Genomic DNA, 126,093 nt, shown 5'->3' on the forward strand with positions numbered 1-126,093 from the left:
GAATTCCACGTGAAAGACCAATACAAAGTGGTGTACACATGAGAAGTGGAACGAAAATCATGCATGATTTCAAACATTTTTTACAAATCAATATCTGCAAAGTGGGGTGTGCGTAATTATTCAGCCCCCTTTGATCTGAGTGCAGTCAGTTGCCCATAGACATTGCCTGATGATTGCTAATGACTAAATAGAGTGCACCTGTGTGTAATCTAATGTTCGTACAAATACAGCTGCTCTGTGACAGCCTCAGAGGTTGTCTAAGAGAATATTGGGAGCAACAACACCATGAAGTCCAAAGAACACACCAGACAGGTCAGAAATAAAGTTATTAAGAAATTTAAAGCAAGCTTAGGTTACAAAAAGATTTCCAAAGCCTTGAACATCCCACGAAGCACTGTTCAAGTGATCATTCAGAAATGGAAGGAGTATGGCACAACTGTAAGCCTACAAAGACAAGGCCGTCCACCTAAACTCACAGGCCGAACAAGGAGAGCGCTGATCAGAAATGCAGTCAAGAGGCCCATGACTCTGAACGAGCTGCAGAGATCTACAGCTCAGGTGGGGGAATCTGTCCATAGGACAACTATTAGTCATGCACTGCACAAAGTTGGCCTTTATGGAAGAGTGACAAGAAGAAAGCCATTGTTAACAGAAAAGCATAAGAAGTCCTGTTTGCAGTTTGCCACAAGCCATGTGGGGGACACAGCAACCATGTGAAAGAAGGTGCTCTGGTCAGATGAGTCCAAAATAGAACTTTTTGGCCAAAATGCTATGTGTGGCGGAAAACTAACACTGTGTGATAAAACACGGAAAAGCCGTCGAGTGTACTGCCGGCAGGGCGGCTGATTCCGCATCCAGCGCGGCGGTTTGCACGCAGCTGCGTCTGGTGTGGCTGGGCCTGTTAGTTCACACAGGTTGAGGAATACGCGCGCGCGTGCTGAGAGGCAGAACCTTTATGACAAACAAGGAGGGATCAGCTGACCAGGTTGGTCAGCTGACCTCAAAGCAAGTGGCTATTGGTTGATCGCTGATGGGTGGCACCGGAGAGCGCCGCGCTATATATAGTCACTGCTGGTCAGTCTCAAGTTGTCTGCCGATGCGAACACTACATGGAAGCACTCAGACCTTAGTCAGATCCTACAGTGTGTTAGAACCAGGAGGACCTGGGAATTCACACTGAGCCAGATTACTTCTGTGTTATCATTCTGTTATACTCCAGACTAGTTCCAGGGTGTTGAGACTACGGACCTCACACCCAAGATTAGGGACTCTGTGTTATCATTCTGTTATACTTCAGACTAGTTCCAGGGTGTCGAGACCACGGACCTCACACCCAAGATTAGGGACTCTGTGTTATCATTCTGTTATACTCCAGACTAGTTCCAGGGTGTCGAGACCACGGACCTCACACCCAAGATTAGGAATACTCTGTACCATCATATTATACTCCAGACTAGTTCCAGGATGTAGAGACCACGGACCTCAAACCCCAGTTTAGGCATTGTTGATATCTGTTATGACCTATTGCATTACTGACTATCCCTCTGCTTTCTGATTCGGTACCTACGCATATCTGATTATCTGTTGCCAAACCCTGCCTGCCTTTGGATACCGAATCAGCCTTCTGTCTATGTACCTTGTCTGTCTTTGTGTTGCCGACCTGGCTTGCCCAACCTTGAGAGCTATCTCTCTCCTTAAAGAGGAACTCCAGTGAAAATAATGTAGTAAAAAAAGTGCTTCATTTTTTACCATAATTATGTATAAATGATTTAGTCAGTGTTTGCTCATTGTAAAATCTTTCCTCTCCCCGATTTACATTCTGACATTTAGTACATGGTGACATTTTTACTGTGGGCAGGTTATGTAGCTGCTCCTAGCTGTTTTGGCTGTTAGAGACAGCTGTAAACAGCTAATTCCTGTCTGTGAACATTGTTACATTGTGGCAGTTTGCCCAGAGTACTGCGGTACTCAGAGCTTCTTGTGGGAGGGGTTTCAGCACAAAATCAGTCATACAGCGCCCCCTGATGGTCTGTTTGTGAAAAGCATTATTTTTCTCATGTAAAAGGGGGTATCAGCTACTGATTGGGATAAAGTTCAATTCTAGGTTGGGGTTTCTCTTTAAGAGATAGTCTCCAGACCTGCTAGTGACATCCACCTTTCAGGTGTCACTCACTCACAGGTTCTTCCTACCTTCAGCCTGGGACTCCACCCCTTTGAAGGTCTCAGGCTGTTGGACGGTTTTTGCACTTCTCAAAAGGCAGTATCGCCCATACTGCCAGAGACCACCTGCTCCTCGGGTGGTCTTACTCAAAGTCATTACTGTTGCACCAAACACTCACATTATAAAGGTGTCCAGAGGTTAGTTATACTTAGATTATCGGTGATTCTGCAGATCATCAATAATCAGTTATAATCTGTATTCTTGGTGATACTGCAGATCACCAATAATCAGATTCTCTCTGTGTGCTGACACCGATCGTTACAGAACGGCAGACCAAAACCAAATGGACGCACTTAACAGCCGTCTTGATGCACTCACCACCTCGGTGGAAAATTTCATCCAAGTGCTGGACAGTCATCAGACCCAGATCAACGCTTTGTCTGGGTCTGCACAAGTCCTACAGACGGCTGTGAATGTAGTGCAATCTCCTCCAGGTACAGACTTACGTATGCCTGTGCCCGAAAAGTTTTCTGGTCACAGATCTGACTTTCAGAATTTTAGAAATCGAGTGTTATCGTACTTTGAGTTGAGACCTAATTCGTCGGGAACCGTGGCACAGAGAATTACGTTCATTAAGACTCTGCTGTCAGGGGATTCCCAGACCTGGGCATATAGTCTCCAGACAGGGAATGAGGCCCTAGCATCGGTTGAGGAATATTTTAAAGCTATGGCCATAATTTATGATGATCCGGACATCGCCTCTACCGCTGAGCAGAAGCTCAAGACTTTGCGGCAGGGCAGGGATCCGGTTGAAGTTTACGCAGCTGAGTTCAGAAAATGGGCAGTTTCAGCTAGATGGGGGTCATTTGCACTTCTGGACTGTTTCTGGTAGTAGTATCTGATCTAATGCTGGGTCATCCTGAGCTGAAATCTATTGATGAGGCCATTTCATTAGCAGTCTGGGTTGACCGTCATCTACGTTATCAGAAACAGACTCGGAGTAGGAACAATGAGATATGTTTCCTACGCCTCTCCTCCACCTGTTTCACCCCCACCGGAACCAATGCAGATTGGTCGGTCGAGATTGTCCCGGGTGGAGCAGAATCGCAGAAAAACAGAACAGCTCTGTTTATACTGTGCAGATGAGGGTCACAGAGTGCAGAATTGTCCCAAGAAGTCGGGAAACGCTGCCACCTAGGTGTAGTCGGAGGTAATACCCTAGGCGCGCAGTCTTTACCTCTAGACGATAAACGTTTGCTTCTCCCTTGTTCTATATCTTGGGGAGATCAAACAGTGGCCACTGAGGCCTTCCTAGATGCTGGCTCAGCAGCCAATTTTATGGATTACAAATTTGCTAAGAAATTGGGGATTCCTATTTCTCTTTTGAATCAACAGATTCTGGTCACTGCTGTGGACGACTCTCCTCTGCAGAGTAACTACCCCCTGTCTCAGACCCCAGAGTTAAGGGTTACGGTGGGGGTGTTGCACAAAGAGAGTCTACAGTTTTTGGTTTTGCGAATGACAACTTCCACGATCATTCTTGGCATGCCATGGTTACAACTTCACTCTCCTCAGATCAATTGGGCTTCAGGTCAGCTAACGAGCTGGTCTACCCATTGTCATCATCATTGTTTAGCGAAGGTAACCTTGGGTAACACCAAGATTCGGGTGGAAGGTTTGCCAAGCCAGTATTCAGAATTTGTGGACGTGTTTAGTCCCAAATCAGCAGATAAACTTCCTCCTCACCGTCCTTTTGATTGTCCCATCAATCTCAGGTCTGGTTGTATGCCCCCTAGAGGTCATCTCTATAATCTGTCTGGGCCAGAGAAATTGGCTATGCAAGAATACATCCGAGAAAATTTAGCTAAAGGTTTTATTCGCCCCTCTTGGTCACCAGCAGGGGCAGGATTCTTTTTCGTAAAAAAAAGGATGGAGGCCTCCGTCCATGCATCGATTATCGGGGCTTAAATAAGATTACAGTAAAAAATCGTTATCCTTTGCCTCTAATTGACGATTTATTTACCCAGGTCACCAATGCTAAGATTTTCTCGAAGTTGGATTTGAGGGGTGCATACAACCTTGTGCGTATCAGAGACGGTGATGAATGGAAGACGGCCTTTAACACACCCGTCGGGCATTACGAGTACCTAGTGATGCCCTTCGGGTTGTATAACGCCCCGGCCGTCTTCCAAGAGCTGATTAATGAGGTGTTCAGAGAGGTGTTGGGCAAATTCGTCTTGGTATACTTAGACGATATACTGATTTTTTCTTCCAACATCTCAGAACACAGGAAACATGTTGGGTTTGTGCTACGAAAGTTGAGACAGAATATGCTGTATGCTAAACTGGAAAAATGCATTCTCGAAGTGACTTCTGTTGCCTTTCTGGGGTAAATAATCTCGACCTCTGGCCTCTCTATGGACCCTGGAAAGGTTTCTGCTATCTTGGAGTGGCCTCAGCCTGTAGGATTGAAGGCACTCCAGAGATTCCTGGGGTTCGCCAACTACTACAGGAGATTCATAAAGGGGTACTCTACGGTGATCTCACCTCTCACCAGTCTCACCAAGAAAGGGGCAGATACTCACCACTGGTCCCCAGAGGCCCATGCTGCTTTCTCCACTCTGAAGAAATTGTTCTGTTCTGCACCCATTTTGAGACATGTAGACGTCACCTTTCCCTTTATCGTGGAGGTTGATGCCTCAGAGGTAGGCGTAGGGGCTGTGCTGTCTCAGCGTTCTGGTTTGCAGGGGAAACTTCACCCCTGTGCCTATTTTTCACATAGGTTTTCACCCGCAGAGAAAAACTACGATATAGGCAACTGGGAACTTCTAGCCATCAAGTTGGCCTTTGAAGAATGGCGACATTGGTTAGAAGGGGCAGAACACACCATTACAGTTTACACTGATCACAAAAATTTGGAGTACATTGAGGGCGCTAAGAGACTTAGCCCCCGACAGGCCCGGTGGTCATTATTCTTTTCGAGATTCAGGTTTGTAATCACGTATACCCCTGGTAGTAAGAACATCAAGGCTGATACCTTATCCAGGTGTTTTGAGCCCGAGACAGCACAGCCCTCAGCCCCTGAGATCATTATATCTCAAAAGGTGGTTTTGGCAGCCACCGAAACCTGGAAAGACTGGACTGTCACTCTGAGTCCATTCCAACAGGATGTTCCTGAGGGGAAGCCTGAGGGGGTCCTGTTTGTACCATTGCCTTTTTCGCCTACAACTATTGCAGCTGTTTCATTCCCTCAAGAATGCCGGGGATCCTGGGGCCACCAGAACTCAGGATCTACTTTCTAGATGTGCTTGGTGGCCGTCATTGGCAACAGACTGTAAGGAGTTTGTGAGAGAGAGTGCAGTGTGTGCTAGAAGCAAACCCTCCCGTCAGGCACCTGTTGGAACTTTGCAGCCTTTACCAGTTCCGAGTGAGCCTTGGACCCATTTGTTCATGGATTTTGTGGGCGAACTCCCCAGGTCTGAGGGCATGACGGTCATTTGGGTGGTAGTTGATCGATTCAGTAAGATGGCTCATTTTGTTCCCCTGAAAGGACTCCCCTCGGCCCAGGAGTTGGCTGATCTCTTCATCCAGCACATTTTTCGGCTGCATGGCACTCCGGAAAATATAGTGTCAGATCGGGGAGTGCAATTTGTATCTAAATTTTGGAGGGCATTTTGCCATCAATTAGACATGGATCTTTCTTTCTCATCAGGCTATCACCCACAAACCAATGGCCAGACCCAAAGAGTCAATCAGTCCCTGGAACAGTTTCTGAGATGTTATGTTGCAGATGCACAAACCGACTGGGTAAAATTTTTGCCGTTTGCAGAATTTGCACACAACAATCTGAGAAGTTCCTCCTCAGGATTTCCCCATTTCAGGTAGTGACGGGAAGGTCACCTAAGTTTGCCCCATTGCCAGTGGCTTCTACTCCGTTCCCAGCCCTGGAGAATTGGCAGAGGTCCTTAAAGCAAATTTGGGGAATAGTGAAAAAAAATTTGGGGAAGGCTTTTCAGAACCAGAAGAAACAGGCTGACAAGAGACATTCCATTGAATGGGAATTCTCTCCAGGGGCTTTGTCTGGGTGTCCACACGACATTTGGCTCTAAAGCAACTGCCGCCCAAGTTAGGCCCTAGATTTGTGGGTCCTTTTCCAGTGGCCAGAAAGATCAATAATGTCACTTATGCCATTAATCTCCCTACCAGCATGCGAGGTGTGAGATCTTTCCATGTGTCTTTACTCAAGCCAGCGGTGCACGTGGATTCCGCTCCCCCCCCCCTGTGTTGATTGATGACCAACCTGAGTATGAGATTGAAAAGATTCTGGACTCACAGCTTGTGCAGAACTCCGTGCAGTATCTGGTTCACTGGAAGGGATATGGCATAGAGGAGAGAACTTGGGTGCCAGACTGTCGTATGCATGCAGAGGAATTGAAGAAAGAATTCCATGACTTGCACCCTGGAAAGCCTGGTGGGAAGAGTCCGGAGTCCACTCCTCGGGGGGGGGGGGGGGGGGGGGGTACTGTGATAAAACGTGGAAAAGCGGCAAGGTGGCTGATTCCGCCTCCAGCACGGCGGTTTGCACGCAGCAGCGTGCGTCTGGTGTGGCTGGGCCTGTTAGTTCACACAGGCTGAAGAATACGCGCGAGCGCGCTGAGAGGCAGAACCTTTATGACAAACAAGGAGGGATCAGCTGACCAGGTTGGTCAGCTGACCTCAAAGCAAGTGGCTATTGGTTGATCGCTGATGGGTGGCGTCGGAGAGCGCCGCGCTATATATAGTCACTGCTGGTCTGTCTCAAGTTGTCTGCCGTTGCGAACACTACGTGGAAGCACTCAGACCTTAGTCAGATCCTACAGTGTGTTAGAACCAGGAGGACCTGGGAATTTACACTGAGCCAGATTACTTCTGTGTTATCATTCTGTTATACTCCAGACTAGTTCCAGGGTGTTGAGACTACGGACCTCACACCCAAGATTAGGGACTCTGTGTTATCATTCTGTTATACTTCAGACTAGTTCCAGGGTGTCGAGACCACGGACCTCACACCCAAGATTAGGGACTCTGTGTTATCATTCTGGTATACTCCAGACTAGTTCCAGGGTGTTGAGACCACGGACCTCACACCCTAGTCTAGGCATTGTTGATATCTGTTATGACCTATTGCATTCCTGACTATCCCTCTGCTTTCTGATTCGGTACCTACGCATATCTGATTATCTGTTTCCAAACCCTGCCTGCCTTTGGATACCGAATCAGCCTTCTGTCTATGTACCTTGTCTGTCTGTGTGTTGCCGACCTGGCTTGCCCGACCTTGAGAGCTATCTCTCTCCTTAAGAGATAGTCTCCAGACCTGCTAGTGACATCCACCTTTCGCACAACAGTAGGAAAAAGGACTGGCACTAGATGTTAACAGAAAGGCATAGGTCCGCTTCACCGGATTCTGTATTCATAGCATGCACGTGCACCTCAGAACAAAGCACTGTAATATGGCAAAAAGGAGGATGAAGGCACTCCTCAGAGGCCGAAAGAGGAAGCTTTGTCTTAAAGTGAAACAGCTGTCAGGCCTCCCTCACCCCCACTGTATACCCTGATGTGTCTTCCCACCGTGGATTAAAGGTATATCTTTTGCAAGTTCAGTGCCTTCATCCTCCTTTTTGCCATGCGACATCCACCTTTCAGGTGTCACTCACTCACAGGTTCTTCCTACCTTCACACACTATAGATGCCTTTTGACACCTGAGGAAGGATGTAAAGATCCGTAACATGTAGTGTACTTGATCCAATACAGCAAATTTGTTTGCAGCCATTGGTGTGCCGTCTCTTGTGTGTGTTTGGGTTCTTCCTACCTTCAGCCTGGGACTCCACCCCTTTGGAGGTCTCAGGCTGTTGGACGGTTTTTGCACTTCTCAAAAGGCAGTATCGCCCATACTGCCAGAGATCACCTGCTCCTCGGGTGGTCTTACTCAAAGTCATTACTGTTGCACCAAACACTCACATTATAAAGGTGTCCAGAGGTTAGTTATACTTAGATTATCGGTGATTCTGCAGATCATCAATAATCAGGTATAATCTGTATTCTTAGTGATACTGCAGATCACCAATAATCAGATTCTTTCTGTGTGCTGACACCGATCGTTACACACTGCACATCACTCAGAATGCACCATCTCCACTGTCAAATATGGTGGTGGCAACATCATGCTCTGGGGGTGCTTCTCTTCAGCAGGGACAGGGAAGCTGGTCAGAGTTGATGGGAAGATGGATGGAGCCAAATACAGGGCAATCTTGGAAGAAAACCTCTTGGAGTCTGCAAAAGACTTGAGACTGGGGCGGAGGTTCACCTTCCAGCAGGACAATAACCCTAAACATAAAGCCAGGGCAACAATGGAATGGTTTAAAACAAAACATATTCATGTTTTAGAATGGCCCAGTTAAAGTCCAGATCTAAATCCAATCGAGAATATGTGGCAAGATCTGAAAACTGCTGTTCACATACGCTGTCCATCTAATCTGACTGAGCTGGAGCTCTTTTGCAAAGAAGAATGGGCAAGGATTTCAGTCTCTAGATGTGCAAAGCTGGTAGAGACATACCCTAAAAGACTGGCAGCTGTAATTGCAGCAAAAGGTGGTTCTACAAAGTGTTGACTCAGGGGGCTGAATAATTATGCACATACCACTTTGCAGTTATTGATTTGTAAAAAATGTTTGGAACCATGTATGATTTTCGTTCCACTTCTCATGTGTACACCACTTTGTATTGGTCTTTTCCATGGAATTCCAATAAAATTGATTCATGTTTGTGGCAGTAATGTGACAAAACGTGGAAAACTTCAAGGGGGCCGAATACTTTTGCAAGCCACTGTATAGACACATACACACACACACACATATATATATACAGGATCTTCTCCAAAAATTAGCATATTGTGATAAAGTTCATTATTTTCTGTAATGTACTGATAAACATTAGACTTTCATATATTTTAGATTCATTACACACAACTGAAGTAGTTACAAGCCTTTATTGTTTTAATATTGATGATTTTGGCATACAGCTCATGAAAACTCATAATTCCTATCTCAAAAAATTAGCATATTTCATCCGACCAATAAAATAAAAGTGTTTTTAAAACAAAAAAAGTCAACCTTTAAATAATTATGTTCAGTTATGCACTCAATACTTGGTCGGGAATCCTTTTGCAGAAATGACTGCTTCAATGCGGCGTGGCATGGAGGCAATCAGCCTGTGGCACTGCTCAGGTGTTATGGAGGCCCAGGATGCTTCGATAGCGGCCTTAAAGAGACTCCGTAACAAAAATTTCATCCGGTTTTCTTCCATCCTACAAGTTCCAAAATCTATTCTAATGTGCTCTGGCTCACTGCAGCACTTTCTACTATCACTATCTCTGTAATAAATCAACTTATCTCTCTCCTGTCAGACTTGTCAGCCTGTGTCTGGAAGGCTGCCAAGTTCTTCAGTGTTGTGGTTCTATGATGCATCTCCCCCCCTCCAGTCCCCTCTATGCACACTGCCTGTGTGACATTTAGATTAGGGCAGCTTCTCTCTGCTCTATTATCTTTTACAAGCTGGATAAATCCTCCTCTGAGCTGGCTGGGCTTTCACATACTGAGGAATTACATACAGGCAGAGCTGTCTGCACTCTGCAGGAAGAAACAGCCTGACACTTTAGTGGAAGATAGCTGCAGAGGGAAAGAAACACACAAATGATCTCTTGAGATTCAAAAGGAAGGCTGTATACAGCCTGCTTGTGTATGGATGTATTTTCTATGTGTGGACATACTGTACATCAACCTACTTCCTGTTTTGGTGGCCATTTTGTTTGTTTATAAACAGACTTTTTAAAACAGTTTTTAACCACTTTTAATGCGGCGGGGAGCGGCAAAATTGTGACAGAGGGGAATAGGAGATGTCCCCTAACGCACTGGTTTGTTTACTTTTGTGCGATTTTAACAATACAGATTCTCTTTAAGCTCATCCAGAGCGTTGGGTCTTGCGTCTCTCAACTTTCTCTTCACAATATCCCACAGATTCTCTATGGGGTTCAGGTCAGGAGAGTTGGCAGGCCAATTGAGCACAGTAATACCATGGTCAGTAAAGCTGAGCTTGGGGTTGCCACCAGGGAGGTTAATTCTATAATTTTATAGAATAACATATACGCTATAGCAGCATAGAGGGTGATATAGTGGCTGGGAACGCGGAGAATCACTCGCGTTCCCAGCCTGTCGGCGGCTGTCGCCGAACCTGGAAGTAGCCGCCGGCGGGGACAGGAGAATCGGAGCCAGGCTGCAAGGGCACCATACAGCTTCAGGGGGCTGAGGGATGCCCCAGGTGAGTAAAAATCTTTTTTTTATTTTGACTTAAGTATTCCTTTAAAGCGGAATATAACCCTGCATTTCAACTTTGCTCTAAAACATTACTTACAGCATATTATATGCAAAAAGCATTTTTTTTTTTACTAGACCAGCATTGGAAGGGTTAAACACAGAGGTTTTAAAGAGAATCTGTATTGTTAAAATCGCACAAAAGTAAACATACCAGTGTGTTAGGGGACATCTCCTATTACCCTCTGTCACAATTTCGCCGCTCCCCGCCGCATTAAAAGTAGTTAAAAACAGTTTTAAAAAGTTTGTTTATAAACAAACAAAATGGCCACCAAAACAGGAAGTAGATTGATGTACAATATGTCCACACATAGAAAATACATCCATACACAAGCAGGCTGTATACAGCTTTCCTTTTGAATCTCAAAAGATCATTTGTGTGTTTACCTTCTGTCCCCTTCTTCTCTCATGCACTGAACATTACAGGCTTCCTGCAGACAGCTCTGCCTGTGCCTGTGTTTGTAATTCCTCAGTATGTGTCAGCCAGCTACTTTCACAGCCTAACAGAGGGGGATTTTTATCCAGCTCTCTTCTATCACTGATAAGATAGCAGAGAAGCTGCTGGCTTATGTAAATAAAACACACACTGGAGTGTGCATAGAGGAACAGACCAGCACAGAAGAGTTGGCAGCCTTCCAGACACAGGTCGACAAGTCTGACAGGGGAAAGATACATTGATTTATTACAGAGACCGTGATAGTACAAAGTACTGCAGTGGGAAACAGTAAATTCGGGCGCCTGAGGCTAGTGGACAAATCGGGCGCCGCCATTCACTTCTATAATAAATATCGTTTAATGGGCGCCCGGTAGGAAAAAAGGGCGCCGGAGAAAACTAACGTTTTAAAAGCGGCGCCCGGAGACTTAATGTTTTATTACTGTTTCTCATGATTACACATTATTTAATGATTTATACATGTTTAAATATTATTTTTAAACGAAAACCAGTACAATATTTTTCCCAAACATTATTTTTAAACGAAAAACATTACTTTTTTTTTTTTTTTTTTTTTTTTTTTTACATTATTTTTAAACGAAAAAATAACAGGGGGGTCTTAGGTTTAGGCACCAACAGGGGGGTCTTAGGTTTAGGCACCAACAGGGGGGTCTTAGGTTTAGGCACCAACAGGGGGGTCTTAGGTTTAGGCACCAACAGGGGGTCTTAGGTTTAAGCACCAAAAGGGGGGTCTTAGGTTTAGGCACCAACAGGGGGGTCTTAGGTTTAGGCACCAACAGGGGGTCTTAGGTTTAGGCACCAACAGGGGGGTCTTAGGTTTAGGCACCAACAGGGGGGTCTTAGGTTTAGGCACCAACAGGGGGGTCTTAGGTTTAGGCACTAACAGGGGGGTCTAGGGGTTAGGGGTAGGTACAGGGAGGGTTACTTAGGCACCAACAGGGGGGGTCTTAGGTTTAGGCATCAACAGGGGGGTCTAGGGGTTAGGGGTAGGTACAGGGAGGGTTACTTAGTAAAAAAAAAATTTAAACGTTATTATGCGTTTCATTATTTAAACGAAAGATTAACGTTTTTACAATTGCCGATTTAATACACATTATTTAATGATTTATAACGTTTAAAAACATTACTTTTAAACGAAATACATTTTTAAACGTAATCCATGTTTATCGTTAAAATCCCGGCGCCCTTTTTTCCCATCGCCCCTTTTTAACGTACGCTACTGCAGTGAGCCAGAACAGATTAGAATAGGTTTAGGAACTTGTAGGATGGTAGAAAAAACGTAATTTTTGTTACAGAGTCACTTTAAGTTCCATGCAGACATTCAGATAGTTACATTCTATTTAGTTAGTGTGTAACTGTTTATCAATAGATACATCTCTTTGGCTGTCCTCCAAGCTCCTTCTCAGTGAGAGAGATGAGTCACAATAAACACATATTTGTAAACAAAAAGTATCTAACTCAAGTTCGGATTCGTCTGCAGAAATCTCTAGGGACTTTAAAGCCCTGTGTAACCCTTCCAATGCTGGTCTAGTAAAAAAAAAATGCTGGTTGCATATAATATACTGTAAATAATGTTTTAGAGCAAAGTTGAAATGCAGGGTTATATTCCGCTTTAAGAAAAATGATAATGTATAGAGAGGGAACACAAATGAAAAACCATTTTAAAGACAAAAATGGCAAGCAAAGCAATAAAGGGAAATTGTCTATGTGGGCAATAAATATCTTCCCAATAATCCTATCGGTTTCATATACAAAACTAATATGCCACTTGGCATTCATGCCTTGGGGAAACCAGATGTCAACTTGCCATATGCAAAAGGCCTCTCATTTTAGATGTTCTCTGCATGTCCCCTCATCTGATAAGCTGAAAAACCCTCTCAGTGCCCTGGAATGTAAAACCTGTCATGCCCCCTGATGTGTAAACAGAAACCCAGAGGAGTATAAAACAGCCTGTGCTAAAATAAAAAGTATTTTTCTTAATAGAGAATGTCATCATTGAGGTAAGTCATCCCTTTACGTTTTTATTGCTGTTTTAAATACAATTTTAAATGCCTCTGGTCGCTTTTTTACCCCTATTGTATTTAATAATTTCAAACCCTTTATGTTACTCCAGACTATAGATAGTGACAGGGTCACTTTCCATTCTCTGTTCTGCCTATCAGGGCCGGCACTACTACTGAGGGAAAGGGGGAAATTGCCCCAGGGGCCCCGACAGCTGCCCCCAGGTCTGTCTCCATTCAAAAATGTCCCTGCTGTGTGCTGTCCCGACAGACCTTCAGATCTCAGCGACCACCCAGAATCAGCTAGCCCTGGAGAAGTTAGTGTGCAGTGCAGCTTCCTCCTCATAAGTGCCTTCTCGTTAGACCTTTTGATGCCCACAGCACTCAAAGTATGCCGGAGATGGCAACTTGACGCCTATAGTAGGGAGTTGCCAGAGTAGGGCTTTCAGTATGCTGTAGTCTCAGTCCTCCCACAATCACACGAACCACTTAGTGTCACATCTAAATGATCAATCTTAGAAGTGATCATCAGCACTTTGAACCACGATCTTTCAATTTCTGCCTGGAAGACGTGTGAAGAGCCTGCTGTCTTGCTGTTGCTCAGGTAACAAGATAGGCCTTTACCTATCATGAAAAAACATCCATGCAGATTAAAACTTACTCATACCGGAGCCAAACTACAAATCATGGGCCCTCCCTTTTGTTGGGACTTTCCAATGTCCTCCCCTTGGTGACCCTCACAGGTTTGGGGGCCATCTCGCATGTTACAAAAAAAAAAAGTGTCCATCATGATCTTCACACCCATGAATAATGTAGCCACAAAAATACCTGATCTGGGGGATGGACTCTTGTATCTGGGAAGGACAGTAAATAGTTTGGGGCACTGCACAGCTCTGGGCCCCACTTTGGTCCCGGAGGCTGCTTCCCTGTAGTTGGGCTTCTGCTCATACATACTTCTTTGCTTTGGGTAGTTGAAGGTCGTCTGTCTTTAATCTCTGAAAGGTGGTACAGAGGCCTAGGCAAATGTTTCCTTGGGGTTTCTGTTAACTTACCTGTATTATTGAGAGCACATGTGATACCTGGAGCCCACCATGACTGTGAAATAGTGGCTGTCATTGCATCTTTAGATCTATGGGCTGTTCCTCAGGCTAAAGCTCAACACACACCATACAATCTTGGTTGTACAGATTTACCAAATCTATGTAGTATAAGGGCCAACAGATTGAAAATACCTTGAATGAATTATTGGATAAGCTCTTATCCTACATGAAAGTGGTAAGATTGAACAACCAAGATTGTATGGTGTGTGCTGAGCCTTAGGATGATCATCAACATCAGAAATTCCTATTATATCGACTGATGAAGCCAACTTTTGAGTTAATGGAAAAGTTAACCATCAAACCCTACATCACTGGAATGCATTTGTAGTTCAATATTGCACATAACACCAATGTATTACTATAAATATACCTTGAGTAGGAGAGATGAATCTCTACATGTTTAGATAGAAGTAACTGCCAAGTGGAGATCAGTATTAAATAAAAGTCACCACATATGGAGACTTGTGTGCAGGGGTGTAACAATAGACCCTGCAAGGAATGCAGCTGCAGGGGGGTGGGGCAGAAGCCAGAGGGGCCCCATCCTGACAGACTGAGAACTAAGGACAAGGAGAGAAAAAACGTTCTGCCCTTTGCTCAGTTGTTCTAATAACTGCATCTGCTCAGCAACTGATAAGGAATCATGCACAGTTTTGCAGACAAAGACAGTCCCTATTCAGTGTTCAGCAGGTTCTTGTGTACAGCCTGTTCTACCTCCAGCCTTTCTACCCCTCCCAAAGTGCTGTGTCTTGTAGTGATGCTTGAGGAGTCTGGGCATGGAGAGAAGGCAGGAGGGGGCCCTATTCAAAGTTTTGCGGGGGGGCCCGTGGTTTCTAGTTACGCCCCTGCTCGTGTGATACCCTTGTAGTTGTCCATCAGCACAAATATCACTGGAAAATGAGACTGCATATGGTTGCCCCATACACAAATGTTACTGAGTACATTAGGGCTCTTTTTGCCTTGTTAGCTTACTAGCATCTTTATCAGCATAAATGTTAAATGCAATACTAGCTGAAGACAGCACAGTCACTCACTTCTGCTTTCACTTGCAAACGTTCAAAAATGCAGCAAATAAAAAAAAAACTGAATTTAGTTTATCTAGTTTCCTGCATGAATTGCAATAGTTCGAAGCCTCCGTAATATGTGAACAATGGCAGGAAGGAAGCTTCTCTGGGTGGGAGTCCAGCTCATTCCCAAAGTGGAGTAGTATGGACATTCTGGGAAGTGACTGAGTCCTGGACTGACTGAGCTTTCTCTTTACCTTGCTGTTCCAGTGGCTGGTGGATTACGAACTTCTACTGGGGACTGGTGCCTACTTTATACAGGTAAGTTGCCCACTAGTACCAGATGGTTTGTCAAAATGGGTAGCAACACATCTTCACAGTAATGTAGAAGTGAGCTTTATCGGAGTGTCTCAATGAGACAATGGATCCAAGTAATCTTCCAGCCTTCCTGAGCCTTTGTTATGGTGGTCATTAATGATTGAATCTTTTTTGTCCAATCTTACCATTTCTATGTAATATAAGGGTCTTCCTAAAGTATCCATTCGATATATTCACTCAGTTTACCCTTCTACTACATAGATTTGGTAAGATTGGCCAAAAAAGATGAAATCATTGGTGGCCACTATTAGGCTAAAGCTCTGCTCGATCTGTGCTTTTCTTGTTGTCTTATGTTGGTCGAGCTACTAAATCATTCAATTTACGTTATTTTTTTATACATAAGTTATCCTTTTCCAGATCATTCTGTGAATTTCTTTTTAATAATTTCTATTCCTTCCTCATCTCCCTTTTTTTACCTCGGTTCATCTTTCCGGATCCACAATCATTATTAAGTTCTTAATAACTAAATCTGCATTTTTACTACCCTTTATCATTTTTGAGTACCGTAAGACTTCAGGAAAAGTGTACCAGCTGCTCAGAGTAATCAATAAGGCTTCATCTAGTTACTGGAACAAGGATTCTAATGCTGGATACACACGGTGCGTTCGTGCACTCGATTTTCCCGTCGATTCCCGTCGATTCGTTTATTTCCAACATGTCCGATTTGGATTTCGATAGATCGTTAGGTCGATTCGCATGCAAAGTATGCCGAATCGACCTAACGATCCATCGAAATCCAAATCGGACATGTTGGAAATAAACGAATCGACGGGAATCGACGGGAAAATCGAGTGCACGAACGCACCGTGTGTATCCAGCATAAGCCTGGTACACACTTTCAATTATGATTGGCCAATCACTGACCAAATTTACCACCTCCATGTAGTATGAGGGCTTACCTACACAATCTGCTTATAGTATTCAATATCTGTTGACCCTCATACTGCATAGAGGTGGTAAATTGGTAAGAGATTAAGAGATGTGTTTACTAGGCTTTAAGGTGCATACACACATCCAATTTTGATTGGCCAATGATTGGTCAATTCTACCACCTCCATGTAGTATGAGAGCCAACAGATTTTAAATACAGTACTTTGAACAGATTGTGTTGGTAAGCCCTTATACTACGTTGCAGTGGTAAGATTGGCCAATTATTAGCCAATCAAAATTGATGTGCGTACAGTGTAACTGGTTGTTATTGACAACTGCTCTTCCTTTGTTTGTACACCCCTCTGCTTAGTCATAGTGTAAAGGAAGCAGTGATTCATTTTTATGTATGTTTTATATATTGTTTTTGCTTCCCTCTGTTTTTGTGGTCGTTGGGTGCTGAATCTTAGTTATTACTTTTAATGATATATTGTGTTATGAGTAGACAGTGTACATTTGGCATACAGTTACTATGGCCTTGATTTACGCAGGCGGTAGAGCAGTGAGCAGTGTGTCATCAAAACTGGCCTGGATTAATTAAAAAATCACAATTATTCTGAGACACTTGCTTGAGTCACAACAGATTACAGTGAGGAATGCTAAAAAGGCGTGTGAAATAGTGGTTGGAATATTGTAGGCACATACATGCATTGGGAACTGTATTTAATGCAGGACTGTGTCGGTTTATTATAAGATTAGCGTGGCAAGAGTGTGCATGTGGCTATAATTGCATACATTTTTTTTCTCTCAACGTTTAGCAATCCACCCTGACCTGATGTGACTATGCCAGGGTTGATACTGAATAGGCAACAATTACAAAAGAACCCATTCCAAGTTCATTGGATCACACAGTTTTCAGCACTACTCTCCGACCCTCAAGGCCAATGATTTAAAGCAGAGCTGAACTCAGCAGGTCCTATTTGCTCTAAAAGATATGCAACAGCATAATAACCTTTAAACAAAAACATTTCTTTGTTACAGCTGATACAAATCCTAAATTTCCAGTGTTTCTACTTTCTGATTCATGGAAGCAGACATATTGTTAACATACTGTGCTGTCAAATGAGCTTATCTGCCATCTCTGCCATGGCAGTCATGTGACACGGGGAGAGATCTAATTACAACTTGTGATTTGGCACAGGTGAGGGCGAATTAGACAGGCTAAACTCTCTAAATACATACAGGGTGCGTTTCTCTGTTTCCTTCTGTCCTGTGCAAGAGTTCAGGTCCACTTCAAGTGGAGGCCCCTGTTATTATCGATGCTGGGTGTCTGTTATTAATGGATCTTGTTTGCTGTTATATAGACATGTAGGGCTATTCTGAAGGTATAAGCTACGATTTATAGCCTCACAATGTACCGTACATGGGCGTCATAAAATTCTAGACTATCTTTTTTGTGCTTTTAACATTTTCTGTGGCTTTTTACTCCTGAAAATGGTTTGTGTAGAAGATGGTTATGTGTAGTTTTAAAATGAGGTTATGTGTAATTACATTTTTGAGTTGTTAACAATGAGATTGGGAGCTATCTGTCAATCACAGCCGTGCGTTGCGTAGATAGTGCCTACTCCATCCAATGCAGAGAATGTCATGAGAAGGTATCTCTTCCCTTTCCCAAAGTCCTGAGCTGGCTCTGCTCCCCTATCTGAAATGAGTGTCCATGTTACTCTAGGCTTGCTCTCCAGCTGTGTCTGTGCTTACAGCATGATCATATGACGTCACATGGGTAGGCTGGCAGGAACAGTAGATATGGTAAGACTTGTGGGAGTACCAGGCACTTGATTGGGACAGAGGAACAGTTCCATCTTAGACCTTGAGGACAGGCAGAGAAATTTCAATAGGGGGACCTTTTTTCGAGGGGCTCAACGACTTATCCTCCATCCACCCAATACAGGGGTCCATCCCGGTGGCGTAGCAATAGGGATTGCAGAGATAGCGACCGCATCGAGGCCCTTGGGTCACAGGGGCCCTCCCTCAAGTACAGTATTAGCTCTCTATTGGCCCGGTGCTAGTAATAATCACTTCTATAGATGCTTTAAAAGTAGTAATCATTAACAAACTGTTCCCCATCCCCTACTTGCACCCATTACACTGTGGAAATCCTTGGCAGGTTTTGGTGCGCCATATCAATTGTTATGTATAGAGTGCTTGGGGGGCCCCATGTACAACATGCACCAGGGCCCATAGCTCCTTAGCTATGCCACTGGTCCTTGTTTTGGCCACACTTTATGGATCATGATTACCACACTTTTTATGACCCTCGACATATGGCCGCTGTGGGGTCACGATGGAGGAAAAAGGGGTATCAACATTGGGTAGGTCCATCAAAGTTTTGCTGGGGTGGCCCGTGATTTATAGATATACCACTGAGAAAAGGTAAGCTATAATCTCTCATTAAACTCATTACTCTGTACTGGTGAAGACAGAGAGGACAGGCAGGGGCCACTGGCTGATGGGTGCACTTCAAACAGGAAAACATAATAAAAGATCAATGGAGGGCACTCATCCTAATATAGGGCAATATAGTGAGCTCTTCCATTGTACATTTTTACCAATGTGTTTGCCTTTTATTGTGTTAGAACGTTGTAGGATAAACCACCAATGGTCTGCTAGCTTCCATTCTTGGTGCAGTCAACCAAGAAGGAAAATGGTAGGATAAGAAAGAGTCAAAGTCAAGAATGGCCACATTAATAACCTGGCAGCTACATTAAAGGGGTTATATAGCCTACTTAACACTAAAAAGCCCTGATAGCCTGATTACCCTAAATAGCAAAATATCCATCCTAAACCTTCAAGATGTGCCTGTTCACGCTAGAGTTTCACTTCTTCAGCATAGGAAGTCTCACTTCTCCTATCATTATCTCCATTATGTTAAACAAATTTGAATCCAATTGGGTGCATGAGGTCAACTCGTATTGAGAGTCCAGTCACGGAGATCTCACCACCAGTGTGTCCAAGAGATACGTGAGGCTGGTGAGTAATCTAATCATCCATCCAAAACTGAAATATAAAATTTGGTGTATCAGCCCTTTCATAAATTCAAAATATCATATTTTATTATTTTGATGTTTGTGCTGTTAAAAGCTGTTTATGGACTTTGGCTAGGAGCTACAGGCCATTGGATAGGATGATTTCTTCTCCAATGTTACAACTTAATGGCGCATATGCAGTTAACTTTTTCTCCTGAGTTATCTCCTGGGAGATAATTTTCATCTTCTCTAACTTTCAATCATTTTACAATTGAAAAAGTACCAAGAATGTACTTACTTGCTGGTGGTTTAAAGGGTATTTTATTGGCCTAAGAGAAAACTCAGGAGAAAAGTGAATTGCACATGGGCTATTGACCCTTATTCAATTACCCTTTTCTCTTAAGTTTTCATGTGGCATTCTGGTAACAGAGTATGCTATTGGGGATCCTTTATGTTACCAGGATTTGTCATGGAGTTGCTATTACAGAGGTGGTATTTGTCACTGGGGTGCAATATATTACTGGGGCATCCTTTTACTGGAGGGTTGGGATTGAGAAGCACGGTGTTACTCACGGTCTCTCATGAAGGGCTGCTACTGAAAGGAGAGAAGTTGAAGCCATCAAGCCTTCTGTTAATAGGGTCAATCTGTCATGGGCACTATCTGGTGCTGGGGTCTGTCAAGGGGTCTGGTCTTTTACTGGGGACACTACATGTATGCTGCCTAATGTCATTTGGAAGACAAGCCAACCTAATACTGTTACTATGCTGCCTAGTTGTTATTTGGGAGGCATTTTCCTTCCTAATTGTTTTTTGGGGGGCATTCTGCATCCTGGTTATATTTTTGGGGAGACTAGCTTCATAATTGTTATATGAGGGACATTTTGCTGCTTTGTTATATTTTGGGGGAAACTAGCACCATAATTGTTATTCTGGAGGACATATAAATGCTTTGTTTCAATTTGGACATATTTTATTCAAGTTTAGTCTACCTTAAAGGGAACCTGAAGCGAGTAAAATTATCTAAAATAAACACATGATGTAGCTGCAAATGAATATTACATACTAACCTCACTGTCAGTTCCTCTCAGAAGCTCACCATTTACTTCTTACAGTGATCTCTTCCAGTTCTGACAAGATTTTGTCAGAGCTGAAATATACCAGTTGCTGTCAGTTATATATTAGCAGCTGTCAGTTACAACTGAATGTGCAAGGTAATGTCCATGTTTCCCTATGGCTCAAGTGGGCGATATTACAGTTGAACAGTGTGCTGACCAGGAAGCTGTTATGGGGTAACGGCCATTTTTAAAATGGAGGACGGAGAATTCCGTTGATCATAGTGGACAAATGGGATGCAGGAGAGGAGAAAGAGATTGAGGAGTAGGGAGGTACACGGGAGACAAGTATGACCTGTGTATGGTTAGTTTGACTTTTTATTTTCAGTTCAGGTTCTCTTTAAAGAGACACTGTAAGGAGAAAAAAAACCTCCCTGGGGGATACTTACCTCGGGAGGGGAAAGTCTCTGAACCCTAATGATGCTTCCCGCGTCCTCCTCCATCCCAGGCCCAGGGATGCTCATTCGGATTCCGCGGAAATGCAATTACCACATTTCCGATCAGAAATTGCATTTCCGCATCGGAATGCAGAAATCCGTAATACAAGTGTGGTAGGCGGATTTTCGCGGATTTCCGCCGGAAATCGCCATAATTTCCGCTGACTTTAACATAGATTTTCTCAAAAATTATAAGGTCTTTTTGAAAACTTTTTTTTCATCTTGTTCACAGTCTTCTGTTTAATAAACCCTGAAAATTTGGCGTGTCTAGGACCTATGAGGACTTTGCCATTAACCGCTAAAGTTGGTGGCTTTTGACTGTAATGTAAAATGCAGAAAATCGGCATTATCCAATATGCTGTAATTTTAAGCCAATCAGAAGACTCAGAATGAATAAACCAATTAAAGAATGGGGATTTAGGCAGAAATGTTCGCATTCTCTGATTGGTTTATTAATTCTGAGTCTTCTGATTGGCTTAAACTTACCGCATATTGGATAATGCAGATTTTCTGCATTTTACATTACAGTTAAAACCCGCCGACTTTAGCGGTTAATAGCAAAGACCTCATAGGTCCTAGTCACACCAAATTTTTAGGGTTTATTAATCAGAAGACTGTAAATAAGATGAAAAAAAAGTTTTCAAAAAGACCTTATAGTTTTTGAGAAAATCGCTGTTAAAATCAGCAGAAATTTCTGCAATTTATCAGCATCGGAATGCGGAAATCGGTAGCGGAAATCAGTAGCGGTAATCGGCAGTGGCGGAATGCGCATTTTCAGCAAAATCGGAAATTGGCATTTCCGACCATACCTGGTCCCAGCAACCCAGCCCAGTCAGCCTCCGAACCACAGCAAACCACAGAGCAGGCACAGCAGCGCCTGCAATATTTACCTTCCCCTCCTCCAGCGCAGGAGCAGGCTGAATCGCTGTGAGTAAAAGTAAAAGTAAAAATATTTACCTCCCCGGTTTGGGGCTTTCCAGCACTGGATAGCCAGGACAGAGGAGAACGGGGGAAGCCTTATAAGAATCCAGAGGCTTCCCCCTCTCAAGGTAAGTATACCCCAGAGGGTTTTTTTTCTCTTACCAATTTTCTTTAAAATGTTTGGAGGGTGAGATCAAGCCAGGGGCAATGCAGCTGTCGCTCCAAGTGGGGAACATGGACTCTTAGAACAGTTCATGAAACTGACAAACAATTAAAACCCATTTTATCCTGAAAATATAAATAATACTAGTTCCGCACTGCCCTGTAACGAGCCCTCACCACCTACAGAAAAACACAGTGGGGAGCAATGCAAGGCAGTGCTGAACTTGTATGGTGTATTTTTCAATTTCAGGTTTGTATAGATTTTGATATCTTGACAGTTTCAGGAATTAATCAATGCTGAATATACAGTAATATTTTAAAAAGGAGGTGAGTAATGTGAAGTGCTTTTTCTTTCCATCACACAGCTGTCTTCCTGTCCAATGACCTCACAAGTGAACGCTGCCAACTTTGATTTTAAGCCTCGTTTAGCCAACAAAGGCAGTTAATATAGAGCATGATTCTGAACTAAAATGCATCTTTTTTAGCCAAACAACTCGGGTCAGAGCTTGTAGCTGAGACAAAGCCACTTGTAGCAACAAACCCACAACGAGGTTTGACAAGTACACAGAAGGGTTGACCTGGGGTTCTGGTCTTCCTTTCAGCTTCTGTTTTGACCGTTCAGATGGCAAACAGTGCATCATAATCCATAATTCCAGAGGATGCATTTCTGCTTTTCCAGAGTCCAGTAGTGGTTCTCCAGCTTGGCATTGGACATGATGACTTTATAGCTATCCTGCCAACTGTTACAGAGGGTATAGTATCCAAAAATAAAAAGTGCCAAAGAAAAAAAAATAGTTAGTGCCCCAAAAATATATGTAAACCCCTTTGTTTTTTCTAAAATAAGTCCCTATATGTCGCCTATTTTTCCCCATTTAACCTGATCTGGGTGCCTTTGGCTAACTACAGGAACTGTGTAGTGCCAGTGGGATTATGGGAAGTTTTTTCTTCCTAGCTAAAATAACAAGCTTATCTCAGCATGCAAATAACAGAAAGCTTCTTATTTTGAATAAGATAAGGACACTATGATCAGAAGGTAATTGAATTCTCCCCTCCCTTTGCAGAGTTTATATACAGTGTTGTGTAGAGGATGTTTGCTGTTAATATTTCCCTAGTTACAGAAATTGAAGAAAAAAGTCAATTTTAAAGGGACACTGTAGGGGGTCATGGGAAAATGAGTTGAACTTACCCAGGGCTTCTAATGGTCCCCCGCAGGCATCCTGTGCCCGTGCAGCCACTCCCCAATGCTCCGGCCCCGCCTCCAGTTCACTTTTGGAATTTCAGACTTTAAAGTCTGAAAACCACTGCACCTGCGTTGCCGTGTCCTCACTTCCCCTGATGTCACCAGGAGCGCACGACGCAGGCACAGACCATAGTGTGCCTGCGCAGTACACTCCTGGTGCCATCAGTGGGAGTGAGGACACGGCAACGCAGGCGCAGTGGTTTTCAGACTTTAAAGTCTGAAATTCCAGAAGTGATCCAGAGGCGGGGCCGGAGCATTGGGGAGTGGCTTAGCGGGGACAGGATGTTTGTGGGGGACCATTAGAAGCCCCAGGTAACTTCAACTCATTTTCCTCTGACCCCCCTACAGTGTCCCTTTAAGTACTAAACCCAATAAAACCAAGCACACAAATTGCTACGCAATCCCTTTAAAGATGGCAGCCCCTGTGCAACAGATTTCCTTGAAAACATATTGTTCCTGTGTTCAGCACAACACTTGAGGAGCAACCGTCTCACAGGTAAAGACCTGCTTCCTTTCATTTGTGAATGTTATTAGCAGCTATTTAACATAAATTACCTTCTTGTTTGAGGCTTAATGGTCCATTAATTGCAGTAATAAGATATGTAACGGTCTCAGAGCTCCAGCTTGAATATAGATCTTATTTTCAAAGGGTTAGCCAGTGTCGGAGCACATCCTGCTTTTGTTTTAAAAGAAAAGGAAATGGGGTACAGAACATATAGGATTATATATAGAATGGAATTTGGCCCCTGCCGTCTAAAGCCATGGTTTAGCATTCATTTGAAAGGTATAAAGTTAAAAGAACAGTTTGCAAAGAATTTGAGCTGTAATAATAATATTGTAATAATAGCTATTTCATGCATTATTAGGGCTTGTGTGCATGGACCTTTGAACTCAGTTTGATGTCAACTCACTGTTAGTTTAGCATAAGTTTGCTAACAGTCTGATAACAGATCCAGTGCACTTGCTGTCTTGCTAGTTTACATAGATTAAATTCAAGCTCAATTTAGTCTGCTCTTGTGCAGGGCCAGCCTTTGACCTGAGCGGTTGTTTAGGGCACCACATAGTCAGGGGCGCCATCAGAATGCCTCCCAGGGGTGTAGCAATAGGGGTTGCAGAGGTAGCCACCGCATCGGGGCCCTTGGGCCAGAGGGGCCCCGAAGGGCCCTCCCTCAACTACAGTATTAGCTCTCTATTGGTCCTGTGCTCATAATAATCACTTTTATAGACACTTTGAATAGTAGTATTATTAAAGAGTAACTGTTAGCCCCCAAATTGAAATTTAAATCTGTATTGCAATGTTTTATTTAGTATTTCAGTGAACCAAAAAGCCAATGCAGAACTTTAAAATCAATCTAATTTTTTTACAATGTAACCTTTTTCCCCCGCTCCGGACGCAAAGCCGCATATCTGATACTGCTTAGCATGCAGAGCATGCCTATGTCTGCCCGACCCCCCTCTCCCCACCAGGACCAGGTGCCAATATATTCTCCCCACCAAACAGCTGACCGCTCTGACACGGAGAGAGAGCGGCAGCACTTCCAGCGCCGTCACCGCAGAGCAGCCGCCGCCGAGTCACATGTGAGAGATGCACGGCGGCGGCTGCTCTGCGGTGACGGCGCTGGAAGTGCTGCCGCTCTCTCTCCGTGTCAGAGCGGTCAGCTGTTTGGTGGGGAGAATATATTGGCACCTGGTCCTGGGGGGGAGAGGGGGGTCGGGCAGACATAGGCATGCGCTGCATGCTAAGCAGTATCAGATATGCGGCTTTGCGTCCGGAGCGGGGGAAAAAGGTTACATTGTAAAAAAATTAGATTGATTTTAAAGTTCTGCATTGGCTTTTTGGTTCACTGAAATACTAAATAAAACATTGCAATACAGATTTAAATTTCAATTTGGGGGCTAACAGTTACTCTTTAACAAACTGTTCCCATCCCCTTCTTGCACCTCAAACACAGTAGTTTCCATTGGCAGGTTTTGGTGCGCCGTATCAATTGCTATGTATAGAATGCTTGGGGGGCCCCATTGTAAAACTTGCATCGGGGCCCACAACTTCTTAGCTACGCCACTGATGCTTCCAAATGCTTCGCCCCCTCGACTACAGCAAGGAGTGATGGGAGCTCTCTGCCAGTCACTCGTCCAGCACAGCTACAGGTGTCATTCCTCATGTTGGCCACCGCATACTGGCAAGTCAAATGATGAGAGACATGGTGTAGCAGTAGAGGCTATGCTGGACACCCAAATGATTAAGAGCCAGAGTTACTGGACCCCAAGAGGTGAGTAACTTCTCTTGCACTCGTGACTCCACAATGGGGGGCATAACTCCTACCTGTACTGGGAGAGGTTAATACAGGAGGAACATCTGCCTGCCTATAATGGGGGAGTAGTCTAATTCTGGGGGCACATCTGGCTACCTATAATGGGGGAACTGTCCAATACTGGGGATACTTTGGCTACCTCTACTGGAGGGAAGGAGGATACCTAATACTGGGGGCACATCGGGCTACCCATAATGGGAACTGTCTAATACTGGGGGTACTTTGGCTACCTCTACCGGAGGGAAGGGGGATATCTAATACTGGGGGCACATCTGGCTGCCTATAATGGGAGAACTGTCTAATACTGGAGGCACATCTGGCTACCTATAATGGGGGAACTGTCTAATACTGCGGGTACTTTGGCTACCTCTACTGAAAGAAAGGGGGATACCTAATACTGGGGGTACAACTGGATACCTATACTGGGGGCCTATCTAATTCTTGGGGGCACCTCTAGATACCTATATTGGGGCAATTCTGCTATCTATACTGAGGAGACTACCTAATACTGGAGTACTGGGGGCACATCTGCTACCTATACTGAGGGGGCTACATAATTATGTGTACACATTTGGCTACCTAATACTATTGGGGGCACATGTGACTATCTACTAATTATATAATTGGAAGGGCATCTTCTTTGATCTGCTTCAGCAGAGGCAATTCAAATCAGGAAGGGGGGGCACCAAAGACTAAATTCGCTCAGGACGTTGTAAAATCAAAGACTGGCCCCATTCTTGTACAAATCTTATTAGCACACTCTGTATAAGTGTAAACACAAGTGATTACTAATGTTTATAGCCTCATACACATGCTAGATGAAACTCGGCTGAGGCGGGCGATAACAGCCACCTTTGGCGAGAATCTAGCAGTGTACAGCTGCCCTTGATGACCCCCAACACCTCGGTAAGTAATGGAGACAGCGGAACACTGGCTGAGAGCATTTTCCTTTGTACTCACCCCACCCCACCCACCAGATGATGCACCTTGCGTGTCACTCGTCTCTCCTCAATCCACATAACAACAAAACGCTATGTTTGGTTCCTGCCCAAACTCACCAGCCCATTTCCAGGTTAAGAGCTACGCGCCTCTCCCCTCTCCTGTACCCCAACATCTACTTAGGACTGTCCCGTAAACCTTACTAGGCCATCATATATGCTTTGTATGCCTTCTTACAGCTCTGGAAAGGTGATTTATTCAACAGTTTCCTTTATTGGCGCTGTAGTAGCCTGAAAGAGAACTTCTTCCTTTCCATTTCGTATTGAGTGATTATCTATAATTATATATCTGGCTGAGATATCCCCTGCATCTGTCAGCAGAGGCAGAGGTTACCTAGTGATGGACACAGAGTGGCTATTGTCTGTGCTGTCCCCATCTTGATGTGTAACAATTTCATGTCCATCTTTTATATTCCTTATTTGGATGTTACAATCACTTGAATAGCAGCACTGTACACAGTCTGTACAGGTTTCTGGTGGTAGATTATGTCGGTCTTCGGTTTACGTCAGCCAAACGATTTCTCTGATCAGATTCGGTCAGAGAGAGATCTGACTAATGGTTGATCGACCAATAGTCGATCGGTTTTTGGTTGGTCGATTATTTTATCAGGTGCCTCCATGTGCCCAAATTTCCCTTCATTGCCGTAATCACAGCTTTGCAGTGGCGAGGTAGGTTAAGCTTAGGTGACAGAGGAGATTTAACCACCCTGGCGTTCTATTAAGATCGCCAGGGCGGCTGCGGGGTTTTTTTTTTTTTATTAAAAAAAAACTATTTCATGTAGCCAACTGAAAGTTGGTTGCATGAAAGCCCACTAGAGGGCCCTCCGGCGACCAGAAGTAACAAGGAAGGCTGCAATGAGCAGCCTTCCTTGTTTCGCTTACCTCGTCGCCATGGCGACGAGCGGAGTGACGTGATGGACGTCAGCCGACGTCCTGACGTCAGCCGCCTCCGATCCAGCCCTTAGCGCTGGCCGGAACTGTTTGTTCCGGCTACGCTGGGCTCAGGCAGCTGGGAGGACCCTCTTTCGCCGCTGCACGTGGCGGATTGCCGCGCTGCGGCGGCGATCAGGTAGCACACGCGGCTGGCAAAGTGCCGGCTGCGTGTGCTGCTTTTTATTTTATGCAAATCGGTCCAGCAGGGCCTGAGCGGCAGCCTCCGGCGTCCATACCGCCCGGCTGGGTAAGTGATAGGTTCTGGGGGGGGGGGGTTAAGTGGTAGGTGGGGTTAACTACTTAAGTACCAGCGGTCTCTGCCCCCTTAAGGACCAGAGACCGCTGGTACCAGAACAACGGAATCCCGACGAATCGCCACGCATACCCACCGCAACCGCCGTCATCGCCGCTTGCCGGGACCCCCAGGACATAGACTCTGCTGTCTCTATGACGGCAGAGTCATGTGAGCTAGTCAGGAACCGCTTTCATTGGCTCCTGACCCTGTCTTTCAATGTACGGTAAGCCAATGGGAGCGGCTTACATTGAAAGACAGGGCCGGGAGTCAATGAAATCAGCTCCTGATTGGCTCACATGGCCCTGCTGTCATAGAGACAGGCAGAGCCAGTGAGATGCGGCGAGACTCGTCGGGTTTGAGTGGCGCGATCTGCGGGGAGCGACGGAAACGGCGAATGCATGCAGCGACGGCTAATTGAAATCTACGCCTTGTCAGCCAGGAGCCCACCAAAACAGGGGGTAGATTTCAATTAGCTTGGTCCTTAAATAGTTAAGGGTTAGGTATAGGTAAAGGGAGGTTTAAGGGTTAGGTATCTGTAGAGGGATGGTTATGCATAGTTAGAGGGAGGGTTATGTGTGAGTGTAGAGTTAGGCACAGGCAGGGTACAAGCAAGGCAAGCCATGGTTACTTCCAGACAGCGCCTCCGACGTCATAAGAGATGTCGGCTGAAAGTAACCATGGTGACCGGATGTGAATCCAGTGGCAGGTGAACGGTGAGATTTGGCATTGGATTAGGGAGTGTAAGTTACAGGTGGCAGAAGGAGCCATGGAGCACAGGGCAGACTGCCTGGGACAGCAAAGCCCCCTCTAAAGTGAAGCCCTATGCAGGGGCTTACCTTGCTTTGGCCACCTATACTTGGGGCAGCTGTACTAGAGGCACTTATACCTGGCTTACCTACAGTGGGGGCACCTATACCTGGATTCCTATACTAGAGGCACCTATACCTGGCTTACCTATAGTGGGGGCACCTATACCTGGATTCCTATACTGGAGGCACCTATACCTGGCTTCATATACTGGGGGCACCTATACCTGGCTTCCTATACAGGGAGCGCCTATACCTGGCTACCTACCTACCTACCTATACTGAGAGTGTTTTTTTGTTTGTTTGTTTTGTTTTTTTTGCATTGCAGCTATAACATTGGGTGCAAATTGTTGGGTGCTGTGCGGTCATTCCAAATTGGAGGGAAGTGGGAGGGCGCATCCTCGCAAGTTTGCCTCAGGCAGCAAAAAGTCTAAAACCGGCCCTGAGCAAGCAGCTGTAGATTGCTGGGGTGAAGATGGAGTACCCTACTTTTTTATATTGCAAATTTTTCACAAACCTTTTTTAATCAAAACTAATGTAAAATTGGGTTCCTTCATTAAAAAAGCAAAACAAAAACCACTGTGCCTGGATTGGGGTTGTAATTTTGTATGAATACCATAACTAGCCGGATAGAAAAATGTGAGGGGTTAGTGGCAGAGATTAGAAGATGGTACAGAGACAGTGAAATCACTGTGACTACATCGCCTGTCTGAATGGTCCTGTCCACTGTCAGGCTTGATATGAAAAAGCTGTACTTTGATGGCTTAAATAGATAAAAAATTCTCTTCCCAAAACCCCAAGTAGCAATCACTGCGGTGGCCTTGCAGTCACTTAAATGAAGAGGTAGTTTTAATTTGTTGTTATCTCCTGAGAAGGGGAATACATGACATTTATTGTTGAAGCAAGATCTCTGCTGCGGAAGGCAGATTGTATTTCATCTCTGTGTCTCAGCACTCTATTTACCATGACAGTGTGTGCGCTGCTCATCTCTGTGCTGTCACTGTGATTGCTGCACTGCCATAGCTCACACAGCACCGACTCGCTCAATGCTGGCCTGATAATTAGCGGCTCCGCTTTGTAAACAGACTGATGAGATTACAAGCAGATCTGCAGCTGCTACAATTCATATCTTTGGAATGTTCAGATGTGATGATTCATATTGGTGTGCAGTACAAATCTTCCCACCATTAGATCAAGACAGATTTATTTTCCTATAGGGCATCTTGACTTCCTTTACAGAATCCCAACAAGCTCAAATACAAAGGAGAGTTTTGAGGTACGGTTTGTCACGGGGCATCCGGTGGAAAACCTATTGCACATTTTTTTTAAGTAATCACTAGGGATGATCGGAAAGAACAAATTCCGTTCCGCTGGAATTCGTGGATTCCGCCAGCGCTTAATTCCGTCGCTATGAAAATTGCGCCGGATTTTTGCGAAATTCCTCGGAATTCCAGCGGAAAAATTAAACTAATCGCAAATGGAACCTTCGATGCTAAATGGTAGCCCATAAAACCTATTGACTGTTCCCTTAATCCTTCCAGGGATTTGTAGGATGTCAAAAGCCAACTCACATACATTGGCCAGGAATTAAATCCAGGCCTACCGCTTGGTAGGCTGCTATCCTAACCATTATACCACCAACACAACACGCTACAATGCTACATGCTGAAGCCAGCCTAGCATGTACCATTGTGATATATCCAAGAGAAAAATGAGCTTGCTTAGGGATTTGTAGGATGTCAAAAGCCAACTCACATACATTGGCCAGGAATCGAACCCAGGCCTACCACTTGGTAGGCTGCTATCCTAACCGTTATACCACCAACACAACACACTACAATGCTACATGCTGAAGCCAGCCTAGCATGTACCATTGTGATATATCCAAGAAAAAAATGAGCTTACTAAGCAAGCTCATTTTTCTCTTGGATATATCATAATGGTACATGCTAGGCTGGCTTCAGCATGTAGTGTTGGTGGTGGTATAGCGGTGAGGAGAGCTGCCTACCAAGCACTAGACTTGGGTTTGATTCCTGGCCAATGTATGTAAGCTGGCTTCTGAAATCCTACAATTCCCTGGAAGACAAGACCCTCCTCCGGAGGAGAAGGAGGAGGAAGGGAGGAAGTCCGTCAAGCAGAAATTCTTATTATTAAGCATAAATGAGTTTAGTGGGAAAAAAAGTTTGCATTCCGTAAAATTCCATGGAATTTCAAATTTTTCCGCGGAAATTCCGCCATAGTGATATCAACAACGGAACGGAATCACCAAATTCTGTCTGGAATCACGGAATTCTTAATTCTGCGGAATCCAGCGACCATCCCTAGTAATCATTAATGTTTGTATGTTCTTTCCTTTTCTGCATGGGTTTCCTCCAGGCACTTTGGCCTCCTCACACATCCCAAAAACATACAGAAAAGTTAATTGGCTTGCCCCAAAAACTGTCAATAAGCCTCTACACAGGTACGAGTACTGTTGCCCACAGGAATCGGGACTTGATCCCTCGGGTGACCTGTTGTTTACAAGTGGGTAGAAGGCACCCAGTGAGCTAAAACGATTAAAAACACGTCAACATAGCTAAACAGCCCAGGCTGTGATATCACTAGAGGGGCAGGGCTTCTCATACCAATAAACAATAATATATAGATAAAGGATCTGTCTCTGATGCTGAAACCAGGATAATTAATGTAAAAGTGGGTATAACGAATAATTTACTACTTCTACTTAATATCACTATGGTTCCTGGTATCATACTCAAATTTAATCTATGATCTAATGCATTAAATATAGCATAACATTATCAGCTTAATCCATGTGCTTATTTTTCAAGGTAGTGGAAGGGTTAAAACTCAAGCTTTTTACCTCATTTAGCTGCTTATTGATAAGCTAGCCTTTTCCGTCCAGCATTATCAGATTGTTCTGGAAGTGCAGTAAAAATGTGTAAACAAGGTGTAAAAGTTCCTGCTGTATCCAGGGAAAACTGATAACGTTTTCTCCTTTATTTGCTCACTAATTGCTTGATTACAAGTCAGTATGATCATTTGTCCTGCAACGAATTATATCAGTTAGCTTAAGTGCGGTGCGAATATGCATTGAAATGACATCAGTGTAGTCTTATAGTGTTTCATACCCATTTTTACTATGTTTAATACATTAGGTTGGTCAATCAAAATTGGATGTATGTACCAGGCTTAAAGTGAACCTCCAGACTTAAAATCGACTCAGCAGCACTGAAAAGGCCTGGTGTTTCTTTAACAGTTTCACAGCATCAGAACTTTGTTCCTCTTATACAAGCCTCATTTTTAGCTGCACAGAAGAAAACTGCCCGGGCAGTTTTCCCCTTATGCTGAGCAAAGCATGATGGGATTTCTGATGTTGTTCTCGTTCTGCTGTTTTGGTGCAATTTTTTTTTTTTTAACATTTTGAATTTTACATTTGAAGCCTAGTGTGTGCAGCTGGGAGGGTTTATCAGGACACAGGACAGTTGGAACTGTGTCTCCTGCTCCTTGTCACCTCCTTTCAACCAAAAATATGGCTGCCCCCATGACAAAGATGGCAGCCCCCATGAATCACAAACATTTGCCTGTTCTTTTAAAACAGGGTGGGTAAAATATTATATTACCTATCTATTCTAATTTACATAACTAATGTAACCTAATAACAGTATGTTTGTTTAGGCTGAAGTTCCCCTTTAAGTGTTTTATTAATAAGTGGTCAGCACTTTTAGAGATCACCACTACTGTTATTTAACAATGCTTAAAGTGGACCTTAACTCAGAATGTCCTTTCTACTCTAAAAGATACGCATCAGTATAATAACCTTTAAAGGAAACCATTTATTTCTCACAACTTACAGAAATCTCACAAAAACACCTGAAGTGTTTACTTCCTGGTATCCTGGGAGCACAGAAAGGGTTAACCTCCAGTGTTTACATATTAGCACAGAACAAAGCAAATCGTGGCACACTTGACAGCCCTGATTTATATTTGCTGATTACTTGCATTCTAGTCTTTAAAGTGAACCAGAGATGAAGCCCCCTCATGTATTTTACCATATATATCAGTGGGAACATTAGAGAAAACACCTACCCTGCTCTATTTCATTCTTCACTGTTCAGCTTGCCTGTTACCAGCCCTGATAAAATCCCAGAGTGAGTCTGTCTTTGCTCAGGAATCATTATAGTTGAGTCTGTCTTCTCTGATGTCTTTTCAAGCCCAAGCCTGCCCCCTTCTGGCTCTGCTCAGGAATCATTATAGCTGAGTCATTATATCAAAGCCAGACTGAATGTCGGGATTTTATCAGGGCTGTTAAGAAGCAAGCTGAACAGTGAAGAATGAAACAGAGAGCAGGGTAGGTGTTTTCTCTAATGTTCCCACTGATATATATGGTAAAATACATGAGGGGGCTTCATCTCTGGTTCACTTTAAATACTAGTGAGAATGCTATCATTTGTTTGGTGTAGTCAGGAAGCCTAGTGATGAACAGTAGTTTAATGTCCTAACTGCAGGCAGCCATGAGCAGTACAAGTGAAAATGGGAATGAACAATAACACAAGGGCCAGATGAGATCTTGATATGAAGTACAGTGTAGATGATCTAACAGTGACTCCTAGAGGCTGGAGGCAGGAACACCATGCCATTTTTATTCCCTTTTCAGAATAGGCATGCATTCAGCAGTCACATTATATGATATGCATATTGGGTTTGGGTCTGCCACACAGAAATTGTTAAAGGCAGAGAAGCAGCACAACAACCAGCCATCTGCAGGGGCATAACTAGAAATCACTCGGCCCCCCTGAGAAACTTTGGATGGCCCCAGGCCCCCGACCACTGAGAACCAATGTTGGTCAATTAACTAGTGCACACTTGAATGTGGTTTCCCCATGCAGATAAAAACAGACAGCATTGAGGCACTGGGAGCATTTCCACTTCAATTACATTTGCTTCTGTGATAAAATGTGCATGTTTTCACAAATTCAGACACACGTAGTATACAGAAAACACACACAGAATACCGACAGACGAGTGTGCTCCCAGCCTCAGCTTATTACACTCACTCTGTGCATCTCTGATGGAGCAGAACTGGCTCTGCAGACTTCTCCAGCATCACTACAGTACACAGCACTTGGGGAGGGGTAGAGAGGCTGAGGGTAGAGTGATGAATAGGGACTGTCTACAAATCTTTGTCTGCAAAACTTTGTATGATTCCTTATCAGTGGCTGAGCAGAATCAGTTACTAGAACAATTGTGCAGAAAACAGAAAGCTTTTTCTCTCCATGCCCTTAGTTGTCAGTCTCTCAGGACAGGGAAAAAAAAACTTCTCCCCCCTCAGGGCCCCCTGTTGCTTCTGCCCCCCCCCCTGCGGCTGCATCCCTTGCAGGGTCTATTGTTACGCCCCTGGTAATGTAGCAAATTTTATAAGGAAGTTAGTAATGGTTCTCTCCATAATCCTCTCCATCACAGTTACCTGCTGTAACACAGGGAACACACCAAGCTACATTGTGGGGTCAGGAAACATTCTCTACCTCAGTCAAAAACGGCTGGATGTGTAAGATGCTGACCTTGAGAGTCATGTGGCTTCCTACAGCACAAACTGTGGGGAATGTGATGGATTAGAACAAGGAGCATTTTACAATGTCACATTCTGCAAAGACAATGCTATTGTGTGTATATAATCGGGCTAAACAGACAACAAAGGGGCAGGAAGTGATGGAAGTTAGAGGCTGCCTCTGGGTATCCTGTTTTTGTTCAAGAAAGGAAAATGAAAACAGGATGTGCAGTATGAGCTGTAACGGCTTCAGCTGACTCTGACTTTCTGACAGCACCTGGCAGCTCGGGACATCGGGCTGCCCTGCCAAACAGCCAATAGGTTTCCACCACAAACTCTCGGAGTACCGAAACTAGGACATTAATAAGAAGGATGTGTAAAACTTTGTATGAGAATAATACACTCGTGTCAGAGTTGTTTTAGGAAACGTGCATTTCATATTACCAATTAATCTCAATTTTAAGATTATGTTCCTCCTGTATAATTTTGACAATACTTAGTAGAAAGGAATGATGTAATCTGCTAAGGCCTCATTCACACTTCTCAGCACAGATGGCCGTGTGATCCAAACACACACCCCGCGATTGCGCGCCCTCTTAGCTGCCGTTTATTGCACTGCTTATCCCATTCACTACAGTGAATAGGTCTGCGCTTTGCCAAAAAAGTGAATGCAGCAGTGTGATAGCACCAGTGGGTGATTAATGCTGCTACATGACAGGGGGCCTTGGGGGAGCAGTGGGGGGAGACAACTTGGTGAGGTCCGGCGGCACAGGGGTCCCTGCAGAGGTTGGGGACCTGGGGCCTTTGCCTCTATAGCAGAGTAGCAGCACGGGCAGCCCGATGGTGTAGTGGTTTGCGCTCTCACCGTTCATCGCTGGGTTCCCGGTTTGAATCCCAGCCAACTCAACATCTGTAAGGAGTTTGTATGTTCTCCCCATGTTTCCTCCAGGCACTCCGGTTTCCTCCCACATCCCAAAAACATACAGATAAGTTAATTGGCTTCCCCCTAAATTGGCCCTAGACTACGACACATACATAGACATATGACTATCGTAGGGACTAGATTGTGAGCTCCTCCGAGGGACAGTTAGTGACAAGACAATACTCTGTACAGCTCTGCGTAATATGTATAATAATGTATAATATAATAAAATAATAATAATAATAATAGAGTACTAAATCTCAGACTCTCTGTAAGGTACCAAACCCGTCTAGAATACAACTATGCCCAAGCACCTGAAATGGATTATTATTATTATTATTATGTTGCCTTCTTGCTTATGTGGAGAAGAAAACTGCAATACACTGACTTCTGACCTATTCGATCACTCTGATCAAATCTTCTAGTAATCAATGCAGCAGGCGGCCTGATTCATTCATCGATCATCTCACCGATTTCCAGGCGAAATGGATCAAATTGGTTCAGCAGACTGGATGGGAGATATTAATTGGGGGCGGGGCGGATGTGGCAGCAAGTTGACAGCCCTTAGCGTTGCACAGAATTAAACATTGCAACGCATGCTGAAATCTATTTAAAAAATCTAAGCCTAGTTTGTGTCAGTAAAGGATCCCTCTCATATCAGATTTGATCTGACAGGGATCTATCTGATGGTCGAATGTGGTGGCCATCTATAAGTGTATGGCCACCTTTACTTTACGTTATAAGGGTAACTAGTCACTCCATCTCCTTGTCTGACCTTAGTGCTGCCGCTTTAGTTCCCCCTCCAGAGCTTCCTCCACATGTGTAGCTGCACACCATGTATAGTATATGTGGCTGCCATATATGCAGGGGCGTTGCTAGGATGCTAAGGCATTAGGGGCACTTTTGGGCACCCTAGACGAAAAATGTATGTATTTTATCAGGTAGTTGGTTTATAAATCTCTAATTGGCTAGATAAATAACAGTACTTTTCAGACAGTGGACACACACATTTGTAAAAGTGTTAATCAGATAAAAGAGGAACTCTACTGAAAATAACATAATTACATTATTTAGTCAGCGTTTGCCTAAAATCTTTCCTCTCCCTGATTTACCTTCTGAAATGTATCATTGGAGGTGACATCTTTAGTGCTGTCAGGTGATCTCTGCTGGATGTTTGTATAATCGGTCTTATGAAGCCAGTAGAAAAAAAATGTACTGCTATTTAGTGAATATGCCCCATGATTAGATAAACATGTGCATGTACAGTCCCCATGTCTCCTGTGTCCCGTGTCCTCCGCTGTCCTCCTGGTGTCCTCGCTGTCCCCCTGCACCCTCCTCTTGCCCCCAGCTCCATGCTGCACTGTACCCTGTGTCCTCCAATGGACCCCTGCATCCTCTTCTTTCCCCAGCTCCATGCCGCTGTGTCCCTGAGCTTCAGCCTATGAGGACTGGGAGAAGTAAGGCAACTCGTGTTTCTACTGGAGCCGATGGTCTCTGGCGCAGGATCATGCCTCTGATATTGGGCCAATCACTGCACTCACTGAGTAGAAATGAGAGCAGTGATCGGCCTAGTGATGGAGCCATAGTCCCACCTGCAAGAACATCGGCTCCAGTAAAAACACAAATTGCCATACATTTTCCTCCCGCTAGGTCATACTTTAGGGGTAGGGCTTATATTTTTGATCATGCTCAAAATTCCTGCTATGTCTTACTCTTTCAGTGGATGTCTTAATTTCACGGTAGCTGCACAACTTTTTTTTTTCTTTTTTACACTGTAAAGGGGCCCATTAACAGTACATTTTTTCCTATAGATTCAATCTTTTGACGCGATTTGAACGATCGAAACTGACTGGAAGGCAATTATCGACTGTTACCATTAATGGAACGATTTAAGAAGGTTTTACATTCCAATTCCTTTTTCATTCACCCCAAAAATCGTTTTAAACATCGATTTGCACCAAACACAGCCCAGTTCTCTATAAAATGTGATTGTAAAAAATTGATTTAAAAATTGCATCAAAAGATTGAAAAAGATCGAATCCGAAGGAAGAATTGTACCGTTAATGGGCACTTTAATGGTTAAAATTCCAGAGCTCTGAATGACAGTTTCCCTCCAGTCAGTCCATAGGGTAGCTAGCTGACAACTAATTGCAGGTTATAAAACACTTGCATTGTAAAGCAAACTGTTTTCCTCTCCACAGAGTACAGAAGGGGGAGATTATTACATGATCACAACCAGCTAATCAGAAAGGTACAAAGATTTCAGGAGAATTTCTGTAGATATAACTGATCATGTGTTCTCGGCGGCAAATAACATTCCCTCACTGCCTCTATGGAGAGATGCACCATTTAAGATCAGAGGAGGGTGTGGTCAGTGTCAGTAGCAGTATATGTGAAGTATTCTCACATCATGTCCAGAAATAACTCCAGCATACTGCTGGTTCCGGAATCCGCTCTTCACTCCTTGTCCTTCTTATCTTCTGTCGGTGACTTTCCTTGATTCATATCCTTCTGTGGGAATTTCTGTGATGTCAGTGGTCAGTCACATATTTGAATCTTACTTATAGGAAATATTTCAGGACCCCCTATGATGATATCTTATCCATTCAGCCTCCTTTTTCTCTAAGCAAAATTCCATTCTCCTGATTGTTCAATTTCCTCCCTGGCTTCACCTTTGTGCTACGCGCCTCTTGCCCCTTCCGACACTACTCTGATGGGACTTCAAGCTTTCCCGACCATCTTAAACTTATTTATTGCATTCAATTATAATTGTGCGGTCACAAGTACTCGTGAGGGAACATAGACAGGGCATGGTGTCCAACCCAACCAACATAATTAGGCAGTGTGTACAGCCAAGTGTTCCTTCTAACAATATAAATAGGCAGTGTCACCTCCATCAGTATAATTGGGTAGCTTGCCCCAAAAATAAAATAGTTATATAGCATGTCCACCAAAATAACACAGTTATGTAGAATGTCTCCCCAATTAACATGTTTATGTAGATTGTTCCTACCAAATAACATAATTAGGTTTAGTGGTACCATTCCAAACATAACCAGGCAGCATGCCCCCCCCCCCCCCCCCCCCCTTAGAAAATCATCAGTGTTTGGTCCCTGAAGAACAAACATCATGCTCACATTCCAGTTCACTCATATCCAGCAGCCTCCACTAGTAACAGGCAGCAATGATCCTCCTGTGTGTGATGCTAGACAATAATAACAGATTCAGATGATGTAGCACCAGAGCAGGATCATCCACAAGGCAACTTAGGTAGGTGCTTTCGGCCTTGAGTGAGACTAGTGGCCTGGTTGACGTTCAAAGTTGAGCCCTATTTCACCATTTCTGTGTAGCACAGCACATGTTACAGCATTTATGTCTGTCATTCTAGACAAGACTTGGAGCAGTGTGACGTATCTGCTCATGAGTAATGAGTCAAATGCAGCTACTGTAGCAGTACATCATATTCACAGCATCCCTAGTGATCATTAGCTTTTTACCCGTGTAATGTAACGCAGAAATTCCAACCATTTCAAGGGAATTTTCCATGGCTGGTAATGAATGGATTTTTCCACCCACACCTGATTTTGCATGATGGCAAATAAGAAAACACACATGCCTCATATTGGATTGGCCATTCTCTGATCTGAGCAACGTCTTGCCAAAGTAGGGTGCTTTGGTCCCCTTAGTGGTTCACTAAATGAAGATGTAAAGCAGAGGCCATCATTATTACCTTGTAAGAAGTGCTAGCTGCTTCATTGTCATGCTGATCTGCCTTCAATGCCCAACTCCAGACCAAAATGTTTTCCTAGTCCTAGGCGGGCATTTTAGTTGCTTTTATCTGTGTAGAAGATCCTTCATTAGCTGATATCAAGTAAAACACCTGGCCAGGAAGCCCTGCATTCACTTGCACCACCATAGCGAACGTATATGTACACCGCCGGTGAGTTAGGTGCAGGGTGAGCCGAATTATGGCTCACCCTGCTGCAACTCAAATTCCCGGCGGCGTTAAATACTATATCCCCATTCGTATCATAGGGAGAAGTAATTTGGGGTCCTGCGATCACCGAAACCCGAATAACCCATGCGCAGGCCGCAGACTATGGCATTACTGCTATAGTGGCTCTCAACGCAGGCACTACGTGGCAAGCACACAGCGCTAAAACCACCTGCTTCACCGCCGCTATAGACTTCCATAGCTATCTTCCCCGAATGTCCAGTCTGTGCCCTGAATGTCCTTATACTGTCAGTCTTCTTCTCTAAACTCTTTCAGTTGAACTGTTTCAGTCACATGACCAACTAAAAGTGGCCGTTAATGAAACAATCCCCTGACGATCGACCAGAAATGTTATTTAATCCAATCGGATTGATGGAATCAATCCAAAAAACAAATCGATTCCATTAATCTGATCGGATTGGTTAGTCATTTCCTTCCGTTAATTGGCCCAAACAATCATTTCCGATTGATCGTCCAGGGGATCAGATCATTAATGGCCACCTTTAAACCTCATCTACACGGTACAATTTTCCATCAGGTAGACGGATCTATTAGATAGGTCTAATAAGAAATTGCATCATGTATAGACGTCCAAATTGTTTCAGATCAATTTTGAGATGGATTTTGCTTTTATAAGTACCCAAAATCTATTGCAAAATCTAATGCAATCCGATTGGACCGGTTGGAAATGATCTAATAGATTCGTCTAATAGATCCGATCTGATGGAAAATTGTACCGTGTAGATGAGGCTTTACACTCTACATTTGTGTTGAGATAATCGCAAATAGTTTGTTCCAGATGAGAAACATCTACGGTGTGTACATAGCTTAAAGTGAACCTAAACTGAGAGGGATATGGATGTTTCCTTTTAAACAATACCAGTTGCCTGGCAGTCCGGCTGATCTCTTTAGCTGCAGTAGAGACTGAATCACAGACCTGAAACAAGCATGCAGCTAATCCAGTCTGACTTCAGTCAGAGCACCTGATCTGCATGCTTGTTCAGGGGCTGTGGCTGAAAGTATTACGCTAGGTACACACTATGGGCTGGAGCACACCAGAGCGGTTCTGTAGCGTTTTTAAAAACGCTTGGGGATAGAAAAACGCTTGGCTAATGTATTTCAATGGGCTTGTGCACACCAGAGCGGTTCGTTTTTTCCACAAACGCAAACTCGGGGCCTGCGGCATTTTTTAAATTTCTGAAGCGTTTCTGCCTCAATATAAAGTATAGGAAAGTGGAAAAACCTCTCTGAAAAATGCTAGATCAGAGCTGTTTTCCAGGCGTTTTTGTTACAGTAGCTGTTCAGTAACAACTTAACTGTAACAATATATGAAATCTGCTACACAAAAATTCTACAAAAAATGCTAGGCATGTTTAGAAAACCTCTCTACACATGTCTAGATTTGCTCTGAAAATCTGCTTCAAAAACCTGTAGCGTTTCGCGGATCTGCTAGAGTTTTTGGTGTGCACTGGCCCTATGAGATTTTCTGGCAGATTTCCTGTCAGATCGATTATTTCAACATGTCCAATCTGATTTCCGATCGATTTTCAGTAGAAGTGAATGGAAACCAGTCAATCCATCGGAAATCAGATCGGACATGTTGGAAGTAATAATGGATCTGACAGGAAGTCTGCCAGCAAATCTCATAGTGTGTACCTAGCATTAGAGACACAGGATCAGCAGGAGAGTCAGACAACTGGTATTATTTTAAAAGGAAACATCCATATCCTTCTCAGTTTGGGTTCCCTTTAAGAAGCAAGAGTCTCACTTGACAAAAATAAGGTGACATTTGGCACTCTGCTCACCACCCTACCAGATGTTATATTTTGATCTGTTGCTGCGGTTGGTCTATAACTGCCTCTGCAGCCTCTCAGACTCTCATTTCAACATAAACAAACTGCAGGTGGAAAGAAAATCTCTATCTTCTTCCAATCAGGCCAAACGCAAATTACATCTGCTGTTTATTAAGCGTTTAGCTCACACCTTGTCAGTGTAAAGCACAACAGGCTGCTGTGTTCATAAGTAATGACAGCTCCACTGCAAATACACCTTTCCTCTGCACTGAATCATCACGCACTCCCGCCAGACTGGTGAGAGGAAGCAGGAACTCGCACCTGCCGCAATACGCCTTGTGCATACAAAGGACTCTGGGATATCATCTGGATTGACCTCATTATGCAGCAGCCCTCTAATAACTGCGTGTGAGCATCTGTCTCCGGAGACAGATGGCATCCTGGGAGACCATAAAATTAGCGCTCCAGCTTACCCGCCGCACCGAGCCTGCTCGTATAAAATGCAGATAGGTGCACGCTTTTATCCTAGGCTGCGTCCGCTAATTGATTCATGAGCCTGGAGAAATTAGTCTTGTTATGCTTATTCGAGTGATTTAGAATGCTTGTCAAGCTTATTTCCCCAATACACTACTGCAAACAATAATAATCATAATAATGATGTAGCCATGCTATCACTTAAAGCAGCTGGCCCCTTTGAAAATAGCTTAGCGGTTATGGAAAATATTTGCTCTTGAGTTAAATAAGGCTCTCATTTTTCTTGACCTGTATGGAATGACCAGCCAGCAGTTGTGAGGGGCGGGTTGGTTGGTGCTGTTGCTAAGCATGAATGCCATTAATGTTGGATAAGGACATTTTACTCAAGAGGAGCGAAAAATGACAATGTGACATGAAACCTCTTCTACTACAAAAATATTTGCTTCTTGCCCTCCTGAAAGTGTATTGCTAAAAGTAATGCATACATGGGGCCAGTGACTATGGTTGGCCTAGTGGCCTACTCCTAATATATTGGGCAGTAGTATAGCAATGGCAGATCAGGTTTCAGAGAGTGTCTCATAGACTGCAATGTTAAAGAGCAACTGTAGAGAAAAAAAAAAAAACATACTAAATAAATGTTTTCTCGCCATGACTTACGGTACATTCTAAAATTTATCACCAGTGGTGACATCCATAGTCCTGCCAGGTGATCTGTACGGAATGTTCCTTACTGGGAGTTCTATGCTCAGAGGGAGTTATTGCTTACTTGGCAGTTGGAAAAAGCTGTTATTTCCCACAATGCAACCAGGTTGTTGGTCATGACATGACTGTGGGAGGGGTTTTGTCACAATATCAGCCACACAGACTTCCCTGATAATCTATTTGAGAAAAGGTAAATATTTCTCTTGGAAAAGGGGTATCGGGTACCGATTGGAATGAAGTTCAATTCTTGGTTAAAATCCTTATTTAAATTGCAGGTATTTTGGGGCACCAAGAGGGTTATTTAGCCACCAAGGATTGGCTACACCAGGCACCAGCAAAAAGTCAAATGTTAATTTATGGTTACAGTGTGGTGGGTATTTTATTTTGGAGCCAAATGGATTTTTACATTTTCTTTTTTCCTTCCAGCCACCAAACATTTTTACTGAAACTCAACAAAATAACAGGCTTGTAGGTTGCATGCAGAGCCCACAGCAGGAAGAGCTGTGAGAGGTTGCAGAGGGTCCCATATACGGCTCTATTATGAAAACAACCTCGTTTCAGGAAGTGACATCAAAAAAAGTCACAGGAAGTTTATGACTGGAGCTACCTGTAAGAGAGCACTAGGAAATGTACAGCCAGCATGGCTGTCTGGTGTGTGCTCTGTATATAAGAACAGCACCTGATGCCATAAAGTCTGTACAGACTTGATTACCTTGCTGGCATAATTTTTCCCTTAGTTAAAGAAGACCGAAGTGGCCAATAAGGACCTCCTCAGCCGATAACCCAGTTTGTATACAGAGGTCCCCAACCAGCAACCGCCGCCCGGCCAACAATCTGTCCGGCAGATCAACTCAGCCAACTGACGACCAATTGCTTTCAACTCACCACTGCCCCTCCCACTTTGTGACATCACGTCTGCAGTGATCCGTCAGTCCTCCGCCTCTCCACATTGAAACAAAGAGCATAGACCAATCCTCATTGGGCCACATCAGTCAATCATGTGTACAGGCCTGTATAAAAACCACAGCAGCAGGGTGCCTGGGCTGTAAAACATTCAGTACTTAAATGGCCATGGCCTGGGATATATATTATGTCATCATAAGTGACCAATAAGGCATTTATCACCTCCAAGATGGCGGTCAGAGTTAATGATTCTCAATATTGCCTTGGGGTCAAGATGTTATACTGCTGCTGGCAGACAGAGAATCACGCAGATACTAGTGCCACACCATAACAAACCCACAGAGGTGGTCCCAATTTCAGCGTGACAGTACCTCTCTTTGGAGGCTGTGTCCCGGTGTCACCAGGGTACTTGGCAAATGTCCCGACCTCTTCACAGAGTTTTAACTGTTTCACTCCACAGAGCCTCTGCAGAGACCACTACAATACATGCTTCATATCACACAGTGCTTTCTTCCCCCACACTGACTTAATCCGTAGCCCAATATAAAACCTCCACAGGCTTAGCAAGGAGTGCTTTTTAAGTTAACAGAGATAGCAATCTACACTGGCTATCTGGTTGTAGACCTGTCCACCATGTGAACAGAGAGGTGGATATCTTATCTTTCAATACATGTGCACACATACTACTTGCATTGACATGCTAGAAACCCTATTGGTTGGTTGCATTGGTCTGCGCTATTGCTCTTATTAATAACCCATATTGTGGCACAAGATCCTTAATTAGGGTTAGTTGTGTGATTTTATGCATTTACAGTCTTGGGACTAGAGTTATGCACTTGTATAGGGGTTAGCACTGTGGTAACATAGTGAAGTTTTCAGCCAGAAATAAAGTATTTAATATTTTGCACATTTCAGTCTTTATTTTCTTATTTAATATATTTATAACTCTTTAAGTAGTGCTGTTTTTAGTGCAGCTATAGTGCTGCTCTAATGTATATACTTTAATACATATGTATGCTGTGATTATTCTTTAAAGAGACTCTGTAACAAAAATTTTAGCAGTATTTCTCCTATCCTACAAGTCCCTAAGGCTGTTCCATTGTGCTCTGGCTTACTGCAGCACTTTCTACTTGCACCATCTCTGTAATAAATCAACTTATCTTTCGGCTGTGTCTGGAAGGCTGCCAACTCTTCAGTAATGTGAACAAGTTAACTCCTTCCAAGCCCCTCCAGTGCTCCTGTAATGATTATTCCTCACAGACAATGTCCCTTGCTCTCACTGTCAGCTTGTCTGCTATCTGTGAAGCTGATAAACACAGACTGATAAACTGAACAAAGAACAGCTAGCTGAGGAGGAAGCTGCATGTCAGGCTGACAGGAGTGCAGAGCCAAGACACAGCTTGTCATGCTTCATTGACACAGAGCTCTTTCAAAACTTGCACTGGAGACTGAATTCAATGTGTAACTCACTGAATTCTCTGTGCACTCACTGTGTATTAACTGAGTTCACTGCTCTGCTGATGTACTTCCTGTTTTGGTGGCCATCTTTTCTGTTTACAAAACAGTTTATAAAACAGTTTTTTTACCCTCTTTATTGCAGCGGAGAGCAGCAAAAATATTACAGAGGGGGGCTAGGAGATGACCCCAAACAGGCAGGGATGTTTGTTTATACTTCATTTTGTGAATACAGATTCTCTTTAGTTTGCCTACCATTGCGCCGTGCGCTAATCTCTGCATAGAAGGGATGGTGAAGCCACAAGACACTGAGAAACTGTATAGGGGGGGTGTGGTTTTGTAAAATTGGGGTGTGGTTAAAGGTGTGGCAGGGGCGTGTCTCAGTGTCCCTTTTTCCTGGCTCTAAAAGTTGGTAGGTATGGTAGAATATGCATTCAGCTGTAACTGCCAATAACGTCTCAGCACCACCAATATTTCAAATACAAATAAAACTACTCTCATATCCTTCCAAACAGAACATTACAAATTCAGGCACTGCGCTAAAGTTGTTCTAATGAAATGCAAATGAAAAAAGGGATATGGTAATACGCATTTTAAAATATGCATTCCTAGCCCAATATCAAAATTGGGTGCATCTTAATCAAAGCACAAGCCCCTTCCTGATTGCCCTTTTAATTACCAGGGCTTTATTTTAATTAATCTGCATGTTCCACACCTCTCATTTGCATTCTATTAGGAAATAGGCCGCAGGATGGCACACCGCAAACGTCACCCAGATGAAACCTGATAGCGAGTCATTTGGCAGAGATAATTACAAGGCAGGCAATGTTGGGGATATGAATACTTGTTTTATTCACTGAGAGATGATCAGACATTTATCAAATGATCTGTGCTGATAAGATTAATGGCTTTTTATTAGAGACGTTCAGAGCCGCGGAACCTCATGATCAAATGTCTGTACCGAAAATCACTGGCGACCTGTATAAAATGGTGAGGATCTAAATGGCGACTAGGGCAGCACAGACAGTTCTTATTACATAAAAGATTCACATGGGTTATGCATTAAATGTTCCACAGTGCTTCCACAGGCATGGGCAAACTCGGCCCTCCAGCTGTTACGGAACTACAAGTCCCATAATGCATTTGACTTTATGAGTCATGACTGTGGCTGTCAGACTCCTGCAATGCATTGTGGGACTTGTAGTTCCTTAACAGCTGGAGGGCCAAGTTTGCCCATGCCTGATCTAATCCCTACCATAGTCAAAGATGGCATAACATAAACCTGTACTGTGGTGTAGCACAGGGGCATAACTTAAAGGGAAGGTTCAGGGAGGGGATTAAAAAAATAAAAATAAATTTCCACTTACCTGGGGCTTCCTCCAGCCCGTGGCAGGCTCCCGGTGGTCTCCGGTGCCCGACCCGACCTGGCCAGGCCGGCTGCCAGGTCGGGCTCTTCTGCGCTCCATTTCCTGGCACTTCTGCGTCCCACGCCGGCGCGCTGACGTCATCAGACGTCCGCCGGGCTGTACTGCGCAGACGCAGTAGTTGCCCCCAGAATAGCTAATATAGCTACCCCCAGTATAGCTAGTATAGTTTCCCCCAGTGTAGGTAGTTTAGTTGCCCCAGTATAGCTAGTATAGTTGCCCCCTGTATAGCTAGTATAGTTGCCCCCAATGTAGGTAGTATAGTTGCCCGCAGTGAAGCTAATATAGTTGCCCCCAGTGTAGGTAGTATAGTTGCCCCCTGTATAGCTAGTATAGTTGCCCCCAATGTAGGTAGTATAGTTGCCCGCAGTGAAGCTAATATAGTTAGTTGCTCCAGGAGGGGGAAGCAGCACTAGAAGGAGGGGCAGCGGGGACAGCAGCGGGGAGGGGGGCCAGACCCCCCCCCCTCCCTCACCTGGGTCCCTTCCTTCTGCCTCTCTTCCCCTCCATATAGTAACGGAAACTGCAGGCGGATAATTACTCCCCTCACTTCCGCGTTCCAAGGAAGCACAGTGGGCGGCAATGAAGGCGGAGAGTTGTGACAACTTTCGCTGCATTCCAGCGCTTGGACTGCGGAAGTGAGGTGAATAATTATCTGCCCGCCGAGTCTGCAGTTGCCGTTACTATATGGAGGGGAAGAGAGGCAGAAGGAAGGGACCCAGGTGAGGGAGAGGGGGTTCTGCCCCGCCGCTGTCCCCGCTACCCCTTCTTCTAGTGTTGCTTCCCCTCCTGCTCTGCCGCTGTGGGGGTCATGGCACACCCCCCTCGCTGTCAGTCACCTGGTGTGCCAAGCCCCCTTGCGTTCTATGGTAGGAACGCCCCTGTGGCCACAACAACCCTTGCTATGGGAGCTTCCCTCCCCCAGTAGTGAGACCTGTACTGTAGACAATTTAAAGAGACTCTGTAACAAAATTTTCAGCCTTATTTCTTCTATCCTATAAGTTCCTATACCTGTTCTATTGTGGTCTGGATTACTGTAGCCTTTTCTAGTTACACTGTCTCTGTAATATATCTAATCCTCTTTCCTTTGTCAACCCAGGGAGGAATGGGCTGCCTGTGTTGTAATAAATACAAGTTATCCATGTCCCCTGCACACCCCCTCCAGGCTCTGTGTGCTGTTTTTATTTCTCACAGACAGCATCTCTGCTCTTAGTTTCAGCTTGTCTGTGATGCAGTTTGTGAGGCTGAGGGGGTAGGGAGCTGCCTGTCACATGCTGAGAAACTGTGAGAATCCCAAACTGGAGTGCAGATAATTCACTATGTAATAAAAACTTGTAATATATACAGGATCTTCTCAAAAAAATTGCATACTGTGATAAAGTTCATCATTTTCTGTAATGTACTGATAAACATTAGACTTTCATATATTTTAGATTCAAATACACACAACTGAAGTAGTTCAAGCCTTTAATTGTTTTAAAATTGATGATTTTGGCATACAGCTCATGAAAACCCAAAATTCCTATCTCAAAAAATTAGCATATTTCATCCGACCAATAAAAGAAAAGTGTTTTTAAAACAAAAAAAGTCAACCTTCAAATAATTATGTTCAGTTTTGCACTCAATACTTGGTCGGGAATCCTTTTGCAGAAATGACTGCTTCAATGCGGCGTGGCATGGAGGCAATCAGCCTGTGGCACTGCTCAGGTGTTATGGAGGCCCAGGATGGTTCAATAGCGGCATTAAGCTCATCCAGAGTGTTGGGTCTTGCGTCTCTCAACTTTCTCTTCACAATATCCCACAGATTCTCTATGGGGTTCAGGTCAGGAGAGTTGGCAGGCCAATGGAGCACAGTAATACCATGGTCAGTACTAGCACAGCACAGCACCAATAAAAAGCTAATAAGATGGATGAGGGAAGGCCCTAGTGGGCCCGTCTAGTCCAGTCCAATCTCTGCATCTCTTATTGCTACTCCATTGTTCCCATATTTTCCAGTTTGGCAAGTCTTGCAAACTTTTATGTTGCCTGCTTATTGGCTTGTCCTTGCTTTCTGGCCTGGGCACTGCTATGCTATTACTATGGCTTGATACATTAATTGCAAAACTTCAAGTAAGACTGTAACTTTCTTCACCAGCTATATAATTACAAAAAGCAACGTGCATTGTGCAGCCAGTGAGCAATCCCATTTGCCAGACACAGCATGATTCCTGTCATCTGAACATTTTTGGGTTCTTAGTTTTATTTTCCTTTGCCCTCCTTAGTGCACTTAGTGCTGCCTTTATAAAGTACATGACAGGTTCTCGCTGCACTTTCAGCCAGTTGGCAGTTTGCACACTTGAATGATAACCCCCTGTCATACTTAACATTTCGGGAGCAGAGCAGTAATTAAAAGGTGAATGCTATTAAGCACAGACTGTATAATAGCTGGGAGAGAGTGATTTCTTCAGAGAATTATCAGCAGTGTAGGAATTAGCAGTCACGTAGAAGGAAAGTGCCCTGGATTACCGAATGCGTGCTGGAAACATTCACTCAGCCGAATTAGAGAGCTGAACCTCTGCCAGCTCCTCGTCTGCTCCGCTGACAGCCTGAAGTGACACGTTAAAGCAAAAGACTACCCAAAACCTTTATATAAAGCAAAGGAAAGGGTTAGAATGGGTGTCCTGATCAAGAAAGTATTGCCTCAATGGAGGAAGTACAGCAGACTGCAGAAGGCCCCTCATGATAAGGCTTGCTGTGCCAGTCTGGGTTAGTTAATGGTTAATGGGTAGAAAGAAGTCCTGTATGATTCCCTGACTAGGATTTTGATTGGTCATGGTATGGTGGTGTGTGTGCGTGTGTGGGTTGGTGCGCGCAGGGCTGAGGCAGAGGCGAGAGAGTCTCCAGCTTCAGGGCGCAGTGTAGTAGGGGGTGCACAACTCACTCAGCTATCATTCCCCTATTATGCTTGAAGCAGAGAGAAATAAGAAAAGGGGATACATGGCAGTGCAAGCCAGATAACTAGGGATTAAGGTGTAGGGTAGTTTGGGGACCCTGGGGCAAATCTTATTCTAATAGCAATCAGTGTATGATGGCTGGGGTGGAAGGGATGGAGGGACGCACTTTGTCTCAGCCTTGGGTGCTGGAGGACCCTGTCCCGGCTATGTGGTGGGCGCTGGCGTCTGGGGGCTGCTTTAAAGTGACTCTGTAACAAAAATTACAACGTTTTTTCTACCATCCTACAAGTTCCTAAACCTATTCTAATGTGATCTGGCTTGCTGCAGCTCTTTCTACTATAACCATCTCTGTAATAAATCAATGTATCTTTCCCCTGTCAGACTTGTCGGCCTGTGTCTGGAAGGCTGCCAAGTTCTTCAGTGTTGAACTGTTCCTCTATGCACACTCCAGTGTGTGTTTTATTTACATAAGCCAGCAGCTTCTCTGCTATCTTATCAGTGATAGAAGAGAGCTGGATAAAAATCCTCCTCTGGAGGCTGTGAAAGGAGCTGGTCTGTCACATACTAAGGAATTAACGACATAGGCAGAGCTGTCTGCAGGAAGCCTGTAATGTTCAGTGCATGAGAGAAGCTGGGGACAGAAGGTAAACACACACAAGTGATCTCTTGAGATTCAGAAGTAAGGCTGTATACAGCCTGCTTGTGTATGGATGTATTTTCTATGTGTGGACATGCTGTACATCAACCTACTTCCTGTTTTGGTGGCCATTTTGTTTGTTTATAAACAAACTTTTTAAAACAGTTTTTGACTACTTTTAATGCGGCGGGGAGCGGTGAAATTGTGACAGAGGGTAATAGGAGATGTCCCCTAACGCACTGGTATGTTTACTTTTGTGTGATTTTAACAATACAGATTCTCTTTAATTGCTGCTTAGCCAAAATGTGATGTACCAATCAGAGAATGCAGATTACCACACTAATTTTAGATCAATTAGAGAATGCAGATTTTTTTTTCTACGGAAATGGGATTACCGTGGTAATTTTAAGCCAATCAGGAGACGTCCACAATCTTAGCCCAGTCAGACAACATAGATGTTTTCAGAAGAAATCGGATTAACGTGGTCATTTTAGGCTAATCATAAGATTTCGAAAGTATTAGAAGTTTACTTTGGTTGCCAATCGGAAATACGGTTTCCACATAATAACGCACATCCGCAAAAAATATATATTTTTGTAATTAACTAACTTCATTGACAAAAAAATTGACATTCATTGGAAATATGGGGAAATCGGATCTCTGCAGAATCCGTGGGTTCAAAAAGTGGAGATTTTGCAAGAAATAAATGGAAATTTGCATTTCCGGCCATCACTTTTGGTCATGGGTTGGTCGTTTGAGGATGGTATTTTGATGTAGCTTAGGCAATGCACTTATCCTACAGTATCCCAGTATTTACATTATAATCTGTTTATACTGATAGTAAACTACTGTAGTGTGTGCTGATTCTTGCTGAAAAAAAGTGTTCCCACTGCTTATGCAACTGTTAAAGAGACTCTAAAGCGAGTCTAACTCCTCTTATTTAATGTTAAGCACTATAAGCCCTGCTAAACCGCCGCATCCCCGCAGCAAAATGAGGGGTTAATACCCCCAAATCTCCTCTGCAAAATCCATGAATTTCTTGGTCGTGGATTTTGCTGCTCTTGGAGGCAGAGCTATGAGCTGTAGCTCTGCCTCCATGCGCATCAATCTGCCAGCAGATCTCTGCCTTTCCCCCGCTCCTCTCTGTGAAGGAAGATTGAGAGGGGCGGGGCGAGGCGTCGATCAGCGAGGATTGACGCACTGAGAGGCAGAGCTACAGCCATTAGCTCTGCCTCAAGCAGGAAGCGCTCCCCGAACTCAGCAGAGGGGATTTGGGGGGTATAGACCCCTCGTTTTGCCACAGGGATGCGGTTTAGCAGGGCTTATAGTGCTTTACATTAATAAAAGTTTAAAAAGTGGATTGGGACTCGCTTCAGAGTCTCTTAAATTGATTCTCTGCAACAATAGCCCTCCTTCTACGGAACTGCAGATAACAGGGTTGATTCACAAAGCTGAAGCAGCGCAGCTTAATGACTGCAGCGCTTGTTAATAATTCTCTGTGCATGCTATCCAGTCATAGTGTGCGCTGCAAAATTACGCTCTTCATTGTTACTTTAATGTGCGGCTCGTTAAACTTAACGAGCGCTCCACTGAATCCGCCCGGCGGGTCCAGTAGCTTCAAAGAACAGTATTCCTGCACTTTGATTGGCCCAGTAGGCTGCCTGTTGCAGATGATGGGGTTGCTTCACAAAGCTGCGCTGCGGGGAGAATTATTAACAAGCGCTGTAGTCATTAAGCTGCGCTGCTGAAGCAGTGCAGCTTTGTGAATCAACCCCATCATCTGCAAACGGAGTACAGAAGTAAAACTTCATACACACCCCTAGATTACTTAAATATAAAGCACCCCAAATTGAATTGATGGTAACAACCAAGTGCATTGTTGCCAAGGCTGGACCCACCATGAAGCTAGTCTCCTGAATCAAATTATTCAGGCAGCAAAATCTAGGGAGCGGCGTCATGACTGAAAATGCAGAGTGGCAGCAGCAGAGTACAATTACCTATTCCACAGCTGGTTCCTCTCCTCCTTCTTGCCTATCGCTGTGCAGCAACATTTCTCCATAGACTCACAATGCGGAGAAATGCTGCTGCACAGTGATAGACTGCCCTTCTGTGCTGGAGTAGGTATGTGTGCTTAGCTGCAGCTGCTCTGCATGTTCAGATGGGGGAGAGAGAGAGGCAGGCCCTGGGCACTTCTTTTACTAGCAGAATGGTGGGGGGGGGGGGGGACAGAATCTGGCCACCAGGAGAACACATATACAGATACTGGCAGCACTTTTAGAAGGGGTGTGGAGGGGGCAGTGTTTGCTTTGGGTGGCAAATGGGAAAGAAACTACCCTGATTGTTCCCCTACTTACTCGCCCACCTTCCTCACCTCCCTATTGCAACAGAACTTGTCATTTAGCTATAGTCAAAGGACGCATCTTAATGCACTTGGTACGCTCTTGTGAAAAACAAAAAGACACAGGGAGGTTGGGAGCCCGATCTGCTGTATTATCAAAGGGACACCAGAGAATGTGTATGGAGAAAGAGTTATACTTACAAGACTGGGTCGCTATACAAGCAACCACTCATCTGGCATGTGAGGAAGTGCCGTCCTCACTTGGCCTTGCTTCTGGTAATAGGGTAGGTTGCAACTTCAAAAAAGACTGCACATCTGGGAGACTTCCAGAGGTGCACTCCCCTATGAAGGAATGTAGATCACTGAGAAAAGGTAGGAGGCAGCCGTAGACATATACCTGTGTTCTTTATAGTGTACAATAGAACTAAACAAGAGAGTAAGAAACTGAATGTTCCTACCGTAAAAAAGCGGAATGAAACCTAGCATTTATTCTTTGCTCTAAAAGATTATTTACAGCATATTATATACTACCACCATTTTTTTTTACTACAACAGCATTCAAAGAATAAAGACAGGACTTTACAAGTTCCTTTCTGGGAAAGCTGGACGCATCCGAACTGTAGATTATGTTATTTTGTGTTTACTTAATTGTATCAAGTGAGGAATGTGACACATTCTCTGACTGTGCAGAAGCTCCTGAACACAGTCAGACAATGAGAAATGATTTCTGCTTAAATTAAAAGATGAATAATTTGTTATGAATAAAATGCAAAGTCAGATCACAGAGCAATAAAAGTGTACTTTGGGAACTTGTAATTTCTAAAAGAATTATAATACTTATGCACAAAAGCAAATATGATAACCGTATGGTGTATAAAAAGTAGAAAAACATGTTTTTATTGAATATTATGTCAGGGTTTTATACCGCTTTAAAGGAGTCAAGCTCACACGTAAGGTAGCGATATAGACATCTCAAAATGTTATTAGGGCATAATCGACAACGCGTTTCATGCCCACAGCCTCTTCCTCAGATCTATTAGTGTGTCTTTAAAATGAATGGCAGAACTCAGAATCAACACACAACATTGTCACTATGAACAGTGATCTATAACCATAAACAATAGTAATGTCTCTTGATAAAAGCTATCTGCAGAAAATACATCCGTAAGGTGCTTAAAAAAGATTTTAAAAATACATAATAAGATATATAATATAACACATCTGATTATCGTATGGAAACTTTTGTACATATGTAATGGATAGTGGAGAGGCCGCGGCGGCGGTGAGCGGCATGACGGCCGTATCCGCGTCTCAGCCGGCGGCCTCCGTGGTTACATGTTGGATTTTTGCCTGGTCCCTCAGTTGCACATAGACTGAGGGTTACGCGCGCGCGCGCCAGGGCCTTTATGCAAGTAGAAGGGGAGTCAGCTGATCAGCCGGTCAGCTGACTCCAGTAGTGCTCCGGACTGGCTGAGTGACTGGGGCGGCACTGTGGAACACTCTGAGTATATATAGGACCTGCCTGTCAGTTGCTCTTCGTCTGCTGTTGCAAATGCTACGTGTTAGCACTCAGAGCCTTAGTCAAATCCGAAAGTGTGCTAGAACCAGCAGGAGCTGGGGATCAACATTTAGCCAGATTCTGTTGATAGCTTAAAGTACTAATTGAATTGTATTATTTGTGATGACCCTCTGCTAGCCTTGACTACTCTTCTGTCTTCTGATTCTGTGCCTATGCCTATCTGATCTAGTTGACGACTCAGCTTATACCTCACTCTGATTCAGTCTTCTGTCTTTGTAACATATCTGTCCGTGTGTTGCCAATCCTGCTTGTCTGACTCTTCTGCCCTCACCAGTGAGCTTAGTTCTGGTGAGGGATTCTCAGTTTAGTAATCACCTGTTCTTCAGGTTGATAGCTGCAGTGCAGTCTTAATTACCTGCTCCTCAGGTTGATAGCTGCAGTATAGTCTGAATCACCTGCTCCTCAGGTTGATAGCTGCAGTACAGTCTTAATCACCTGCTCCTCAGGTTGATAGCTGCAGTACAGTCTTGATCTCCTGCCCCTCAGGTGATCATCTGCTGCAGTACAGTCTGAATCACCCGCTCCACGAGTGATCAGTATACGTTGTCTTACTGTGCATCACCCGCTCCTCGGGTGAACCGATCACTAACTCATCTGTGTCTCCAGCCTGCTGGAGTACTGATTCCAGTGTTCTATAGAGATACCTCCCTCTACCAGCTCCTCTGGGATAGTGGGTATCTCTATCTATATTTACTGTTGCACCAAACACTATCTTACACCTGGGTGTCCTGTGTCTTGCTATACTTGCATTATTGGTGATTTTGCAGACCACAACATAATCAGGTATAACATCTGTATTATTGGTGATACTGCAGATCACCAATAATCAGAAAATCTATTCTTGCTGACACCGATGGTTACAACATATAAAAAATATTGGGTGCATAAAAAGATATGTTAATATTGTCTTTGGTTCCATACGATGATCAGAAGTCAAAATAAACATCCACACATCATACTTACCTCCCATGTAGTCTACTCATCAATCTCTTTCTCCTCTCCAGCATCCTGTTTGTCTACTGTTATTAATGGAATTCTCTGTGTTCCATTTTGAAAATGGCCATTACCCCATAACAGCTAGCACACTGGTAAACTGTAATATCTTCCACTTGAGTCATAGGGAAACATAGACATTACTTTGCACATCAGTTGTCCTTTCAGTTATAACTGATAGCAACTGATATGTAACTGACAGCAACTGATATATTTCAGTTCTGAAAAAATCTTGTCAGAACTGGAAGGTACCTTTGTAAAAAGAAAATGGTGAGCTTCTGAGAGGAACTGACAGCGAGGTCAGTAAGTAATATTCATTTGAAGGTACATCATGTGTTTATTTTAAATAATGTTACTCCGTTCAGGTTCACTTTAAGTGTGAGTACATAAGCATTTATTTCTTGCTGGATTACCACAAAAGTGGTGACAGGGAAGTTCGCAATCTGGCTTGTCTCTGCCCACAGATATACAATAAACAATCATGTTGCATTTTTAGACAAGTTGTTTAGATCCGATAACAGTTCCCTGAAAAAAGAAATTCAGAAAACACTGGATGATTTTAATACGCTTTCTGACCTTTTGCAGTGCGTTTACAGTACACATTTCTTTGTTTTTCTGCATTTTATAATTAAACCAACCTTTATCTGTAAAGGTCTGCTCACATGTTGTGTGTCAACAAAGAGGAACAGAAGTGGGGGTGTAACAAGGTGTTCAATGTATGGAGAAAATATCTGCACAGTTTTTTTAAAGAAGGGAGCATTCTGGGTCTATTCAAACTTTACTATTATATAGTATTTATATAGCTCTGATATATTTTGCAGTACTTTACAGAGTATGTATAATCTTGTCTCTAACTTTTTCTCAGGCTCACAAACTAATCCCTACTATTGTCATATGTCCCCTAGTCTCGGGCCAATTTTAGGGGGGAATCCAGTTAAAGTGAACCTCCAGACAGGGATGAGCTCAAGATAAAAGTTTGATGAAATCCAAATGAGTTTCATTTAGATTTCATCCTCTAATTTGTGCACCTGAGGTGTGTGCGGAAAGGGGGGTTTAAACTTACCCAGCAGCCTTCTTCTTCAACCCATCCCACGGCGCGTCCCAACCTGCGTTCCAAGCCACGTCACATAACTACTACGCTTTCTCTTTCAACCCGGAGGGAGGAAGTGTTTGTAGACACGTGGCGCGGCCTGGACCTCAGCGTGGGATGCGCCATGGTATAGGTTAAAGAAGAAGGCTGCTGGGTAGGTTTAACCTACAACCCCCCGCGCACCTACACCCGCTCAGGTGCACTAATCCGAATTTAATCCGGAGCTCATCCCTGCCTCCAGACAGACTAAACATCTACTCAGCAGCACTGAAAAGGCCTGGTGTTTCTTTAACAGTTTCACAACATCAGTACTTTGTTTTTCTTACCCAAGCCTCATTTTTAGCTGCACAGAAGAAAACTGCCTGGCAATTTTTCCCCTGATGCTGTGCAAAGAATGATGGGATTTCTAATATTGTTGTTCTCTTTCTGCTGTTTTGGCATACATTTATTTTTTTTTATTTTGAATTGGAGATTTGAAGCCTAGCACGAGCAGCTGGGAGGGGTGATCAGGACACAAGACAGGTGGAGCTGTGTCTCATGCTCCCTATCACCTCCTTTCAACCAAAAAGATGGCTGCCCCCATGAAAAAGATGGCTGCCCCCATGAAATCACAAACATTTGCATGTTCTTTTAAAACAGGGTGGGTAAGAGATTATATTACATATTTATTTTACGACTATGACAGTATGTTTGTTTAGGCTGGAGTTCCTCTTTAACTTACAGTATCTGTATGTTTTTTGAATGTAGGAGGAAACCAGAGTGCCCGGAGGAAACCCACACATGGGGAAAACATACAAAGTCTGTGTAGCTAGTGCCCTGGCTGGGATTCAACCCAGGAACCCAGCGCTGAAAGGCGAGAGTGCTAACCACTGTGCCCAAAACTTAAAAGAAATAAAAACTTGTTTTAATAACAAAACATATAAAATGAAATTGTCCCCTGGGAACCAATCTTGCATTACAGCAGACAGAAAAAATAAAACCGACGGTGCTCACAAATATTGATCTTGGCACAGCAGCCAGCGGGTGAAGTACTGGAACGCCAAGCTCTGCTAGGAACTGCTGGTTTATAGAGTCTGGACGATAAAGGCAAGTTAGGGTTAAGAAGGGTTAGGTTTGGTTCACACAAATGGTTGCAGAGCAGTTTTTTAAGGTATTTAATGGAGCAGTAAAAAGGAGAGCAACCACTTCCCCACAGAATTATTAAGAGCATTTTTAGAGACGTTATAGGCATTTGAAGGCGTTTGTGAAGTGTTGCAGAAGATCTGGCTTTCACAGTCTCTGTTTGCAACTTCTTGGACGTGGTCATTGTTTCAAACACCTTAGTTGATTTTGATGTTCTATTATTTTAAAAGCAACCTCCTGTTTTTGCCTTCAATTGTTCTCTCAAATGCCGAGGCAGTTGGAGGAGGATGCTTAGAGGAGGTTGAAAATGTTGACCGAAATGTTTCACAATTGTTTGTTTGAATCAAGGCTCTTGATGTGTACACACACGCACACACACACACACACGTATCGTCAAATGCAGTTATTGGAACTCAATCTGGTGGGCTTTTAAGGCCATATTTTGCACAGACATGTCACTAGCCAGCAAGCTTGCAACCCAAACAAGGTGGTGGAGAGACGATGCATGGTGCATGATGAAGCAGGAGGGCTTAGGAGGAGAACAAGGACCTCGGCCTGCCTTTGGCAAAGAGGATCTGGCAATCTGCATCTTTGTGCGATGTATCAGGGCTGCTGTGCACTTGCTAGATTCTTAGCAAAAGCTGTCCCCACAGGGCCCCTCAGCAGAGAACCATCTACAAACCCTTAGTGATATGGTGTAATTACTGGTCGGTTAGTATAGTGCAGTGTTAACAAGAAAGCCACATACACATGCAAGATGTCTGCTGTTTGCAACAATCATTTGTCATAGTTTTGAGTGACACTGCACAACCTACCCTATCTCATATGCAGCAAGTCCACTCTCTCATCACTGTCCACCTCTCACATGTGCAGCAGTCCTCTCTCATCACTGTGCACCTCTCACGTGTGCAGCTGTCCTCTCTCATCACTGTGCACCTCTCATGTGTGCAGCTGTCCTCTCTCATCACTGTGCACCTCTCACGTGTGCAGCTGTCCTCTCTCATCACTGTGCACCTCTCACGTGTGCAGCTGTCCTCTCTCATCACTGTGCACCTCTCACGTGTGCAGCTGTCCTCTCTCATCACTGTGCACCTCTCATCACCTCTCACACGTGCAGCAGTTCTCCTCTACCATGTGCAGCAGTCCCCCTATCCCACGTGCAGCAGTCCCCCTCTCCCACGTGCAGCAGTTCCCCTCTACCATGTGCAGAAGTCCCCCTCTCCCACGCGCAGCAGTCCCCCTCTCCCACGTGCAGCAGTCCCCCTTTCCCACGTGCAGCAGTCCCCCTCTCCCACGTGCAGCAGTTCCCCCTCTACCATGTGCAGCAATACCCCTCTCCCACATGCAGCAGTCCCCCTCTCCCATGTGCAGCAATCCCCCTCTCCCACGTGCAGCAGTTCCCCTCTCCCACGTGCAGCAGTCCCCCTCTCCCACGTGCAGCACTTCCCCTCTCCCACGTGCAGCAGTACCCCTCTTTTCCCCTTCTCCCACGTGCAGCAGTCCCCCTCTCCCACGTGCAGTAGTTCCCCTCTACCATGTGCAGCAGTCCCCCTCTCCCACATGCAGCAGTACCCCTCTCCAGTGTGCTACAGTCCCCCTCTGTCATGTGTAGCAGTCCTCCTCTGTGATGTACCCAGCACTCTCTCATGAGCAGCAGCACCCTTCTATCTACAACAGTCCTCTCCTCCTCTCCTGTGTGCAGAAGGTCCCTCTCTCTCTTGTGCATGCTAACCTCTCTCATGTGTGGCAGTCCTATATGGTGCAGACCTCCCTTCCATGAGTGGCAATCTCTCTAGTCTATTTGCAGCAATCATCCCTTTCATCTGTGGCATTCTCCTATAACAATTACAGCCCTTCATCTACAACACACCACTCATACATCTGCAGTGACAACCCCCCATTTCATGTACAGCAGCCTCCTTTTCATGTGCAGCTGCCCCCTCCCAATGAATGTGCAGCCCCCATGTCCAACTTCCCTATCCCATTGGCAGCCCCTTTCCATGTCCTTCCCTACAGCCAGCCTTACCCACCGTCATGGCCTATGTAGCGTTTGCAGAACTCCCCACTGAGATTCTGCAGCACCAGAAGACAAATGCACCTTGCTTCTCTGCTCACAATATTAATAATGGTAATTTTATCTCTGCCTTTAATGCTATGCCTTAAAGGCTCTGGGGAATTACAGGAAGATTTCTCATAGCCCGACTTTTCCTGGAACCAACTAATAAAACACAGCGGCCCCAGCGAGAAACCCGCTATTATAAATACTCTCTGAGTGGGGAAGAAACAGATTGTGCCACATTTAATAAATACCGCAAATATTATCTTTATTTCCTCTAAAGTACCTCTGGGAAATTGGAGAAATACAATGGAAAGAGCTTGCGAACCAAGAAAAATCTCTCACTGCGCTGAAATCTTTGTGCCGCCACCATTATGGACCTTTTATGAATGGGATCTCCCAGAATTCACCTCTGAAAATGGCACATTTATTAATTGGCTAGTTACCCTCAGCTTATAGTAATATGACTAATAAAATTTTGACTGTCTCCGTCCGGCGATTCTTCCCACTGACAGCAATAGGCAGTCGATAGGAGAGTATGTTTAACCTTCCATTAACCTTGCACTGAAAAATCTACAAGCCAATACTTTCAGCTTTATGAAGATGGGTTTAGTATGAACGAGCCGGGCCCGTACGGTTTAATAGCCTCCATTGGGAGTTGTAAATGAAATGCCTTTGCTCAGAAATTTCATGGCTGTCTCGCACATTCATTTTTGTAAGTACGTTGAAGGCACCTCACAGAAGGTAAATCAATGTTTCCTGCTAAGCTGCAACACGTCCTAAGCTGCCCGGACTATTTTCCTGGTATTTTCAAGACAAATTAAAGGGGAAAGCCAAGAAGTGTCACTGGATAGACCATTTAACATCTGCAATTTATACCTTTTAAAATTTTTCAGAAATTTAAATATCCTGATCTTAACCATTTCAGCCCGCGGGGATTTTTCACCTTATGCATCGGAGTAATTTTCACCTCCCATTCATTCGCTAATAACTTTATCACTACTTATCACAATTTATTGATCTATATCTTGTTTTTTCCGCCACTAATTAGGCTTTCTGTGGGTGGTACATTTTGCCAAGAGCCACTTTACCGTAAATGCATTTTAACAGGGTTAATAAGAAAAAAGTGGAAAAAATTCATTATTTCTCAGTTTTTGGCCATTATAGCTTTAAAATAATCCACGCTACCATAATTAAAACCTATGTATTTTATTTGCTCATATGTCTCGGTTATTATACCATTTAAATTTTGACCCTATCACAATGTATGGCGCCAATATTTTATTTGGAAATTAAGGTGCATTGTTTCCGCTTTGCATCCATCACTATTTACAAGCTTATAATTTAAAAAATGTTTGTAGTATACCCCCTTCAAATGCATATTTAAAAAGTTCAGACCCTTAGGTAACTATTTATGTATTTTATTTTTTTTAATTGTAATTTTTTTTTTCCATTAAAATTTTCATTTGGTTAATATTTTGGTGTGGGACATAAACAGGTAATTTTTTAATATTGTTATATGTGTAAACTGTAATGTAAAAAATGTGTAGCTGTAGTTTTACTATTTGGCCACAAGATGGCCACCTTCATTTTTGTTTACCCTCCTTGTACTTCTCGCTAAGCGGAAGTAGGAGGGGGATGCAGAAATCTGTCTGGGCAGAAGAACTGAAGCTTCACAGGTGAGCGCTTCAGTTTTTCTGCGGGGGAAAGGGATCGGTGATCGGGAACCATGTTCCCTTTCACTGATCCCAGGGCTACCGGGGGACACAACGGGGATGCGGGGGCGGTGCAGAGGTGCCGCCCGGACGTGAGCTTTACGTCCGGGCGGCGGAAATTGTTAAAGGGGCACTATGGCGAAAAATTTTAAAATTTTAAATATATGCAAACATATACAAATAAGAAGTACATTTTTCCCAGAGTAAAATAAGCCATAAATTACTTTTCTCCTATGTTGCTGTCACTTACAGTAGGCAGTAGAAATCTGACAGAAGCGACGGGTTTTGGACTAGTCCATCTCTTCATAGGGGATTCTCAGGGATTTATTTATTTTCAAAATCACTTAGTGAATGGCAGTTGCTCTGTCCAACTGCCAAAAATTTGTGTAGCGAGCAGAGACGCTGGCCAGCTTCATTGTTTAAATCCATTTAGGGAATATCTTTATGAAGAATAAAAGCCTTGCTGAGAATCCCCTATGAAGAGATGGACTAGTCCAAACCTGTCACTTCTGTCAGATTTCTACTACCTACTCTAAGTGGCAGCAACATAGGAGGAAAGTAATGTATGGCTCATTTTACTCTGGAAAAAAATGTACTACTTATTTGTTTATGTTTGCACATTTTTTTTTATTTCACAATTTGTTGCCATAGTGCCCCTTTAAAAGTCACACTTGTCAGATGTCTAATACACTATTTAAAGAGGAACTGTAACCAAAGATTGAGCTTCATCCCAGTCAGTAGCTGATACCACTTTTGCCATGAGAAATCTTTTTTTTCTCAAATAGATCATCAGGGGGGTCTGTATGGCTGATATTGTGGTGAAACCCCTCCCACAGTGTGATGTCAGTACCGAGGTACTGACTATTTCCTTTCTGTAAGCCTTGTTGCAATGTGCAAAATTTGCAATGGCAGTTGGTGCTGTCTGTTTTTTTTTTTCTTGTCTGCCAGCAGTAAAGATGATTACGTACAGGCTGATTGTGGATCAAATAATATGAACAAATTACATGGCGAATATCAGTAATTTCTTGATCTCTCTTCTATTTTTTAACGTCTCACTTTGCAATTTGTTGATTTATTCTTTTCCTTATTTTTGCTAAAGTTAATCTGTAAAGTAGACTGGGAGAAAAGGAGTTTTCTCCAATGAGATCATTTTTTATCTTTTGTTTAAAATAACTTTTAAGCACTCTGCAATTGAAAAAGTACCAAAAAGTAGGTAAAAAAAGTACAGTAAAAATAATTCTGAGTATTTTTTTGCTTGTTGGTGGCTTAAAGTGAACCTTAATTGATGTATTAAAAAAAGTTTCACTTACCTGGGGCTTCCACCAGCCCCCTGAAGACGTCCTGTCCTGTGCCCGCGGCAGGTAAAACCAATCCTCCAGTCCCTCATAGGCAGCTAGTTTCATGTTCAGCAGGCCAGTTCACCTACGTGGCCTTGGCCAACTCGTCCCTCGATCATGCTCCCGTCCCCGTGACCATCGTGTGCAGGCATACTGTGCATGTGTAGGACGGCCATGCAGGCGGCGCACTGGCCTGTGCCACACAGGCGCACTGGCCCAGCGACTGGCCAGTCACCGAAAACGAAACTGGCTGCCTGCGGGGGACCAGAGGATTGGTCACGCTCCCATCTCCGTGGCTGACCTGCGTGGCTAATTTGTGCATAGCTGATTTGCAGCAGTTGGGGGCTGCAAGCGCATACTTTGTACTGTAAATGCAGTTTTGCACCTCCTTCTCTCTCTCTCTCTCTCTCTCTCTCTCTCTCTTCTACTTGGAAAAGTCTGGAGCACACTTATCCTGTCAACATTTTGCAAGACAATGGATGGTGACTGTTGGCCACAGAGGCGTAGCAATGGGGGGGGGGGGGGATTTACCTCCGGGTGCAGCACTGTAAGGACGTCTGGCTATCTGGAGGGGGCACATTTGGCTTCCCAAAGGGGGCACATCTAAACTTGAGAAGGGGGCACATTTAGCTATCTTAATGGGGGAAAGGGGCACATCTGGTTATCTGTAGTGAGGCACACTGACTATCTAAACGGAGGAATGGGGCACATTTGTCTCTCTAAACAGCATTTACATGTACATTAGGCTCCACCCATTACCACTCCCACATTCATAACGCATTGCCACGTGCTGCAGGACTAGTGATAAGCAGAAATTATGCCCCTGCGTAATTACACATCATAATACACAATTACGCATTGTAATCGTAATGCAAAATTTCAGGGAAATAGCATAATTAATTTCGTACTTATTAGGTACCATTCGTAATTACGCATTAATTTACGCGTCATTTCGTGCCAACCTTAGAGGTGAATAGCAAAGCCCCCGTACATGCTATTGCTAAATACATGTATGTTATGAAGAATAGTGGGTACAAGTTACATAAAGAATTGTTCAAAAAGACTTTGTAGTTTTTGAGAAAATCGATTTTAAAAATACAAAAAAAAGAGTTATTTTTCTGGGTTTGAAAAACATTTTTCTTTGCATTTTTAAAATCGATTTTCTCAAAAACTACATTACTTTTGACTTGCTGGCACTACAGGTAGTCCCCGACTTACGAACGACCCGCTGATACACTCAAGTCAACAAATCAAAAAAAAAATTTCAAATTGAGACAATCGATGTTAAAAAAATCAAAGAAAAAATGGCTTTTGAACTTGTATAATCAGGTACAAAGGGCAGAGGTTACACAGAGGGTGACACTGGAGGCACAGAGGAGGTACAGGGGACATAGATGGCACAATGTTCCCAACTTAAAAACAAATTAGGGTTAAGAACGAACCTGCAGTCTCTATTTCGTTCGTTAACCGGGGACTACCTGTATTCTCCTTAACATATGTAGCAATAGCATGTATGGGGGCTTTAAAGTCGGCAAGAAATTATACGTACATTACGCGTAAATTAATGCCTAATTACGAATGATTATACAAAGTCAATTGAATTACGAATTTGAAATTATGCATAGGCGTAATTGCGAAAATGTACGCGTAATTTGCCGTAATGGTAGTTAGCAGATGATGATCATCACTATGAAGGACTATCCAGAAGAGGGCACACAAACTTTGTCCCTGGGCGCTGAAAACCCTAGCTACATCTCTGGTTGGCCAATGGGAATAGCTTAGTGAGGAAAGGGTGGGTACAATTTACAACTGAGGTTTAAGTCAGTTCATATACATATAAAAAAACAATTTCAGAACACAGGTACCTTAAAGTGAAGCCAGGCAAGGAGTAGTTATTTAGAATAACAAACTGAGTAATGTTTTCACAGTTTTTGTTTACAAAATTTGGACAACAGTTCCCTTTAGGAGTGGCAAAGTCGATGCAGAGAAATTCAAATCATAAACAGATTCATCTCTGCTTTGTTCCGGCTCCCGTCAGAAATAAAGCATTGAAAACCGCCAAGCAGCAATACTGTCTATCTTGTCCTATTTGTCACTGCTTTATAAATAGGAAAAGGACGCATAGAGTGATAAAACAGCATTGAAGCAGCAATAAATACATATCACTGGTTCAAAGCTGCTTTATAGCCCTGAAAACATTTGAAAAATATCATTACATTCATGTCTTCTCTGCCTTGCATAAGAAGAACGCGACATTAATACTACTTTTATTCTTAATCTGTTACAGATTGCTGGCTGACCGGTGAAGATGAAGTTGCTGTGGCTTCATCTGCTGGTTTATATCCAAGTGTTGCTTCCTCATGGATTGTGTACCAAAAACAGCACCCAGCGAGAGAACCATCATGTGACAGGAAATAGACGGGTCAAGCGGGGCTGGATATGGAATGAGATGTCTGTCACTGAGGAGCAAATACAACTCCCATTTTATGTGGGAAAGGTGAGTCAACAAATCAAATGTTAGCAGAGCTTAGGGCAAATTACCTTTTTATTAACATTCCTGCGTATTTTATCTGTTTTGGATTCTGTGCAGAACATGACAGGTACCCAAGGTATAGGTATTAAAGGGTAGCTGTAATCAAAATAAAGGAAAAAGTTAGATACTTACCTCAGTAAGTAGGGTAAAGCTTCTAGATGGTCAAGAGACTCCCCCGGTCTTCCTTCGCTCCTCCTGCACTGCCCTAGGAACCGATAAAGAATCCTCAACATTAAAGTAAAGGATTGCTCACAGCCATGTCCCCATCCATATCTGAGTGTAGCAGCATTATGCAGGCACACAGATGGCTGCACCTGCACAATAGCACATAGGCGGGGATGTCCAGGGCATCCAGAGGCTTCCCCCTACTGAGGTTAGTATCTAGCTTTTTTCTTTTTAACATTACAGGTGTACTTTAAACATTACAGGTGTACTTGGAACTTGAAAACATTTAGAAATGGCCTTGTAGCCCTTTCCTGACTTGTGAGCGTCCGCAATGTGCAGCCACAGGTCCTCACACGACTGTCCACAAACCAAGTGCAGAGAGCTGATGTTTATCACCTGTTGAGTTGATTAAAACAGCTGTTCCCAATTAATCTGGATAATCAGGATGCTTTAGAACAGCTTGGACTATTTGGAATGGTATAGAACTTTGGATTTTCCCACAGACTGTGACAGTTTGTGAAGGGTATGAATAATTTTGAACTGGACAAATGTAAATAAAACCTGAGAAATGTAATTTTTTCCACAATAATGCCTCCTGTACATTATCTTATCTTTTGGGAAACACCTACGGTATGTCATTTCCCGTCAAAAAATTACTTGTTGGTTGAGTAAAAGTAACTTTAAGTCAAAATTTGGCAGGGGTATGAATAATTATGGGCAGCACTGTATGTAATAACATGTATATAAAATGTCACTGGTAGTTGGATAAGACATGACTATATCACTGATTAAAATGACATCAACATCATCCTACACGGGTGTATTAAGTTTATTGTATAGGATATATATAAATAATGTGTATAATTTTTAACTAAATGCAATCTTTCGATTCGATTTAAACGATCATATCTAATCGGAAGGCAATTATCGATTTTTCACACTTACTGAACGATTCTTTCTTCAAATTCGATCATGAATTCCAACTTTTGGATCGATTTTATCCTATTCAGCAATCGACCAAAGAATCGTTCCTTATCCATTGCCTTCATAAACTGTGAATTTATATACATTTTGAAAGATCACATTTGGAAAGTGCCCATTAACGGTACAATTTTTTAACCAAATGCGATCTTTCGATGCGATTTTTATGATTGGATAGTATAGAAAATTTGCCATTTATGAAGGCAATGAATATCTTTATCCAGAGCAACCAATCAAGTCTTAGCTGCTAAAACAAGGATTCTGATTGGCAGTGACCGTTTTTCAGACTTTTGCATATGTTTTGATATATCACCCGAGTGTTGCAAAGTTGTACTCATTTAGTAACAATGCTCCTTCAGCAGGATGTGATTAATATGCAAAAGGTGCCCAGTATAACCATAAAAATATCCAACGTCTTTCCTGCATAGAGGGCTTTGGGAATTTATAGTGTTTTATTAAATATATTCCTCTTATTTATTTATGTATTACATTTGTAATAAACAAAACATTTGGCGAAAACTGTAGGGACTACAAAGAGAGTTTGAATATATATAGCACCAACATTGAGATTTATTTCCATGGATCTGCAATACCTGCATATATTTATCAAGGCATTGGTGCTGAGAGAACGAGAGAGAGAGACTGAAAGAAAAAAGGGGAGAGAGAGAGAGAGAGAGAGATGTGTTAGAGAGAGGGAGAGCAAGAGAGACAGAAAGGGAGAGACAGTGGAGAGGAGAGAGAAAGAAAGAAAAATGGAAGAGACAGAAGAGAAAGGGAGAGGAGGAATGGAAGAGAGAGAGAGAGAGAGAGAGAGAATGAGGAGAGGAGTAAGAGAAGAGAGAGGGTGAGGAGAGAGACAAGAGAATGGGAGAGGAGAAAGAGAAGAGAGATGTGGTTGACTTATGTTGGGCTGGAGTCCAATCAAAATGGAACTCCAGCCCAACAGAAGTCTTCCACCTAGAGTTCTGCAAGTATCTTCTCCAAGTCCATCACAGCACTTCAAACTGGCCTTTGCTAGGGAGAGCTAGTTAGATCCCCACTATGGCTGACTATCCAGCAGAGCGTGCTGTCACGCTGGGCATTTATACAAAACCCCAGCCCTGGCACCTACTACCATAAAGCCTTGCTGAACCACAGAGCCAAGGCCACACCATGTACCCTGAAGCAAAGTGTCAGCAGTGCAACAAGCCAGGATCATAAACACAGCCTGACAAAAGCCTAGACAAAGGGATTATAGAGAGCTGCAAACCGCGATACCTAGGGAAATGGAGGAGCGACATAGAGAACTTCCAGAAACTCACTGTCTACCAGTCGCTGCAGAGTACACAATGGCCCTGTGTCTGGACTGGCTACACCACCCCAAATACAGACAGAGCCTGTACCATCTATTTGCCCGCAGCCTAAGATAGAGACAGGGTGGCACAGACAGACATGAAAGCCTGGGAGAAGAGACTGCAGACAGTGCGACCAGGGGGCTCTGAAGGATGAGGCCCACTTCCTGGTACACTGCAAAAAGTATGCATCTATAAGGACTGCCCACTTCCAGAGACTCTCTGCCCACATCCAAAATTTCACCTCCACAGATGAGGAGAGGAAACTCTACATCTTACTGGGGTAAGAGGAAACAACAATACAAATAGTGGCCCAATATGTCACTACCTGCCACCAACTTAGAGGAACATGATATCTTACGGACTTTATAATCCTTATACTGTACTGCCTCCTACACCCTCCCCACACCTATGGACTAGATACCTTGTAACCTTGTATACTGTCACTGCCTATAACCCCACACAATCACCCCCTCCCATGCTCAAGCTAATGTTTTGTGTTGGCAATGCTTAATGATTGGAGAGGAGAGTGAAGAGAGAGAAGAGAGAGGAAGAAGAGAAAGAGACAAGAGAGGGAAGAGAGAGAAGTGTGAGCGAGAGAAGAGTGAGGGAAGAGAGAGAAGTGTGAGAGAGAGAAGAGAGAGGGAGAGGAAAGCGAGGAGAGGGAAGAAAGAGAAGAGTGGGGGAGAGGAGAGGAAAAAGAAAGAAGTGTGAGATAGAGAAGGGAGAGGGAGGAGAGAGAAGAGAGAGGGAGAGGAGGGGAAGAGAGAGAAGAGAAGGGGAGAGGAGAGAGAAGTGTGAGAGAGAGAAGAGAGGAGGAGAGAAGAGGAAGGAGAGCCGGAGAGAAGAGAGAGGAAGAGAAGAGAGAGGGAGAGGAGGGGGAAGAGAGAGACGAGAGGGGGAGAGGAGAGAGAAGTGTGAGAAAGAGAAGAGGGAGGGAAAGGAGAGGAAAGAGAGAGAAGCGTGATAGAAGAGAGAGAAATATGAGAGTGTACTGTGACAAACTTTTAGGCGCTTAGATAAAAGTACTGTTAAGTAAAGGCTCTTTCACAATGAAAACCTATTGTCTATCAATTAACAACTCATGAAGTAAATAAACATTAAAAAAAAACAAGCAAAAAAAAAACACATAAATTAATTTTTGGTGTGACCAACTTTTGCCTTCAAAACAGCACTCAGTTCTTCCAGGTACGCTTACTGTACATATAGTTAAAGTAACTTTGATATAGTTATACAGTAGTTAGGTACAATAGACTGTGCCAACACAGTGACCAGAGGAGCTTTGAGGATGAGGCTCACTATCTGCTGCCCCAAATATATTGCGACCAGAGAGACCCACTTTAAGAAATTGCTGGACCTTAATACAGACTTTGACTCCTCAGAGGATGAGGAAAAAAAAATAAAAACTCTACAACATTGTACTGGGTATGTTACCAGGTTACCGCACACTATGCTGCTTGTATAGCGCACAGTAACCTAGCAACATATGCCTTACTTAGGTAACATGTTTCACCTTAGTTCTGCAACATGCATTATTATGAAGTAGCGATATGATTGCTGTACCATTCCTGTGCAAAACAATTTTATGGCTGTATAGTGAATACACCCCATTGTGTGATCGAAGACAAAATGAAGCAAAATTAGCTGGGCAGAAGCAATATAAATGAGTGAGGAAAGCTATGCTCAGCTAACAAGCCAAGGTTACATAACCACTTCACCACTGAGGGGTTTTACCCCCTGAGCACCAGAGCAATTTTCACCTTTCAGCGCTCCTTCCATTCATTCGTCTATAACTTTATCATTACTTATCGCAATGAAATGAACTATATCTTGTTTTTTCCGCCACCAATTAGGCTTTCTTTAGGTGGGACATTATGCCAAGAATTATTTTTTTCTAAATGTGTTTTAATGGGAAAATAGGAAAAATGTGGGGAAAAAAATAATTATTTTTCAGTTTTCGGCCATTATAGTTTTTAAATAATGCATGCTACTGTAATTAAAACCCATGAAACGTATTTGCCCTTTTGTCCTGGTTATAAAACCATTTAAATTATGTCCCTATCACAATGTTTGGCGCCAATATTTTATTTGGAAATAAAGGTGCATTTTTTTCATTTTTGCGTCCATCCCTAATTACAAGCCCATAGTTTATAAAGTAACAGTGTTATACCCTCTTGACATAAATATTTAAAAAGTTCAGTCCCTAAGGTAACTATTTATGTATTTTTTTAAATTGTACATTTTTTAATTTTTTTTTAATTACAAAAAAAAAAAAAAATGGGGAGTGTGGGAGGTAATGAGTTAATTTTATGTGTAAAAGTCATTTATTTGTATGTGAAAAATGTGTAGGGTGTAGTTTACTATTTGGCCACAAGATGGCCACAGTAACTTTTTGTTTTAATGCGACCTCCAAGCTTCCTTCCGGAAGCTTGGAGGAAGTATAAGGAGGCTGGACACGTGAGTTTTTTCTCACAATGATCGCGCTGCCCATAGGAGAGCAGCTGATCATTGCGGGGCTTAGATCAACGAACGGGAATGGATTTTCCCGTTCATTGATCTCTGGGCGAGCGGGCGGCGGCGTGTTTACTAGCGGCGGGCGGCGTGTTTACGAGCGGGAGCGCGGGCAGCGTCGGGAACGCGGAAAGTACGTGTTTCTCCGTCCCTGGTTGTTAAAGGATGGAAAAAGGGGCGGAGAAATACGTACGTGCGGGGGTAAAGTGGCTAAAGGACTTACGAGGCCAAATACTAAAAAAAGTTAAATACCTGCATCCTATTTTAAGGCACGGAGGACGCCGTTGGCGCCCTCCGTGCTGTTCCGCCGGGGTCCCCGCCTCTCAATAGCCCCCCGGGCTGGCTCACGACCTCACGACCCGGGTCGGGCTCTCCTGCCTGCAGTAAGATGGCTGCATGAGCTGGCCGCGGCTGCGCAGTCCGCATAGCTGCGAGTACGGCTGCACAGCTCTAGGGCCAACCCCCCGATCCACGCAACAGGCTGTTTCCTGTAGCGTGGATCAGGGGGTTGGCCCTAGAGCTGCGCAGCCGCACTCGCGGCTATGCTGACTGCGCAGCCGCGGCAAGCTCATGCGGCCATCTTACTGCAGGCAGGAGAGCCCGACCCAGGCCATGGAGCCGGCCCAGGGGGCTATTGAGCGGCGGTGACCCGGCGGAATGGCACGGAGGCCGCCGACGGCGTCCTCCGTGCCTTAAAATAGGATGCAGGTATTAAACTTTTTTTAGCATTTGGCCTCATAAGTTCTTCAGAGGAGCTGTTAGGTATAGGGTCTCAGAGAAAAAAAATACATATATCAGTAGCTAAATATTGGCTCTACTTACATTACATATGCATTTCTCTGTCCACGTTTGGATTTCACAGAATTTTTATATAGTATTTGCAGAGAATGATGCTCCTGACAGCTCATGGCAGGTTCCATGTTTGTCTGTCTCCTGTGAAGCCAATTGTGATGTCATATCCTTTCTGCTTCCTGATGATTCGACTCATAAAAAAGATCCTAATGGTTCATGATCTGGACAACACTAATGTGCAGTGAATATTAATTAGCCATGTGGCTAGGAACAATAGCGGACTCATGCAGTATACTGTAACGGAACATGTGCCCTGTGATTTTTCAGTGCTGTGAGTTAGGCTGCTGTTACAAGCTGCTGTAACATGAGCCTGTAACTTCTCACTGTGAAAGCAGCCTTAGGGCGTGTTAGGGAAATGAAGGGGAGGACCCAAGGTAGCGCACTGGGGAGAAGAAGCAGCCCCAGAATGCTTTGCAGTATCTGTTATGCGTCCTGCCGGCCTCCTTAGGAGCTTGGGAATAACAGCCTTGCTGTTCAGCACACATCAAAGTAAGAGAGATTTTTAACTTCAGTATTGCCTTTTTGGCTTCCTTCTAAACTGTTTAACACAGGAGAATAGAGGTTTAAATTAGCTTTTGCATCCTGACAGTTACTCTTTAAGACAGTGTAAAAAAATATATACAATGGTAAGACTGAGCGCAGCTACAACACAGTTTCACAAAGTGTGGCTTATGATCACTGCATAAAGGTTATGTTTATTTTTATCACATATGAAAAGAATAAAGTAATAAAAGGACACATATCTCTTCAGTTGATTATATTGGCAGTAGGAGGCGCCCTTTGTATTTTAGGTAGTTCAGCAATAGAGTATATATATATATATATATATATATATATATATATATATTGTAAGGAAACGCGGAAAAGCCGCCGTCTCTCGAGGTGAGGCGGCTGTTTCCGCGTCCAGCATGGCGTCACAACGCGGAAAAAACGCCGCGTGCCGCATGGGCAGTGCGGCGGAATCCGCATTGGTAACGGCGGAATCCACATCAGAGGCGACCCCCGCATTAGATACATTGCAAAACAGTACTGGTGTGGCTGGGACTGATAGTCCACCAAGATTCAGACTTACACGCGCGCGAGCACAGAGGCAGAGTTTAAATAGCAGTTAGAAGGGTGTCGGCTGACCAGCTGGGTCAGCTGACAAATTCCACTGCTCTCATTGGACCAGCAATTAGGGAGGTCCTGGAAAGGTCCTAGAGTATATATACTGCTGGTTGTTCACTTGCTCTTTGTCTGGCGTGCGATCACATATGTGGGAGCACCCAGATCCGTAGTCAGATCCGTTAGTGTGCCGGGACCAGCTGGAGCTGTAATCCTACACTAAGATAGATTCTGTTGATAGCTAAAGTACTAGTTTGATTGTGATTATCTGTTATGACTTCCTGCCTGCCTTGACTATCCTCCTGAACTCTGATCTTGTACCTCGATATTTCTGATACTCTGTTGCCGAACCCCGGCTCGTTCCTTGACTCTGCTTCTGCCTCCTGATTTTGTACCCCGATATTTCTGATACCCCGTTGCTGAACCCTGCCTGTACTTTGACTCTGCCTTTGCCTCCTGATCCTGTACTTTATCTGTCCGTGTGTGTACGACCTGGCTTGTCCGACCTCGAGAACCGACCTTACCGTTAGAGGCAGTTCCTCGCTCTGTTAGCGATCCTTCCTCCTGAGGGTCACTTTCAGATATCCCTTCCTACTGTCAGTCTGACTCCTCCCGTCTTGGAGAGCTCAGGTCTGCGGAAGGAATCTGTGCAGTACTCCTTACTGCATTGAGGCCTTGTCCTCTTAGTGTTACAGTTACACCAAACACTACACTCTACTCGGGTGATCAGAGGTTAGTTTGTATATCGGATTATCGGTGAGACTGCAGTTCACTTATAATCTGGTATATATCTGTATTTTCGGTGATACTGCAGATCACCGGTAATCAGATACTCTCTGCGCCCACCGATCGTTACAGAACGCCAGACCCAAAAAATGCAAATGGACGCACACACTGACCGTCTGGGCGCACTTGCCACTTCGGTGGAAAACATCAACCAAGTGCTGGGTAGCCACAAGACTATGATTGATGTCCTATCAGGCTCTGTGCGAACCCTCCAGACGTCAGTTGATTCAGTGCGATCCCCTCCTAGTGCTGACATACGTATGCCCGTACCAGATAAATTTTCCGGCCACAAGTCTGACTTCCGGAATTTTCAGAGTAGAGTGTTATCGTACTTCGAGTTGAGACCCCGATCCTCGGGGACTGAGACCCAACGGGTCACCTTTATTAAAACTTTGCTGACTGGTGACTCCCAGTCATGGGCATACAACCTGCCTCCTACCGATACTGCTCTGACCTCGGTAGAGGAATTCTTTAAGGCCATGGCCGTAATTTACGACGACCCTGACCTTGCGGCAACCTCTGAGCGGAAGCTCAAACTTTTGCGGCAAGACAGGGGTTCAGTCGAGGATTACGCGGCAGAATTTCGCAGATGGTCAGTCACGGCCAGATTTGATAATTTTGCCCTCATGGATTACTTCTTGTCTGGGTTGTCGGAGGAGGTCTCCGATTTAATGCTAACCTTGCCCGAGCCCAGGACAGTCGATGAGGCCATCACATCGGCCATTCGAGTCGACCGTCGATTACGCCATCAGAGGCAGATTCGGGGCAGTCACCGTGCCAGGGTAACATCATATATGGCACCCTCCGCTGCACCCTTAGTAACGCCATCTCCATCTGTCTCATCTCCTCCGGCCTTGCCTCCACCCGAACCAATGCAGATTGGTGGTTCGAAATTGACCCAGGTGGAGCGAAGGCGGAGAATGATGGATCAACTGCCCGAACAAGTCGGGAAACGAATTTGCCTAGGAGTAGTGGGGGGTGACACCCTAGGCACGCCACTTGCACCCCTTAAAGAAAAGAAATTGCTTCTCCCTTGTACAGTTACATGGGAGAAGAAATCTGTGGCCACTGAGGCTTTCATTGACTCAGGCTCAGCGGCCAATTTTATGAACTTTAAGTTTGCTCAGGAGTTGGGTATTCCGCTCACTCCTGTGACACCCCCCATTCAGGTCACGGCAGTAGACGATTCCCCTCTACAACGGAATCGTGCTCTGTCGCAGACCCCGGAGGTGAAGGTCACCATAGGGGTACTGCATGGGGAACAATTATCGTTTTTTGTACTGCACATGTCTACCTCAACTATTATCCTAGGCATGCCGTGGTTGCAACTTCATTCACCTCAAATAGACTGGGCCACGGGTCAGTTAACCACTTGGTCACCTCGTTGTTTTCAGCGGTGTTTGGGGAAGTTGACCTTGGGGCAAACCAGATTTCAGGTGGAAGGGGTACCAGATCAGTATTCTGAATTTTCCGATGTGTTCTGTCCCAAGGCAGCTGATAAATTGCCCCCACATCGTCCTTTCGATTGTCCCATTGATCTCCGTTCAGGTTGTGTTCCCCCCCGGGGTCACTTGTACAATCTATCAGGGCCCGAAAAATTGGCCATGCAGGAGTACATCCGTGAAAATTTGGCCAAGGGTTTCATTCGCCCGTCCCGGTCACCTGCTGGAGCAGGGTTCTTTTTTGTCAAAAAGAAAGACGGAGGCCTGCGACCCTGCATCGATTATCGCGGTCTCAACAAGATTACTATAAAGAATCGCTATCCGTTGCCACTGATAGATGATTTGTTCACTCAGGTTACTGACGCTAAGATTTTTTCTAAGCTAGATTTGCGGGGCGCGTACAATCTGATACGTATAAGAAGGGGCGATGAGTGGAAGACGGCCTTTAATACACCAGACGGGCATTATGAGTACCTGGTGATGCCCTTCGGGTTATGTAATGCTCCGGCCGTTTTTCAGGAACTCATTAACGAGGTATTCCGGGAGGTGTTGGGGAAATTTGTACTAGTTTATCTTGATGATATTCTTATCTTCTCCAACAACCTCACTGAACATAGAAACCATGTGAGGTTTGTGTTAAATCAGTTAAGGCAGAACTCGTTATACGCAAAGCTTGAGAAGTGCATCTTCGAAGTAACATCTGTTGCGTTCTTGGGGTACATAATTTCCACCACAGGCCTGTCTATGGATCCTGCCAAGGTCTCCACTGTTCTGGAGTGGCCACAGCCGGTTGGGTTGAAATCCCTTCAGCGCTTTCTTGGCTTCGCCAACTACTATAGACGGTTTATAAAGGGGTACTCCACTGTCATTGCTCCCCTTACCTGCCTCACTAAGAAGGGGGCAGATACCACTCACTGGTCTCCTGAGGCTTTACATGCTTTTGCCACCCTGAAGGGCCTATTCTGTTCAGCACCCATCCTCAGACATGTGGATGCCTCTTTCCCGTTCATTGTGGAGGTGGATGCCTCGGAGGTTGGGGTGGGGGCTGTGCTGTCACAGCGGTCAGGCTTGCAGGGTAAAATGCACCCGTGTGCGTATTTCTCTCGCAGGTTCTCCCCTGCAGAGAGGAATTACGATATTGGCAACAGGGAGCTCTTGGCCATCAAATTGGCTTTCGAGGAATGGCGACACTGGTTAGAGGGAGCTGAGCATACCATCACGGTTTACACCGATCACAAAAACCTAGAGTACATCGAGGGGGCTAAGAGGTTGAGCCCTCGCCAGGCTCGATGGTCGTTGCTCTTCTCCAGGTTTAGTTTCATTATTACGTACACCCCAGGGAGCAAGAATGTTAAGGCGGATGCTCTATCCAGATGTTTTGAGTCAGAGACAGCACAGCCCTCCATTCCAGAGACCATTATTCCCCAGAAATTAATACTGGCAGCCACTGAAACTTGGGAGGATTGGAGGGAGACATTGGCTCCCTTTCAGCAAGACATTCCGGAAGGGAAGCCCGCAGGGGTCCTGTTCGTTCCTCTGCCTTTTCGCCTGCAGGTTCTTGAGATGTTTCATGCACATAAGAACGCAGGGCATCCTGGGGCATCCAGAACACAGGATCTGATAGCCAGATGCGCCTGGTGGCCTTCCTTGGCAGCGGATTGTAAGGAATACGTAAAAGAGTGTTTGATATGTGCCAAGAGTAAACCCTCCCGGCTGGCACCTGTCGGTACGTTGCAGCCTTTGCCCACCCCGAATGAGCCGTGGACCCACCTGTCCATGGATTTTGTAGGCGAGCTTCCCAGGTCTGAAGGTATGGCGGTCATTTGGGTGATAGTCGACCGCTTTAGTAAGATGGCCCACTTTGTGCCTTTGAAAGGACTCCCCTCGGCTCAGGAATTGGCCGAGTTGTTTATCACTCATGTCTTCCGTTTACATGGCATTCCCGAAGACATAGTTTCAGACAGGGGAGTCCAATTCGTCTCACGGTTTTGGAAAGCTTTTTGCCACCTCATGGGCATAAAGCTGTCTTTTTCATCGGGCTATCACCCACAGACCAACGGCCAGACTGAGAGAATAAATCAGTCTTTAGAGCAATTTTTAAGGTGTTATGTGGCAGAGGCACAGGACGATTGGGTCAGATTTCTGCCCTTCGCAGAATTTGCCCAGAATAATTTAAAAAACTTGTCCTCCGGATTCTCTCCCTTTCAGGTGGTGACGGGGAGATCACCCAAATTTTCCCCATTACCTATAGCCTCCACTCCTTTCCCAGCCCTGGAGGCCTGGCAAAAGTCATTGAAGGACCTTTGGGGGACGGTTAGAAGTAACCTGGAGAAGGCCTTTTTGAGTCAGAAGGGTCAAGCTGACAAAAGACGGTCGCTGGAGTGGAAGTTCCGACCAGGAGACTTGGTCTGGGTGTCCACACGTCACTTGACCCTAAGACAACCTTCGAATAAGCTTGGTCCCAGGTTTGTGGGTCCATTCCCGGTTGTCAGGAAAGTCAATGATGTTACTTACACCGTTGATCTTCCCTCTAGCATGCGGGGGGTGAGGTCTTTCCACGTGTCCCTTCTTAAGCCAGCAGTCCAGGTGGGTCCCACTCCTCCTCCTCCTGTCTTGGTAGATGCCCAACACGAATATGAGGTGGAGAAGATTCTAGATTGACGCTCTGTACAAAACTCGGTACAATACCTCGTGCACTGGAAAGGGTACGGCATTGAGGAGAGGCAATGGGTACCGGGGACGCGCATGCATGCAGACGAATTAAAAAGGGAGTTTCATGCCTTACACCCCGAGAAACCTGGTGGGAGTTGTCCGGAGTCCACTCCTCGGGGGGGGGGGGTACTGTAAGGAAACGCGGAAAAGCCGCCGTCTCTCGAGGTGAGGCGGCTGTTTCCGCGTCCAGCATGGCGTCACAACGCGGAAAAAACGCCGCGTGCCGCATGGGCAGTGCGGCGGAATCCGCATTGGTAACGGCGGAATCCACATCAGAGGCGACCCCCGCATTAGATACATTGCAAAACAGTACTGGTGTGGCTGGGACTGATAGTCCACCGAGATTCAGACTTACACGCGCGCGAGCACAGAGGCAGAGTTTAAATAGCAGTTAGAAGGGTGTCGGCTGACCAGCTGGGTCAGCTGACAAATTCCACTGCTCTCATTGGACCAGCAATTAGGGAGGTCCTGGAAAGGTCCTAGAGTATATATACTGCTGGTTGTTCACTTGCTCTTTGTCTGGCGTGCGATCACATATGTGGGAGCACCCAGATCCGTAGTCAGATCCGTTAGTGTGCCGGGACCAGCTGGAGCTGTAATCCTACACTAAGATAGATTCTGTTGATAGCTAAAGTACTAGTTTGATTGTGATTATCTGTTATGACTTCCTGCCTGCCTTGACTATCCTCCTGAACTCTGATCTTGTACCTCGATATTTCTGATACTCTGTTGCCGAACCCCGGCTCGTTCCTTGACTCTGCTTCTGCCTCCTGATTTTGTACCCCGATATTTCTGATACCCCGTTGCTGAACCCTGCCTGTACTTTGACTCTGCCTTTGCCTCCTGATCCTGTACTTTATCTGTCCGTGTGTGTACGACCTGGCTTGTCCGACCTCGAGAACCGACCTTACCGTTAGAGGCGGTTCCTCGCTCTGTTAGCGATCCTTCCTCCTGAGGGTCACTTTCAGATATCCCTTCCTACTGTCAGTCTGACTCCTCCCGTCTTGGAGAGCTCAGGTCTGCGGAAGGAATCTGTGCAGTACTCCTTACTGCATTGAGGCCTTGTCCTCTTAGTGTTACAGTTACACCAAACACTACACTCTACTCGGGTGATCAGAGGTTAGTTTGTATATCGGATTATCGGTGAGACTGCAGTTCACTTATAATCTGGTATATATCTGTATTTTCGGTGATACTGCAGATCACCGGTAATCAGATACTCTCTGCGCCCACCGATCGTTACATATATATATATAGATATATATATATAGATATAGATATATATATATGAATTAATAACGGTGTTCGCCTACCTTGTTAAGGAAGACTCCCACTTTTTGTAAAAGGTATATTTATTAAAATAGTACCAAGCACTGCAGACCAGACAACGCGTTTCGCTCAAACCGCTTCCTCAAGTCAAATGGGTGCTTATTCAGACTGTCGGAGAATCTGGGCGCCCAGATATATATACCTTTTACAAAAAGTGGCAGTCTTCCTCAACAAGGTAGGCGAACACCGTTATTAATTCATATATATATATATATATATATATATATATATATATATATATATATATATATATATATATATATATATATATATATATACTCTATTGCTGAACTACCTACAATACAAAGGGCACCTCCTACTGCCAATATAATCAAGTCTACCACCCCACCACGTGGGGCCCTCACGACCGGCTGGAAGTGAGGAATTTTTCAAGGAGTAGCGACCATCCCTAGGAAAAGACCGAGTGGGGACGGGACTTCCCCACATGCATGATCAAGTGGTTGCCTCTTAAAGCAACCTACCTTTGTGAGTAGCATTACTCTTACTTCTTAGACCATTTACCCTGAGATAATACACCACAAGGGCTCCCAGTGTTCCTGTGTTTTTGTTTTTTGTTTTTTTTTTCTTTACGTACATATCTCTTCAGTGCCAATGACTGTATCTCCAAACTTTCCTAATTCATAACCACTTTCCTAATCAATCGATGTATTTATGCATTTGTAATATTCCCGCTCTCTGTACAGGAAAACTACAGCTGAAACTGTATCTATACTTATTGCTGATGCATGACTAATGAGACGTTTACAAAGCTAAGTATTGACATAGCAGATGAATAACTTAGACTTGAGTCTAAAATATTATAACAAGTCCCAGTAGGACAGAGCGTGTAACCGTATATACACCAACATCTGTTCCCAGTCACTTCCCCCTCATGAATCAGTGTAATCACGTAGTCATAATATTCACGCAGTCCTCATAAAAGTAAGAAGGCTGAAGCTGTGCATATATTTATTACATCTGCGTGACAAATGAGCGGTGTACAGATTAATTCATTCTGTATCAAATAAACAACACAAACTTGCAGCTTAAGTTTATAGTGGGTATTCAACAGGACTATTGTAATTCCACAAGACTCAATAGGCAGAGCAGGATCACCCACCAGGCAACCTAGGCAGGTGGCTGGGGCCTAGTGGGTGTCAAAGGGCCAACCAGCCACTACCTCTGACCTCTCTCCACTTCAGCTTACCAAAAAGACCACAAGAGGGCCACAAGTCTACTACCTTGCCTAGGGCCCCATTACAGCTTGAAGCGGTATAAAACTCTGACATAATATTCAATAAAAACATGTTTTCCTACTTTTTATATCTCATACAGTTATCATATTTGCTTTTGTGCATACGTATTATTATTCATTTAGAAATTACAAGTTCCCAAAGTACAATTTTTTTGTTCTGAGAGTTGACATTGTATTTTATTCATAACTGGTGTATCCATATTGTAATGTATCCAGAAATGCTTTCTGAGTATCTCACTGTGTTCTGGAGTGTCTGAATTGCCAGAGAATGTTTACATTCCTCACTTGATACAATTAAGTAAACACAAGATAATGTTATCTCCAGTTCGGATGCGTTCAGCTTTCCCTATAGGGAGCTTGTAAGTCCTGTGTTTAACTAGTTGAATGCTGTTCTAGTAAAAAAAAATGTGGTAGTATATAATATGCTGTAAATAATCTTTTGGAGCAAAGAAGAAATGCTGGCTTTCATATCACTTTAATCCATCTCTGTCAATAGAAAAATCTATTGGATGTTTCCTTCTTCAGGGTAAAGGAACAAAAGCAAGGTATTTAAGTAAAATAAAAATCTGTGGCTCCAGAAATGGCCTATTTTCCCCAGATATTATTCTTTTTAAAAGAGTCAATCAATATTATGTTACATCCCAACCTGTCTGGTTAAAAAATATCAAAAATTAAATAGTTAATGCGTTAGTGTACATATTATTAACTGTGCTTCAAATGTTCTAAAATGGGGGTTTCATCAATAGTATTAGATCAGGATGATACCATTTATTGGCTAACTACAAATGAATAAGAATAAACAAGCTTTCGGCCTTGCAGCCTTCGTCAGGTTTACATCCTGTTAGTTTGCAAGCTGGTGGTACAGACAGCTTATATACATGCAACATCAAAAGGGAAAACAGATTTTTTTTTCAAGCATAAATACGTCATTAAGATGCCTTAATACAAACAGACCATCTAAATGGGGTATGATAAGGATCATTGTTTACTCCATTGCTCACAGACCTGGTATTTAGGATTGACCCAGAGGTATCGTAAATTCTTAGTTCACAAGTTCAGCTAGAGTGGCTGAGACAGTTCATATATCATCAATCTCATACCAATATAGAAAGTTGTTGTCCTTATTCAAACCCTTCTGCACAGCTTTAAACCAATGTATACATTTTGTTTCTGCTATTAATCGGTCATTTGACGATTTGAAGCCGCCCTTCAGGGTAGTGACACGAAGATCATCCATGCTGTGTCCGTTGGACCGAAAGTGTGTAGCAACTGGGAGTCCAGATTTGGTATCATTAATAGTGTGCCTGTGTCCATTCATACGTTTGCGCAGTGTTTGTCCAGTTTCTCCCACGTACATAACATTGGGGCATTTAGCATACATGATCAGATATACCAGATTGGTGGACCCACAGGAAAATTTACCTTGTACTCTGTACAAGTACAGATTGATGTAAGATTGATGATATATGAACTGTCTCAGCCACTCTAGCTGAACTTGTGAACTAAGAATTTACGATACCTCTGGGTCAATCCTAAATACCAGGTCTGTGAGCAATGGAGTAAACAATGATCCTTATCTTACCCCATTTAGATGGTCTGTTTGTATTAAGGCATCTTAATGACGTATTTATGCTTGAAAAAAATATCTGTTTTCCCTTTTGATGTTGCATGTATATAAGCTGTCTGTACCACCAGCTTGCAAACTAACAGGATGTAAACCTGACGAAGGCTGCAAGGCCGAAAGCTTGTTTATTCTTATTCATTTGTAGTTAGCCAATAAATGGTATCATCCTGATTTAAAACTTCTTGCTTTTACTGATGGCTAACAAGGTACAATACCCTACTGCTACTCAATAGTATTAATAATAAAATATTATTATTATTTAGTATTTATATAATGCAGCGCTGTACAGAGTATATTGCCTTGCAACTATAATACTGACATATCTATGTATAGTTGGAGAGCGGGGCTACCTAATACTGAGGGCACATCTGGTTATCTATATGGTGGAGAGGGCTTCCTACTTAATACTGGGGGTACATCTGGCTACCTATACTGGGTGAAGAGGCTACATAATATTGGAGGCAAATCTATCTATCTATGTGGGGGGGGGGGGGGGGGCATACTTAATACTATGGGCACATATGGCTATCTATACTGGCGGGGGTGCTGCTTAACACTGGGAGAACATATGACTACCTATACTGGGGCCATAACATATTTAGTACTGGGGGCACATCTGCTACATATACTGAAGGTCGTAATGTGCTAAATATTGGGGGCACAGCTGCTTCCTATACTGAAGTTTGGAACATACTAAATACTGGAGGCACATCTGCTACCTATACTGGGGTCACAACATACTAAATACTGGGGGCACATCTGCTACCTATATTGGGGTTCACAACATGCTAAATACTGGGGGCACATCTGCTACCTATATTGGGGTTCACAACATGCTAAATACTGGGGGCACATCTTCTACCTATATTGGGGTCACAACATACTAAATACTGGGGGCACATCTGCTACCTATATTGGGGTCACAACATACTAAATACTGGAGGCACATCTGCTACCTATACTGGGGTCACAACATACTAAATACTAGGGGCACATCTGCTACCTAAATTGGGGTGGGCACAGTTGGTGAGGGGGAGGGGCACTTCTGAATCTCTGCCTCTTGTGCTGAAGGATCTTGTCCCAGTCCTGGGTATCTCTACTCTCCACACTGCAGCATCTTTAGTACAGATGCACAATTTTTTTAAACTAAACAACAAGGTAAACCAGCAAAGAAGCAGATCTGACATATTGTGTTACAAAATTGTATACATTAACCGCAAATGAGAGCAGCCTGTACTTTCAATGCATCATAAAGTAATAAAAATTGTCTGCAATATTTTACAGCTGAGATCCGATAAGCGAAATGGCGTATATGCCCTTGAAGGAGAGTTCTCAAACAGCATCTTTAAGGTGAACGAGGACACAGGAGATATACAGGGGTACCAGAGACTGGATCGTGAGAAGAAGGCGACATACACTCTTACGGCTTTGCTGATAGACAAGAATACGCGGAAAACACTGGAGGAGCCTGGGATATTTATCATAAGACTGATCGATATTAATGACAATTCCCCTCTATTCACCCAGGAGACGTACAATGCCTCGATTCCAGAGATGTCTCCTCTCGGTATGTGAAACACCTTAAACATACCTCCCATCTTTTTGAGATAAAAAAGAGGGACACTTTAATACATGCCGCTGCCACACCTCTAACCACGCCCCAACCACACCCCTCACCTTGCATATCACAAAGAATTCAGAATTAAAATATGTAGTTTTATTATTCAAGCCACACTGGTGCTTTCTATCATCATTATTTTTTCTTCATTTTAACATTTGAAAACAACAAATATATCAATGTAAAGGTGGCCACACACGATACAATAAAATTATCCGATTTTACAGCGATTCATTAAATATGATCGGATCTCCCGAAAACAATCGAAAGCTTTTTTTTTTCATTCGACTGAAAAAATCCTATCCCGCTTTTTTTTTATTTCTATTGATCCAGAATGCTGGAAATTTTTCTTAAATTTTTCTAAATATTGTATGGTGTGTGTTAGATTGTCAATTTAATAATATACACACCTTAGCAATTTTCTCAGAGTTTCCAATCATTTTTATCATAATTGGGGAAAAATTGAACATAGGTGTGTGGTACAATAGTTATATTTTTGAAATCTTACTATCAGTCAGAAAAATTGATTGCAATTCTTGAATTGAACAGATATTGAAAAAATTGTATGGTGTGTGGCCACCTTAACTGATGGGTTTAGAGTTCGTTTAGAGTTTGTTAAACACATGTTTCAGTGGAAATATACATGTATTAACACAGATTTGTATATCAGCCTTGAAAGAGGGACAGATAAGGAAGAAAGAGGGACAGATGGTTTTGCTTCTCAAAGAGGGACTGTTCCTCCAAAAGAGGGACAGTTGGGAGCTCTGCCTTAAAGTGTACCCGAGGTGGATTAGTGGGCACAAATGGGACAAGGAGGCATGAAAATATCCTCTAAAGGTAATGTCTCTGTGTCCCCTCTGAGCCGGTCTCTGTACCCCCCGCAGCCCCCTGCCCTGAATCTACCGACATCCAGCTTGTCGGCAATCCTAGAGTGGATCCTTAGCATTATGCCCCTTCCCAGCCTCTTAAAGCATGTAATTGGCTATACCTCGCCTCTCGCGGTCCTCTTTCCCTCCTCTCGGTGCTCACAGAGGAAAGCACAGAACTGATCTGCAGCGTTGAGTCCTGGGCATTTTTTTTTATACACAACATGAAACTAAACTGAGGGATAACTAAAGACTGGAGCGGCAGGGAGTGGGGGCTATCGATGCTACCTGATTGGGGAGTGGGGGGTGTGGTAAACTTTGAAAGACCAGCTATACTTTACAATTCTCAGAAAATGAGCATTCCGCACAGATCACCTGACAGGACTAAAGATTGTGCCACCTGTGATTCATTTTTTATAAAACAGTATTGTAAAAAGTAATGTTATCCATTACGTTACGTTCACTACATTTCCTCTAGTAATGTATGTTTATACAACCTGTATTTGTATAATACAGGTTGCACTATTTGTGTAACATTCATTAGGCATTTAATCTGAATGCCAATAATTTTGCTTGCACACATTTAGTACACCGCATTGTCTTTTAACTGTTTTTGAAAGTGCTGCAGTTAATTCTGATGTCACTTGTTCTAGATAAACTGGTGATAAAGGTCACTGCCGTGGACGCTGATGACCCCACAATCTCTGGACATGCCACTGTCAGGTACACAATTCTTCAGGGATATGAAAAATTCCGGATCGACGAGAATACCGGTAAGGAGACACATTGCTGTTATAACACAACTTCTAGCTTATTACATGGAATCATCACTATTTGGTTGTATCTGATTTTACTGGCATGGAGAAGATAAAAGATCCATTATACCCGGATTGTCTGTTATTAGACAGCAAAAGGTTACAATCTACACCTGGGTCATATCAGAATATAAGTGAAAGCTTAGTGAAAGGGAGTTTGTGCTATTGTAGTCACAAGCAGTAACTACAGCAAGAACTTGTCATCAGAAATAGCCAGTGATAGGGATGGTCAAAGATATGCAAATAATTTTGAGTTGATGCAGGATTATGCAAATTTTGCATGCAAATTTATGCTGCTTGAAAATGGACCAATTGCATTCTACCTCAGCAGGATTTGATTGGTTAATTTTCAAGCTGCATGAATTTGCATACAATAATTGCATAATCCTGCATCAACTCAAAATTATTTGCATCTCATTGACCATCCCTAGCCATTAAGATGTTATTTCTGATCCACATGCAAATTTAATGCTCCCCATGAGGATTCTGATTGGACCAATTACAGACTGCACACGGTTCACATTACATTTGCACCCAAGTCGGCATTATTAACATCTCCTCGACCATCTCTACTTGAAGAGAATCTGTACTCTAAAATTCTTACAATAGAAAACATACCATTCTATTCATTATGTTCTCCTGGGCCCCTCTGTGCTGTTTCTGCCACTCCCTGCTGCAATCCTGGCTTGTAATTGCCAGTTTTAGGCAGTGTTTACAAACAAAAGACATGGCTGCTAACAGCATGTGATAGGCTGAGAGTAGCTCAGTGTGTGAGTCATACAGAGCTTGTGGGGGCATGTAGAGGGTGTGTATAGCTTCTATCCTATCACAAGCAGTCCAGCACATTCCAGCCTGAGTGTCTGAGCCCGACAGAGCCGACAGAGGAAAGAAGATTAGATCATATAACAGAGATAACACAGCTACTGTGCAACTAGAAAAAGCTGCAGTAAGACAGACCACATCAGAACAGGTATAGGAACTTATAGGATAGAAGAAATAAGGCTGAAAGATTTGTTACAGAGTTTCTTTAACATTTATCAATCCAAAAAAGAGAATAAGAAACATTTTTACCAGATTACCAAGATTTAGTAGATTTAGTAGACTGAGAGTATTCTGAGAGCAGACCATTACTGGGTGTGTTTGAGGTGAGGGACAAAAATGAGAATTTGGACTGTTGGCTGTACTTGAGATGGGTTGGGAAGCCCTTTTCTAGAGGACTGTTTCCATTAAAAGCTCAGTTTGATTTATCTAATATATCTGGAAAATCATTGCTGGCCCCAGACTGAGACAGAAAGGTATTTTTGTATTAATATTAATTTAAAAAATGACTTTTGTATCAGTGATAACTGTCCTGTGATTATTTATTTTTCAATAAAACAGGAATTACTATTTTGAGCCCAGTTAAACAAGTGTTGAGTAGAGCTTTCCAAAAGATGCTAATACATTTGAGTCGATGTAGATTGTATGCTAATTTATGCTGCATGGAAATGGACCAGTTGAATGTAGCATAGGGCTTCCTTAACCTTGGTCCTTTTACGAGAGTATTGACAGTTTTTGGGCTCTGTGCAGTATTTTAGCTGTTGTCGCACTGCACACTTCTGGACAGAGAGCTGTGATGATGTCCCTCCTGGGATGCTGGAGCCACTTTCCCTGGACAAGAATCACCATCCCGAGCCCTCCTAACTGCCGAGACTACTTTGGCTTCCTAGTTTTACTCTTGAAGGACCTGGTATTTCTCCAGCTTCTCATAGTCCATGATTTTGGTGTTTCTGACACTTGCACCACTATAGTCTTTTGGTCCTTGTCTACATGTACGATGGCAAATTGATTGACCTATACCTGTTTGTCTGGATCTGATGGTCATCATCTAAAGTCTTGTACACTTATAGTGTAAAAATGTTTCATTTGTACTAAGTGTAAAAAAGATGTGCACTCTAACTTTTGCAGGTAAAAGCTTGCATAGAGTAGGATGGGCCCCATGTCCATGTATAGGGCACTGGCTGGCTCTTAAGCTCCATTTTCATTTTGGGTTGGCGCGCTCACGTCCCACACCTCCAGCACGCTGAACACTGCTCTGTCCTCGTGGGTTTCAAGGCTCTCAGTTACGTATCTAGACTCTATCCAACATGTTTCATCAGCAATGACTCATCACGACTTGCTGTTGCAAAACTCCCCAGCGGCCTTAAATACTATTCCCCCTCCGAGTTGTCACAACCTGGAGGGAGATGTAATTCGGAATCCGGCACACGCCGGAACCCCGATTTATCCATACGCTCCCCATGGAGCATACCATTGCTGCTATGGGGCGCCTGGTTTTGGCACCCGGCGGTGAGCTCCACATTCCGAAACCACCTGTTTTGTCATCAGGAGCACCTGATGAGAAAACAATGTGCTCATAGGTCATTAATTATTGTTTAGTGATCCGGATTGCTTAAAAATGTTATTGGACAGCTATAAACCCATTAGATTTTTGGCTTAGACCTTGCAGCATTTAAACCTTAGCCAAGTTTTCTTTAGCATGTGTCTAGCGTGTATGTTGATTGGCAGAGGCATCACTAGGGTTGGTGTCACCCAATGTGGAAACTCATGGTATCAACCCTCTCTTGAACCGGCTCCAACCTCACCAGGCTAAACAAAACCAATAATACTTTTTTTGTAGTATTGTTACTTGTTACATTTAATGAGAATGGGGTTGGAAAGGGGTTATACTGAACCCATTTACTATAGTGGAGAGAGGAGTTGGACAATAGTCTGGTCTACATTTACATAGCCCTACTTCACTGTCCCTTAACCTGGAGTCCTGTGCTGGTGACACCTGGTGTGGTCCACACCTACCGCACCCCCCTAAGTGATGCCACTGTTGATTGGGGGCACTTCCAAGGTAGTGCTTAATTAGTGGTTAAGTGCTCAGCAATCATACCAAGTAGATTTTAGTTTGTGTCCCACCAAAGACGCAATCTGCAGAGTTTTTCATTTTTTTTTCTGCATGATTTTTCTCTAACAATATAATTGCCCATTGGCATCTCAGAGAGCTCCACCCACAAAGTGTGCTGGGGAAACTAGAGTGTGAACTCCTTAGGGGGCAGCAAGTGATGTGATATAGCCAGGGCAGGATTTACATCACAGGAGCCTATAGCTGACACCTACAAACACCGCAAGTGTGCTGACTGACCCAGCTGTCACTTCTCCCTTACCCCTCATAGGTAGCTACAGCTGTCTCTTAGCATGAGGCAGCCAGAGCTATCCTCAGTATTAAGTAACTAGAGGTGCCCTCAAATATTAGGTAGCTAGTGGTGCCCCAGACTGAAGGTAGATCTCTTCAGAGACATGCAGAGAGTCAGGTGAGTAACCTCTTATTTACACTCTCATCAGGGTAGGAGGGAGGGAGGCGCTCAGGAAGGGGAGTGAGCCGCCTTTCCATCATCAGGCGCCTGTAAGCTTGTGCCTACAGTGCCTTATGGTAAGTCTTGCACTGGATATAGCAGCAGGAAAAATGTCAGCACTATGCAATCAAATAACATAAATAAGTCAAAATAGCTAGAGAGTGTAGATAATCATAGCAAGAAATGAAAAATTCATCTGCGCAAGTTTTTTATGGGCAAAACAAAACAAAGTAAGATTGCTAATTGGATGCTGCAGTGGATTCAAACATTTAATTTAGCAAGTGTCTCCAAAACGATTAAAAATTAGCAAACAAGGAGGACCTCTAAAGGGGAGCATGCTCTTTTCCTTTATTTATATATATATATAATCAGCAACCAGAATTTGTATTGCCAAGTCATACAAGCAAAAAGATGTCGGATGGAAAGCAGTGGTTACTAGGATAAATAATGTTCTTCTCATGAATTAATATATGACGGATCTACTTCAGGAGTGGCTAGAAGCCCACCAAAAGGTATGGGAGCCTTGGTTGAGCTCAACATTTGGTTCTCATCTAACCCATAGGTAAATTATAAATCAGGTAAATTATATAAGGTACACACCTATTACTGTATTTTTTGGACTATAAGACTTACTTTTTTTCTCTCCCAAAAGTGGTGGGGAAAAGTCATTGCACCTAATAGTCCAAATACAGGGTGTTCCTGACTTGTCAACGCCTGCCAATACAAGCCTCCAACCCACAGCAATGACACAGGGGGGACACAAAGGGGCATAGAGGACACAGGGAGGACAGAGGCAGACACATGTGGGACACAAAGGGGACAGAGGAAGACACAGGGAGACACAGGGCGACATGAGGTACAAAGGAGGCATCATCCACAAGATGCCCCTTCACCATGGAAGCACCAGGTTTAGTATATTTTTTTCCCCTGGTTTTTGTCCTCTAAACCTAGGTGAGTCTTATGGTCAGAGGCGTCTTATAGTCCGAAAAATACGGTATTTGGAGATGAGTCCATCTAGTCTTACTCTGACTTCATACCTACATATCTAGTGCTGGGTTTTTGCTATTCTTGTAACCAGACATTATTATGAGTTATGTATTTTATAAAGTTATCTTTTGTTTTCCAAGCCCAAGGTTTTGGGGTATATTTTTGTCTGTTCGACCTTCTGCTTTAGGTCTATTTTTCTGAAACATGTTTTGTGCATGGATATTTTACAGCTCTCTGGATGTGTTTGAGTTTTTTAGATTTCATTCGTAAAAAAAAAAAAAAAAAGCAAGAGATAGAAGATCAGACCTGGCATGGAGTTTTAAATTGGGCCCCTCATGCACTTCATACATAACAGTTAATATGGAGCACCAAAACCTGCCAAAGACAGCCACAGTGCCAGAGAGGTTTAAACAGGGGAGGGGAACAGTGTGTTAGTCATTGCCACTGCTGAAAGCACATATAGGAGGACCAGCATAGCACCTATGAACAGCTACTTCAGGGGTTGAAGGAAAGTCCCCTCATGGGCCTCGATGCTGTTGCAACCTTTGTTCTCCCTATTACTACGCCACTGAGTGCATTTCTTAAAAACTGTCTGATAGAAGGAGGAAATAATTGCTGAATGATCATTGATTGCATGTTTGAGTTCTGTTTTGGGGGGTATTCTTGTCTTGTTTTGTTTTCCTCAGATACTAGCATTGGTCATAAATATATATGACATTGCTCTTTATTTTCTCTTTCCTCCAGGGTCAATATACCCAACTGCCACCAATTTGGACAGAGAGACGCAGGCGTCCTATGAACTCATACTGCAGGCTAAGGACATGCCAGGGCATAATGGCGGTCTCTCCAGTACAGCAAAAGTCATAGTTCATCTTAGTGACATTAATGACAACTATCCAGTATTCACAAAAAGTAAGTCTATTCTATAAGTGCTATTTAACCATCATATATTTTATGATCAACAATTCACCCATCTACACATGCTCCAATATGGTCAATTAGTCTTACTGAAAGGGTATCTAAAGAGATATGTGGCATGATGAAATAAACATGTAAAAAGTTACTTACAGTCCTACTTTGAACTTGTCTGTGTTTAGTTTTTTTTTTAATTATTGTTTTTTTTGCATGGTAGGTGTTAAAACACCATTGCTTTATCTGTGCAGTCGGACTGCAGCGGCATCTCTCACATAAACTAATTACAGGCATAAAGCGACTTTTGTGTGAGTGTGCAAACACTTAATAGTAGGATAGTGATTAAAAGTTCAATAGGTCATCATATCTGTGTGTGTGAGATCAATGGACAATAGTGTTTTAGATGTGATGTTAAAGGGAACCCGAGGTGACAGACATATGGAGGCTGCCATATTTATTTCCTTTTAAACAATGCACATTGCCTGGCTGTCCTGCTGATTCTCTGTCTTCGATACTTTTAGCCATAGACCCTGAACAAGCATGCAGATCAGATGTTTCTGACGAGATTTTTTTTTTTTTTTCTTTTGGAGATTCTTGTAAGGGCCAAGAATACCTAGGTGAGAAGTAGGGAGAGACCGGGAGCCCAATGGTGCAGTATCGTTAGGTTTAGGGAGGATAAAATCATATAAATATATACTCACAAAGGTGGGTTGCAGTTCCTGCAAACACCGTATAGGCCTGCAGGGAATTAACTGTCCCTGCTTGGTACTGCAGGCCCTGCTGGATACTGGATGGTCGCTCTCCTGTAGTACGATAGACTTTCCAGAAAAACTGCAAAGCTATTATCTCCAAAGGAGGTCCGACTGGTTGTAGGTAGGATGGAGGCACCCAATGTATGTTCTATTTTGGTATTTTTAAATACAAATAAAAAAATATATAATAAAAAGAGAGGTAATTGCTTACCTCTCCAGAAGATATAGACACCAGTTCAACTGGAAAAAAAATGTATTTAAAAAGCAATCTGACAACGCGTTTCATGGCCATGACCCGTGAAACGCGTTGTCAGATTGCTTTTTGAATAAAAACTTTTTTTTACAGTTGAACTGGTGTCTATATCTTCTGGAGAGGTAAGCAATTACCTCTCTTTTTATTATATATATTTTTTATTTGCATTTAAAAATACCAAAATAGAACATACATTTTGGCAAAATAGAACCTCCATCCTACCCACTTCTGACAAGATTAGCTGCATGCATGTTTCAGTTGTGTGATTCAGACACTACGCTACTAAGAATGGGACTTCAGTAAAGTTCTATTTAGGATTAAGTCTACAGGTATAGGTATATCATATAGTAGTTTTACTTCAGGTTTACTTTATGGTACAGGTATAAAGTGTTGCATACCTTGACAACAGTCATCAATAGCTAACAAAAATCTGTTTTTATTAATGGGAAATCTGTTTTTATGAGACTTATGGTGACCACTAATGATCCAATCTTTTTCATCCAATTTTACCAAATCTATGTAGTAGAAGGGTAAATTGTGTGAATGAACTGAATGGATAATTTAGGCAGTTACCTTATATTACATAGAAATGGTAAGATTGGATGAAACAGATTGGATCATTAGTGGCCACCTTAAAAGCAGTCATGCATGAGGGATGTATCTACTGAGAGAGCGGACCAGCCTGCCACAGTGGGGCCCAGCCTCTTATCCCTCCCTCAGATACACACCCTCCCTCTCCAGAGAAGATAGGTGGGGATTGGTGGGTGGGAAGACACAATGTTATGGGGGATGGTCATGCTTGTGGCGCCAGGTGACGCCCAGTCGGCCAAAACGCAATCGCGGTCGGTTTGCGACACAAATCGTTAAACCGAGATGTGATGTGTAATCTCCCTCTGACTAGGAACAGATGGGAGATTTGGTCTTAGCTGAGAGAATCCCTGTAAAAGCCAGGAGGAACGTAAGCGAATCTGGAAGATTCGCCGTCGATTTTTCCAATTTCTTGGTCAGATTTGCCAGTCATGCAAGCGATCAGAAAATGACTTCTTTGTGGATTTTTTTTTTAAACCAGAGATCTGTCCCCCTGTGAGCAAAGCATTCCCCTCACCTCTCAGGAATGTCGCATGTGGCCAGATTCCCTGCAGGGACCAGCTCATTCCCCCCACAGCCAAATGTCTCCATGAAAAGAGCCAGGAAGCTTGCTTCCCAAGGGGGCCATGAGAAAGCAGCTGGGGCGGCACCGATAAGGACAGATATGAATGCATGTGGTGTATGGTTTCTTACCTATTATATGGAGACCATATATCGCACAGCTATAAAATTCATATAGTCTTATTCGTTAACGTCTGCCCAACTCAGTGATATAACATTCATGGCAATATTTTGTCCAGTTATTGTGGTATGAATCTTCTCAGGAACCTGACCCGCTGCCTTAGTCATGTCTGATGTCATATTAATCGGTATTTTCTGACAATTAGGAATCTGCTATCCACCTAAACATGACATGTATAGTGCATGAGTTACGGCATTTTATAAGTTTAAACCTCAAATCTCTCTCAGAGAGAATGAACTGTCATTGGTTGGTAATGCAGAGAGGGCGAGCATTGCCACACCCCCGAGCCAGCTTTATCAAAAGCACAGTGCCAGCAGGCAGACTTCAGTCCTCCAAATTCCATCTGTATGAGAGCCTGTCTGCTGCCAGCCAGAGGACACGTGGCTAGCGTCCATCTTGTTTGGACTTTGCTCTGATCTGAAACAAAAGAACTTTGCTGAAATTAAAAACAAGAGCTATGATTCTCCCACAAAAGGACATCTCTCCATGAACTTTAAGTATCCGTTTTTTCTCCCTTTTATTTTCATACTGTGTTATCTCATGTCTCAATAATTGTTGATTTTAATAATTGTCTGTATATATTAATTATTCATATTGCATACTTAATAAACGACGTTCAAACGTCCTTTGTTTATTCAGCTACCCTATTATTCAGCTATACACAGAAACTGAACCCAGACTTCTGAGGAGACGCTACTTTCGTTGCTAGCTAGACAGAATAGAGTGTGTTTAACCGTTTTATTTGCAGGTCTAGAAATAGCTAGTCAGTGGGTGCTTCTGGCCCAGGAAAGCAGAAGTGGTGGCAGTTATACCCTGAAATAGTGTATAATTTGTAATTACCGTAACTCACAGGCTCCCTTCTGGCCGGGCTACTGCCCAAATTCTGTCGGTTTCTGCCCACTGATCGCGACCACCGCTTGCATGGTCTGTGTGCTGAAACCGATTGGAAGGCAATTTGCGGTCTGGCCACCAGGGGCTCTGTGACAATGCTGGCCTTTTTATATGACTCCTGCAGATAGGCCATCTGGCCACTGGGGTCACCATTGGTAGTAGGGTAAAATAATTTGAACATGGTGGGCAGCATCAAAGTGCCCCTATAATTGCATTGAACCATTGCCATGTACTATACATTTTCTAGTAGACAATCAATGTTTGCCTGTTAATGACCATTTCACTAATCCACTGCACCACTTCATATTAGATTAAATTCCAGTAGAAATCTCATATCAATCATCCTGCCATTTATGCTAGCCTTCTACTGCCTGATACAGTACAAAGACATGGAAAGTTGATCACTCGCAGCTCTTAAAACCCCCTAATCCTCCAGATAGATTGATAGAACAGTTGAATATCAATTGAGAAGTACTTGACTTTTCTTTGGTTTTGGTTGGTTTCCAATTTTTTTTTCCTCTATCAAGCCTACTGTCTACTCTATTGACATTTCTCGCTGGCCTGAACTTCATCTTCAACTCTTCTTTTTCTTGAATTTAACTGGCAGCCGCTTCCTTGCTGCTACCCTGAAAATAGCCCTAAAACTATGACATGATCATTTGGCTGATGTTGGTCTTTTTACTTGACCATCCATTGTTCAAATCAAATATCTGTTAGCAGAAATAACTGTATATACCAGGACAGGCATTGGAAGACTAACATGTTTCAATGTTAACTTGCCTGGCCATAAATTGAGAAATTTCATTCACCACTGCATTAGCTCACCACTGGCAACAGGCACTTTACTGTAACCTGAACAGATATATCTAACCTGATCCTAACTTACCCCTAGACCCACAAGACCAAGATACCCATTACCCACCCCATTTCTGAACCAGCCTGATTTTCCTAATCCCAGAAATTGGCATTAGGATGGCCAATGGTTACAATATCAGATGCCTAATGAAGTAACTTTCAGTTAATTGGGTGCCAAGCTTCTCTGATTCAGAAGGGCAGGGGTACTGTTTGAGCGCCTATGTACTTTAAACTTTACTCAGCATACAAGAATGAAAATACAAATTCCTACAAATACCGTAATAACCATTCCTCCTCCACAGATTCCTTTACTTTTGAAGTACCTGAAGATCGGAGAGTTGGAGAAGAAGTTGGAAAAATTTCCGTAGAAGATATTGATGAACCTCAGAACAGAAATACCAAATATAAATTCTTAGACGAGCGTTATCAGCAGTGGTTTGAAGTAAGAACAAACGCAAAGACCAACGAAGGCATCATCATTTTAAAAAAGGTACACCGAGCTCTTCAATGACTTTTTCCATTTTGATAACATGCATGTTTGCAAATATGTTATATATATATATATACTGTATATATATATATATATATATATATATATATATATATATTCGATGTTTTGAAAACTATCTTTTCATTTCGGTTTGCAACCAGACAGACAAGAATTTACAAGATTGACCGTAAACGCAGTTTGCCCTTGTCCTTGTAACTATTTGTTACTTAGGCAACAGTACTCTGGAGTAAAATCTGGCCACAAACTCTCACTTTGTTGTATGAGCAATTATCTGCACAGAGCAGGAGCCTTTTGAACACCTGCCCAAATCTATTTACTAGCAGCTATTTTTTGTCAGTTTCTTGAACCGATTCCGGTCCAGGCTATCAAAATCTTTCCCGTTTGCTGCAGCCCAGTTGCTCTGCTGTCACTACTACAGGGGAGTTGTCCTGCAACTGCAGAGGGTCCCAGAGCTCCCTCTGATAAAGGGGTCCATGTTTCAGAGCAGGTGTTTTTGTGTCTACACATGCATTTGGTGTAAAGATTACGATGTCCACACTTGTTTTATGATGCTTGCAAGTTGGGCGCCCAGGCTGTGGGGGTCACCAGGTATAGGCAAGGGAAAGGGTGTGAACATCGGAGGGTCCCATCACAGTTTAATGGGGGGGGGGGGGGAGATTTAGGCTCCCTGCACACTGCAAATCCGTTTTCCGATTCTGATTCCAATTCCGATTTTCCCTGAATACATTCAACAGAAAAACAGATAAAAAACGCAGCATGCAGTAAAGATTAAAAATCGGAATCGGATGTAAAAACCGATTAAAAAGCGGAATCTGAATCGGAAATGCAGGCAGTGTGCAAGAGGCGTTATTCCCCGGGACCTATAATTTCAGATTCTCTGAGGTTCTCCAGGCCCAGAAATCATACAAAAACGTACTGTAAATATTCCGGGCATGAAATTATTAAAGAGTTTCTGCTATCAGGCAACACATGCTCCCACAGTAATAGTTACTTTGTATAAAGCTGTGCTGAATTTATTAAAGAGAACATGTAACAAAAAAATTCCCCTGGGGGGTACTCACTTCTGGAGGCGGAAGCCTCGGGGTCCCAAAGAGGCTTCCCCATCCCCTGTAGCTGCAGGCAATCCAGCGCTGGCTCCCCCAAATTCTCCGGCAATTCTCCCTCAAAAAGCCTGACAGGCGCTAATAAGCGCTGATTTATTTACCTTTCCTGGTTCCAGCGGGGGCGCTGTTGTGGCTCTCAGCATGGAGATAGGTGGAAATAGGTAATCTCTGTCGGGTCCGCTCTACTGCGCAGGTGCAGGAGACTTGCGCCTGCGAAGTAGAGCGGGCCGACAGCGATCAGCTATTTTCGCCTATCTCTGTGCGGAGAGCCGATACTGCGCCTGCGCTGGAGCCGGGAAGGTAAATATTTACATCCCCGCTGTTCGGGGAGCTTTATCGCCACCGCCGTGGGACCGAGGAGAACGGGGGAAGCATCAATAGGATCCAGAGGCTTCCCCCACACGAGCTGAGTAACCCCCAGGGGAGGTTTTTTTTGTTTCAGGTTTTCTTTAAAAAGGTTTCTCGTACCAGCTGTATTGCTATTGTCACTTCTGTTCTAGCTTTGAAGTGGAATGTCATATCAAAATATTATATTCAGTTCACATGCAGATGTTGATAAAATGGTATAGGTTAGATTTTACTTTAAAGCTGTATATTTAGCCTATTATAGTTTATATGATTTTCAAGCATATTATAATTTACACTGTATTACACCTCCGAGCCATGGTAACATAGAAATAAATAAAATCAGCTGAATGGTAAAATCAACATTTTTACGCAGAGGATTTTGCAATAATAACAATCTGATAGGATATGCTGGAAAAATCTTTATATTCGATCTAACGGAATAATTGAATGAAATTATCTAACCGAATAAAATGAAAAAATTGTTCCATGTATGGGCACCATTAGTTTCACACTTTTATTACCGCCAGCACCACACCACGCAATTTAAATATTGCTTAGACACATGTGGGCTTCCCGATGCCTGTAGCAATGCCAATTCTAGTCAGGCATGGCATTAAGCTCCTCTAATAAAAGTGTTGGATTAAGTCTGGCATCTTGATCCCTATCAGCAGCACACTACGCCCACGAAATTACACTTGTGTGTGTGAAATTGGGGGCGGGTCTACAGCACATGAGCTAGCACCCCACCCCCCACTGTTGGACGTATCACCTTTTTGCACTAGTGTGAGAGGGTAGAGACCCCCAGGGCACCCCTTGGAGCAGCTCACCTACGTCCCTGCCGTATGGATGTCCGGTAAAGTGCTGGGGAGATGTGGGTGATCTAGAAAATAGATTGGAAACAGTTAAATAAAAAAAGGGGAAAAAATAATGGAAGGCCCTCCAACAGAAAAAGCGGATATTGCCGCTCTGGACATAGCTGTGACTATTTTAGCAATATTTGAAAGACAAGAGACCGAGAGCCCCAATAGTGCAATATGTCGATGCAATTTTTATAAGAGAAATGAATGTGGTAGAATACTCACAAAGATGAGTCACCACTTGTAACCACTGTGATGGCAGATGGGGAGATTAGACCCGACCCCACTCAGGTTAAGAATGTCGCTCTCTGTAGAAAAGGAAAATGGGGTGGTACCCCTCCACCAGGGGTGAAAACACAAAATAAACAATTGGTAAAACAGAGGCACCAGATAAGCATAAAAAGGTTAAAAACTGTTTAAAAAGTGAGGTAGTGGTGGACTTACCTCCCACAGATGGATTAAAAAGTAAATTTTAACTGTAAAATTCGTTTTATTAAAAAAAAACCTCCAAAATTTAGCAACGCGTTTTACGGGTAATATCTTGCTTCTTCAGGCAGTACAAGGAGCTTGTCACAAGTCCAGCCGGGCATATCACAGAGGTGCTCATATCTTGCTGGACTTGTGACAAGCTCCCTGTATTGCCTGTAGAAGCGGGATATTACCTGTAAAACGCGTTGCAATATTTTGGAGGTTATTTGTAATAAAACCAATTTCACGGTTAAAACTGACTTTCGAGTCCATCTGAGGGAGGTAAATTCACCACTACCTCACTTTTTAAAAAGTTTTTATCCTTACCTGGTGCCTCTGTTTACCAATTGTTTATTTTAGCAATATTATTTAAGCATATGGACCACTGCAGACATAGAGTGAAGGAAAGTTAACTTCAGGTTCAATTTAAGAAAGAGACTGCAAATCGATAGGGTCTTATTAGTAATATAATTATTAACCCACGTTGGCGTACAAAGCCACTTCTGAGATTATTGTCTTCATAGGGTACTCGTTTAGCATTTTGATAATGTTCCAACGCTGAGCAAATGCTTAATGTAAGTTACATTCAAATATTGGTTTTCTTCCAAGAAAGTGATGAGTGCGTGGCTGGTTTAACTGTTACTATCTCAATTTAGCCCTTGGACTATGAGAGCATTTATAAGGAATTCAAAGTGGACATTGAAGCTACAGACCCTACAATTGACCGGCGGGCTTCACCACATGACAGATCCAAGAGCATCACCAGGGTTTTAATCAAAGTCTTGGATGTGGATGAACCTCCAGAGTTCATGCCTCCAGTTTATAACTTTGCAGTTATGGAGAACCTCAAAGAAACCTTAGCCGGAGCTGTCAAAGCAGTAGACCCGGATGCAGCCAAAAAAAGTGTGAGGTAAGAACTTACTAAGAAAAGTGAACATTTCTGAAAGCTTGTAATTAACACTCATCTGCACAAAAACGTTCCCATCGTTTTTTTAGTCAGTAGTTATCACAGTGCTTTCATCTGTGTGATGATGAATCACATGATAACGCTAATGATAACGATGATAACGCTCGTCTGATGAATGTATTTATCACAGTGCTTTCATCACCTTGACAACCAAGGTGACATGTGATGTGACATGGTGAGATAGACATGTGTATGTACAGTGCCAAGCACACAAATGACTTGGTAGCGCGCCCAGGCTATGCATATGCATAGGTAGGATTTAGTTAGTGTTAGGTCCCCTCCCATGGAGGATTGACTTCTTCGCAGTGGGAGGGACGAGTACTTAACAAGTTGCATGCAAGCTGTTACAGGAAACCAACATCCTCCAGTGGTAGACAGGTCATGTGTATGCTCAGTGTGTATTTTATCCCATAAGTGGGGCTTGCACTCTTTTGCAGGTAGGCACTCATCTATTTTTAAGCAGCGCTGTTCATTTCCTTGCTATGTACTAATTTAATTCATTTTTGGTCAGCCGCTCCCACTTAACAGCTTTGCTTTTGGTGTATATGCAGAGCCTCTGTTTGGGTTCAAGGTGCGTTTGCAGTCTCTGGGGGGTGCTCAGCGCATCTCTGATCGGAGGCCATTCGGAGGCGGCCTGGTGATGCGCTGATCCCACTTTTTGCGCAATACACAAATGACTAGGCTGTGTTCCTTTTTTTCTTTCTCTGCCTGAATGAGTTAAACATCAGGTATGCAAGTGACAGTTTATGTCCGGGTCGGGACTAGGCTGGACTATGGCATGACCCTCGCTGACAAGTAATTACAGCCATAAAACTCTGTCCTGTTAGTAATGGCTTCTGAGAGCAAGAAAGAGATAAAAAGGGTTAAGCTCATAGATTTCAGCTCTGGCATACTGCAATGAAGGTGTTATTGAGCAGACACAATGAAACCGTAAAAAGGTTAAAAACTAGATTAAAATATAAAATAAAACTGTGAGATAGTTAAAAAAAAAAGTGATTTTTAGGTGAAGGAAGATAGATACAATCTCATCACTTTATTTTCACCTCGGATGTCCTTTAAGAATCTTAATTAGCCACATAAATCAAATCAAACAAACAAACAAAAAACATTTATATCGCGCTTTTCTCCTAGCGGACTCAAAGCGCCAGAGCTGCAGCCACTAGGATGCGCTCTATAGGCAGTAGCAGTGTTAGGGAGTCTTGCCCAAGGTCTCTGTAACGATCGGTGTAACACAGAGAGGATCTGATTACCGGTGATCTGCAGTATCACCGAGAATACAGATATATACCCGATTATTGATGATCTGCAGTATCACCGATAATCAGATATATCTCTAACCTCTGGACACCTGAGTAATATGAGTGTTTGGTGCAACAGTAATACTTTGAGGAGAGCCTCCGTATAGAGGGTACAAGGCAGTAAGAGATACTGCCCAAAGAATAGGTTCCTTCCAAGGCCTGAGGCTCCCCAAGGGGAGGAGACAGGCTGAGAGTGGGAAGGACCAGAGTGTGAGTGACACCAATGGTGAAGTGTCACTGACAGATCTGTGAACTATCTCTAAACAGAGGAGATAGTTCTCGAGGTCGGACAAGCCAGGTCGGCAACAGACAGACAGATCAGATACAGAGGAAAGAGACCGATATGGAATCCTAAGGCAAGCAAGGTTTGGCAACGGAGTATCAGATATAGTGAAGTACCAAATCAGAGATCAGAAGAGAGGTCAGGAAAAGCAGAAGGTCATAACAAATAATCAACAAATGTCTAGTGTAAAGGTGAGAGCTCCTTGATCATCAACACCCTGGAACTAGTCTGAAGATATAACAGGATGGTAAAGCTAATTCCTAGTCTTGGGTGTGAGCTCCATAGTCATCAACACCCTGGAACTAGTCTGAAGAATAACACAGATAATATACAGTATTCCTAATCTGGGGTGTGAGGTCCGTGATCATCAACACCCTGGAACTGGTCTAGAGAATAACAAAAATGATATACAGAATTCCTAATCTGAGGTGTGAGGTCCTTGGTCATCAACACCCAGGAACTGGTCTAAAGAATAACACAGAATCTGACAAAAAGGTCTGAGTGCTTCCACGTAGTGATCGCAACGGCAGACAACCAGAGAATGACCAGCACCCAGTATATATAGCAAGGCGCTCTTCAGCGCCTCCCCTAAGTGCTGGACCAATGGGAAGTGGTGGAATTGTCAGCTGACTGGATTGGTCAGCTGACTCCCTTCTGGCTGTCATAAGAGCTCTGCCTCTCAGCGCGCGCGCGTGTCCTTCTGAACCTGTGTGGACTATCAGTCCCAGCCACACCAGACCTGTGCTGCAAACCATCCACTGTGCTGAGCGCGGAACCAGCTGCACCGCTATCAGAGAATGCGGCGGTTCCTCCGCGTTCAGCCATACTGCCAGATGTAGGCCCATGCATGCAAACTGCCGCGTCGGACGCGGAATCCGCCGCCTTGTTCTCAGGACATGCGGCGGTTTCTCCGCGTTCAATCATGCTAGCAGAAGCAGGCCCACGCGCGCAACCTGCCCTGTTGGACAGCCGCCTTGCTCTGAGCACCCGCGGCGGCTTTTCCGCGTTTTCTCACAGTCTCCTACTGAATAGGTGCTGGCTTACTATACAGGCAGAGCCGAGATTCAAACCCTGGTCTCCTGTGTCAGAGGCAGAGCCCTTCACCATTACACTATCCAGCCACATAAATCATTTTTAGAGTAGCTGAACAGGAAGTGTCCCAACAATCACTTCCTGCACCTCAGACTTCCATTGTTGCAGGAAGCAATCTGTGCCCCTTGCAGTCTTTACAAGATGATTTTCTGAACCCAGCAGTAGCAGCAACCATGCCCACACAACCTTCCAATAACTTCTTCAGTTTTGCTTTTTAATTGCTTAACCAAAGATGTTTAGCTTCAACTGCCTCTCTTGATACAAAAGAAAGTAACATTTAGGCACTAAGTACTAACAATCTTGATAGTGTATTTCTTAAGTTTGGCATTAAAGAGGAATTGTAGTCAAAATCACATAATGAATACAATTGTTTATTTTTTACAATATGCACTTATAGATTATTTAGTCAGTGTGTGCCCATTGTAAAATGTTTCCTCTCCCTGGTTTACATTCTGAAATGGACCACTGGTGGTGACCTCTTTAGACCTGCCTGGTGATCTGTAAAGAATATTTCCCTAAAGAGTAAGAGGTTTGTTATCCTAGCTAACATTTCTTTGTATATTTGTAGATATTCCCTCAAGGAGGACAGAGATGATATCATCATATCTGACAAGGGAAGCATTTTTATTAAGAAGCCTTTTGACAGAGAAGTCAGTGCTTGGCAAAACATAACCGTAATCGCAGAGGAAATCGGTAAGTATTAATGAGATACAGATACACAACCTGCCAAACCATATGACTTACAGTATAATTATGGGCATCTTTTAAAAAAAAACTAACCTGTGGGTAGAAAAGGTGGTACTAACCTTCTGAGGAAGGCTCCTCAAATTCCATTGTCTCCTTTTCCAAGTATGTTGTTCCCTCAACACTGCTGCCCTTACAGCAAAATTCATGGGGGCTCCAAATCCAAGATGGACATTGGTACCTGGCTCCATGGGGTGGCATTGATTGAAAGGGCCACTGTTGTCAGCACTGCAGTCAGTGCCAAGGGGTGGGAATGGACAGGCATCAATGAGTGGAGACACTAATCACATCTTCTTAGTTGGATTGAAGCTTGAACAGATCTTGAAGTCGATGGCCCATATCATATTAACTTCTCCAGAATTTTCTCCAAGGAGATATTTGCAAACCTTGGCAATAAAATACATTTAAAGTGACACTGAAGCATGAAGAATGATGCAATGAGGATTTTTTTTTCGTTTCAGTGTCACTTTGCAATTTCAGTATGGTAAGTGGTAATTTACATATGCTAATAGATTTCTGATGCCTTTTTCATCAGTCTGAGTTTGGAGGAACTATGCATGGCAGCAGGAGCAGCAAGAAAGGGGGAGGCTGAGAAGCAAAATAGGAGATATATATAAGAGAAGGATATGCAAATTAGTATTGTTGTTAGGGGGGTGGTCATCTCTTTCATTCTTTAAAGTCTCCATGTTGATCTATTAATGTGATGTATGGTTTCACTGACCACTGGGGACGCTCAGTAACTCAGTTCATCTTACACAGAGAGGCTTACAAAGCGCCATAAAAGCTTTCAAAGTATTGTCTTCAATGGTATAAATCTTCATCATGTGCTTGCATAGAATTCACCGTCCCAACCAAGAATCTGTCGCTCATGCAGGTGTTCTGTGAGGTACATTTAGGTCACTTAATGATCAGCAAAACTTAATCAGATTACCTTGCTAAAATAAAGCAGAGACTGAGAGCCCTAATAGTGCAATATGTAAGGTCAAGGAGCTAAATTGTATTTAGCTGAAATATATTTACAAGAGTGGGTCACCACAAAGGCGACCACTGGATATGCAGATGGGAATCACAATCCCGTTCCACTTAGGCTAAAAGTCGCTCTTTGATGTAGAAGGTTACCAGGGATACACTCCTCCACCAGGTGGACGATAACTAATAGATTTTTGAGATCGATGGTACACAGGCACCAATGATATTTAAAATAGGTTTTAAAATGGAGATAGTGGTGGACTTACTTCCAGAAATGTAAACACAAATTGTGTAATTTAAAAAAAATCACTTTATTTAAAAAAAAAAATCTGCCACAATCATGCCACATGCAACGCGTTTCGTTGGCATACCTGCTTCCTCGGGCAATAACTTTGCAAAATAATAAGGGCTTCTGTTGAGATTGTAATCTGTTCAAGAATGACTTACAAGCTTCAGGCGTTCTTGTACTTTAGAAAATAATGCTTTGACCATGTTTGTTTCTCTTTTTTTCAGACTCTTATCCCAGGAAAGCATCATCAGCCCCTGTTTACATTCAAGTTCTTGATGAGAATGATAATGCTCCAGAACTGGCTGCACCGTACAATCCCAGAGTGTGTGAGACTGTCAACACTAAACATGTGAGTCTGAGAGCTTCATTGATGCTGCATGATGTGCGGAGACACATTTTCCTCACCTTCCCTTTCTGAGTTGTTAGGTACACACGTAATTCGGGGTCCAGCTATTGTCAGCATTCGATTATATGTGCACGGGCCACAATCTATAGCATTGCAGCTATAGCAATACCCAACTCAGGAGCTATGTGTTCATGTTCGTGTGCCGAAACAACCTGCTTCACCCCAACTGCCGCTGTCTACACAAAAATTTTAACACCAGCCATAACATACCAAATGCATATCATTACCATTGATGAAATAACCATTATCTTTGTAAGCTTAATGTAATTATAACAAATCGCCAGAATTTGTGTAGGCACCCCTGTTCATGCACTATGGGTGCTACAACAAAGGGTGCTTGGCAAACGTCTGAGCACAAGTCTAATCTAAACATTGGTCAGCACACCAAACTGTTTTTCAAGCTGTATTTACTGCCTTCGCCACCAACAATCCGAGAATTGTTTCAGGGCATGACACTGTTAACAAGTCTTTGAGAAAGGGGTGAATTTGATAACCCCCAAACACTTGTCGGATTTTCGTGGTGGAGGCAGAGCAGGATCCTCCACCAGGCAACCTAAGCAGGTGCCTAAGGCCTATTGGGTGTCAAGGGGCACACCAGCCACCATCTTTGACCTCTCTCCACTTCAGCTTACCAAAAAAGCCATTGGGGGTCCTAAATCTACTACCTTGCCTAGGGCCCCAATACAACTTAATCCACCTCTGGGTGGAGACAATACAACCTGAAAAAGAGCTTGGAATGCTGACCAATCTTTGTATATATATATATATATATATATATATATATATATATATACCAGGGTGACATATTGCGCATTAGACTATTTATGCCACTGCAGATTTACCGCAACCATAAACATGAGAACCAAAACTTTAAAAAATTGAGCGTAACTACAGAAATTAAATAGCAGAGATACCTGTTGAAATAGAACACGAACAAGAAAAGGCAGACAGCCTAATGTTTTAATTATATAGTTTATGTTATTTTACTATTATGTAATGGCATCCTTTTAGTTCCTGAATGCATCTTAAAGAGATTCTGTAACAACATTTTCAGCCTTATTTCTTCTATCCTATAAGCTCCTATACCTGTTCTAATGTGCTCTGGCTTACTGCAGCCTTTTCTAGTTGCACTGTCTCTGTAATATATCTAATCTTCTTTTCTTTGTCAAGCTTTGTCGACCCACTGTCTCTGCTGTAATAGGGAGAAGTTATGCACACCCCCTTCACACCCCCTGCAGGCTTTGTGTGTATGCTTTGTTTATCCCTCACAGACAGGTCTCTGCTCTCAATTTCAGCATGCTGAGAAACTGTGAGAATCCCTGACCGGAGTGCCGGAGTGCAGAAAATTCACTATGTAATAAAAACTTGTAGTATACTGTAACATGATTGATATATATATATATATATATATATATATATATATATATATATACACAGTACATACATCACTTCCTGGTTAGCGGCCATGTTTTTTGTTTGTAAACACTTCCTAAAACTGGCGATTACAACCAGGATCACAGTGGGGAGCAGTGGAAACGGCAAAGAGGGATCCAGGAGATCACAGTGACTCGATTGGTATGTTTTTTATTGTACAAATCAGACAGTACAGATTCTCTTTAAATAAATTACCTGTAATGACCATGATTCTTTAAAGCCATCACCCCCTCTTCCATCACAAACCCAAATCCTCTCTGAGAGGTCTGGAGCTCTGTGGCCACCCCACCGGTGTTACCGTAGCCTGCCCCAGCTCAGCGGCTGTCTACCAGGCTATGGCAGCCAAGCTGGGGGCGGGCCATGGCCACACATGTGGGGGTGGCCCCAGAACTCCATACTTCTCGGCAGGCTCCAAGCAAAAACTGTCGTGGCTTTTTCAATGAGAGCGGGGTTTAACACTAATTTTTATGTACTGCCGACTGGGGGAGTCATTCATCTGCTCAATCACCACAGTTATATTCAGGAAGCTATGAGGATGCCATTACTCACAAGTGATAATACACTAAAGGTACTCCTGTTTAAGTAATTGGTATGGACACTCCCCACACACACCTATGACTGCTATAGCTACAGGCTTCAGTCTTCTCAGAAAATTCAGTCTGTGCCTGCATCTTGCAGTTTTCGAACAGAATGCATTCCAAGCAGCAATGCCTACTTATGAAATTTCAGAAAATAATATATAGCAGACTTTTCTTTTAGTAGATCTATATAGTACATTACCACAGTGGTGAAAAATTAATCCTAAGAAATAGGAGCACAATAAATAAATAAGAAAAATTATGCAAGGTACAGAATCACAGCATGAACAAAAATAAGTCTATTGTTCCAATTCCTAAAGCACAATATTTCATCTAAAGATACATTTGCCCATAAAGAATTCCTATTAAATCTTTCGGGATTTTTGGCTACTTAATGGAGACTTCCCATGCATTAATATCTAATTTTAACTGTGTTGCTTCTCATTTTAGGTGATCATAAATATTACAGCCACTGATAAGGATGACATGGGCCCAGGGATGAAGTTTATATTCTTCTCAAAAGGACATGAAGACAACTTCACAGTGCAGGATAATCGGGGTAATTGTTCTTCTTCTACCTCAGCTACGGCACTTACTAAAATGTAGCAACGTGTTTTCCTCAATCTGATTTTCTATTTGGTGCATCACTTTGTGATCAGAATCTCCATGTGGAGTTGGTGACACTGCTGACTTCTGTGTCACTGCGATGTAAGACGGTGACGTATTGGTGCCAATTATTCATAAATCGTGTGAGTGTGAAAGTTTGTTGAACCCTGAAAAGTAGTTTTGAAGCATGAAGTCTGCATTTGCTTAATTAACGGCTCAACGCCTCAGTATATAACCACTTCCCAACAACAGTTTTTTTTCCCCTTAAAAACCAGAGCGATTTTCACATCACGCTCCTCCCATTCATTCGCCAATAACTTTATTGTTGCTTATTACATTGAAATGATCTATATCTTGTTTTTTTCCCACAAATTAGGATTTCTTTGGTTGGTAGTTTTTTTAATGTATTTTAAAGGGAATAATAAGGACAAAAAGGACAAAAAAATCATTATTTCTATTTTTTTTACAACAAGTGTTTTATTTTGGTAACTATAATGCATAGCTATAACTATAACTATAGTGCATTTTTACTTTTTGGCCACAAAATGGCGATACACTTACTTCCGAGTTCTATTAATAGAACACGGTAGTACTTAAGTGTTTGGCGCTACTATTACTTCCTTATTCTATTAATAGAACACGGTAGTACCGTTTATGTTCGGCTTTCGCTGACACCGGCTCTCATTCATTACAGGCACTGTGATCAGGTTTGAGAACAAGCTGTTCTTAATCTCTGATCACAAAACGGCGAGATTGCAGTGGAATGACGGGTCTGCGACAAGGCAATTGGGAGCTGCAAAGTAAACAAAAAGGTACGTGTATCTACACCCCCTGGCTGTTAAGTGAAGTTTCCAGGGGCGTAGATACACGTACCAGCGGTACAGAACTGGTTTAAGGAATACCACCGAGGGTTGAAAAATAATTATTTTATTTACTCAGGGCTTCTTCCAGCCCCCTGTAGTCTTGAAGGTCCGTCACTGCCCTCCTCTGTTGACATGCTTCAGCCTCTGTAAATTTCTCCTGTCGGCTGGGTCACCAACTACTGGGTATGCATTGACCCAGTGGCACTCCTCAAGTGCACTCACGTGGCCAGTGCGTTACCGGCTAACTTACGCGTATATTCCAGAAGAGAGGCATGCTGTCATTGGATCGTATGCCTCACTGATTTGGTCGCATCACAGCTATAATGCACGGTGTGACTTCTCAGGTGCAGTGTGATCAATAAAGATTACACTGCACCAGGTGTAAAAGCACCCTAAAAGGAAATAAATATGGTAGCCTCCATATTCCTCTCACTTCAGTTGTCCTTTAAAGGAAACCTATAATGTAAAAAAAGACAAAAAAAAGAGTTTCACTTTCCTGGGGCTTCTGCCAGCCCTCTACAGCCTCCATGTGCCCGCGCCGTCTCTGAATGATCCTCTGGTCCCCCCGCTACGGCTGTTTCCTTGCCGCCGGCTTGCGGCCAGTGCCCTGGCTGCGCGCATCGTCATTCACGCTCACATCCCCGGGAAAGGTACGAGAAAACCTGTTACTGCGTCTGCTCAGGATGCTCCAGGCAAGGGGAAGGCAAACAAGGACATGTGTGGACAGGGCCGTGCAGGCGCAGTGGCCCTGCACTTGCAATAACAAAACTGAGTCATGGTGGGGGTCCGGAGGATCATACAGAGATGGTGCGGGCGCATGGGGGCTGCCAGAAGCCCCAGGTAATTGAAACTCTGCTTTTTTTTTTTTTACGTTACGTTTCCTTTAAGCCAGTGACCAAGAGAGAGTATACAGATTAAGTGCGCTGACTAAAGTCTGACAACACTGGCCACATCCATGCTTCAGACTGAAGCCAGAAGGAAAAGAAAGACAGTCAATCCACTGACATTGTTTAAGAGAAAACAAATATGGCATTTTTCATAACCCCTTCACTACAAGGTCACTTTATCCACTTGATAGACAATTTAAAAAAAAATACTAAGTACAGGTTTCATTGTGTCCAGGTCTTAGTGTATAACTGAGAAGAGAAGCCTCTGCTGCTTTGCTCAGCTAGGAAACAAATAAAAGATGTGTATATCCCCTGTATGTGAGTCAGTCTGTGCTATCATCTGACCAGACACAGAGGACAGGAAGCTGGAGGTCATCTTCCCCACAGGAGATCATACTCTGCTTTAGACAGTTGTCAGGGGAACAGGTGGTCCATTGGGCATTTTGTTCCAGTGACACCTCTAAAATATTGAAATGTATCTTGCTTTCTGTCTGTGTGCCACTTGTCACATAAATAGGAAGAAAGTATTTCCATGAAAGTTCTTATTTATCCAGGTCATTGTGTATACTAAGAAAAATAAGGTAGCGTCTCCTGGACAACGTTTTATGTTCTAGAGGGCATTTCATCACTCCTACATCTTCAATTCTAATGAGTGAAGAAGATACCTAGAAATCATGGCGCAACATAGTGGTCCCTATATTTAACAGGAGTATTGGAGAACCTCCTGGGGCACTTTTGGGCACTCCAGTCAAAAAATGTGTGTAGACACGTGCCAGAATATGGGTGTGGTCATGGGTGGAGCAAAATTTACATGAACTTAAAGGAATCATCAGGCAAATTGGACAAAATCTTCTTTACTCACCTGGGGCTTTCTCCATCCCATTGCAGCCGACTGTCCCACGCTGTCACCTCCGCTCTCCGCCGCTGTCCCGCTGTCACCGCATGGTGCAGAGGACGACCTTGAGGTCTCCCTTGCTGTGCCTGCGTCAAGCGATGCTGTCAGTCATGGCCACGTTGTCCGCGTCTTACTGTGCAGGCGCAGTTGCTCTGCACCTATGCAGTAAGCCGCGGACAACATGGCCGTGATTGTCAGCGGCGATTGACGCAGGTGCAGTAAGGGCAACCTCGAGGTCATCCTCTGCACCATGCGGCGAAAGCGGGACATCGGCGGAGATTGGAGGTGACAGCGTGAGACAGTCGGCTGCAAGGGAATGGAGAAAGCCTCAGGTGAGTAAAGCAGATTTTGTCCAATTTGCCTGATGATTCCTTTAACAGCAGTCTAAGTAGGCCTGCCAAGCAAAATGTTGGATGCAGCCCCACTCTCCATTAATACAAACAATGCAGCATATCACATAAACAGGCAGTGAGAATCAGAAGCTAGGAGCTCTAGCTTCTGATTCATTCCCAGACACTAGGGGGAGAAGCCCAGAAGAGTGGATGTCTGCAGAATGTGGAGACCAAGAGGCCGAAGGTGAGTACTGCCGCCTGCTGCCTGACTCTGCCTGGGGGACATCCAGGGCACCCCAGAATAGATCCAGGGCATGTGCCACTGATCTTTGGGGATAGCAATGCCCCTAGGGGGGACATTTAGCTATCTGAACATGTGCTACCTATACTGGGCGGGCACAGTCCGGGGGGGGGAGCTCTGCCTTCCATAACCAAGGAAGTTACCCTGTAAGAACGTGAAAAGTCTTCTAGAATGTAAAATAGTGGTCCAATTGAAGCTGTCTTATATTTGTTGGGAGATGGAAAGAAGGAGGAATTACCGTCCCCACAAATGCTGATTTGTTTGGCGTTTTCTTTCTGTTCTGTGATTGTTTACAAGATGCTATGCTTACATATTGCAGATAACACGGCCAGCGTCATTGTGAAGAAAGGAACATTTAATCGGGACATTGCTAAATTCTATCTCCTGCCAATCATAATCACTGACAATGGAAGACCGCCACAGTCCAGCACCAACACTCTGACCATTAACATCTGCAAGTGTAACGAGAAAGGGGAGTTCACTTTCTGTGAGGAAGCAGCTAAACTTGCTGCAGTGTCCGTCTCCACCATCGCTATTGTTCTGGTGTCAATATTCCTAATTCTCCTGGGTAAGTTCCAGCATCTGGCCTGATGAGTCCATTCGGCATTTTCATGAGGTCATTATATCTACTAGGTCATTGATAAATCTTTGAGACAAGCATTATTTTGGTATTTGGAGGCCATGGCACACTACAGTTAGAACACCACATCTATTATTATTTATTTATTTACTAGTAGACCTAAGCCTGTTTAAAAATGATCTCTAGGTCTCTCTCATCGCCGCATGTCAGCGCTCACACACCCGCATGTGCATGCGGACCGCCGTCCGCCCGCGCCCCCTGGCCCCATCCTCCTTCTGTCCCAATGGCTACACATGCGCAGTAGCCAAAACACACGGGACACAGGGACAGGAGGATGATGCAGGGACAGTAAGGGTTTTCTTATATAGGATTATTATGGGGTTTGCAGACAAGCTGGTAGCTCACCCGCCGTACATCAAAAAAAGGTGCACGGAAATTTGGGTGCCCAGTAATGCTGATAATAAAATATCGGGTATTTAATACCAATATTTTACTATTAAAGCATAAACTATCGATATTAAATACTGATATTTTACGATGGCTAAACCTAACCCTACTCTCACACAGACACCCCCCCCCCCCCCTTCCCCACATAAACTACCTGCCTGACGACTAACCCTAACCACACACACACACACACACACACACACACAGGCTGATGCCTAACCCACCTCCCCTGCACACTACTTGTCTGATGCCTAATCCTAAACCCACACCCACCCACACACTCACTACTTGCCTGATGCTTAACCCTAAACACCCCCCCCCCCACACACACACACACACTTCCTGCCTGACTCCTGACCCTAACCCCTCCTCCACACACTACCTGTCCATGAGGTCTACACCTAACACCCCCCTCGCCTGCACACACTACCTGCTGTGATGCCTAACCCCACCACACACACTACCTGCCTGATGCCTAACCCCACCACACACACACTACCTGCCTGACCCCTAACCCCCCCCCCCCCCACACACACACACACTCACACTACCTGCTTGATGCTTAACCCTACCACACACACACTACCTGCCTAACCCCCTAAACTCCCCCCCCCCCCCCCGCACGCACTACCTGCCCGATGCCTAACCCCACCACACACACACACATTACCTGCCTGATGCCTAACCCTCCAAAAAAAAATCAGCTTGTCACCTAAATCTACCCCCCCCCCTCCCCTGCTATTTATTGGGCGCCCACATTACAGATCAATGCCAATATTTCTATAGGCATCTATGGTGGCGCCAAAACTTCTGGCGCTAGTGGGCGTCCAATTTTGCCTGCGTTACACCCATCGAGTATTGATACGTCTTTAGCTGAGCTATGTATACTTCACCTGACCACATCAAGTTCAAGCACTTTATTGTCATTGTGCAACTCAACAAACCTACTTTTTTTTACTTTTTTCCAATCTTCTGATTGATCTTTGTCAGCTATTGATAATGGGTCAGTGGGGTTCGGCACTTTATATTAGGTTTTTGTTTGCATTACATTCAGGGGTTTAGTCCTGGAAAAAGAGGTGAGTGGACTCACCTTAAAAACCCCTGCGCCGCACGTAGTGCGGCGCGCCAAAAAAGGGTGCGTGGTCAAGCATAACGTGGGCGTGGTCATGGGTGGGGCCAAATATACATGACCTTAGCAGTGATGTAAAAGGTCTGCCATGGAAGTTTGAGCTCTGCCACAGTGTATCCTCCAAAAATAGATGTAATCTGACAGCATTTCACCAAAAAGACACATAATCTGGTAGAAGTTCCTCCAAAATACAGATAATATGGCAGTGGTTCCCCCAAAAATAGACAATGTGGCAGCAGCAGTTCCCCCAACATACACATAATTTGGAAGCAGTTCCCCAAAATACGCAAAACCTGGCAGTGGATTACCCAAAATACACGTAACACCCAAAATACATATAATCTGGCAGCAGTGGTCCCCCAAACATACACAATCTGGCAGCAGTTCCCCAAAATACACGTAATCTGGCAGCAGCAGCCGTTCCCCTAACATACACATAATCTGGCAGCTGTTCCCCAAAATACATAACAGCGGTTCCACAAAAATGCAGATAATCTTACAGCAGTTCCCCTAAAATAGGTACCCCCAGCATAGGTAGCCAGGTCTATAGGTGTCCCCAGTATAAGTAGCCATGAGTATAGTAGTCCCCAGTATATGTAGCCAGAGGTACAGCTTCCTAGTATATGTAGCCAGGGGTATATGTGCCCAGTGTATGTAGTCAGGGGTTTAGTAGTCCCCAGTATATGTAGCCAGAGGTATAGGTGTCCAGTATATATAGCCAGGGGTATAGGTGCCCAGTATATGTAGTCAGGGGTATATGTACCCAGTATATGTAGCCAGCGGTATATGTGCCCAGTATATGTAGCCAGGGGTATATGTACCCAGTATATGTAGCCAGGGGTATATGTACCCAGTATATGTAGCCAGGGGTATATGTACCCAGTATATGTAGCCAGGGGTATATGTGCCCAGTATATATAGCCAGGGGTAAATGTGCACAGTATATATAGCCAGGGGTATATGTGCCCAGTATATATAGCCAGGGGTATATGTGCCCAGTATTTGTAGTCAGGGGTATATGCCCCAGTATATGTAGGCAGGTATATATGTCCCAGTATATGTAGGCAAGGGTATATGTCCCCAGAATAGGTTGTCAGGTGTCCCCCCAGCAGGAGGGGAGCAGCGCAGTGGAAGGAGAGCTGTGCGGACAGCGGGGAAGGGGGGCCATCTCCCCCTCCTTCCCTCACCTTAGGGCTCTCCATCCATCGCTGTCCCCTCCAGAACTAATGTGCAGGTGGCCGGCAGCAGATGGCCCCCCTTCCCAACTGCTGCTCACAGCTCTCCTTCCACTGCGCTGCTCCCCTCCACACATGCCAGGGTGGCCGGCGTCCACTCTCTGAAAAAAGCAAGTGGACGTCGTCCACCCGCGTCCACGCCCCACTCGACCCCTGATTACATTCCTATCAAATACGGTAATCTAGTTTTGACATCATTATCTCTTATTGCATCTTATTTGTTCCTCTTCGATAATTTTTTGTTCTTTCAAGGTCAAAGGCTAAATGAAACTGATCCACTAAGGTTTGTCAGGGCTGTAGAAAAGAAAGAATAGAAGTATTCCAGTAAACTTGGCTAAGCTTTATCAAAAACTGATCAGGTGACAAATGTTAGCTAGGATTAGTTAGTGAAGTACTAGTCATGTGACTGATGTTCCCTACACACGTCCTTAACAAGCATAGCCTGGATTTACTATACAAGTTTATCACTGCAATGGTACAACTGCTAATACACAAAGCTTTTAGCAATCCTCGGGGTGGTATATAATGACCCAGTTAAAACTTTTTTTGCCACCTTATAACAGATACATTTTTCACAAATCCACAGCAGGTGCCCTGGACCTCTTACATTCTCTACTATTCTCCAGCCTTTAAAGTGGTCTGAAATTCATCAAGCATTTCTACTTCTTTGCACTAAAAGATTCCCTACAGCCTTAAACCTACTACCACAAAAAATTGTAGCAGGACAGCATTCAAACAGTTAAACACAGCACTTTGCTCTGCACTGGAAAGCCCCTTCAGCTCATGATCGTCATCCAGAGAGGAAATCACATTATCTTTTGTTTACATTCCTCAGTTGTTACAATGTGTGTAACAACTGAAAACAAGCTCTCTGTGCTTCAAGCATACACAGAGTTCAGAATACCTCACTAGAAGAGTTTAATATATAATAAAAAGCAGCTTGAATAAAATGCAATGGCAGCTTACAGAGCAGATAAACTACTTTGGAATCTTATAATTTGCAAATGGACAATATTACTTGAGTACAAATTAAAATATGGTAACTGTATGGGTAATAAAGGTAGGAAAACACATTGAATATTATTTATTGAATGTTATGTCAGAGTTTCAGACCACTTTAAAGGGAACCAGAGATGAACGTTTCACACAAAATAAACATATCAGTTGATAGCTTGTAAAGAATAAATGCTCTACCTGATAATTTTGCCGCTCTGGTGTGCCTTTTTAGTGTTTTTTATCCATTATTGCTCCAGGAAAAATCAAATATGGCCGCCGGCTCATATCCCTTCTCCTTCTGGGTTATCAGTTGTTCTGGATGTGCTGTCTAGGCTATATGAGACTATGCTGCTATCTAGGCTAAATGCAGCCTTTCATCTATGTGCTTTCATTTTGGTATGATGTACAGCTGCCTGTAGGAAGCCTCTCTCATAGAAATGAAACTGCCGTTATTATCAGTATCTAGTGCACACAGAGCACACAGGGATCATATTACAGCCACAGAGCTTCTCTCTCAGGAGCAGCAGCCTCTCCCATATCATCACAGCTCTCAGTATGCAAAGCAGGAAATCTAAGCCAGGAGAGGGGAAGGCTTGGGCTTGAAAAGACTACACAGAAGAGTGACTCAGCTATAATGATTCCAGGTCAAACCTCGACTGAATAGTCGGTGGATTCTTATCACAGTTGCTAATAGACTAATTAAGCAGATAACAATGAAACTAAAAGCAGGGTAGGTGTTTACTGTCATGTTCCCACTGATAAATGTAATAAAATACATGAGGGTGCTTCATCTCTGGTTCTCTTTAAGAGCTTTTAGTTCATTAGTACCTATGACTACAATAACAGCATAGATATGACTATGGTCATAGCTGCCTATGCCACTGCTATGAGCATGAGTGGAATTAGGTTGAGGGTAAAAGGGCATGGCACTACTTGAAAATAGTTGGTAAATTGGAAGGCTAATACTTCTACCTCCAGCAACATTTTGATAGCCCACAAACCAACCTATGGTGACCTCTATTGCTAAGGGGCTTATCGGTTAGAGGTAATTTTACATGTGTGGACACCCAAACTTTTCCCACCCATATCAAGTTTACCCACCATGATGTGCTTCCTCCTCATTTGCAATGACCATGTCCTTTCAGTGGACCCATGCCCCCAAATAAAGTCATATCCACCTTATATAGCCATGTAATATGTAGAGCTAACATTGTTTCATCAGGTAGGTTGTGTTTCCTAATGATAAAGAGTCAAAAAAATTAAAAAAAAAATTGAATGAGATTCTGGACATGTCCACTGCACTCAAAACTTGTATTTGCTTCAAAGACAACTTCCCACATTTATTGTAATTATGCTTCTGTTATCAGTGGTCCTGGCGGTGCTGTTTATAAGAAAAATGCAGAGCAAGAATCCCCTGATTCTCGGAAAGAACCCAGCTGAAATCCATGAACAATTGGTCACCTATGATGAGGAAGGTGGAGGAGAGATGGACACCAACAGCTATGATGTCTCTGTACTCAATTCAGTACGCAGAAATGTGGTGAGGCCCAAGCATGAGGTGGAACCTGGTCCTGCCTTCTATGCTCAAGTCCAGAAACCATCCAGAAATGGAGATATGTTCTCAATGATTGAAGCAAAGAAGGAAGATGCAGATAACGATGGACAAGAGCTACCATACGATACTCTTCATATATTTGGCTACGAAGGTTCAGAATCCATTGTTGAATCTCTCAGTTCACTAGAATCTGGATCATCAGATTCTGAAATTGACTATGACGTGTTAAATGAATGGGGTCCCAGATTTAAGATGCTTGCTGATCTGTATGGGCTAGAACATCTGGAAGGGTTTTCTTATTAACACCACTCCTTTTGCAACTCAATTGACTTATTAAAAGTTGATAAGGAACTCTGTATAGTTCATTAAACATTTATTAACTGCGCAATTTAAAAGAATCACACTTACAAGATTTATGGTGTATAAACGCTTGTAGCACTCATATGCAATCTAACGGACCACCTTGGATGGACACACCAACGACTCCTTTCCTCCTCACTGTGGCCAGCAGTGTAGACGTCTGTATTAGCAAACATGGAAACCTTTAAATTGCAGTGTAAATAAATGTGTAATGCACTATAGAGCACTCCTAATCTTCTTTTTAAAGTCCATACTTTCCCACAAGTTTTCTGGAGCTGCACTGCTGGTGTCATTAACCCTTCAGCAACCAATGTATTTAGAGGCTTGCAAGTGCTCCAGGCCAATTTATTTTAGCACGTTTTATTTCTTAATTGTTACATTTCCCTGCTTCTAATTAGTACTGCTGTAATGTGTATTTGTGGCCACTTGTCACTAGGGGGCAGTGTGAGACAATAACAGAGGATTTCTGCTTTCATTGTCTTTATTGTCTACTAGCAGGGAGAGAGATTAAAGCATTCCAAGAATTTACAGCGAGTTCTGCCGACTGTGGTCAAAAGCAGTGCACTTACCTCAAATGAGATAATTCTATTGAGCTGCTAATGGGTTAAGGGCACTGGTCCTTGGAGTAACCCCACTTGATTTGAGCGCAATCAACAAGATTGGTTTTTGCTACACAATTCTATTGGCTTATTTAATGACACAAAAAGCAGCCTTTTATAATTCATGTGTAATCAATCTTCACAGAGTATAATATTAAATAAGCCCAATATTCTTCCATCCCTGAAATTTAAGTATACATTTTCGACTTTTTGTATTTACTGGCACCTTGACTATGCTAACAATCCCTGTACATACCATTTTTTTTCTTCTGCATCATAGCTCCATATAGTGTTATAAAACAATACAGTTCCAACTGTAGACTTAAGCGTTCATTAAAAATATCACAACTGTAAACCAGGGAAACACATACAAGAAGCATACTACCTAAAATGTTTAGGTAAAATCTCAGAATATAGCCTGCTCCATACAAAAATTATGAATTAAATTGTAAATTTCCCCAGGAATGTGTCAACCTATTTTGTGGGACCACTTTTAAAGGCATATGACTAAAGCACAATTTTATTTTGGTGACAGAATTCTAAGTCAGAATCAGAATCAAGTTTATTTCGCCAAGCATGACTGGGTCATGCCCGGAATTGGGTTCGGCACAAACAGAGAACTCAGCGACACGAAAAGGCAACAACAAAGACATTAAAAACAACCATGACATCTTGCAACCAAAAAACAGTAGATAGATGACGCATTACAGTGAAAACAAAAAAAAAAAACACAATAGTGCAGTAAATTGTACACTAAAATAGGTGTAGCTTTAGAAAAGTAAGGCACTAATAGAGACAAGGGTGGCAGGAAAACAAAAAGAAAACACAGCCAGTGGATGACCTATCACCCATATCATTGGAACCATATGATCTGACTACCGGCCCTGAACTACACCCCTACCAATTTCTAAATAAAGTTCTGCCCCGTCACTCACTGAGTAGTTCCAGGACTGAAGACCCTATTTGTAAGTAGTGATGAAAAATGAATAACCTCATGTGGGGCACACATGTTATCATATATAGTCCCACAATGTGCCTTATAATCAGAACCGTGTGGACCTTTGTAGGTTTCTAAAATATCCTTAAGAAACTACAAAATGAGGTCACGTATGTTTTTGCACTATGATTCTCTAGATCGATAACCTGGTGTTCTGCCTCATGTATGTATTAAATATATTACAGTTTAATTGTTCTCAAAATGTTGGAGGTCCCGGATTGTGCAGCTTCTTGGTCCTATTGGACAGAGCTCTACTGTAAGTTGTGATGGTGGATAGTGATGGTGAGGGAGCAGAGGCCAAGTTTTATGGGCTACTTTACCCCAGACATTGCAAGGGTTACCCCTGGAACCACTGCTCATAGCAATTGATTCCAAACATTTTTTTATTTTATTTTATTTTTTTTGTTTGCTTTAGAAAAAGAAGCAGAGGAAGGCATGGATAGTCCACCACAACATTAACTTTGTATAAAGTGGTCTACAGACCATCAAACTTTGAGATTTTTATTGAGAGACTTATAATTCTGTTTACAACCAGGTCACATATAAAACTGCATAAAACAAAGTTCCATCAATATAACAATGTTACAACATATCAGTGACTGCAATGAAAAAAACTGTTTGCAATTAGGAATCGCCAACATTGCTAATTCGGAAATAAGCCAGAAACTACAGATTTTCATTAAATCCTGCCCCTTTGTGAGTGGAATATTTGGGAGAGGTTGGAGGGAAAAAAGGCTATTTAGAAAGTGATTTTCTCCGTTAAACATAGTATTGTATCTTAAAAAATAATTTGTAGTAATGTGAATATATTGCTAGCTATCAAGTACACAGTACATAGCTGCATTTTGGGAAACAAAAAGTGAATTGGAGAATAAATGTCAATAGAAAGTGGTGGAAGGGACAGTACGTATATGTATACAGAATATATTATGGTCTCATAATCATTTCTTCTGTGCAATATTTCTAACAGGATTAAGTGGTTACTTTTAGCTTTACTGGAGTCTCCTATTATTATTATTATTGATAAATTGCCAACATATTCCATGGCGTTTTGACTCTACAGCAGTTTTCTACTTTTGTTGAGCAATCTCATGTTCAAAGATCTACATGATAGAATTAGTTTTGCAAACATTATTTCAAATTTCTTATCATTATTTCAGATTTCTTACAAAATCACTTGTATATGGGGCTGATTTTTTTTTTTTTTTGCCCACTCCCCAGCCAACTATTTAACCCCTTAACTCACACTCCATTTTCACATTGTTTGACAAATATATGCTATGTAGTGCTATTGGCCAACAGTATTGGCATAAACAGTCTGTAGGGTCCGTGGCCGTGGGTCTTCAGTATCCAGAGGCTTCCCCTCCCGAGGTAAATACCCTCTAGGGGCACTTTATTTCACTACAGGTACAGTTTAAGGTGGCCATACATCATTTAATTTGTTGGTTTTTTTTCGACCAGAGAAATCTGGTCAATTTTTACGCTTGGTCGAATAATCAGAAAAATTTAACCAATATATTATACACTTTGATCAAATTTTCCAAAAATACCTAATGCTCAAAACCTTTTTTTTATACTTTTTTTTTAAAGTGATTTTCCCAACATTAGTAAAAAAATAGTTTTTTTCACAAGCGAAAACAATTTTCTTTTTTATTTCTTAAAACCGATTGTTTTTAATGAAAAAAAAAGAAAAAATTGTATCATGCATGGCTACCTTAAAGGGAACTTGAGGTGAGAGGGATATGGGGCTGCCATATTTCTCCCCTTTTAAACAATACCAGTTGCCTGGCAGTCATTCCGATCCTGTGTGTCTTAATACATTTAGACATAGACCCTGAACAAGCATGCAGCAGATCAGGTACTCTGACTCAGGTTTGACTGGATTGGCCATATGCTTGTTCCAGGATTTGGACCCAGACACTACTTATGCCAGAAGGTCAACAGGGCTGCCAGGCACCTGGCATTGTTTACAAGGAAATAAATATGGCAGCCTCCATATCCCTCTCACCTCGGGTTCCCTTTAACCCTACAGAAATGTTGGCTATACTGGCCAAAGATCGCTCAATTACCTCTGTGGCCCACATTAGCATATGTGAAATTCATTATTTTTTTCAGCGCAGTTCTTTATGTATATTATGATCTCATTGTGTAGCATGCTAAATTTTTGTACAAATAAGCTTATCAATTGTACAATCAGATTGTAATGTTTGTGAGCTGATTTGTCCTGGAAAATGTTATAGCATTGCTATAGGTATTGTTTTATTAGGTCATTGTATATATACTTATCTTTGTTCCTCACCCTCAGGGACGCTTACATGAATTATTACTTGAATATAGATTTTACTAATCAATTCCACCTAAAATTCTTAAAAATAGGTAAATAAGATCCTGTATTCAGAATACTCTTTATTTATGTTGGCTTGCACTATCCTAGAATAATAACTATATCTGTAATGTCTTTTTTGTTTTGTTTTTTTAATTTCCAACAACAAACTAACTAGTAGGACTGAAATTTTGTATTATTTACTTACACATTATAGACTAACAATAATTGTTATTAATTATGTACCACTGTTGTCAGCCTTTTTTTTATTTTATTTTATATATTTGGTTGCATAGCATTTTTTAAATGTACTATATTTGTATAGGAGGACGATGTTCGTTTTTCCTTTTTGTATGTTTTTGTATTAAAACAATAAAACATTTGATTTGAAATAAACGGTCAAATTGATGATAGTTTACAAGACAAGACAAATTATATACATCTATACACACACGCACAGTAGAGTCTTGGTTATCAGGCACTGATGGGGATCAGCTGCTGACGGATAAATGTGCTTTCTGGTTGCTTGAATCTCAATGTTAAAAATAGGCCTGGCTAATATAGTAATATACCCCACTCTACACTCACCTAAAGGATTATTAGGAACACCTGTTCAATTTCTCATTAATGCAATTATCTAATCAACCAATCACATGGCAGTTGCTTCAATGCATTTAGGGGTGTGGTCCTGGTCAAGACAAGCTCCTGAACTCCAAACTGAAAGTCAGAATGGGAAAGAAAGGTGATTTAAGCAATTTTGTTATTGCCAGACGGGCCGGTCTTAGTATTTCACAATCTGCTGAGTTACTGGGATTTTCACGCACAACCATTTCTAGGGTTTACAAAGAATGGTGTGAAAAGGGAAGAACATCCAGTATGCGGCAGTCCTGTGGGCGAGAAATGCCTTGTTGATGCTAGAGGTCAGAGGAGAATGGGCCGACTGATTCAAGCTGATAGAAGAGCAACGTTGACTGAAATAACCACTCGTTACAACCGAGATATGCAGCAAAGCATTTGTGAAGCCACAACACACACAACCTTGAGGCGGATGGGCTACAACAGCAGAAGACCCCACCGGGTACCACTCATCTCCACTACAAATGGGGAAAAGAGGCTACAATTTGCACAAGCTCACCAAAATTGGACAGTTGAAGCCTGTAAAAATGTTGCCTGGTCTGATGAGTCTTAATAGAGTCGGAATTTGGCATAAACAGAATGAGAACATGTATCCATCATGCCTTGTTACCACTGTGCAGGCTGGTGGTGGTGGTGTAATGGTGTGGGGATGTTTTCTTGGCACACTTTAGGCTCCTTAGTGCCAATTAGGCATCGTTTAGATGCCACGGGCTACCTGAGCATTGTTTCTGACCATGTCCATCCCTTCATGACCACCATGTTCCCATCCTCTGATGGCTACTTCCAGCAGGACATTGCACCATGTCACCAAGCTCGAATCATTTCAAATTGGTTTCTTGAACATGACAATGAGAACTTAACCAAATAGAGCATCTTTAGGATGTGATGGAACAGGAGCTTTGTGCCCTGGATGTGCATCCCACAAATCTCCATCAACTGCAAGATGCTATCCTACCAATATGGCCAACATTTCTAAAGAATGCTTTCAGCACCTTGTTCAATCAATGCCACGTAGAATTAAGGCAGTTCTGAAGGCAAAAGGGGGTCAAATTAGTATGGTGTTCCTAATAATCCTTTAGGTGAGTGTATATACATAAAATGAACTCTGTATTAAATGTTAAAATACAGTAATTGAAATTACTGTATATTATCATTGGGGGAGCCATGGAATCCAGTCTTTCCCCTTAGTAAAATTAAACATAGTGAGAGAGACACAAGTCTGTTCCACACACTCTAATCCCATATTCAAATATTCAATTCAAAATGTAAAAAAAATAAAAAATGCACCAAAACAGCAGAACGAGAACAACAACATCAGAAATCCCATCATGCTTTGCACAGCATCAGGGGAAAAAAGCCCAGGCAGTTTTCTTCTGTGCAGCTAAAAATGAGGCTTGTATAAGAGAAACAAAGTTCTGATGCTGTGAAACTGTTAAAGAAACACCAAGCCTTTTCAGTGCTGCTAAGTCGATTTTTAGTCCGGAGGTTCATGGTCTTTTCTATTTGCCATAAATACATCACAATCCTAGCAGATCATTTTAATAAATGTATCTGGATGACGCTTATATTTAATAATTCTAACATTTGTATAGCACTTTTCTCCTGTTGGACTCAAGGCCTGTAGCCACTAAGGAGGCGCTCAAGGGGTCATCCTGCAGTGTTGGGAATTCTTGCCCAAGAACCTCTTACTGAATAAGTACTGACCCTAGCCATGGATATGAACCCTGGTGTCCCATGTCAAAGGCAGAGCCCTTAACCAGTACACTATCCAGCCAATCCATGGTATTATCCTAATTCAAAACATCCTCACTGTAAAATACAAGCTTTTGTCTGCAGCAATGCGCTACTAATATAAGGAATTACACACAGTGGTTCTCTCCCTCGTGCCACTTTCCCCTTCCCTTGCTTGTAGAGTCGTCAGACACCGATGGGGCTGGAATGATTTGTCTGTGATCTGTCCACACAGGAGCAGTTTGCTAGTCAACTAAACAAGTACATCTGTAGGTAACTTTTCTTCCATAATAGCACCTTAATTTGGACAATCTGTTCTGTTCAAAAGCCTCTGAGTTCTGTTTGTGGTGTTTACATTTGGTTCCTATCATTGCTGAACTAGTTAGCCTAATTTTATTACCTGACTTAGGCAAAAAATATTTAAAGCTCACCATACACACATCGATTTTGAACAACCAATTGGGCCCCACCAGCCAGTTATCATGCCTAATTTGTTTATTTACTACCACAAAAAGAATTTGTAGCAGAACAGCATTCAAAGAGTTAAACACTGCATTTTGTTCTTCTGTGGAAAGCTCATTGCTTCAGAGGGCATCTTCTGTCCGCATCAGAAGAGGTGATAACATTATCTTTTGTTTACAGTCCTTTGTCAGCTACAATTAGTATACATTCCTGGCACTGCTGAAACTGAACTGCACTGAGCTGAGAAACAGAGAGAGGAGAGATATGATCGCTAGATAGATTTTAATCTATAAATACAGCAATGGCAGCTTTCAGAGCAGATAGTATGTACTCTGAAATTGTAAAAAAAAAAAAAAAAAAAAGAAAAGCAAATATGATAACTGTATGTAAAAAGTAGGAAACAATTTTTTTTGTTTTATTCCACTTTAAGTAATAACGTTCTGCAGTGTTTCTGGCAAAGGATTTTTAGGCTCCTTTAGTCCATTATGTAACATCCTGCTTGCCCTGCTTACCATACCATAAATCTGACTTCAAGTGTTTTTATAAAGGATTTGGAAAGTGATGGACAGTGATGCAGGTGATGCAGCATTCATTGGAGATAGCTTAAAGACACTTTCCATTCTATGAAACATTCGCATCCATTTAAAATCAAACTGACAGGTTAAATGAAGCTGTGTCAAAATGCTGTGAACTGAATGGAACCTGTGAAAACATTATACTGGCTGCCGTCCTGTGACTGCTCTGTGACTGGCTTCAGTGTAACTTTTCTTTGTCCTGATATTGCCTTTTCTTATGTGTAGAGAGAGTGACTCAGTCTGAGCTGGGAGGGAGATAAAATAGGCGTGGCAATAGGGGATGCAGAGGTTGCGATTGCAGCTGGGCCGCTGGAGCAGAAGGGCCCTATTTTATCCATCTTATTAGCTTTTCATTTGTCCTATGCTGGTAATGAACACCTCTACAGTATATGTGCATTGCATAGTGGTAATCCTTAAACTATTTCCTTACTCTACATACACCTTTCTGTCACTGCAGCTGTCCTTGATAGGGTTTTGGGGCTCCATAGCAATAGAGTGCTAGAGGCCCCATGTAAAACTCGCACCGAGACCCCAAGCTCCTGAGTTACGCCACTGAATAAAACTACTGTCCTGGGCTTCATGTGTGGAAAGCATTTGTGCTTGTTTACCATAAAAAATAATATTTCCATGTGCGTGGAGACAAAAAGGAAAGCCGAGAGCCCCTGATGGTGCAGATTATAACATAATTAGAAACAGACAATAAAATTGAGTAGTTATACTCACAAGTGGGGGTCACCACAAAGGCAACCACTGTGAAGGCAGGTGGGGAGTATGAATCAGACCCCACTCAGGCTAAGAAGTCGCACTTTGAAGACAAAAGGGGAAACACACCCCTCCACCAAGGGGGGACTAGCAATGTAAATAACAAACTGGAACAGAGGCGTCAAGAGGATAAAAAAACAATTATCCACACTATTGCACACAAAGAAGGGTGACTGTGAAAACGCAAAATAAAGTATCATAAATAAATCTAGCTAAATACTCTCTATAAAGTTTTCCATATGCATCATGCCAACAACGAAAAATATAAATACTACAAAAAACAGGAATTGGCTCTTGGGTGCATATAGAAACACGTATAATTTATTAATTACAAAAATTCTAATTACAAACTAACGAAGGAAAAGAAAAATGCACAATACATATAAATGCTAAAAGTATATATATAACCCCACAATGATCATGACCTAAAGGAGGCTGCAGTCCTCCAAAAAAATAGAAAAGGTTCTGGTACTCATGTGCACATGAAATGGCCTTAGAAGATGTATGGTAATAGATCCAGGTGCAAGTTCCATATGCTTTAAGCAAGGAAATAGTAGCACAAAAGCAGAGCATAAAGTTCCTGCATGCAGTAGAGATGAGCTTCCAGCATAATTTATGTATTTAGCAAGATAAAGCCAAGTATAGCATATCATGTGGCAATTAGTTCCAGATTGCAGGCAACTCTAATGATAGCAGCAGTGATATCAAATGTTTCTCTATGTAATCCACAATCCCACTCGCAGACTTGGATGATGACAAGAGCATTGGAGAAATCATTGAAGGAAAAACATTAGAGAAAACGCCAAAGACTCCAACAAGACCCAATTGCAGTCCATCAGGAGATTACATCAAGCCATGCAAACTAGGCAGCAACTGAAAGCACTCATCCCCGCACTGTGTGCATAAAGCTCAGCATAGTTTATGCATTAGAACTTAATTAGTGGATCAGCCAAGATTTTCATAGCTACCAGTCCTTGATGTTAGATTTCAGGTCATGGATCGAGTAGTGGGGATATATTCAAAGCGCCAGGTGACCCCACGACATGTTTCTCTGATGCTAATGTCAGCCTCTTCAGGTGATGGCGCAAACCAACAGGTTACTCTGCGCTAGACGCCAAAGCCGCCATAAGAGCGCAGATATGCACCGCCCACCCGTCCACTCCGTCATGCGGCCAATCGGCAGAGTCGCCTGAATCACCTGGCGTCACATCCGGAACCTCACCGCACATCACAGCGGAGAGGGCCGGGCAAAAGACGCCAGGCATGTTACAGTGGAGCGCACAGAAGTCCGCTCCCTGTAACAGCAGCCATTATCATATTATGCCAGAACTACTGAGCCTGCGCAATACAGCCCGGAGGACGTCCGATGACGTCAGCGCACCGGCGTGACACGCATAATGGAGCGCAGAAGAAGCCCGACCTGGCCGCCGGCCTGGCCAGGTCAGGTCGGCCACCGGAGACCACCGGGAGCCTGCGGAGCGGCGCCGAGGGCACCTCCTGCCTGCCACGGGCTGGAGGAAGCCCCAGGTAAGTGGATTTTGATTTTTTTTTTTTTTTTTTAGTGTCCCTGAACCTTCCCTTTAATAAATTATACGTGTTTCTATACGCACCCAAGAGCCAATTCCTGGTTTTTGTAGTATTTAAAAAAACAATTGTTTTATAATGGATAAAATGGGAGGTAGTGGTGGACTTACCTCCCAGTCCCCACAGAAGACTCAGATGAATATGAGTTAATTTAAAAAAACTTTAAAGGGAAGGTTCAGGGAAACCTGTAAAAAAATAAAAATCCCTATCCACTTACCTGGGGCTTCCTCCAGCCCGTGGCAGGCAGGAGGTGCCCTCGCCGCCGCTCCAGAGGCTTCCGGTCGTCTTCGGTGGCCGACCCGACCTGGCCAGGCCGGCATCTTCTGCGCTCCAAGGACGGGCTCTTCTGCGTCCCACGCGGGCGCGCTGACGTCATCGGACGTCCTCCGGGCTGTACTGCACATGCGCAGAACTACTGCGCCTGCGCAGTACAGCCCGGAGGACGTCCGATGACGTCAGCGCGCCCGCGCGGGACGCAGAAGAGCCCGTCCTTGGAGCGCAGAAGAGCCCGACCTGGCAGCCGGCCTGGCCAGGTCGGGTCGGCCACCGAAGACGACCGGAAGCCTCTGGAGCGGCGGCGAGGGCACCTCCTGCCTGCCACGGGCTGGAGGAAGCCCCAGGTAAGTGGATAGGGATTTTTATTTTTTTACAGGTTTCCCTGAACCTTCCCTTTAACAACTTCACAGCGCAACATGTTTGTTCTTTACAATCATATTTTCAGTTTCAGTTCCAAATCAGTACTGTAAAATGACTGTTAGAAGCAAGAGAAACACTTCAGGGGAGCCAACATTCATTCTTTCTCCCATACACTGGGGAAGGCAGAGCTACAGACTTAAAGAAATAAAAAGTCGAAATAACCATACACAGGTCATACTTACCGCCTGTGTAGTCTACTCCTCAATGTCTTTCTCCTCTTCTGAGCCCCATTTGTCCACTGTGATCAATGGAATTCTCCATCCTCCATTTTAAAAATGGCCATTTACCCCATAAAAGTTTCCTGGTCAGCACACTGTAGCACGCTGCACACTGCAAATCCGATTTGTGATTCTGATTTGCGATTCTGATTCCAATTTGCGATTCCGATTTTCCCTGGATGCGATCAAAAGAAAAACGCAGAAAAAAACACGGTATGCAGTAATGAAAAAAATCGAAAATGGGAATTGTATGTTAAAAAATCTATTAAAAACCGCAAATCGGAATCAGAATCACATGTAGTGTGCAAGAGGCCTTAAACTGTAATATCGCCCACTTGAGCCATAGGGAAACATGGACATTACCTTGCACATTCAGTTGAAACTGACAGCTGCTAATATATAACTAACAGCAACTGGTATATTTCAGTTCTGACAAACTATTGGATAATAAGGGATCACTGTAAGAAGAAAATGGTGAGCTTCTGAGAGGAACTGACAGTAAGGTTAGTATGTAATATTCATTCAGAGGCGTATCTAGACTTATGGCAGACATGGCAAGTGCCACAGGCGCAATGCCTGCTCGTAGTAGCTAGAGGGCGCTGTTCTGCGGCTCTCCCGATGTCCTGATTTGCTCTCTCAGCTGCCTTTCAGCTCTACATGTCAAGTCTGTGTGATAAGAAGGCGCCCTGCACACAAAAGCAGCAGCCACCTATATAGTGCAGAGTTTTCAGCCTGGGCTGCTCTGTTTCCACACAGAAATCCCTGCATGCACACTTACAGCTGCCTCCTCCCAGCCAGTGTTGCTTTCATTATTGTATTCCCGCCCCTGACTCGATCTTCAGTACACTACACTTCTCCTCAAATTCTCCTCCCACCTTCAGCTCAGCATGGTAATTTAAAGAGAAACTCCGACCAAGAATTGAACTTTATCCCAATCAGTAGCCGATACCCCTTTTTACATGAGAAATCTATTCCTTTTCACAAACAGACCATCAGGGGGCGCTGTATGACTGATATTGTGGTGAAACCCCTCCCACAAGAAACAAGAAAAGTATGTACTCTTGAGGCA

General features: G+C 43.3%; 1 protein-coding gene across 1 annotated transcript; it reads left to right on the forward strand.

Moving 5' to 3' along the window:
- Positions 1–15,334: 15,334 nt before the first annotated feature.
- CDH5 (cadherin 5) lies at positions 15,335–118,614 on the forward strand. Its single transcript, XM_068261453.1, has 12 exons — positions 15,335–15,443; positions 63,909–64,118; positions 81,531–81,813; positions 83,384–83,503; positions 88,660–88,827; positions 93,211–93,398; positions 96,852–97,105; positions 100,404–100,528; positions 102,062–102,186; positions 104,706–104,814; positions 108,459–108,707; positions 113,894–118,614. Exons 2-12 carry the CDS (start codon positions 63,930–63,932, stop codon positions 114,382–114,384), a joined length of 2,301 nt encoding a protein of 766 aa, XP_068117554.1. The 5' UTR covers positions 15,335–15,443; positions 63,909–63,929; the 3' UTR covers positions 114,385–118,614.
- Positions 118,615–126,093: the final 7,479 nt, after the last annotated feature.

This window comes from Hyperolius riggenbachi, chromosome 11, assembly GCF_040937935.1.
Source record: "Hyperolius riggenbachi isolate aHypRig1 chromosome 11, aHypRig1.pri, whole genome shotgun sequence".
NCBI lineage: Eukaryota > Metazoa > Chordata > Amphibia > Anura > Hyperoliidae > Hyperolius > Hyperolius riggenbachi.

Excerpts from the sequence above, each read along its gene's own strand:
- CDH5 (XM_068261453.1), top strand. The coding sequence starts at position 63,930 with ATGAAGTTGCTGTGGCTTCATCTGCTGGTTTATATCCAAGTGTTGCTT. Across the intron at positions 64,119-81,530 it reads TCCCATTTTATGTGGGAAAG|CTGAGATCCGATAAGCGAAA; the intron begins GTGAGTCAACAA and ends AATATTTTACAG. Across the intron at positions 83,504-88,659 it reads CCGGATCGACGAGAATACCG|GGTCAATATACCCAACTGCC; the intron begins GTAAGGAGACAC and ends TCTTTCCTCCAG.